Source organism: Lygodium microphyllum, chromosome 7, assembly GCF_053477565.2.
Source record: "Lygodium microphyllum isolate KBCC chromosome 7, Lygodium_microphyllum_v1.1.10, whole genome shotgun sequence".
In the NCBI taxonomy this organism is placed as follows: Eukaryota; Viridiplantae; Streptophyta; class Polypodiopsida; order Schizaeales; family Lygodiaceae; genus Lygodium; species Lygodium microphyllum.
The window spans coordinates 50,179,375-50,323,553 of record NC_141141.1 but is presented as its reverse complement, the minus strand read 5'-3'; the positions used below and the strand labels follow the sequence as shown (position 1 = coordinate 50,323,553).

Genomic DNA, 144,179 nt, shown 5'->3' with positions numbered 1-144,179 from the left:
TAGCCCCGTTTCAGGAGAGGCATCTTCTAAACGACCAGTCAGCTTCTCCTACAAGACAAGATCTGTAGCCTTCAAAAACAAATCAATTTTCTGACTCTCCAATGATTGCTGCTCATCGGCATCCAACTGTGCATACCGACTTTCAAATTCACGGAGTAAAGCTGTAGTAGCCAACCCTTTATTGAGCTTTTCAATCCAATTTGTAAATATCTTTTTAGTTACCAATCTTGTATCTTCCAAGAAAAACTCTTCTCTCAAAGCTTTCTTAAATGCTGCCCAATCAACATCTCTTCTATGTAACTCATCAATCCGATCATGCAATGCATGCATGGCCAAATGGGAGAAATACCAACTCCATGCATATTGTGGTACCCCATGAAACAACATCTTTTCTTCATACAATCTGATGAAGGCTGAAACATTTTGACCCTTAAACTTCTTCAATTCTTATCCCATTGCCTACAATGCATTCACAGCTAAGGAATCAATTCTTTGTGCTTCCTGCCGAATTTGTATCTGTTGAAATAACAACTGTTGCTGCAATAAAGCAATCATCTACTGTAAAGCATCACCACTATTTGAACTTGCAAAATCCCCCATCTTTACATGCCTATTGCCAACTTTCACGTTGGATTCACCACTGTTGGAGCGTTTGGGATCGAAAGTTTACCACGAGGGTAAGAGATAGTAGGGTGAAGGGAGATTCAAGGAGAGGAGTAAACAAAAGAAAAGGGGTTTAAATAAATAGAAGATGTAGAAGAATACCCATAGAGATGAAGCCTGCCAATTTATTTCTGCATCTTGAGAAGATAGTTCTCTTGTAGACCAAAAACATGCATAAAACAATAGCTTTCTCTCTGCTGCTTAGACCACCAATCTGATGCTTCCGCTGGCTTCGAAAGGGAGGTAGAATACACCTATCCAAAACTCTTTTAGATCACTTCTTCTCCTAGTTCGGAGTGTTGCTTACTACTTGAAAGCTGTGATTGCGTGATTTTGTCAATCCTTCTTTTTGCTTAAAATCCCCCAAAAATGGTTGAAAGCCACTTGCTTTTTTTTAAACATATTATCCTATTCTAGAAATTGTTTACAGCTTTTGGATATTTACAAGAGACAATATCTAAAATATAAAAAATTGTCTAAACTTGTCCAAAAATCTAGTATTTTTGAACCATCCACACTACGGACACTGACATTAATGACTAATGGCATTGGCTCTCTAGATCAATAAGAAAGCCGAATGACGATTCACTCTAGAGTTTTTCACACTGTGTCTATGTAGCGGCACGACAATGTGGCCTGCAATGGTATTAACGCCAGCCACCCTCCTTTAATGCACACGTTCATGACTCTCTCTCCGCAACAAATTCTTTTGAGAACTTTATTATTGCTCCTCCTCCCAAGTCAGGTTGCACGTTGTTCAATTGTTGTCACTTGAATCCCAATTTAAAAGTATGGTGAATCCCGAGAAACTTTTTCGAGAACTTTATTATTGCTCCTCCTCGGAAGTCGGGTTGCACATTGGTTCAGGTGTCACTTGAGACCCAATATAAAAATATGGTGACCTAAGTGACACCTAACATATGCATTCCAAATATTGAGCAATGAAGATGGTCTGAAATGGACCTAGCCTAATAAAAACATGGCAAACAGGTTTTCTTTTCTGCTGCAGCATCAAGCTGGTAAATGAGGCCCCAAGCGAAGGCAGAGATGCTTATTAACCGAGTTTATGCAAGGGCATGCGGCCTTGCACGGCCTGCTGTGGGCATCAGAAGGCTGTCCACTCTGCCTCAGCTTTCAATCGATGAAGCCTTTCTAGAGCCTGTCAATCCGGGCCTCGGCTTCCATCGCTTGCTCTCGGACAGAAAACCTTCTGCAGAACATCACCAAAATTCAATTGATGAAGCCTTTGCAGAGCCTGTTGATCGGGGCCTCGGCTTCCATGGCCTGCTCTCAGACAGAAATCCTTCTGCAGAAGATCACCATAGTGTCCAGCAACAGGAGGAAGATGTGGATTGGCAGTCTCTCGAGGAGAAGATCGCCTCCCAAAGCCCTCTCAGAGGCTTTAACTTCTCGAGCGAGTTGAAAAATCAGCAATATATGTCACTGAGCGCTAGCCCAGATGCCCCGGACCGGGTTATAGGCGTGATTTGTGAGCGGAAATGGGGTCGTGATGTCATCGATGATCTCAATAAGTTGCATGTGAAATTAACCTCTTACCAGGTTGCGGCTGTTCTGAAGCGCATTCGAGATGTGACGACTGCAATGGGATTCTTTCATTGGGTGAAAGAACAGGCAGGGTACCAGCACAATGTATTCACATATAGCAGGCTGTTTGAGGTCCTTGCAGAGGCCAAGGACTTTGATACTGTGGAGACGATGATGCAGGATATGTTGCATGCCCGCATTGAAGTCATCCCTCATGTCTTTACTACAGTTGCCAGAGCCTATGCTAGTGCAGGGAGACCAGATGCTGCAGTCTCAATGTTTTTCTGTATGGATAGATATGGCTGCACACCTGATGCACAGGGTTTTAACATCATGATTGATTCACTTACGAGGGCTGGACGTCAAGAGCTTGCCCATGACATGTACAAAAAGATGTGTGATAGGGGTTACTTTCCCAATTTGTACACATGCAACCTCCTCATTGATGGGTTTTGGAGAGCAGGAAAGTCAGAAGAGGCAGCTGCATTGTTTCAGAAAATGAAAGATAGTGGGGAGCAGCCAAGTATGAATACTTACAATGCTCTTGTTAAAGTTTTTGCTAAAAGCTGTGATGCACAGTCATTAAGCTTGGTTATCAAAGAGATGGAAGAAACAGGTTCTTTTCCCAATGCTACAACTTATAATACCCTAATTGGAGCCCTGGTATTGGCTGGCAATGTTGACGTCGCCTTGAATTTTTTTGATCATATGATTGGGTCGGGGAACTTCCCAAACAACTTCACATATTCTACTCTTATTGATGGTCTCGGCAAGGCTGGTAAGTTGGATGAGGCCCAAAACCTGTTCAACAAGTTAAAGAGCACTGGTGGATTCCCCGATGAGTATGTTTTTAATGCTCTTCTTATCCATTTGAGTAAAGCAGGTCAGTGGAATATTGCTTTAGGGACTATACAGGAGATGAAAACAGCAGGTCAAAAGCCTAGTAGGTCCTCATATTCCTTACTGGTTGATTGCTTGAAGCAGCAAAATAAGCCTGACCTTGTTAGACGCGTGCTTGATGCAATGCAGAAAGATGGTTTCACACCCCATATAGTAGCCTATCATGACTTGATTCAAAGTTACTGTGATAACCATGCTCTAGACAAAGCCTTTCAAGTTTTTCGAGGGATGAAGCATTGCTGTCCGCCAGACACTGGAACTTATAATCTCATGTTGAAACTATGCAGCAAAGCAAAAGATATGAAAAAAAGCATGATGATTTTTGAAGAAATGTCCAAAGCAGGCCTGGAACCATCGGTTGTTACGTACAGCACTTTGATGCAGAGCTTAGGTAAAACAGGAAATGTAGATGACGCACTTCGTTTGTTCAAGAAGATGAGAAAAAAAGGCTGTGAACCGGATCAAGTGGCATATGGAACTGTTTTGAAAGCCATGGTCAATGCAGGTCAAGCAGAGAAGGCAATGCCACTTTTCCAAGAAGGGATAAAGAGGTACCCAAATGATCTCATTATGTATAGTATCATGATTGATGGCTTGGGCAAAGCTAGGAAATTTAACAAAGCAATGGCTTTACTCAAAGAATTGATACAGAAGAATGTCCAACCTGATGTTGTTATTTTCAATTCTCTTATTGCCAGCCTCTTCAAGGGAGGTGATAGGGAAGAGGCCTATGATATTTACAGGGAAATGGAAACCAAATATGGCTGTAGGCCAACTGGTAAGACAAGAGATATTGTTAATTCATTTATGAAAAGATCAATGAAAAGGGGGCGGAAATAAACTTGAAACTTTTATGTTTAGCAAGCAAGAACTAGCAAAAGAAACTCTTGCATGTACTGAAAGGCAAACTACAGTTTCTCAATTGCTGACACCAGCAGTTTTACGGCTAAAGCTTGGGAGGTGCATATGATTTGTGGGCAGATAATTAAACTGTGGGGAACAACTGCTGGAGCTAAATGTCAAATTAAGACCTTTTACAGGTCATACACTTGCACAGTATTTGTACTTCTGCAGTAGTGACCAACAGTGAAGTATCCTCACCATGACTGTTAGCATCCTCTCTTCAAGATCGCTTCGGTGCTGCTTTGTTCCTCAACTTGAGAGGTTGGATGTGTTAAATTAGTTGTTGGGTTGAAGGTGCAGGTTCACCTCACTGAAATCCAATGGTGTCTGACTGTTTTGAGTTCACTGCTAAACAGATCCTCACATAATTGTCAGGGGCACTTTACTGAGGATGTTTGTACAGTTCACAAATGTTAAAAGTTGTATGGACAGTTGCTCACTCAAGAGACTGCCCATATTTCATGACCAAGCAAGACTTTGCCAATGATTCTTCCTCTTGTGGGAAGGGGATCTCACTAAAGCAATGCAGATGCCTATTGAATATCAATGTTATGAGAGGATTTTTGAAATCTGTTAAGGTGCTGCATTGGGAATACAAGAGGTCATTCAAGAGAGTAGGGTCAATCCTAGGGAGCACAGACATATTGTCTTCGATGTTGCATGGTTGACATAGTTTGAGAAATGGGTAGTCATGGTGGGTGACTCATTTTGGACTAGAAGGATGTATTTTATCTTTACTAGTATCATGATTATCAACTCTATCCTCACTTTGTGTGGACATGCGCAAATGAGAGAGTGTGTGAGTATGTGCGTCTCTCTCTCTCTCTCTCTCTCTCTCTCTCTCTCTCTCTCTCTCTCTCTCTCTCTCTCATAGAGTTGTATTAATGTCCTTGTAGATGCCTCAAATGCATGGACAAAGATAAGACACATCAAGGCCTTAGCTACAACCCACTTCGGGGTGCCATTAGCACAAAAAGATAACCCACGTTGGGATGCCATTGGCAAAGAAAGGAGATGAATTGCTAAAGCTATAAAAGTTCTTAAATACAATGTGACTCAAAAGTTAGTACTCAGGCTTTCTGAACTCCTATGTGATGGCATTGCCACCTCAATGAATTGCTTGCTTACCTTCTTTCTAGTTTCCTTCATCATGGTGATTTCACTTGGTCATTCTTTGAGTTTTGTTGGTGTAAGTCCATCTAAGATCCATACTTTTGTTCCCTTGAAACATTTTGATTGCTTTAATATTTGGACTTTACCTTGCATTCTTTTAAACTACAAAGTTGCTTGATTCTTTTTTTGCTTGATGTTTTTTCATGTTATCATGTACTTAAAACTCTTTTCTTTCATATTTGATATTTGGTCTTTAGTGTTTCTCTCTCCAAACATCCTTGATGATCTTCATCACTTAGTTTTTCTTGTGTTTCTCCATGCCATTTGTTAAGGCGTGTTGCACACATGCAATGTAATGTCAATAACAGTTGAAATAATATATATTGTACTTTACTTTTTGGCCTCCTTGTTTCAATTTCCTTATATATTTCCTCTTGTACTTTGGTTCTTTTTTTCTTGATTATATCTTCAATCTTCTTGTTAGCTATAGCCATCTGGATTGCTAGTTTTCCCTCTTGCTCTATAAAAGATGTAAACACTTTGACAAGCAAGTCTTTTAATACCATGTATTTGCTTCTAAGTTGATGTGAGAGAGAGAGAGTGTGTGTGATAAATGTTATGTTGATATCTATGAAAGGGACAAAAAGACCAATTGTATGATGAAATGTACTAATAAAGACACAACTAGGGTACAACAATAAGCAATGCCTAGATTGAGCCCTTACCAAACTTAGCCATGTTTCCCTTTGCATATTGCCATTGTATGTTTGTTGGTCACTTTACTCTCTATTGTAGGACATTCCATGGCTAAATACGTTTGTACATACTTTTCTTTTAGTAGTGCCATATATCATTGTTATTAATTCACAAAAAATAGACTTTATGAAGAAATCTGTTCTTTATTGACATGCTTTATAATGAAAGTGGCTAAATGCTAAGAGTATCACTAAAATAATTTCCAACCCATAAGCCTCTTGGTTTCATCTAGGAAAGAATCGTTGAATAGTTTGCATTAAAGATTTGATTTTCCTCCAAATGGGTCTATGATGCATACAAAGTCCATGTCTCATACAAGCTCATGGAAAGGAGAGTACATGTTATTCATTATTAACAACACTACCAATGAGCCATATCTCCAATTTCAACAAATGTATGATATCAATAATCTGTCATATTCATCAATCATAAGCTTTGATAGGTTCTTGGACAACCAAAGTTCATAAAAAATATACTCCAATGAATACTCTCCTTTCTTATGAAATTACCCTAAGGAAGTGTGCTTTGAGACCATTGAATACAAGAGGGTGCATGTTTCCAATCTGGAATCAATCTAGTAGAATCTAGGTAGGTTGGAATTCGTCCTTTAATTGTATTGAAAGCCACATCCCAATGATTTGTAATTTGTTAAGATAAAGGCCAAGTTCCTACCCATGTACAGTACGTGCCCATACATGAGACACACATGTACATATGTATCATTCGTTCATTATTTGGTCAAGGGACCATGGGACTGCAATAGCTTTGCATTCCACTAAGATTGTGGGTGCTCTTTCTTATTCTCTTCTTCTGATTCTCTGTTGTTTCCATTCTTTTTCACTTGTACCTTGGATATTGGAAATCTGCCTTCAATTTTACCCCAAAAACCATTTTCGAATGACTTGTAATATGGTGAGATAAAGGCCAAGTGCTTGTCCACATACAAGGGTCACGTATAAGTGGGATTATATGCACTTATGTACCATTTGTTCATTATTTGGTCAAGGGACCATAAGGAAAATTAGTAGATTGTGCATTCCACCAAGGCTACATGTGCTCTCTCACTCTTTTCTTCTGCTTCTCTATTATTTCCATTCATTTGACTTGTATCAAAGCCAATGATCTATCATAGATAAGAAGTGTGATTGTGCTGGTCATTTTATCAATGCAAAGCCAATAGGTGTTGTAACAATGGTGGATAAATAGAGAACTGAGTGTGCTGGCCATTTCCATTAATGTAAAGGCAATAGGTGTTCCAAAAATGGTAGACTTCATTTTGGTTTTATGTTGAAATTTTTAGAGATTCCATGTAAAAATGGATTGCTACAAATGGAAGAAGGATATGAAGGCAAACAATAATGACAAGAAAGATCGCTAGAAGGAAGGTAAAGAAAGGCCATAATTGAAGAAGTGGATGCAGTCACTCATACTAGTGATGATAGGCATATTCTTTATGCATCTATGCTCAAATATGATTTTCTCATTTGCTGCTAATCAACCTATTGCTTAAGACTAGATATTGATTTTAGTGCATCCTTTCATGTAACTCCTCATAGGAAGTGATTTGCATCATATAATGCTAGTAGGCGAGGATTTGTTTGTCTTGACAATGATCATGCATGCTAGATAGTAGGAACAAGTAGCATTAAATTGGCTTTTGTGAATGGTTCCACCTTTCTCTTACACAATGTACATCATGTGCCAAAGAGTTATATGATGTACATCATGTACATCATATAATGCTAGTAGGAGAGGATTTGTTTGTCTTGGACAATGATCATGCATGCTAGATAATGCTAGTAGGAGAGGATTTGTTTGTCTTGGGCAATGATCATGCATGATAGATAGTAGGAACAAGTAGCATTAAATTGGCTTTTGCAAATGGTTCCACTTTTCTCTTATACAATGTACATCATGTGCCAAATCTCATTGAGATTGTAACTTCTATTAGAGAGCTAGATGATTATGGTTATCATACCATCTTTGGAGATTAGACTCGGCAAACATGCAAAGGTTTTTTGGTAATAGCAAGAGGTTCTGATATGGGGACTCTTTATACTTTGCTTGTTTTTGGTGCATCCAATCACGTTGTAGCTTTTAGAGCAAAGCCATTTGTTTCTTTCTCATATTAGGAATTCTACTTGGGATTTGGTTCCATTTCCAAACGAGAAAAATACCCTTCCATGCAAATAGGTTTACAAGATGAAGCTCACTCTAGGAGATGCATTACAAAGGCAAGGTTAGTGGCAAAAGGATTCAAGCAATAAAAGGGGATTGAGTTAGATGAGATCTTTTCATCTTACACCTACACTAGTTTTGGTGCAACAACTCTCAAATTAATACCAAATTGAGCATCATGCCTCTTTGGCATTTTTATACATGTTATAGATTCACATGACATTTTTATGCGAATGGAAGATGAATTTGATAGGGATTTTATTGTAATTGATAGCTCATATGTATACATAGATATACTAGCTATAGCATAGGCAACATGTTTTTAATGCACACATTGAGCTACCTCTTAAATTGTACTGCTCTCTATTTTCTCATGTACATCAACAAAATTATACATGCTATAGATTTATTTTCCATTCATCACATGAAATTTTTGAAATGTTGATGAGCTTGTATGATGGATGAAACATCAATATTTGCAAATTTCAAATGAGTTAGTCACAAAATAATTGATCAGATCCATCATTATCCAAGGTTATGGCTAAGGTCTACATGATCATTGAAATTGATCAAGGGCATGTTAAGTTTCCCTAAATATGGTTTGTGATATGGGATATTATCATAATGCACTTGAACGCACTTGCATCCAGATGAAATATCAAAATGCTCATGAACCTTAACAAGCCTATGGTATTCTTTATATGCCTGGTAAGTCGAAATGCATAGCATCTAAGTATTGCATCACTAACTAGTATTAATGTATAATATGTTGTTAGTAAGCCTCTTTATGCTTATCATAAAGGAATACCTAGGTTATCGGATTGCATAGCACTGTGATGAAGTTTAATTCTTTTGGCTAGCATAATGAACTTAACCCTTAGACATTATATAATACTCAATAAATATTAACAAGGATGATGTGTGTCTTGTTACACATGATAAGGGTTCTAGAGTAGTAGCTCTTAGGAGTATTGAAGTCCTTGCTTTTATCTGTGTATAAGAACTTTTACGTGCACACTACACATGAGCATGGAAGGATTATGTTTTTACTTTTTTTTAAAAAAACTTCTAATTGAAAATAGCTACTAATTTGTGTGAAATATATCAACAATCACTCAATTTGGCTTTCTTCAAGCTTAAGGCAAACCCCCATCTCTATCTATATAAATAGCCCATGGATACTATTAGGGACACAATTCTCTTGAAGGAGACACTACTCTGTGAGCATGAATAAAGTTCTCCATCTTAGCTTTCTCCCTCTCTTTTATAATCAAGTGGAAGCTCTACCAAAACCCATTGAGATCTTTCTTGCTTCTCCTCACATGCACAGAAGCTCTATTGAAATCCATCGAGCTTCTCCACATGTGCATAGAAGCTCTACTGAAATCGATCCAACTTGTCCCCTCCTTTCCACACATATGTAGAAAATCTTTTGAAATTGCTCAAGCTCTTCTCCTCTTCTCCAAATGTACATAGAAGCTCTTTTGAAATTTCCTAAGCTCTTTCCCTCTTCTTGTCCATGTGTGTATAGAAGCTCTACCTCAATTCGTTGAGCTTCTCCTCTCTTCTCCACACTTGCATGGAAGCTTTGTCAAAATCTATCTACCCATGGCCCCGAAATGATGTCGAGATGACATGTAAGAAACCATTGTCAATGAATATCTAGTCGAGTCAAAGACTCCTTAAGGGTGAAGTGCAACCTACATAAATAGTGGTGGTCAGGTGCTAACTCAAAGTCGTAGTGGTTCCATGTAACGATGGATGGCTAAATGGTGAAAATTATATTTTTGTAAATTATGGTTAATTAATTTTATTTTAAAATTTTCTTTAAAATCGTCACTTTTTATTTCTACATTTATGTGGATGGGCATACACATATTAGTAGGATTTATAAACATAAATTGAAGATGATTCAAAAAGCTTGTAGAAGTGTTATTTTGGCTTTAAATTTTGTATTGCCTCAGAATGGATTTGATAAAAACCTAAGAAAACTCAAAGCCAACCATACTTGGATATTTTCTTCATAGGAATATAAGATGAGATAAAAGCAAGGGTAGTTTCATGCACACTTAGTTTAAAAGTATCAAAAGCATTGTTTAATGGTTACATGCTATATTGTATTTGATTGTGAATATGTGATGGTTATTGTACCTTGAGTCCGTAGTTATGACAACTGATTGAAAAACTAATATTGCAAGATGAGGCTACCATACCTTGTAGGGTGATGGGTGTTACAATAATATATTGGACCATTGGGATTCCCATCTCAACAAGTCTTAGCAACTTGCAAGTTGCCTTAAAAACTCACCTTATGAGGTGAGGGTCCTATGCTCTTGTTGAAGTTAGGTGTTTTTCTTTTTGATCACTTAAGCTCCTAAGGGGGGCATAGTATTGAGTGGTAAGTATCCCCATTATATAGAATGGCATTAGAGGCTCAAGAAAGCTCGGCAAGTCTTTAAGGCTCATAAATTCCATGTAATTACAAGAGTGTGATAACATAAATCCCAACGTTGTAGGGTCGAAAGGTCCCATTCTAGATGGAACAGATGTCTTCTCTTACAAAAGAGACATATTTTGATCCACTTTTGTGAGAATTATGACTTTGGATAAATTAATAAATTTATATGAGTTATTGTGTTTGGAAGTGTTTGTCATGTGCTAAAGGCTGTGCTAATGAATCATGTGTAATGAATTAATAAAAAGAAGTTTTTATATATCAAATAGTATAGTAGCATGCTTCCTTATTTAAATAATTAAAACAAACCCATTGAGGAAAGTGGGAGGTCTTCATCCTAACAATCGATCGCCTAACTGGTTGGACCTGATAAGCTGGATAACTTTACTAAACACTAGATAAGACTACTAAAATGAGACCCGTCAAATTCAATAGGATAGAACCGACTTAATATTCTTTCAAGGAAAGTTTAAGAGACAACTTCACTCTCTTTGAACCAAGTGTGGTGATAGCCCACTTTTATCTTTAATTGGTTGTTGTTTGCAAAGTGACCCTTCTTCGGCAAGCATTAGACTATTGTTGGGGGTGATTGTTTGATGCTTATTTGTGAAATAGGACTAGAATTCATGTGCCTTACTAACTCCATTGTCTCTGGAGATGAGACTGAACAACGATGCATATGGACTCAAGTTTTGGTCAAGTACTAGAGGATTCCTCTAGGTTTGTAGAGGAACGGCATACACGATATCAAACCAATGATTAAAGGATAGGACATTGATGACTAAAAGGAGTTAATTATGATAACAACATTTGTTTGAATTAAACCCTTGTTGATTGCATGGCAGTACGGTCATTGAAAACTAGAGATGAGGAGGCTATCAAGTTAAGAGAGATTTTCAATATTGCCACATTAAGTGGCCCTAGGCTTAAATAGCAATTCCGCCATGTTTGAGATTTTGGAAAATATATTTATTCCTCCAGCTTTTTGCAACCCTATCAGGGCGGATGGTATATGAGAGGCTTTTGGCTCATAATCTATCACACACTATAATATATGCAAGGCAAAAGTCCTTGCCCTAATATGAAATATGGAAAATATGCTAGGTGGAATGAATAAAGTTAGTTGATATTTATTCCTTGTATGTTCCATATGAGGAATGGTTACTTGATATTGGCAAAGAATGGGTATATGAAACGTTGTAGGTCTATCGGTAAATACTATAGATCATGCCATGTGAAAGGATGAATATAATGCCAAAGAGGCCCTTGTTTGAAACTAGATGCTAGGGTTACCTACAGGTGCTTGAGAAATATGTCAAGTCACATTATCTAAGAGAAACCACCAACTTATGAGGATGTAGGTGTGCCAATTGGTTTTATGAGGAGAAGATTCATGAACTGATGTTCTAAATGATTGCATCACAACCTTGAGGGGTCTAAGTCCTTGCAAGGACTAAGACAACTTTGTGAAAGTCAAGATCCTTGTGAGGATTGCAAGAATTCTTGCTATCTTTGTAAGAACTTCTGAGATGTGCCTGGACATGCATGTGTGACGAGTCCTTAGGAAAGCTAGGGAACCCACCTTAAATTATTTAGATCAATTGAAGAGCTTAAGTAATTAAACTTAATAACTACAATTTTCTTTATAACTACAAGGATAAGATAAAATATGTAAATGGGTAGCATCTAGAGAGTGTACTGGGAATATTGTCCATGGCCCAAAAAGAATATTTTGTAACTTGTTCACAATTAATCTTAATTGAGTTGGAAACCTTCGAGTAGAGCTCAAGAGAATCCCATGGATAGAACCACAAAATATACTTTTTTCCTTCTTGCTTGAAGGACAAAGGACAAATTATACTATGAGCATTAATAGGGAGATGATGCTCTTGCATCACTAGGTGTATGATCAAGTCACCTAAGTCATACCTCCAAATTGTATGTGCACAAGAGACATGTGTGGAATGAATATGCTATCAGAGGATACTCTCCTTTTCCTATAGCCTATAGAGCCTTGGAAATAATAGAGAAAACCTCTCTTTTTGTACGTGCCATTGCATGAAATCCATGATTCAAAATCAATCAAACCCATCTACCTCTCTTTTTTGACATGACAAAAATTGTATTATGGGTTTATTATCCAACTACTATTGTGTTATAAGAAAGGAAGGTTTAATACTCTTGAGAACATAATTTTAATACTTGGATTCAAAATTAACTAGGATTTCCAAGAATTGCAAGTGGATAACACCTATAAAGAGCTCCAAGAGAAGAAGCTCATTTTGAAGTAGACACTAACACCAAAGTTTAACATAGAAGGATACAAGCTAGAACAAGATGCAAAAGCCTAGATCAAAGCCATGAATGATTATTTTACAACTACTAAAACCAATGTTGCCAATCAATCTTAATAACTTTTTTCAAAGACCACTCTTCGAGAAAGGATTGTTATTTGGCGACAAGGTCTTCGAGAGGTACCTTATCACATGTTGCTATATACTTTTATATGTATGTTTATGGATATCCATATTTTTCTCTTAGAATTAGCCATTTTAGGTGATCAAAACTCAATTATTATGCCAAAATTTTCAATAGTAGGAGAGCATTATGATTTCGGGGGCTTAAAAATGACCTTATTTTTTGTCTAATTTGTCTAGGGACCCATATTTTTAGCCAAAAAAGAAAAAAATTTCCTAAAAGGAAAACATTGATCAATCTATGACTACATGCTTTCATATCACTGGCAAAGCTAAGGTCTAGTGAAAATAATGGTACAATGATAATGGAGTTACTAAAGCTTCAAAAACTTGGGAACAAATCAAGGAGTGGTGAAAGGATAATACACATCCCATCCTTTGAATCCATTAAGATGAATGAGTTCTACATCCTTCATCAATTAAATTTGACCTTGGAAGAGTACTACTCAAAGTTTATATGCCTTCACAAATATGCACCACTAACAATGGTGACTCAATAGATTGTGAGGCTCTACCAAGGGTTGAATCAACCCTTGGATACTCATTGAATCAACAAGGCAGACAACCCTTGAAGATGCCTCATGCAAGCAAATCCCATAACCAAGGAGATTCTTCAAAATGGCTAGAGGAACTGCCCTATGAATAAGAAACTATTAGAATCTTAGGGCTAATGCAAATGATGCTAGAGAAATAGACAAGCTAATGCTATTACTCACAGGAACCAAGCGAGCTAACTAACAAACAATGCTATTGATGTAGAAAGACTAGACACCTAAGGCCAGATTGCCCAACCTATCCTCACAGTCTTGATCCAACCAGCTAGCTAGAAGAGGCCATGGAAACAATAATAAGAACCGAGACCAAGGGCATGGAAGAACAACCATGACTACATTCTATGATAGACTAACTTGAAGAATGCACCTATTGTGAGGAAATTAAACAAGCATCTATATATGCATTTGTCAAGCACAAGGAAGAGGACCATCACTGCTTTGTTACATGAACTCTAACGACTTATATGGGTAAGTCCTCTAAAATTCTAATTGCTTTTAGAAGTACTCATTTCTTTTTTGCACCAAAGATAGTTAATTTAGATTCTAGGAAAACAAAGAAGATGATAGTAGACTTTTGCTAGTAGGAAATAAATTCTCTACTTAGACTATAGGGAAATTTCAATTCAAATTAGACAGCTAGAAAACTAAAGCCAATTTTCAAATTCTACCATTGGGTTTCCACAACTACATACTAGACATGGACTAGCTCAAGAAGAATAAAACCAAGATTTTGTGTACTTAAGAGGAAGTTATCTTCAAGGAGTTGGAAGGGAATACCACAAAGGCCCATAGAAAAGCTGGGAGAATTAGAGTCCATTAGGCTAAGGCAAGATGACTTGGGAAGGGGTTGAGGAAAGGATAACTAGTCTATATGATCCGGCTAAAGAAAGTTGAGAAGACCAAAGAAGGCACATTAACTTTATAAAACAATGACTATGTCTTCCCAAAAGAGTTGACACAAGTTCCCCCCAAAATGAGAGGTTGACCATGAAATATAACTAACTCCTAGAGCCATACTGGCATCCAAATGACCATACAAGATGTTTGTACTCAAAGCCATCACACTTAAGTAATAATAACTCAGCCAACTAATTGAACAAGGACATATCCACTCAAGTAAGATTCATCAAGCTTAAGTAATAATAACTGAGGCAACTAATTGAACAAGGATTCATCCACCCAAGTAATTTACCTTGGGGTGGGGGGTGCACCTATTTTTTCCAAAAGAAGAAAGATGGGTCCCTCAACTTCTGTATTGGATTGAAAGGACTGAACCAAGTCATTGACAACAAGGATAAGTCTCCCATATCTAGATTGGTAGAGTGACTACACGGAGCCAAGGTATTTTCAAAGATAGACTTAAAATCGGGATATTATCAAATCCTCATCAAGGATGACTAGAATATCCCACAAACCACATTCAATAACTAGCAACCATATCTAGATGACTTTGTACTAGTATTCTTAGGATGGCATACTTGTATACTCCAAAACCTTGGAGAATCATGAAATTTATGGAAGATTTGTACTACAAACCCTCCATAAAAACCAAAATTCTCCCAATATGAGCAAGTGCATATTCTTCTTAGACAATTGAATACCTAGGGTATATTATCTCCGCCAATAAAAAGGATATCTTAGATCGGCTAGAACCTAACATAGTAAAGGAAATCAATGGATTCTTGGGACTAACAGGATGGTATCAAATTTTTAATCAAAGATCGCTTCCTTATTACAGTACCTCTAACACCATATTGAAGAATTTGGAAATTTTCCAAGTCCCAATTTCAAGTAAGTGATAAATATTTGACCACTGGCTAAATCTTGATCCATATTTGAAAGTGGGATTTGGAAAGTTAGCTTATATAGCATTTAGGGTAGACTTCACTTTTAAGTAAGACAATAAGATTTGACCATGTGGTCAAATAATAAAGGTATTGGGGGTTCCCGAAGTGCATCTAAATTCTGAAATTCCCTAATATAGTGTTCTCTGACTAATCTCTTGAAGAAGAACACCTTCATCATATGGGTACTGGAGCACCAAGAGAGCTTTAAACTCAAGGAAGCCATAATCACTATCGCAATATTGAAACTTCCCAACATCATGTGAGGTAATCACAATTGCAAGTGGACTTGCAATTGGAGGAGGAATTGTACAAGAAGGAAGGCTGGTGGCATATGCCTCATTGAAGTTGAAACTCCATAAGTCCAATTATGCCATACATGATCTTGAGCTAAGGGCAATGATTCATGCCTTAAAGTTATGGAGACATTTTCTACTAGGGAGAAAGTTCACTCTAGTGATGGATCACAAGATCCTTAAGTGGATTTTCACCCAAGCTGGACAAAAACATTACAAAAATTTGATTAAGAGATTAAGTATTGACCAAAAAAAGACAATGTGGTTGCTAATGCCATAAGCAAAACAATATTCCTTAACAATATTGCTAAGGTGAAAATCCTAAGAACCGTGTCAATATTCAACAACCCTATCCTGGGGCTTGTACACCAAGTCATCCCCTAAGACATAGAGTACGAGATGCTTTTAGCCAAGGGGCTCTAAGGTCAAAGCTTTGATAAAGAATGAGCCAAGATAAATGATTGTCACACAAGAAATGTGTGTCTTTACTACCAAGATTTCATTTTTTTTCTAAAAGAATAAGAAGTTAAGGCCAAGACCTTATGGAAAGCACACAATAGCCCAATTGGTGGACTCTCAAGATATGTTAATACTCTTAAGATGGTTCACAAAAGTTATCACTAGCTAGGGCTGAAAAGAGATGTACTACAATATGTAACCTAACACATAACTTGCCAAAGAGTCAATGCAAAAAAAAATTAAGATGCTTGAGGAACTTCAATCCTTGGACATTCCACAAATGAAGTGGGAGTCTATAAGTATGGACTTCATAGTTAAATTTCCCACATAACTATCTGCTAGTGGATACAACTCTATCAAGGTAATGGTAGACAAAACTTATCGAAGTTTCTCAATTCATTTCAGCCAAGACCACTTACGAATCATCCAAATTTTCCAAGTCTTCAACAAGGAAACATTCAAAGTTCATGAACTACCAAAAAGTATAGTCACAGTGATAGAGACCCTAAGTTGACCTTGAGACTCTATACTTGGTTATTCCAAGACCTCAAGCCTCAGCTATGCTTCAGGTTCACTTATCATCCACATACTTATGGAAAAAGTGAGAGGATGATTCAAACCATTGAAAACATCTTGTGGTAGAGAACCGAGATGGTTAATCAAACATTTTTTCTGTTGTGGGATTTTCTTACAATGTTGCATACGAACTAGATGTTCCCATTTCAAGATTTATATGGGTAAGAATGCCAAACATCCTTGAACTTCTCAGACCCTACTCTTAAAATGGAAGCATCCAAAGATATGCTCAAAGTGATGGACTAATAGATTCAATCCATTTGGCATGACACAATTGCCCAAGATCAGCAAAAGTTCTATGTAAACGTCTAAAGGATAATACACAGCTTTAAAGAAGGAGACATAGTTTTCCTAAGGGTAACATAAAAAGAGCTCACTATTCCTGGGAAAATACAAGAAGCTTAGTCCAAGGTGTTGTCGACCTTATGAAGTAATCAAGATGATAGTAAAGAAAGCCTACAAACTCAAGTTGCCACCCTACCTCAAGGGACATGATGTATTCCATGTGAGCCTACTTAAGCCCTATGTATGTGATCTAGAACATATACTTAATTATGAGAAAATAGTGATGCTTGCTCAAGGGATTCTTAAAATGCAACCAAAAAAGATCCTTGAAATAAGAGGAAAGCCTTTGACAATTCAAATCCTAAGAGAACACCTTGCACAATGAAAATATTAACTTGAATAAGATATAGCTTTGATTGATGAGGCTACTCTTTTAAAGGAACACCTCTAGTTTCTCTGGAGATGAGGACATTTGGATTTCTCGAAGGGGAAGAGAATGTAATGTACCCACATTACAGCTTAGATGGTATGTAATACTCAATAATTAACTTAATAAAGGATAATGTTTTGTTGTTGCATATTAGTAAGGTTCTAGAGGAATAATATCTAGAAGTATTGAAGACCTTACTTTTATTGATTTTTTAAGACATTAGTAGAAACTTTGATGTGAAAATATGGAGATTAGATCTTGGATTTTTTTAAAATTTAAAATACATAATGGGATGTATAGAGTAATACCCTCATAGAGCTCGCCATCATGATTGCAAAAATTCAAATGGATCCAAATTCTAAGTCTTGAATCAAAATTTATAGTCATTTTACGTCTTGTCCTATATATAAGAACTTTTACTCATGCGCTATGCACAAACATAAAAGGATCCCATGTTTCCTTTTTCTTGAACTTCTAATTTAGAAAAACTGTGAATAGCCACTAATTTATGTTAAATGTCTCAAAAAGCACTCAATTTGGCTTTCTTCAAAGGCTATCTATATAAACAGCCCATGGGTAGCCTCAGAGACATACAACTCTCTTAGAGGAGATACCATTCTACGAGTCTAGGCAAAGCCTCTCTCTCATAGCTTTCTCCCTCTCTTCTACAATCATGTGAAAGCTCTAGTAAAATCCACCAAGCACTTCCCCTCTTCTCTATATGTACATAACACCTCTACCAAAATCTACTGACATTTTTCCCTCTTCTTCACATGTGCATGAAAGCTCTGCCAAAAATTTGTCAAGCTCTTTCCCTCTTCTGCACATGTGTAGGAGCTCTGTTGAAATCCACCGAGCTTCTCCCCTCTTCTCCACATGTTTGAAACCCTATCGAAATCTATCAAGCTCTTCCCCTCTTCTCCAGATGTGTGTAAAACTTTGTCAATATCCAATCAAGCTCTTACCCTCTTCTCCATACATGTGTGGAAGCTTTGCCAAAATCTATTAGCTTCTCCCCTCTTCTTTATACTTCGATACAAGGTCTACTAAAATATATCTACCCATGGCCTTGAAATGACATTGAGAGACAGTGTAAAAAACCATCATTAATGAACATATCACCAAAGTTGAAGCACATATACTAAGACTAAAATGCAACACCCCCCCCCCCCCCCCCCCCCAAGCAAGCCATGGAACATGCACAATTAGAAAGAGCAGCGGTCACATGCCAACTTGAAGTCACTGTGGTTCCACATAACAATAGATGGCCAAACCATGTTTGGATAAGTTATGATTGATTAATTTTACTTTATAATACTCTTCAAAATCTTGGCTTTTCATTTCTAAATTTATGCAAATGGTTATACGTATTTTAGCAAGATTTAGAATAATAAATGTAAGATGGTTTAAAAAGTCTCATGGAATTGTTGTTTTGGCTTTAAACTTTGTATTGGCTAAGAACTAGTTTGATAAAAACTTGACCCTCAAAAGGAACTTAGTTGAATATTTACTTTTTTCAAATATAACATGGGATAAACATAAGCATAGTTTTATGCGTGACATGGTTAAAAAGTGTTAAGAGTTAATATAATTGTAATAGTATTTTTTTTTGTTGTGAATATATGATGGCTATCTTACTTAAGTCCAAAGGTGTGATAGCCAAATGGAAAACTCATTTTATGGGATGAGGATCCCATATGTTGTGGGGTGATGGACCTTACAAGAATATATTGGACTATTGGGATTCCCACATCACCAAGCCTTTAGAATCTTGTGGGATGCCCCAAACACTTCTCTTGCAAGATGAGAGTCATGTGCTCTTGTGAAAGCTGAGTGTTTTGACTTTTGATCGCTCAAGCTCTTGATAAAGTAAAGGGCCCAATGGTAAGTACCCCTATTATGTAGGATGGCCCTTAAGGCTAAAGGAAGCTTAGTGAGGCTCTGAGCTCATAAATTCCTTGTGATGAAAGTAGTGTGGTCACATATTGGTCGACCTTGAGAGGTTGGAAGGTCCCATCCTAGGTGAGACAATTGTCTTCTCTTACGTAAGAGACATTTTTTTTTCATCTTTTGAAAGAGTGGTAGCTTTTTAAAACTTTATAAATTAATATAAATTGTTTCTTTTCAAAGTGTTTATCATGTGCTAAAGGTTGTATTAATGAATGATATGTAGAAAATTAATAAAAAGGGAGTTTCTTTCATATGTCAAATAGTGTGGTAGTAGGCATTGCATAATTAGATGACAAAAAATAAACCCCTCAAGAAAAGTAGTAAGCCTCGATAGTGGACCTTATAAGTAAGGTAGCATCCCTAAACACTAGATAGGTTTGCTAGAACATGATGGCCCAAACTCAATAGGACAAAACCCACCTAACACTATTTTAGGGGATCGAAATGTGGCGATTAAGTGAATTACCTAGTGACCATGCAAGTTTAAAAGACAACTCGACTCTATTTGAATGAAGTGTGGTGTTTGGCCATTTTCACCTTTGATTGGTTGTGGGGAGTGACCCTTCTTATATGGGTGCTAGACTACTCTTAAGGGTGACCCTCACATGCTTCCTTGTGAGGTAAAATCAGAATTCAACTAGGTCCTTTGTTTTCTAAAGGAGACTGGAAAATTGCGTGCATGGACTTGAGCTTCAATCAACTACTAGAGGACTCCTCAAGGTTTATACAAGAGGCATCTCATAGCTAGCTAGCTGCTATACCATGACAAAATGTGTTAAGTCTTATTTAAATAAAAGTGATTCAGTTCACTCATGTGAATCAATTAGACTAGCTAGCATTATCTATTTCTTTAGCACTACCACTCATAGTATTCGTTCTAGAAAGCATGTTTTTGAGATCTCTTTATGCAATTTTTATTTTGTTGATAACCAATATATAAAATTTCCCATTTTTCCTTTGCAAATTCTTGCAAATATGTAAATACAAGGATGTAGACTTTGAATCTCGACAAATATGGATAATTGTAATTATGTTTTTAGTCATATAGCCTTATGCTAAATGAAATATGTGGTGCCTCCTATTACTAAGCTATGTCAAGTAGTGTAGAGAATGCTCAATTGCTGGAGAATTAGAAAATTCTATATATATTTTTAACCTTGACAAAACCATTTTGCAATATATGAGTAAATTTTATATGCATTGTTTAAAGTCATAATCTTCTTCTATATCATAATAGGACCATTTTGTCTTGGATGTTAAACTATATAAGAATTTTCTTGAAACCACAAATAATATAATAAGTGACTCTAGGGTAACATTTGATTCACTTTGATGATATCTTTTTCAAGATTTTAGATGTGCATATGTCTTTTGGGTTATATTTTTCTAGTGTCTTAGTAGATACAATTACGATAACAATCATGTAAAGTATTGACACCTACAATGTGCATTGGGGGCAAAGTTATTGCATTCTTCTTTTATACAAATATAGGTAACAATTGGACCCTTCACTTGCTTAAGCCTAGAAAGACTTCTCCCATTGACTACTTCCAACAAAATTGATATCCCCCCTTCCTTTTCCCCATATTTTATACATTTCAAGAAATTTTGATTGAAATTTATTTTAAAATTATAAATTTTACTCTTGCTTTATTTTTAAAAATACATATATAATTCAATAAATTTGTACTGATTTTTATATTTTAAGATAATTTTTTAAATAAATTACGATTTATACTTCTTTATATTATTTATTAAATTTCTTGAAATTTTTTGGTTTATATGCAATTTATACTTTCATTATATCCAAATTTTTATTTTCCATTGGATTATAAGTCATAGTATTTAACCATTTATAGTTCTATTTTTATAGCATTCTAGATTTTTTTAACTTTATTTTATATCAATGGATTCTTTTTACTTTTTGTTACATTTTAAATTATTTATGATTTTTTCAATGATTTTATATGGTCCAATTTTTTGAAGGGAAATATATCCAACCCTCCATAAATAATAGCTTTGATTCAATGAAGTAACATCTGAGCAATAAGGATACACAGGAAAAGTATAAGTGTAATCAATCTATAGTCATTGAAAATTTTCACACAATTGCTTTTTCAATACAAGTTCAACCAAACCATACTTCCATTGCTCAATGTAGCTTTTGATGTTGCCAACCATAATTTATTATCTCAATAATGCAATATTCTTCAAAAAAAATCAAGCCATTGTATCCATGAGATTTCCATTTTTTTCAAAAAAAACTTTCAAAACATCAACTAATCATATATGTGAAAGAGGTTCTTCTAGATTGTGGTGTTAAGAAAATGAGCACATCAAATGAAGAAAATGGTAGAGCAACAAATATATTGCAAAATGAAAGTACATTCTTATGCAAATTGCAACTTAGACTCAGTCCAAAAACCTCACTAATTTAAACTATAAAGATGGATTGTTTTTGCCTATTTGCATGTAGAATGTAAAAATACCTTTTGAGGAACAAGCTTTGTCTAGAAAAGGCTTTTGCCTAGACCCAATTTGCCATTTTTAAGCTTCCATTGTTGACTTTGCTATATTTGTTGCGTGGCATAAAATGTCCTCCACAAAAACCAAAGAATCTAAATTCCAACTAACTTCTCCCAATATTTTGATTTTGAGATTTAGATCATGACAATTTTTATCTCTATTATCCCATAAACCAATTGCCATAACCTTATATGATTGTTTTCCCTCAAAAGAATGTCAAGTGAATCCCAAGTTCTCTTAAGCATGCACCAAGACTTTACAAATAACCATTTTGACCATGTCTACGAGATGCTCATGCAGTATTTAAGTATTATTAATAGGTAACCATGTCCCAAAAATTTAGTTATTTCATCTTCTCCCAAAATCAAGCTTTCTTGATATTAAAGGTACCCAACTAGACTATGTGTTGAAATTTTCATTTTTTCAACTCTAGTGCTCCCAAACCAAAGTTTTCTCATGTGATTTTACCAACAAGCTCTTCTTACACATATCTCCCATACAAACAACCCTTGATTAAATTTCCCGCTCGAAGCTAGTCTCCAAATGGAACCACTTGAAGATCTAATCAATTGCAAAGTCAACACATGTTCCTATGGTTGAGGAGTGTGCTTTGACTTGGATGATAAATTAGCTTCACAATATCAAGTAAATAGAAAGAAGAATATTTATTTATTTATTTATTTATAGATCCTATATTCAAATCCAATATTCTCAACCATCTTAACTCTTTTTGTATCCTCCTACAAACAAGTTTTTCTGATCTCTACAAACAATCTAACCAATTTCGAAGTTTTAAGATTAGATGAAATTAACCATTTTTCTTAACTTATCCATCATTGTAAGTCTTTCAACCTTGTTGATCTTTCAACCTTATTGATATTTTCTTTGAATATGTTTGTTAGTAACCCACTTTATGCTTTCTTATTGAACACTATCATACCTTTAACACCATCTAAATAGTATTGACATTTCTCTAAAGCATGTACTGTGTACAACTCCCATTCTTAAAGAAAAAGCTATGATATACACAATCATGTTTCTCAATGTCAAAATCTATTGATTGACAACCTTGCAACAAGGTTCCATCTATCAAAAAAGTACTTGCATCAATTTCAAGCACAAAGGATTTGTTGGGATAAGCCAATTTTTAAAAATATGTAATAGCAATAGCCACGTTAGGCTTTTTCAAAACTCTCGTTTTGATTTGTTGTCATAAGAAGTCTTTCCCTTTCCCTTTACGTTGAATGGTCATGGAACATCTATCTTAAATATTATCACTTGTGAATCATCAATAAGTTGATGTACTTCACTTGTAGGACCAATGGTGGTGGCCTCTTTGGGATAACTCATACTAATTCTAAGTCCACATTGATTCCATCTTCACAAATGATATGGCCGAGAGATGTGATCTCTTTTGCAGAGAATTCATACTTTGCTTTTTTTACTAAAAAAGATAATGGCCCCTCAATAATGGGATAATTTCCTCAAATACCTATAAGGTGATTAGACTTTTAAAAATTTTAAATCTATCTCAATTAAACCACTTCATCACTAAGCTCACAAGAATTTAAAAACTTTGATCTATATGCAAAGCAAAATGGAGATTTTTTAATGAGCAAGGACAAAACCACATATATCTCATATATTTTCCATTAATCAATCTTTTTAATTCAAGTGAACAAATCGAAGGAGACTTTGGTACATCATATTCAACTTGAATCGCAACAACCTTTTAGTCTTCTTCAAATTTGATTGTTTGATGATTATATGTTTTTCTAAGACAAGGTTAAAGACTCCCAATCCACTCTCTACTTAGAGTAATATTAGTTGTATATTTCTTTATAACTTGAAAACAATGCTTATATTTGTATTTTTGAAACTCACTTTCCCAATTGAGTACCACAATGTCCCTTATTTTAGTGTGTCATATTTTTCATTGTTTTAGTAGCATTTTGAGAACACCTACCATTAAGTCTCCACATTGTTTCCTCAAGACCTAAGCAATTCATGTCACAAGATCTTTCTAATTATCTTTTATCTCCTTTAATTCAAGTTATAAACTGGGCACAACATGATCTTCAATTTGTTTTAATGTTGTTGCAAACAAGTTTGCACATTCTAGGGCTTCTCTATGCACAATACAATCCAAAATGCTCACACAAACTTTAATTCCATGAAACTTTACTATAAATTGTCTCGATTGTGTTTTTTAAATAAGATTCCAAGTTGCAATCATGCAAACTAGTTGATGATGTACTCAATATTTGTTGATGTCCCAAGATTGTGGATTACTTTTTAAGGATTGGAACACACCCAAGTCAATTGACTTGCATAAGTTGAGATTGTATGTACTCAATTGTGTGTGGATTTGTGTTAGCTTACAAAACCATAACTTGGAGACACCTTTAATGAAAACCTGGAGAGTTTAGGTAATACCCTAAAAAATAGAGGTTCTATGAAAAGTCCAACTAGTCATTCCATGTGGCCTTCCAAGATGGAATAATGTCATTCCATGAGCCATTTAAATCTCTTCTCCTACCTTCATTGGCCACATCAAGCTTAACTTGTGTGTCCATGAATCTATAAGTCATCTCTCTCTCTCTCTCTCTCTCTCTCTCTCTCTCTCTCTCTCTCTCCGCGCATATGAATTAGCTGCCTCAAAACAAAGGGCACTTACAAAACAGTACTAATGAGGATTTGAACTAGCGTTGCTTATAGTTGCTGCTGCAAAGACCAAAGATTAATAAGGACACCCAAGGGCCACATGCACATCAATATATGTACCGAAATTGGAGCAAGAAGTTGGTCATGAGAGTGAGGAGCTAAACTAGAGCAAAAAGTTAGTATAGAGATCGGAGATGAGGACACCAAGGGCCACACCGATGCACTTGCCAAAACTCGACCAAAAAGTGAGGGTAAGGGGATTGAATTGGAGCAGAAAGGTGGCGAGGAAACATGCGCACCAATGTGTCTAGACAAATTGGATAAAGGTGATGCTTGGCCCATTCGAGACGTCGAACGACTTTTCAATGATTAGAGCTATGGTTGCCGCAAGCTACCAACTTACCAATATTGTAGGCCAGAAACGAAAAAGAGAAACACTAATTAGACGTAAGGCCTTATGAGATTACCCAAGCAACAAGCTTAAAGGCAAAATAATTCAGATCTGATATAAAATCATCATCGCACATGAATTAGCTGCTTCAAACAAAAGGCACATATAGCATTGCTAATTAGGATCTAAACAATGATTGCTTACTACTTGTAATACATTATTTCCAAGCTCAAACTACATAAACGCGAAAGGCATCTCTATTCATCCTAAAGGCACGAGGAATAGAGTGCATTATTCCTAAAAGCTAATTAAGCCTTAAAGCTACAGGCAAAAGAAAGATCACATGCTCAAAAACTGTACCAAATAACACAAACGTGATTCAAAAGGATTCGTAGTATGTCAAGCCCCGGTAATCTTAAAGGCATAAAAAGGATCATAGAGATACAACATTTCTAACAGCTTGCTGGGCTAATGCAAGTGACTCCGCAAACTCTCTCACACTACCCTTTCTGCAAGTTACTTTTAACAACCATAATTCTACATAGAAAGCTATTATTTTTCAAGAAAAGACTGGCATGTCAAAATTTTCACTCATGACGCTAGTGCAAAGATCGAAGATTGATTAAGGACACCAAAGGGCCGCATGCACATCGGTGCACTTGCCAATACTGGAGCAAGAAGCTAGTCATAAGAGTGAGGTAACTGGACTGGAGCAAGAAGTTGATGCAAAGGCTGGAGATTAATGAGGACACTCAAGGGCCACATTGATGCTTGTCGAAATTGAAGGAAGAAACTGATAAGGGTGAAGGGGCTGAACTCGAGTAGAAAGCTAGTGAGCCTGCATACGCACCACATTAATTAGACGTAAGGCCTTATTAGATGACCAAAGCATCGAGCTTAAAGGCGAAATAATTAGGATCTAACACAGAAATCATCATCACATATGAATTAGTTGCTTCAAAACAAGACACCTATAGCAAAGCTAATTAGGATTTGAACTAGCACTGTTTACCGCTTGCAATATATTACTTCCAGCCTCAAATTACACAAATACAAAAGACAACTCTATAGTCATCTTGAAGGCATGAAAAGAGCCATAGAGGCACATTATTCCTAAAAGCTACGTAAGCCTTAAACTTGTATGCAAAAGAAGGATCACAGGCTCAGAAGCTACGTCAAATTAACCAAACTCAAATTACACAAACGTCAATCTTAGAGGTGGAGCATTCCTAAAAGCTGATTGGGCTAACAGAAGTGGCTCCGCAAACTCCCTTACACACTGCCTTTCTGCAAGTTACTCTCTCAACAACCATGATTCTACATAGAAAGCCATTATCTTTCAAGAGGAGGCTAGCATACCAGAAATTACGAGTGTATTCCTTCTCTCTTTGACACAAAGCAGCTGATCAACTTTATCGATTCTTTCTTTGAGGCCACAGGACTTTTAACCTTAACATTTTAGCCTTGGTGAACAAGGCTTTATAGTCGCCAGAGCTTCAAGGTGTCCATTGACGAAGGCATGGGCATAGGACGCAGAATATTGAAGCAAGATTTGGCCCAAAGATCCAAATGCCTGTATTAGATGCCGCGACAAACTGGCATAGTTAAGTTATGCCCAGTACATATTGGTAGGAGCCATTGCAGTTTTTGTTAACGGCCAGCCATACACACACACACACACACACACAAGTAATTTGGGGTGGAAGTAATTTTCTAAGATGGAGGATTCTTCTAGGTTATACAGCTAGTTGGAATTCAATATACTACATCCAGTGTCAGCCTCGCCTTCTTGGCACTGCCAAGACAACGAGAAACTCATGACAGACATACACAAAAGATTTTCACACCCACGCTGAACCAATTAAGAGACTGTAGACACATTCTATGAATTCCCAGAAAAATATGGAATGAGCCCTTCGAAACACCTTAAAATGTAGCAGTAACTGCTCTGCTATGGCTACAAAAGTACAAATGCAAACTAAACACTATTGAAATGAATGGAGAGATTGGATAAGAATCAATTCAGCTCTGTACAGACTGTTTACAAAATTTTGAAGACAAAGGAAACTTGGAAACAACTACAACAAGCTTCCTTTGCATGAAGATTTTCTTTAATATCCTAAAGAGCAAGCCTGTAATATCCCAAACCTTGGTTGGTTCTCTGTGCTTTCGAACTCCTAGCAGTTATTTTCAGACAAGCACACACATTGACATGCCTTAGGCTTGCAATCGTCTTTGCTGAGTTCCAGATCCTGCTTGCCCTCTTCTTTTCAAAATACTCTCCACTCGACTCAGGCGTGGATCACCCTCAGGAATCTCTCGCCTCTGAAAGATGTTAAGTGAGAAAATATTGTTAAGCTTTGAAGATATAAATGAAAGGAACATACCTCCCAAAAGAAAATGAAAAAGAACCTAACCTTCAGGCCCCTCCAATATGAATCTATAACTTTAAGAGGTAATGTAATATTGCGCTTCTCCATCAGATCAAATAAAAGGTTAGCCATTGAGAAATCCCCTCTCTGCAGAGCCACATCCAACAAAGAGACACAATAACACTTAGACATATCTCCTTCAGTTCAAGATAACCACTAAAAGCTAGTGCTGATAGTTTAAACAAAGCAGCTACCATTTCTTGAGATGCGAAGTCCAGAAGGTCCCCGTGCATTTTGTTAGTAAGAGGAAAATTTTTGCTTAGCATGTCTTGCTGAATCAAACAAGCAGCTAGCTTAGAAGATTATAGGCTTAGAATATGGATATAACTTGTGACTGAAACACAAAATGAAAGACTGAATATACTACCGACCAAAATCTGTTTTGCTGTGTCCATTCCTTCTTGAGTATATCCCTTCATTGCTTCCACAATGCAGACCTTCAAAACAGAATCACAGATATCAAGCAGCATAACAACTGTAGCCACAATTTGAACTGGAGACATTTCCATTTCAGCTTCAAATACCTTAAGCAACCAACTTAAAAGCTGGTAGCTACAGATCCATGCAAAGGTGTAAGCACATGAGATCCCACACACATGCACACAAACACACATTCATCTCCTAGTCTCCTAGATCATTATTCCATTTACTCTTTCAATCGTGAATTCCAATATGCAGGTATCTGATCATGATAATGACAGAAAAGAAGGCATGTATAAAGAATATTAATAACTTTCCTGCTGCCTGAATTGAAGCCTTTCATGCAGGGGAAATCGACAAGAACCTTGCCTGAAGCTCTCAAACTCTTACCTTTTATCTGATGGTAGCAGGCCACATATCCATTGACTATTCCAAGCTTGGGACACTGCAATTGGGTCTTCTGTGACTATATGACATATCTGGAGAGTCTGGATCGTTGCTGAACAGGACTGGGACAGCTCAGACAGTAGGTAGCATGCTGGAAATGGTCAGTAGGATGTAGGTGACTGCTGTAAACAGCAAAACGCAGCAGTAATGATGACTTGGCAACCTGGCAACAGCTAGACTGAAAACAGAGGCCGCAGATGTATGGACAGCAGAAAATGCAACAGTCAGGTGACTTTCGGAGAATGGATGATGGCTGGAATCGTGAGACCCCCTGCTCCAGGCAGTGACTTTTTTACATGGATATTGGGAGCTACCTCAGAATACATACCTACAACTAGCATTAGCTTCATCTAGACAGTTAGCAGCAGAGGGTGGCAGACATTGCTGGTATGCTCAGATGGCTACGTGGATGAGTTTGCACGGTTCGCAAATTGACAGATTACCCCCCTACAATTACAGCTTATGTTGCCCTGCACTCGAGCTTAGCTGGTTAGAGCTGAACTATGTGACCAAAGCAGACATGCTGTGACGAGATACAAAGAGGACATGGATTAGACCCCTTTCCCCACACGGCACAAGGATGACACACTATCAGTGCTACTTCCTTCAGCTCTCCGAGGATAGTTTTGTCACCCGACTGAGCTACATGGATACTCAGCTGCTACATGAGGTACATACAGCTATTGGGTGGATCCGTACCTCAATGCATCATTTAAGAAATGAGATATGCAAATGGGAAGGCATAGAGACAAAGGACTGCATGTGCCAACTTTGTGACAAAGGAGCATTACATCTATCGATGTACAGCTTCCCTCCCAAAATGCAGCGGCAGTGATCACTAGCAATGATGATGATGAAGCAAGTAATAGATGGAGTGAGCTATATGGATCCTTCTTGCTCACCAAAAGTCTAAGCCATCACTTTTCATTACCACATGACAATCTTAGCAAGGCTCAGTTTAGCACACATCATTAGAGACATGCTGAAAACTATTACCACAATCTCATGCTTGAGTCGTGAGCGCTTTTCTTTTTGGCTTTATCCATAGCAGTACATACCATATATCAGTTGATAGATAGATAGATAGATGAATAGGCATGTGCTCAGCAAAAGGGCAATATACCCTTCTCAGCAGTTAGCCGTGTTTCCCTATTATTCTTAACTAGGCTCACACATGATTACCCATAACTAGTCATGTTCGAATGTCGCATTCAAAAATAAATCATGAATTTCACTGTACATGTGCAAATGATAAGCAAAGTAGTAGTGTTTGTATGTTATGCTAGTTAAGAAGAAGTTATTAATTTCACTGCTTGGCATGTCTGTATATGAACATAACAATATTTTCCCACCCCAAAAGAAAGAAAAAAGACGACTATAGGAGCATGTCTATTCATCAAAACACCATGTCCATAGAATCACTAGCTAAAGAGACATTATTTGAATTTGTGGGGAAAAAAAAAGTAAACTGACACTTATGAGAACCTTTCAAAGGGTCACAGTAAGAGAAATCCTCACAGAGAACAATTCCGCTCGAGCCGGTCTCCCTGAGTTTAAATAGCCATTCAAAGCTCTCAAAGCAATACCATACTCCCGACACGCTAAATGGCACCTGCTCCAACATGCCAGATGCAAGGCATTGATCTTCAGTACAATGTGCCTTTTCTTACCAACACATCCTACACAAACTGAAGGATAAAACATCGAACGGAACAGCTTTTAGAACATTTACCCTATGCAGTATATACATCTTACTAACTCAATACATATGCTGCAGATAAGGAACAAGCATCATTCTAACAACTCCAACACAAGCATCATGCTGACTCTTTAACAGCTACACTAAATTGTATTTGTGTTAAGAGAACAAAGGGATGGATTTTATACTGATGATCATAATAAAAACTAGTCATACGAATTCTCTTAATAGTGGTCACAGCAACTAAGGTATGAAGCATTTCGCAGAACAAAGAAACTTGCAGGCATGGTCACCTTCAACTTCAGCTTGGTAATTGGTAACATAGAGTGATCTGGCATTAAGCACTTGGAATAAAGCAATGCAGCAGATGAAAGGCTAACAGCACTCAACTGCAAACAGAGACACAACAAAGTTGTTGAACTATACTGCTTTTGAGACAAAACCAGACTGACAGTAACTCCTCGTTTCACTACCTTCTAACCTGTCAATGGCATCACAAGCCCACAAACTCCACAGTAAAAAGAAGTGGAAAATGAGTATCTATGCTGTAATCCTACATGTAGTGGCAAGCAAACACAGAACATCATGTAATGTGAATCATGAATGCAACAGTTGCACCATAAATCTAGCTCTATGAAATACAACTGCACTCCAGTTGGACTTCTGCCCGAACGCAAGACATACACATTGTAGGGGATGTTGACTGTGACAAACAGTTACCTAGATGTCCTTTGTTACCTAACCTAATGCGACCTACATGTCCATTTTTACCTAACCTGATGCGATGCAGATCCCAGCTGTCAGATGGTTGATATGCATGTAGAGAGGTAGTCTCAAAATGCTAGTAGGTATACACGGGATTTCCTTCCACTAGGTACAATGTTTGAACTATCCACTATCCTGAAATGCACTATCCGCTCAAAGGATCAGGACATAGATATCTCCACACTTTAATGAACTACTTCTGGAATTTGAGGGGATAGCACCATGCAGAAGCAAATACTGAGGAAAGAACACTCCTAAATATATCAACTGTAGATAGCAAATCAGCAAAATGTTGTGTCCTTATGCACAACAATGACACTCAGTGTGCACAGTTAATTACTCTCTAGTCATGTTGTGTCCTTATGCACAAGAATAAGACTCTGTGCACAGTTAACTACTATCGTGACTTTACTCCAGAAGGATTAGTGTGCGTAGGTAATTACTCTCTAGTCATTGCTCTATTCCTGAAACAATTTAACAGATACCTGGTTGGGTACAGTCTAACAGCAGTGGTAAGAAAGGACCACAACCTCTTCATCAAGGATGTAACAAACTGCATTTTTATGTGGAGACCTTAATAGCTCTCCGTCTGCAAATGGTAATAACCATGGTGTGCCACATGTAATAGCAGCTGAAAGAATATCATGGACACATGCAATAAACAATAGTGCTGCAAGACTGCAGATAGCCACTTGTCCAGACAAAATAGGTGTACTGTTTTTTTTAAACATACAAACCATAAAGGAAGGCCACATCACTAATACCTATCAATAGTCAAATCGAAGAAACTATCTGCATGCAAAATGGGGAAGATTATTCATTGACTCTGTCTCACATTTTAGAACTTTTGGATGCGAATGTTATGCACATGTGCCAAAGGATAAGAGAAACAAGTTAAATCCAAAAAGCACAAAATATATCTTCTTGGGTTATAGTGATGAACAAAAGGCTTACAAATTGTATGACCAAGAGGCAAAGAAGATCATAGCGAGCCGTGATGTGGTGTTCAAGGGGCAGCCACATACAGTGGAGGAGGAGAATATAAATTCTTCCACTTTATCATCCAACGAAGAAGTAGTCCACTATGAACCTATCCCAAGAGCTATCCCTACTCTCAAGGAGGAGGAAGCATCGTCTTCGAATTATGAGGACAAAGTTCACCAACCTGTAATAACGCCACCGGAAAAGCAATTGCCACGATGGGTGAAATAGCTCTATCAACGGACTTTGACATGGCTATATTTCACACTAACCTGTTGAAAGGTTCTTTCAAGTCAATGACAATCATCTCAGTCACCACAATATGGTGTGCAATGTAATTGATGTGCTACATGCAGAAATCTATTAGATATAGATTTTCTTGGTATCACATCGTGAATTATAAGCAAGGAATAGAACTGATCATGGACAATGTATCTCCAGAAGAGAGTAGTTTTCATAAATCATGAAGTTCACAAGATGCATGTTAACTTTGCGGGACACCTAAAAGGCACTAACCATAAGCATTTCGATTTTCCACACAATACAATTTAGATGAGGCTTAAGACCACACTTTGACTTAGAAGCATTAGCAAATACCACTTAACAGAGCCAGTGCCTTGTTTGATGTGTGGTTTCAATTCAATAGTCTCTTGAGAAAAGTGAGAAACCTAAAAACTTGATATTTTAGCAGTGTGCTACTTCGGAAGGAGTGTTGATCTAGTTATACTTGTAGGTGGAGCAAGAAGACAATAGACATTCCAGTAGGTGGGTGGGATCCTTGACCTGGATTATATTGTCACCCAAGAAACAAACTGGAAAACCTGGGCACTTGAACTTGAGTACACGGTTCAGCTCCGACAAATGTAAAATTAAGCAATTTGAGAAGGAAAACCATACTACAGACAGCAAATAAATCGTATTACTAGATCAGTAATTAAAAACACAGTATTACAACATACCTGATAATTTGAGCCACACAAAACATATCTGCTTGATAACCTTCTTGCTTTAACATCTCCAAGACCGTTCTTAAAGCCTGTGTATTTACAAAGTTTATCACTTCTTGTACCCTTCTTGCACAAATTGATTTTATAAAAAAGTAAATAAGTCATCCTTTTAAGAAATTGAAAATCATGGTGCCATTGATTAAAACTGTGAACAGATAAATGCCAATATTCACAAGGTTCATAGTTCTAAGGAACAAGTATGCTTGAGAATGCAAAAATGCAAATGAGTTGACTGTGCATATATTGTCCCTACCAAAAGACCATCTTTTATGAATCATAGTTGCATGAAAGGTGTCTCGAATGTAGGGGACAGAGAAAATATTTGATGTTATGAAACCTGTTTTTGTTCACGGTCTTGCAAACAACGTTTTTTTACATAACTAAGCTGATATTTTGAGTTGTGTGTTTGACAGTTTTCCAAAAACATGTCAGGATTTGCTATTTAATGTCCTTACTTTTTCATTTGGATGTAAGTAAAATAGTATGACGACAGGCAGCTTCATTAATCATGATTGATTGATTAGTCATGATTGATGAATATGGAACTCTTATGACATGAACCCTACTCATGTTTCTTTTGACTCAGATTTTAAGACATGTTTCTTAATTCGTGTTCAAATGTGTTTAGAGTTTTCTAAGTCCTCGTCTAAAAGTTAAAGGCTATCTATGTCTTATTTACATATTGCTAGTTAATGTGTTTCTTATGATTAATACATTTATTATGTTGCATACGAAACATGTTTCTTGTCGTTTGTATAGTTTTATAAAGCCATTATCGTACATATAAAAACTCCCATTTTTGAAACTCATGCCTACATGGTTATCTTGCAAATGACTTGAGATAGAAATGAACACAGCCCAACGATCCCATTGGTGTAGAGCATATTTTCACAGTATGTATTCTAGAAGAAGCTAGAGCAAAGAAGCAACACGTAAAAAGTTGTTGTCCAGGCTCTGAAATCTGCTTAAAATCCGGACAACTTTCTATCAATCTCTATTTGCAGCTCAAAATCAGAAAGGGCAAGTATTCTTGTATTTCAAACATCACGAGCCCTAGCTTCAGCTATCAAAACTTGCTAGTCATCTTGAAGAATAATCAACGCATGCGAGTTGATAAATCTCTCTCTTTATTCTCAATTCCAATATGCAAACTTGGCATTGAGGGCTCTCCATTCTATTTGCCTTCCTTCATATCTATCAAGAAAGCAATGAATTCTTGAAGGTTATTCAAATGCCCACCTCCCACCTATGCTCCAAAGGCCACCAAGCGGTCTGGCCTTGTACATCAAACCACTATGAGATGGCCTAAGTTAATATGGCTACATGTCCAAGTAGGAAATGTCCAAGTAGGAAACAGTTAATGAACGTTAGCAGAGTATACAATTGATACAAATTGCATCAAATGACAAGGAATCTACAGCCCCTAGAGTACCATATGTCGTATGCATGGGCAATGTCCGTCAGCCAGTCCCACTACATTGACCCCAAGTCGCATCAAACAACTGTGTCTATGGACAACTTCTAAAACTATGTAAAGACATACTACGGCAAACACAAAGAAATGTAGAACATGCGACAACACAATGAACAGGATCTCCTAGATGCTCAACAAAAATGATGTATGAGAATATAAATGGCACAATGGGGACCTCAACTCCATGTTTCAAGGACTAGGGCAGAGATGTAGCGATGTCAAAGATGCCCAGAACATGTTGAAGCTCGGCCGAATGGAGCAGTTCAAGTGAGAGTGACGGCTGGAGAGAGTTAGAGAGGGAGAGAGAAGTACGATTAGATTTGAGTGTACCAACAATGTGTTGGTACACAAAGAATAAAATGTATTTATAGTTAGAGCACGTAAGGATGCATTCACATGTACAGCTAAATAATGTGCGTGTACTTTAAACGGAGGTCAAACGGGCCTTTATCCCAACAACCTCCCACTTAAAGGTCCGAAGTGAACCTCTAACCAACTCCCACTAGCCGTATGCAATGCTCATGCTAAGCTTTGCTTAGACTTTTAGTGAGAACATCTGCAAGATTGTCCTGTGTTTTGATCTTGGTCAATGTGATTAGACCATCTTCCAAAATCTGTCCGATAAAGTGATATCGCACATCTATATGCTTTGTGTGTGAATGATACATGGCATTCTTAGCTAGATACACAGCACTTTGGCTATCACATCCCAAAACTACAGTACCCATAGACAAGCCGAGATCCTGCGCAAGTCTGCTCAACCATATAGCTTCCTTAGAAGCTTCAGTGTAGCTGATATGTATTCAGCTTCTGTAGTACTCAATGCGACAATGTTTTGCAACCTAGAACACCAAGAAACAGCCCAACGAGCAACTGTGAAGACATACCCGCTAGTGGACCTACGAGTGTCCAAGTCACCTACCATGTCTGCATCACAACCCCCCTGCAAACTAGGTACACCCTACCCATAGCAAATACACTTTCTTTGTGTACCCTTTAGATATTGAAGAATACACTTGACAGCCTCCCAATGTGTTTTGCTAGGATTTGACATAAACCTGCTAACAACTCCCACTGCATGAGCAATGTCTGAACAAGTAGCAACCATAGCATACATAAGAGACCCACAAGCTAATGCATAAGGGACTCCCTTCATAGCATTTGCTTCTACGTCATCTTTTGGGCTGTTAGCTTACTAAGCTTAAGATAAGGAGATAAGGATATCCAAAAAGGCTTAGCTTTAGTCATGTTAAATCTATCCAATACCTTTTTAATGTACTTTTTTTAAGGATAGAACAACAATTTCTGCATTCTATCTCTATGAATCCTCATGCCCAAAATATACTCTACATTCCCCAGATCTTTCATGGAGAAGGCTGATTTCAGCTGATTTTTTAGAGCATCCAAACTAGTCTTTCTTTCCCAACTAGCAACATATCATCCACATACAAAACAAGCATGATGGGTCTGCCATTTGTATTTTTTTTCATGTACAAGCAATGATCTCCATGGCTGCGTGTAAACCGATGAGATAGTATAAAAGTGTCAAACTTTTTGTACCACTTCCGTGGTGCTTGCTTCAGCCCATACAGGCTGCGTTTTAGTTTACACACCCTCTATTCTTTTCCAGGAACTACAAAGCCCTCGGGCTGTTTCATGTAAATTTCCTCATCAACGTCACCATGCAAGAAGCTGTTTTTACGTCCATTTGGTACAGCTCTAAGTCCAATACAATAGTGAGAGCAAAAAGCACATGTGGAGTGGTCATCTTCACAATAGGTGAGAAGACCTCTTGGAAATCAATCCCTTCCTTTTGTGCATATCCTTTGGCAACCAGTCTTGCCTTGTACTTAGGTTTTCCATCAACTGTCTTTACTTTGTACACCCATTTGTTTGGAAAAGGCTTCCTTCCTTTTGGCAATGACACAAGATCCCAAGTATCATTTGCATATAGAGATTTAATCTCTTCCTGCATGGCTAGCTCCCACTTATTGTTGAATTCGCATGACTTGGCCTCTTTGTATGTAAAAGCTCACTCTCATCTGTAAGCATTACATAATGCAACGAGGGGTCAAACCTATATGGTTGCCTTCTTACGCATGTAGGCCTACGTACCCAATGATCAACATTTTCAAGAATTGGGTCTACATCTAGAGATATGTTATTTTCAACATTTATTGGTTACTATAAGTCATTTTCAGCATGCTATTCATGTTGCACAGCACCTTCATTTTCATTTACAGCACCTGTATTTTCATAATCAGCAAGTCTATCTTGTTGTCCATGATCTCCTTGTGCTCCTATTTGCTATCCATCATCATCTGGCTCAAAAATAATCGGTCGATCATCAATTTCAACTTGTGGTACAGCACCATGAGGCTCATTTTCTAAAGTAATAGGTGGCTGCAAACTCTGAAATTTGACATTTTTCATATCTTCATTTGAGGCTAAAGTACCTTTCAGCAATTTTGCCTCATTAAACACAACATTATGGCTGCGAATAATTTTCTAGGACCGAGATAACCACACTCTGTAGCCAAATTCAATCTCATCACCATAGCCCACAAAGATGCCTTTGGTGGATTTTGGGACAAGTTTGTTCCTTAGCTCATCTCGAACATGCACAAAAGCATCACAGCCAAATATACGTAAATGGTCATATGAGGCCAATTTGCCAAACCAAACCTCCTCAGGGATGCCATTATTTAAGGATATGTTTGGAGAGCGATTGCAAATGTGAACCACGGTTTTGAGTGCCTCTCCCCAAAGTTCATGAGAGAAATTAGCAGTGGACAGCATGCACTACACTCTTTCACATAAAGTCCTATCATATCTTTCAACCATCCCATTTGAAGAAGGACTGTAAGGAGCTGTAAGCTCCCTCTTAATACCATACAAGTCACAAAATGACTTAAATTCAGTAGATGTGAGCTCACCCCCATTATCAATTCTCAAGCATTTCAGCTTTCTACATGTCCGAGTGGTCACAAATGCATGAAAAGTTTTAAAAACAGCAAACACTCACTTTTCTTTTTCAGCAAGTATACCCAAATCTTTTTAGAATAGTCATCAATAAAGGAGACAAAATATGTAGCACCGCCCAACGATTTCACGGGCATACTACATACATCAGAATGTACTAAGTCCAAGACATTAGACTTATGAGAGACACCAAAGTAAAAGGAATTTTTTATTTGCGTTCCAAACTGACACTCATTACAAAAGTAAAGTTTAGAGCCTTTTTCATCAACCCTTTTTAGAGAGGTAAGGACATCAAGTCCTTTCTAGCTCATATGGTCTAATCTCTTATGCCATAACTCCAAGTGACTGCCAATTTCAGCAATTGCAAGAAAACTTGCCATTCAAAGCTTTATAGTGCAAACAATACAAAGTGCCCTTCTTGGTTCCTTTTGCAATCAGCATGGAACCCTTTTTCACTTTCCACAATCCACCACCAAACAGTGTAGTGTAACCATGTAAGTCAAGCTGACCAACAAATAGTAAACTCTTTTTAATGCCAAGCACATATCTGACATCTTTCAACACAAGCTCTTACCCATTGTCTGAAGACAAGTGTACATTGCCAATTCCATCAATGCTGCAAGCATGGTTATTTCCAAGATACACCTTTCCATAACTGTTTGCATTGAACATAGCAAAACACTCCAAGCAAGGAGTTACATGAAAAGAGGCACCAAAGTCTACAATCCAAGTCTGAGTGACGCCATCATCAATTGACAAAAGTGCATCAATCACATTAGCCTTCGTAATCTACATATCCTGCATGTGACATACAAGGGGCATCATAATCAACTGCACATAATACATCAGCCTCTATATCTGAAAGCTCTTCTATGACCACACTAGAGGCCACATTGGCCTTTTCCTTGCCTTTGGCTGCCTCAGATGCATCTATCTTATCCTCCTCCTTTTTGTCTCCCGCATTCTTCTTTCTCTTGTTCCTTCTTGTAATACCTGCAATCAGGTTTCTTATGGCCCTTCCGACCATAGTGATAGCAAGTAATGTCACTCTTTTCCTTTCCTTTGCTTTTGCTCCTGTTTCTCTGTCTTGCATTTGCATTTTTCTTTTCAACCCTATCTTTTACATTATAAGCTGAGTTGTTGCCTTCTCCACTAGACATACGTCTAATTTCTTCATTCAAGATTGAATCCCTCACCCCATCATACGAGAGATTGGGGTTATTGTTGAGAGAAACCACCAAGGTTTACCAAGAATCAGGTAGTGTCATGATCAAAAAGATCACCCTCAACTTATCATCAAAGTCCAAATTTGCATCCTTGAGCTGATTTAAAATGCCTGTAAATGCACTCAAGTACTCAGCTGCAAGCTTTGACTCATCCAGATGCATATTCACCAACTTACGAATTAAATGCACTTGATTAATAGGTGTGGTGATCTCATAGGTAGTTTTCAGCTTCTCCCATATTGCATAACCTATATCTAAACCCTTGATGTCTGTCAAGATGTCATCAGTGACACCCATCTTAATGTAAGCCAAAGCTCTTTTGTTGACTCTCACCCCCAATTTGCATCAGACATTACAGCAGGTTTATCTTCCTGCAAAGCATCCTCACAATCCTTTAGCAACAATGTGCCCTACATACGGTCTTTCCAAAGGTCAAAGCCATGATCATCAAACCGTTTGATTTCCATCAAACTCTTGATGTTTGAGCTGGAAGAAGTTGCAACAATTTTATCACAAACACTAGAGTAAATGCTCCTAAAATGCAAAAGCACAAGCTGAACCAGCAAACACACTGTTGTTTTTCCTCAACCAGAAACAGATCTTTTGTTGGGGATAAAGGCATCTCCGCCTAGCCACCCATGTATTACTACACTGACAGTACCCGCCATTGCACATTGCAAGTGGCAGGCAGCCGTCATAGTCACTTATTCTTTATTCTTTTAGTGACAGTTTGAATAAAGGAAGGCCCGTCCACACATTGTGGTTGTTGGAGTTCTCGTTTCTTGTCTCTCTCTTTCTGGCTCTTACTCTCCCGCCATAGCTCTCACGTGCAAGCTTCGGTCCTTCTCATCTTTCAATTGGTATCAGAGCACGTCCTTCGCGAGCGCTTCCCGACCTTCCCCGGCATCTACACGAGGTATGAGAGCTTGCTTCTCACTCAGTTCTTAACAATTCTTTGACATGAATAACAAGGTTTCATGAAGAGGCAGCCATAGCTTCCATCATTGAAATTTGTTCTCTTCACCTCTTGCTTGGACTTGTCTTAGGCTTGTCTAGGCCTATTGTAGACCTTCATTGGGCTCTTGCTTATCCCCTACACACCCTGATTTGGCCCTTCAAGTACAGCAGCATGCTCACGTTTTATTTGCACATGTTTGCAAAAATGGCTCAAAAATCACTCTTTTTGTCATATCTCGAGCATTCAGAACCTGATTTAGGCAAGGTAAAAGTCTAAGTTGGGTTTTTGACACGCTACGGACGCAATAGTGATGTCGGATTTGCCAAACTCCAATGAGAAAAAATTCTGCAACAGATTTCAGGCCTGAGACAGCATGTATTTGTATGTCTATGCCTTATGTGATGCTTCTACTGATGTCTATTGATATCGGATCACTTGTGAATGTTATGTCTCTTATGTGAGATGCATTTGGAGCTGATTTAGCTCAGCCATTGACTGTTTTGAACAATCCAAAATCTGGCCAAAACAGGGCAATGCTTATCTCTTAAATTCTATGCTTCCCAAGATTGATCACTTGATGAATATTAATGCCGGATGATATCTACATATATGGAGATGCTATGTTAATGGATTGCCATCATTTTGGTACTGATTTGAGACCTGAAATACTCAGCCTAGAGCAGTGAATGTCCGTTGTAAACAGTTGGGCGGAAGCTATTCTACTCATGTATGCTTATGCCTATGCTATTCAGGTTATGTCTTGAAGATGTACATTGATGTATTGACCATCAAGGATTGGAAAAGAGTTCGACATTGCTTCTTAATCATTTGTTGAGCTTGAGCTCCACTTTCCATAGCATTTGGATATTTATCTCGGAAGTATCTTGGCGCTTATCGGTCTATGCTTGACCGCTTTGGACATGCACTTATGCTCATGTCACCTACCTATGTCAGTTACATTGTTTGAGCTTGGATGCTATTGAAGCTTTACTTCGGCTTGACATTCGATTGTCTGGAGCATATTTTGGAGATTTATTGGCTTGCCGGAGTTTATTTTGAAATATAATTCATGTCTTTGGATGCTACATATAGATGTCACACCGCTTCCATGTCCGGGATGTCTCATTGATGCTTGATCTTGGGCACTTGTCACTGTTCTTGTACATGCTTTGTTTGAGCTTTGTTGCTTGATATTTACGGCCTTTGTGCCAGTGGGAGCGTCTTTGGATGCTTGACAGACATTGAGCAGGCAGTCTATGCTATTTGAGCTTTTGAGACTATTTGGGATTTCTTACCCTTTGGGATGATGCATGGTTTATATGTCTTGGTTCCTTCCAATGCTTATAAGCTGACTCTTTGACTTGGGTCCCTTTCCTTGTGAGTTGACACCTACTTGTGTTGAGTCTTCGCAATGGCAAGAAAATTTTTCTCTGTTAACTGGGGAGTGTGCCTACTCACTGGCAGATATTTTATGACATATTTGGGTGTTGGATTCATGCTTATCGACTGTCATATGCCTATGTTATGCCCGCATGATGCTGGTTATAATCTTGGCAGTATATGATTGACTTGGGATCCGCTTCTTGCATAGTTACCTCCTATTTGCTGAAATTTGTCATTTATTACAGCAAGCTGAAATCTACAGATTTTGAGCACTTCTCTGAGGATAATGCTTACTATTTGATGTTACCTTGGTTATATTTGGTGGACATGTGCTTCTCTTGGTAAAATCCACTCTTTCAACCAGTTTTAGCAGTGGTTTTAGTGCATTTTCTGCTGATTACAAGAACCTGCAATTTTGCCTTTTTGCATTGTTTTGGGACAGTATGACTGGTCGTCTGAAAGACACAGCTCTCTTTAACATTGCCAAGTTGGATGGTACCAACTATGGATATTGGAAGTCCCAAATATGGAAAGTTTTGGTGAAGAAATTGCAGGTTAAACCCTTGCAATTCAAGGGTGTCAAACCTAAGGATATGGATGATGATGTTTGGATGGAAGTTGCTGAGCTATGCAAGTCTACCATTATTTTGTTAATCTCAAAAGAGTCCATCATAATGTTGTTGAAGATGAGAATCAGAGTGCATGGGATTTATGGAAGAAGATTCAGGAGCTCTATGCGCAGCAGAGTCCTGTGTCACAGATGTACTGGCTGAAGCAGTTAATGGACCTTCGCATGGAGGAGGGGACCTCTCTTTCATCTCATTTTAGTGAGTTTCATGCTATCATGAAGAGTCTGTTGTCACAAGGTATTGAGTTCAAAGACAACTTGCACCCGTTGTTTCTGCTTGGCACCTTCCCTGAATCATGGGATGTCTTCCGTACTGCCATATGCACGAACAAGCTTGATGGGCTGAAAATCAAAGACGCTGAGAGTGCTTTATTGACTAAGGAAATCAATAGGAGAAACAATGATGCTTCCTGCTCTTCACATGCATTGACCGTTAGAGGTGGCGGATATGGAAGGTATGATAATGATCATAAGGGCAGGGACTCTCAGAAGTCCAAGTCTAAGTCACGTGGTTGCAGTAAGTCCCGTGGACGGAAAATTAATCTTACCTATCATTATTGTGGGAAAGCATGACATATTAGACTGCAGTGCCATAAAATACGCGATGATAAGCACAAGAAAAATGGAAAAGAAAAAGTGTAGAAAAAGTCTTCTGAGCACAGTATTGTACCTACAAAGTCCAATGTGAAGATAGAAGAGGTTAATGTCATGCACGCCACTAATTCAGATGATGATTACATACTTGCAGCTTCTTCATACGATGCCTTACAGACTTCTGAGATACATTCTATATATGCGCAATGCTGGCTCTTGGATTCGGGCGCGTTCTTTCATGTGACACCCTATCGAGATTGGTTTCATACCTATCATACCATGTCTGGTTCTAAGCGTCTTGGTGATGATAGGTCTCTAGACATTGTGGGCATTGGAGATGTTAGGTTGTAATTTCCTTCTAGGAGCTCTTTTGTTTTACATCATGTACGCCATGTACCTACGTTGACACGCAGCCTTATGTCAGCTGGACAACTTGATGATGCAGGATATTTTGTCTTTTGGAAACTTTGTATCGAAGATTACTCGTAGCGGGCTTGTACTTGCAAGAGGTGCCAAGTCTGACAACCTCTATCCCTTACTTGTATCTGGAGCTACATTGGATCATGTTTTGTCTGTGGGTTCTATTTCCCATGTATCCCTTTGGCATGCTCGTTTGGGACATATATCTCTTAAAGGAATGAAAATGCTCCGTGCTTTGCAATATCTTATGCCTTTTAACTCTTCGCATTTTGATTCTTGTGATCATTGTTTGTATGGCAGGTAGACTAGAAATACGCATAAAAAGTCTCGTAAGAAACACATGGGTGAGCCCTTGGCTCTTATGTACTCAGATATATGTGGGTCCATGCCCTCTCAATCACTTGGTGGGGCAAAGTACTTTGTTATTTTTATAGATGATTACTCACGTAAGGTTTGGGCTTATCCCATAAAGAGAAAATCCGATGTCTTAGACACATTTCAACGTTGGCTTGCATTGGCAAAAAACCACTCTGGGAAAAGGCTAAAATGCCTAAGATCAGATAATGGAGGTAAGTATGTATCATGTACTTTTGAGCAGTTTTGTGATGAGTGGGGTAATAAGCGTCAGTTGACCACCACTTACACCCCACCCCAGAATGGTATGGCTGAACGCATGAATAGAACCATTCAGGAAAGGGTCCGTATCATGCATAGCCAAGCTAGCTTACCGCAGTACTTTTGGGCTAAGGCAGTTACTATTGCAGTGCATCTCATTAACAGGTCGCCTTGCAGTGGCATTGACTTTCAAGTTGCAGAGGAGTTATGGGCAAGCAAGTCCCCCCTCTTATGATCATTTACGTGTCTTTGGATGTAAGGCATTCTGCCATGTGCCCAAGGACAAATGCAATAAGCTGGATTCTAAAAGTGTCAAATGCATTTTCATTGGCTATGGAGATGCAGGAGAGATGGGTTACCGTCTATGGGATCCGCAGGCGCAAAAAGTGATCCGCAGCCATGATGTCATCTTGCAGTGCATCTAATTAACAGGTCGCCTAGCAGTGGCATTGACTTTCACGTTGCAGAGGAGTTATGGGCAAGCAAGTCCCCCCTCTTATGATCATTTGTGTGTCTTTGGATATGAGGCATTCTGCCATGTGCCCAAGGACAAATGCAATAAACTGGATCCTAAAAGTGTCAAATGCATTTTCATTGGCTATGGAGATGCAGGAGAGATGGGTTACCGTCTATGGAATCCACAGGTGCAAAAAGTGATCCGCAGCCATGATATCATCTTTCATGATGACAAAATGCATATGCAACCTGAGAAAGTGGTTGAGGTACGCAGAGTTATCTTTCAAGAGGAGCCACCTGCTCTCGTTCAGCCCGCTTCACGGCCAGCTAGACAACGTGCAGCATCACCTAATGCTCATGCCCTAGATGTTAGACATGCTGATGTTAGACAGGATGTCGGTCAAACAGCAGAGCCTAGGTTGAGGCGTTCTACTAGAGATAGACGACCTCCTAACCGTTTTGCGCCCTTTATGGATTATATACTAGTTACAGATACAGGAGAGCCTCTTAATTATGATGAGGCTATACGCAGGGGTGATTGTCACTCATACGAGAGGACTATGCAGTCTGAGCTTGACTCATTACATAAGAATAAAACTTGGAATTTGGTTTCCTTGTCTCAATGTAAGAAGGCTTTGCTATGCAAGTGGGTGTACAAGCTGAAAAGTACCCCTGGACACCCCAAGCCGGCATACAAGGCTAGATTGATTGCTAAGGGTTTTAAGCAGAAGCATGGTGTTGACTTTGATAAAGTCTTTTCTCCTGTGGTTAAGATGACCACCCTACGCTTAGTCTTGGCCTTGGTTGCACAGCTTGACCTGAACTTGTACCAGATGGATGTCAAGATAGCTTTTTTACATGGAGACTTGCATGATGAGATTTACATGGAGCAGCCTAAGGGCTTTGCAAACCCTAGCAGGGAACACCTAATGTGCAAGCTAAAGAAGAGTCTATATGGCTTAAAGCAAGCACCTAGGGAATGATACCATAAGTTTAATGCATTCATGCAGTGCAACGCTATGGATCTGTACTTGTACATGAAGAAAGCCCGTGACGGTTCTTTACTGATTTTGGTACTCTATGTGGATGACATGCTTTTAGCAGGGATAGCTTATAAGAAGCTCGATACTCTTAAGGCTCAGCTCAAGAAGAGCTTTGAGATGAAAGATCTGGGACAGGCCTCTCATATACTTGGTATGCGCATCATGCACAATAGATCTCAAGGACTCCTCTATCTATCATAGAGGGAGTACGTACATAAAATCCTTGAGCGCTACCGCATACAAGATATTAAGCCTATTGGTTGTCCATTACCTTCTCATGTGAAGGTTTCACAGGCCGATTGTCCGCAGACAGATGAGCAGAGGGCCGAGATGGCCAAGATTCCCTATGCATCAGCCGCGTGGGCAGTCTTATGTATGCCATGATAGCCATCCGTCTAGATATAGCTTTTACAGTTGGAGTTATGGCACATTATATGGCTACACCTGGCAAGAAACATTGGGATGCCATGAAGGGTATCATGAGGTACCTGAAGGGCACAGCAGATATGTGTCTTTGTTATGGCAACCAGGATACAGGAGTTGTGGGGTATACTAACTCTGATTATGCAAGACATGCAAATAGTAGAAAGTCCAGTTCTGGCTATGTGTTCACATGTGCTGAAAGGGCTATCTCTTGGATGTCCACAGCGCAGAAGCATACGGCCCTTTCTACTACAGAGGCCGAGTATATTGCAGCCACAAAGGCTTGCAAAGAGGCTATCCGGTTAGGCCGTTTGATTGCAGACCTTGGTATGACAGATGTTATGCCTACACTGCATTCGGATTCTATGAGTACCATTCAGTCGGCCAAGAATCCGGTCTTCCATGCGAAGACGAAACACATTGAGGTGAGGTATCACTTCATTCGCGAGGTCATTGATGACAAATCTGTTGGCCTTGTCAAGATTCCGAATGAGCTGAATCCTGCAGACTTACTCACGAAAAGTCTCACTACCAAGCACTTTGCCTTCCTCAGGAGATTGATGGGCATTGAATAAGATGACGTATTTTTCCTCATCCTGTTGTACATGTATACATGTTGTACTGTCTTTTCTTTTTTCTCTCTCACTGGGGTGGATTCGCCTTTAAGTGGGAGGTTGTTGGGGGTAAAGACGCCCCCGCCTAGCCGCCCATGTATTACTACACCGACAGTACCCACCACTGCACACTGCAAGTGGCGAGCGTCCATCACAGTCACTTATTCTTTATTCTTTTAGTGACAGTTTGAATAAAGGAAGATCCAGCCACACATTGTGGTTGTTGGAGTTCCCATTTTTTGTCTCTCTCTTTCTTGCTCTTGCTCTTTTGCTATAGCTCTCGCGTGCAAGCTTCGATCCTTCTCAACTTTCATCTCTGTTGTTTGTACATGAATCAGCTACCACACGGGTAAAAAATGCAAAAATTTACCAAATTCTATAACCAACCTTCAAAATTTCAAGTCCAAAAGTGCATAAATGTCAAGCAATCTGACCCAATTAAGCAAAATAATACCGATACATGAAAAGCCACAAATTTCTGGAATCCAATGTCATGAAATTTTACTCAAATAGTAAAATTCTAACAAATTTGGCAAAATCTCCTATTTAATTGAGATCACCACACACAATGTCTGCAATTTCTGACATGAATGTCACTGCCATGCTTGGATGAGATTAAATCTGAGAAAAGCGCCAAATTTCTAGGTTCAAATTTGTACAAATCTGAGATCTATGTCTCCAATGCACGAACCCCTATTAAGAGAAGGAATTTCCAAAGAGATTTGAAAAGAAAATAAAGATTTTTTTTATTAAAAAAACGGAATGACAAGTCTGTTGACCCATCAGATAGGTCGTGTGACAGGACTGGCACCGTTCTGTCACGTGGTGCCCGTCAACTATTACGCGCCCGTCAGCTGCCCACTTCGTTCACCTACGCTCGACTGGATGGTCACGTCACGCTGCCTTGTCGCCTGCACGTCTAGTCCCCTGTCGTCACGTACAGCGCCCGAACTGTCTTGGTCACGTCGCACATTTGAAGTCCGTCACGTTAGACCTGTGTCATGCTGGACCTGCCACCTGGACTATTTGCCTACTGACGTCCATTGTCTGGGGAAGCATTGGGAAGCGTGCATAGAACCTTATGCTCTAATACCAATTGTTGAAGCTCAACTGGATGCAACAATTTGAGGAGTGAGAGTGACGGCTGGAGAAAGTTAGAGAGGGAGAGAAGTACGATTAGATTTGAGTATACCAACGATGTGTTGGTACGCAAAGAATAAAATGTATTTATACTTAGGGCATGTAAGGCTGCATTCACATGTATAGCTAAATAATGTGCGTGTACTTTACATGGAGGTCAAACGGACCTTTATCCCAACCGAACAGCTCCAAGGTTGTGTCATGCTCGTGATGGAGCCTCAATGCACCAACAACAATCCATCAATGGATCCTAAGACGCAGTAACAGTCCTCCAATGATGATGTCATGGACAGCAAAGAAGGGAGCAAAATGCAGTCCTCCAAGCCGTGGGATGTCAAGTGATGACTCCATGAAGCAACACAAGATTGTTGCCTGATGGCAGCTCCACAAGCAGCAAAGGGTGAAGATGATGGAGGCCTTAGCAGGCTGTCCACCAAACAATGAATGAAAACACACACTCCACTTGATCAAAACGCAGCAGCAGATGATATCGATGATGAGGCAAGAGCTAGATGACATCTCATGGATGGTGATGAAGGCAGCAAGCTGGGCAGCAGCTTCACATGGCTGGTGACATTGGCAGCTGGCTGAACAGCAGCAAAAACAACTCAATGGACATCCTCCAAGCTTGGTGATGGCCTCCAAAGACTAGGTGATGCCACAAATGTCCTGATGAGGGAGGCGATCAACTCTGCAAGCTGGCAGCAGCCTTCTCCTATTGTTTTATGCGTACCATGGGTATGCACTTCAAGGACTTTAGTATCACCACATTTAGACCATTGGACAGCTATTTGCACTAGCCGATCTGATCCTTTCAAATCCCCACTCCACTACAGGCTATATACATTCACACCAAAATGTTGAAGGACGACTACAAGCAACAAAATGCAAGGTTCACTAGCTGATGGTGGGCTGTCTACTATGGCAATGAAAACAACACAGGTTGGTCTAATCAAAAAGCAATAGCAGATGATGTCAATGATCAGGCAGCAAGCGGCAATCCACCAAGGCTGCTGATGATATGGAACAGTCTGTGCTTGTATTGTGGGCTGGGCGGTGCATTTCTTTTTTGGCAGCTATTTATGAGCTTTTCAGCTGACCAACTAGTTATTATTATTATTATTATTATTATTATTATTATTTATGCTGGCCCGATTTTTTAGCCTAATGCCCTATTTATTGCCTAGCTCTCTCCTCCTCCATTCATTCATCACTTGTAGACTTCCAGAGCAAGTTTTGTTGGAGAGAGGAAGCCGGTGCCAATGCTCACACAACCAATGACTCACTGTTGTACACATATGTCTCATAACTTGGTATATGGATTCCATTCCCTAAGCATATCTCTGGGTTCTCCTCTACAATGTTCTTCTATTTCTCTTCTCTTGAAATCTCCCTTTCATTTCTCTTGCGTTGTGCAATCTATTACATGTCTTCTATGCTTCTATCGTTGCACCCACTTCTAACATGGTATCAAACGTCTATGTTAGGTCTTGGAGCATTATTCATTGTTGTTGCAGGTTTGCCAACTGCTGATTCTGATCTTCCTTGACTGCTGCTGTCCAAGTGACCTGATTCTGGTGCAAAATGGCCTGTTTCCAGCCTCAGCTGCCATCATTCTGATTTTGTACTTTATTTTATTGCTGTACAGCCTGCATCTAACGCTTCTAGTGACTATGTTTTGCTGTCCAGCATCTGCATTTTCAGTTTTGTTCCTAGCTTGGGGCTGGACAACTGATTTTTCAGGCTCTGTTGGCTGCATTTGATCAGCCTTTCCCCATTTCAGTAGTCATTTTCTGATCAGCTTCTCTTTGCACTTCGTGTAAACTCATGATTTGTGCAGTCTGCCCTATTTTTGGCTGCACTCTATCTGTCTTCTTTGCTTTATCTTCTCATCCTATCCTCTCCGAATAGCACCTCCCTACTGCTCAACTGATCACAAACTTCATGGCCTTGCCTACCTAATTAGGAGTGCTATTATGAAAGCATGGTTTGTGCAGAAACTATTATGGTACGTGATTTCAGAGGCTATTGCACACGATGAGGCATTTATAGCTTCAAAGAGGGGTGACAGGAAGAAGAAGGCGAAGGCCCAATGCTGTAACGGTAGCAAGAAGGGGCATTTGCACAAGGATTGTAAGAAGTTAGCAGCATCAAGGAAGAAGAAGAAGAAGAAGAAGGAGCGGGATATCAACTCTTTCAACAAGTCATCCTCATCCTCCTCCAACTTACACTAGTCGACTTTTTCATGCTAATGGCCTATGTATTGCTTGGCTCTCTCCTCCTCCATTTATTTATCACTTGCAAACTTCCAAAGCAAGATTTATTGGAGAGAGGGAGCTGGTGCTAGTGCTCACACCTTTCATCATTGCACCCACTTCTAACAATTTTTATGCATATCAAGGGTATTAGGCATTGCATTCATGTGCATTTCATGGCCTTTAGTAAGTGCCACATTTAGACCATTGAGCAGCTATTCACATTGGCTGATTTGATCCTCTCACATCTTCCACCATAGGCCATATATATTGCTCTTTACTCTTGCACCATCATGATAGCATCATCTACATCCTTGGAGAGAGGGAGACTAGAGGCATTGTGGCTGGTCATCATTGAGAGTTGGCTACCCTTGTGGTATTGTACTTTCTTCTTGTGCCTTTTATTACGAATTTCACTAACTCCTCATGAGTTCTCTTTGAGTTCACCGATGCCTTAATTTTGGTGGCTCAACACACTACACACAAATAGTGCTACCCTCCAAGGCATCACAACTATCGAGCACTCATAACTTTTGCACACTAATCCTCCATCTAGCATCAATCCCAATCACCATCAAAGCTCGTAGTAGCACACAAGTAAACACTCATTGACCATCAAGTTTTGCAAGTATGGGGAGAACGTGAGAATGACAATACTTTGAACTTAACCAACTCCATTAATTATCACCAAGAAAATCGAGAGAGAGAGAGAGAGAGAGAGAGGAGTCAACACCACGTTGAGAGGGAAATTGATCTCTCCCCCTTTACAAGAATTTATTGAAACAAAACCATGGGCACCAAGTGCTAAAACCATCTGCAATTCTGAAAATTAGAGTTTTGAAACTCTAATTTCTACAAACTCGGGCAACAAGCTGATTTTCTTCTTTAGTACTTGGATAAGATCAAACTAAGTAAAAAGTGTTTCTTGAAAGAGAGATACATAAGAGAATACAAAGCATGTGGCTGAAATTTCAGCATGAGAGCTTATTTCAAATGAAGAGAGAGATCTCCAATATATAGGTGAGGGCTTGGATGCTCAAAAGTAAAAAGTAGGGGTTGCAAATGGCAAATGTTTGCTGAAAATGACAAGTGTAGAGACACTTGTCTCTTCAAAATGACACGTCCTCTTTTAGATGCCACATGTCGCTTTTCTAGAGAGAGAAGCTTCCAAACCATCTACTCAAAAAATCTCTCAAATGGTTAAGAATTTGAGATGGTTGCTGAGGACAAATTTATTCCTTGAGAAATTTTGAAGCCTCTGACACGAATAAAATTTCCACTTGAGCAACGTCCAAAAATAGTAACCTTCTAAATTTTAGGAGTCACCAAATTTAGCTTTTGGAGAGCTTCATTATATAGGTTCACCAATTCATGGTTTGTTTTTTCCATCATGAGCATCTAGTTTTACTTTCTAAAACCACTCATTATATGGGCTTCTAGTCAATGTGATTATTTGAGTGTAAAAGTCTTAGTCATCTCAAATTTTTGTCAATTTAATCACTCTACTAAACTCTTAATTTCTCTTGGGCATCTCGTCAATGACGACCCAAGTATAATTATAGGGTGTTCTGGCCATTGGCCACCCTTACATAGAAAGATGAATATTTAATCATATTTTGAAACACCTAAATAATACAAATCGTCTTTCAAAGTACATGAGCATCAAATTAATTTCGAATCATTGAACCAATATATCTTGATAGCAATTGATGTACAAAAAGTTTGTTGTATCCCTTCCTTTTGAAATTTTTATTGTCCTCAAGGCGTTGCTTGAAGTGTTTCTAATCCTACAGCTTCTTTATAAGCTGCAAGTACTTTTGGATAGTCTTTAAAATACTCTTTTAACATCTATTTAAAATCTAAATGAAAACAGTTTTTGAATTTCAAAAGAAATTTTATATTTTTTTCGTTTCCTAATCATATGAAATACTATTTGGTCTGGATAAAGTATCTCTTCTTGTTCATCTAATTCAAATGGATCCTCTATTACACATTTCAATGATTAAGACTTCAAGACATAGATATGAAAAGCATTGTGAATTCTTCAAAGCTCTCGAAGTTGTAACATGTAACAAACATCATTAATCTTTTTAGAGACTTGAAATGGCCCATAATTTCTTGTTGTGAACTTAGTGACTTGGAATGAAGACTTGTTAAAGCTACTTAGATGAGCTTTGTCAAATTTTAGTCACACCCAATCTCTTTCTTGTAAAATCATTTATCTTCAATGCTTAACTGCTTCTTTTTTTTTTCTTAAAGATCTTTGGATAGCTCATCTAACTTAGGTGAAAGCTATTTCCATATCACACAAGAACTCATCGGCATGAAATATCTCCTCCTTTGTTTTGAGAATAGATAACAATAGTCGTTTTCCATATATAATCTCAAATTGTGCTTTAGCTATAGAAGTATAAATTGTGTTGTTATAGATATATTCTACCAAAGGTAAATATGTTTCCTATTGTTGATTGGCTTCATGGCAATAGCATTTCGGCATATCCAATATTGTGAGATTAGCTATCTCATTTTGTGCATCTATTTGAGGATTATAAGAAAAAGAAAATGATAAGCTTTGTACCCAAATTTTCAAAAAGAGCACACTAAAAGAGACTAGTGATTCGTGGATCTCTATCACCTATAATAGATTATGGTACAACGATACTTCAAGATTTATTTAATAAGTATTCTAGCTATATGTTGAGACTTGATAGTCTTCTTGACTAGACTCAAATGAGCTTATTTACTAAACCTATCAATAATAGTCCATATACCATCATTGCAATTTGCTGATTTTGACAAGCCAAAAATAAAATCCATAGCAATGCTTTTCCAAGATTGGCTCAAAATTCGTTATGGTTGTAAAATCCCTACAAGCTTTTGGCAATCAAACTTAATCTTTCGGCACACAAGACACTCTTTGATAAATTGTTCAATGTCTAGTCGAAGACTTAGCCAAAAAAAATACATTTCAAGTGCCTTGGTTGTGGCCAAAATACCACAATGAGCACGTAAGGAGTCACATGGCATTCTTCGATTACTTTAGGTCTAAAATCTATTCTCCATCCAAAGAAATCCATCTTTGATAACATAAAAAATTTTCATTGTACAAAGTTATTAACTCTCCCAAATGGTTTTAAAATCTTTATCAGAAGCATACATGTACCTCATACTAGTGAAATCTGTATGATGAATCATGGACACTGCATGAATCCGAGATCTTCTTGACAGGGCATCAACTACCTAATAAGTATCAATAGTGACATTAGAGACTAGCATTAATTGATTAATTAATGCCAGTCTAAGGGTCAACAGAGATTGGAAAACCCTCCACGTTGCAAATTGCCTAGCCAATTTAATTTTGGGCAAGGTCAAAAGGGATTAAATTAATTTTTAATATTATTTAATTCTAAAAATTAATTAAATGGCTGGATAATGCTGAAAAATGAATTTAGAATATTACTACTTTGCAAAAATGCCCATGCAAACTAAGAAAACATTTTTGGGAGCTAGGTCTCAGTCATTCAATCAATTTACAACTCGCGAGAGTGAAGGAGAAAGTTGTTGGTCCATTTTCTCATCAGAGAGCAGCAATTTGCTGCAAAAGACAGCCATCTAGGTGCCTCAACAGGTAGGGGACAACAAGGAGTCACCTCCCAAGGGCTGGCAACAGTATTGCTTACCATGTGACAACATTTTGGAGATTACTGGTAGTACATGACTACATTAATTGCAAACTGGAGCAGATAGCAGGTAGATTTTTGGGTTTCCTCGCAAAGAAAATCAAATTTTTCTCTCATCTTGGCTTTCTCTCACCTTATCCAAACCATTCTTAAGAGATCTCAGCAATTCTTATCCATTTTGAGCACATCTCAACCAAATTTGGTGGATAGCAAAGAGATCTCAATTGTAAATCCTAAATTTCTGTAGAAATTAGGGTTTGGCAAATACCTTGGGAATCGTGCCAATAGGAGAAGGCATCATACTAAAAACAAAACCCGAAATTCGTGAAATTGACAAGGATTTCAAATGCCAAGCCATCCATTGTGAATTGGCCCACATTTGGCCAACTGACGGTTCCATTTGTGTAATTCTTGGGTGAAAATCAAGGGGCAATTGGCCCAAATTGCTTGCTAATTGTATGTACATCGAGGGGATTTTGGATCAACAAACGAGATTGTGGAATCTCCTCCATTAGCAATTAAAATTAATGAAATACCCAAAGGGGCACCAATTTTAGGGCACATTTCAATTTATGTTTATTTATTGATTGTTGTAATTAAGTGCTTAATCAAGGAATTACCACCATTTCCAAGAAGAAAGGTTGGTCTCATGGTTCAGTTGCCGGGACACAACTCAATCTCTTGATTTAATGGGCCCAAGGCACCTAATTACAAGCCAAAGCTTTGTGCTAATGCTGATTTTTGCTCTTAATAGCAAGAAATTACACCAATATGTCTTCATACAGTGAGATGCAATCAAGCAGCGATGATACCTCTCAGTATGAACATTCATATGGGAATGAAAAAAATGCAATGTCTGATCTTGGATAAGGCTCACACCATAGACAGCAAGCTGAAAATGTTATTGTTGGGCAAGTTATAAGGCCTTCAAGGCATAATGAGGCTGATGACCAGCAAAGTGAAGAGAAATTTGATGACCAATTCAAGAATCGAATGAGAACAGCACTAAATCTCTTTGTTGAATTGGCAAAGGATCCTCAATTTACCTGATTTTTGAATGCTCCAAAGAAGGATGGTAAGGGCAAGAAGAAGAAGTCATCTTCTACACCTTCGCGAGAGTAAGGTGCACGGAAGATAATGCCAAACCCTTCATTTGAAACTCCCAAAGATGCTAACGAAGCGAAACAGTTGGTATCTACAGGGCAAGAAATGCAAATGCAAGGCCATGATGAAAGTGCCAATCCAATGGATTTTAGACAACCGGGCATACATACTATGATGGGGCAGCCAAGTTATTTTGGTGGAAGCATGATTTTTCATGCTATGGTTGGACAAGAACCACATACGAGAATGTAACACAAATCCCCATGGTAAGTAACAGCCAATGCATGGTGTACAAGGCCCAATGTATTGGAGTATGGCTGGAAATATGCAAAACCCTATCTATGACAGCATCGGCTTGATGCCTAGAGACAAAGTAGCATGTTTGGTAATGCATCTACATCCATGAATGCTTATGGGACCCAAGGAATGAATGTTGCTCATGCAAATGCTCCATTTGATGTTGGTTTTAATGTAAATTTAGTGAATGCACCCTTTTTGCAACAGCCAACATATGACAACTTGACACCCAAAGGGGTAGCAAAAGACTATGATGAGGGTGGAAAAGCAATGAAGTCTGAGCCCTCCAGCCATGCATAAGATAGGCTAAAAGATTTAACTTTTCTTCAGCAATTTGATGCAGCCTATCCAAGGGGAAAACGAGTCCTCGAAGATTCGAAAGGCAACCACTTTCTTGAAAGGGAATGCATTTCAGTAGTGGTTTACTCTTTTAATACAAGGTAGAGCACCGTCAATGTGGATACAATTCAAGCAAATGTTTGCATCGATTTGGTTGACAAGTACCTTTGAGGTGGACATCATGACAGCCTGAAATAAGTTGGATGCTAAGGAACGTAAGAATTTGAAGTAATATAATAATAAGTTTTGGGATGCGTTACTGCCTATTACTTCTTATTGCCCCGTACCCCTTCATGAGCAAGTAAAAAACTTGGATGCAACCTATGCAAAAATAAAGTATGCACTTCACAAATCACTGGAAAAGCAAAAGAGAGCAACTGATCGTCATAGACGTGCTTTATAGTTTGCAAAGGGCAATTATGTATTGCTGCGTTTTGAAAAGGCAAGGCTGAAAAATATGAAAGAAAAAGAAAAATTGTATCCGAAGTTGAGTATGAGGTACTATGGGCCCTTCCAAGTGTTGGAGAATATCAACAATGAGGCATATTGGCTGAAATTACCTCCACATTAGCGGATACACAATGCCTTTCATGTCAATTTGTTAAGGCCTTTTCTTGGTGATGTGCCACAATATATATTTGGTGAAATTCAGCCTGAGGTTAAGGAGCTAGATGAGATTTTGGTATCCGAGCAGATTTTGGTACATAAGGAAAAAAATGTCAAAGGTAAACTTTCCAAGAGATACTTGGTGAAATTTTAGAACTATTCACCATTCGATGCCAAATGGATAGAAGAGGATGACTTGGTAGACCATTCTCCGTTGTTGCAACTTTACCTTTCAATTAGAGCCAACTTTAGTTCAGGCTCAATCAGGTTCAACAAAGCAGGGGTCCGAAGTATTGTCTCATACTCAAGGGGAAGGTAACACTTCCACTCCACTAGTTTTGGACAGCTCTCATATGTAGTGGATATTAGATGTATTCAATCGGATGTATTCAGTATGCATCCAAGGTATTGTACTGACAGTATGTATGCCATGAGGTCACTACTCAATCAGTGTACTAGTCACTATGAGATGTGTGCAAAAGAGTATGAGTTTCACCCAGGCATTGGAACTATACTTTTGCATTAGCTTATAATCAATTTGGCATTAATTTTACTTCAATTTTGAGATAAAAATTCTGATCAGTTTCAGCTTATTTTTTGATCCATTTAAGAACCATTTATGGTCACTTTTGGGATCAGTTTTTACATTGATTGCTGGTCAATTTTTGCAATTAGTTTGTAACCAGTTTGGGGTCACATTTGCAGCAATTTGTGATCACTTCTCAGATCAACAAGTGATCAGTTTATGATCAGATTATGCTCAAAATTCAATGGTTTATAGCTGGTTCCATGGACAACAACATGTATGCCATTGATAGTTTCAACCATGGTTTATGCTGAAAATATGCTTTACTATGGTTCTGAAGTCAAAACTATTGAGAAACATGAGTTCTGGATGTATACAATGGCTTTCTAGCAGTAGTTCTAGATTGTTTATGCGAGCTGGAAATTTTCAACAAGGTTTGACACATGTAGTATGGTTGAAAAACATTGTGCAATGTTGTGACTATGATGTCTTATGGAAATTCCAATGCAATATGCTTTACCTTTGGCACAAAGCATTGCAATCGAGGGCAATTGCACAGATTTCAAGGGGGAGGTCTCTCACCTAAATGTGAAATTTTGAGGTGCTTTAATCCTGTTGATAACATTTGATTGAGTTATTAATCAAATGTGCAAGGTTGTTTAGCACATGTGATGCACATGGCAATTATTTCATGGTAATAGATCAAGGACCTGGAGGATATAGTGGGTGTCAAAGGCAAAAGTTATAATAAGTTATGCCAGTTGGGCTTTGGGAGTCAGTTGTTGGTGTCTGTTTTTACCCTAGGACAGTTTTTTGGCCAATAAGTGTCGATGGTGATACTAGGGACTAGCATTAATTAATTAATTAATTAATACCAAACTAAGGGTCAACAAAGGTTGAGGACCACTCCAGGTTGCAAATGCCCTATCCAATTTAATTATGGATGCGTAGATTTAATTTTGGGCAAGGGCAAAAAGGTTGAAATTAATTTTCAAGATTATTTAATCCTGAAAATTAATTAAATGGTTGGATAATGCTGAAAAATGGGTTTAGAAGGCTGCCACTTCGCAAAAATACACAAACAAACAAGGAAAACGTTTTTGGGGGTTAGGTCTCTGCCATTCAATCAGTTTACAACATGGGACAGGAAGGGAGAGAGATGTTGGTTCATTTTCTATTCAGAGAACAACAATTCGCTGCAAAAGACAGCCACCTGGGCACCTCAACAGATAGGGGACAATAGGGAGTCACCTTCCAGGGACTGGCAATAGCATTGCTTATTAGGTGACAATATTTTGTAGGTGCCTAGCAGTAGGTGACTGTAATGCAAGTTGGAGCAGATAGCAGGCAGACTTTCTGGTCTTCTTGCAAAGAAAATTAGATTTCTCTCTCATCTTCGCTTTCTCTCACCTTTCCAAACCATTCTTAGGAGATCTCAACATTTCTCAACCAATTTGAGCAAATCTCAGCCAAATTTGGTTGACAATAGAGACATCTCTATTATAAACCCTAAATTTCTGTAGAAATTAGGGTTTGCAAACACCTTGAGACCTGTGTCAACAAGAGAAGGCATCGTACACACTGAAATCAGCAACCACTACAAACCATTTAATGCATCTCCTCTAATAAGAGCATGATCCTAAGAAACTTCAACCTTCATGAACACTATTTAATCCTGGTCATTCTACAATAGCCTTGATTTTTCCTACATCCATCCGAATCCCATCTTTGGATACAATATGGCCCAAGTAGTGAATCTCTTCTAGGAAAAATGCACTCTTTTTGCCATTCACATAAAGTTTGTGTTTGCAGAGTTCTTGAAACATTATTTTCAAGCGTTGCTTATGCTCTTTTTCATCTTTCAAATGAACCAAAATATCATCAAAGAAAGTACCTATAAATTTCCAATGTGCTCTAAAGATTATTTCCATCATTCAATTAAAGGTTGCAAGAGCACCGGTGAGACCAAATGGTAGCACAAGAAACTCATACAAACCAAAAGTTGTTTTGAATGCTATTTTATGAATATCTTGAGAAGCAATTCTTATCTGATGATAGACACTCTTCAAGTCAATCCAATTGAATACTTTGGATCCATCCAATCTATCTAAGATATCATCAATTCTTGGAATGGAAAACATATTCTAAACTGTAATTTTGTTGAGGACTCTATAATCCACACACATGTGCTAAGTTCCATATTTCTTCTGCACTAAGAGGACTAGAGAGCGAAACGGTGAGAAACTAGGTTTTATTAGACCCTTCTCCAAGGGATCAATGTGATGATCTTCTAACCTTACTAGTGGTAACTCGTCAGATAAAGTGTTTGCAAAACAATCTTTAGACTCCTTTAAGAAACTCATTCGATCCTCGTTCATATTTGAGATGGACTCTTCAATTCTACACTCTTTGTTAGAATCTTTAACAAAAATCAAGTACGAGGAAATAGACTTTCTCATTGCTTTACAAACTTATACATGGGATAAGATGAAAATAGAGTTCCCTTTCATTCCCACACCAAAAGATACATTTTTACCCTTAAAATGAAATCTAAACTTATTTTGATTCCAATCAATGGTTGGATCTACTCTTCTATGCGAAGATATTTCTAATAAAGCATTACAATGACCAAGATCTCCCATGACAAAACTCTCATAATCTTCCATCTCAATTCGTAGTTTCCCAAGAATGGAAGTAACTTCAGACTCCATTCCTTGAAAAGTAGCACCTAACATTTCTAGTATTTCAATCTCTCCTTTGATAGATATAGAGCTTCAAAAACCCGAGTATGGATACAGTGAGAAATAGCCCCTGTATCAAAATGAACGACAATAGGTTAATTAGCAATCTTACCCCAAGCCATAAAAAGCTTCCTTTTCTCTGACAGAGTTTCATCATGTTTCAAGGATTCCTTAGGTATAGCATTTGCTTAAGGTGTCTTTTGAGGTTGGTTTTTCTTTATCTTATTAAAACATTGACCAGCCATGTGTCAATTTTTTCCACGAGAAGCATCATCCTTCTCATGTATATTTTACTAACTACTGATATATTAGCTACTTTTTGGATAGCAAAGATGGTCTATCTTTATGGTTCTTGTTTATCTGACTTCTTTTGGTTAAACATCTTAGTCTTCTTTCTTTGTGGTTCTTCTTTTGAGGCTTTACCAAGCATCCATGGCATATGCAATCCTTCAACTTCTAAGGCCGCATCTTGGGCTGCTTCCAAATTATCAAACTTTGTCATATTTACAGCTTGTCGTACCTTTGAATATAAGCCATGGATAAACTTTCTCATCTCCATATTGGAAGAAACTTCATTAAGAGATATAAATTTAAAAGAAACAACTGCAAACATCTTGATATATGTTTCAACATTGTCTCCATGGCTTTCCTTTAGCTCATCCCATTCTTATTGCATATTAGCTTCAAAGAATGAAGGCGGAAACTTATTGTTGAGCATCTCAAACTCTTTCCAAGACTTGGGTTTCTTTCCCTCTTAAACAACTTTGAGCCACCAATTTAAAGCAACATCCTTGAGATGCATTTTATCCATTCTTTTTTTTTTTTTTTCTATAATCTTCACCACCAAAAGTAGCATCAAATTGTCTGGTAAAAGACACAACTTTTTGAGATTTTCTCTTATCATAGAAAACATCAAACTATACGCTTTTCTCTCCAAGTTGAAGCCTCTTTTAGCATCATTTTCCTTTGCTAAAAGCATCTTTAGAAATTCAACTACCATGGAAATAGTCGGTTCTTTGTCTTTTCTCCTTGCTCTTTCTCCATGGAGGGATTCTTGGGACAAGAGAAGACAGCTTGTGTATGAAGAGACTTTGAAGTTACCGCTTGGGTAGATTCTTGAATGATAGGTGATATGTTACCTCTCATAGACTTAGTTACATCAATAACATTGATACCTTTCGTGTAGAAATAGGCCTTCGTAGCCGTAATACCATCTGTCTCAAGAGCCTTTCAATAAGAAAATCTTCAAAGACCTTAGCTTCAGCCCGTGCTTTAGCCTCTCTCTCCATCAAAGCTTGAATTTCTAGATCAAGAAATAAGATTCCAAACCTTCTAATCTAAAAATCTCTCAAATGGTTAAGAATTTCAGATAGCTGTTGAAGACAAAATTATTTCTTTCGAAATTCCGCAACCTTTGATCCAAACAAAATTTCCATTTGAATAACTTTCAAAATAGTAACCTTCCAAATTTTAGAAGTCGCCATATTTAACTTTTGGAGAGCTTCATTATATAGGTTCACCAATTCATGGTTTGTTTCTTCAATCATGAGCATCTAGTTTCACTTTCTAGAACTACTCATTATATGGGCTTCTAGTCAACGTGACGAGTGTAAAATTCTTAGTCATCTCAGTTTTTTGGTCAATCTGACAACTCGACTAAGCTTTCTAGCCATTGGTAACGTTTAAATAGAAAAATGAATACATAATCATATTTTGAAGCACTTAAATAATGCAAATCATCTTTAAGAACATGAGCATCAAATTAATTTGGAATCACCGAGTCAATATGTCTTGGTAACAATTGATATACAAAAAGTTTGTTACAAGTTATATCAATTATAGTACAGAAAGAAAGTCTCTCTCTCTCCTATACTTGCATTCCTTATTATCCTCAGTTATGTTGTGTTTTCTTTCATCAACTCATAAGCTCAAAGTTGAGCACAATTACATGCACATCGCTTAAAGGCTTATCAAAACTGAGCATGCCTTAAAGGCAAATAACATGGTTTAGGAGGCTCAAACCTAGGCCTTCGTCTGTGCCTAAATGCAAGGGCCATGATAAAACCAAATCATTGACATTTCCCCTTGAAGTCACTCCTTGGCAAATAGCCCATTACTAGAAAGAATAGACGCATGGATTCCAAAAGATATGGAAGGTCTTCCAAAGACTAGAAGGCCCAGCCATCATCAACAAATCTTGCAGATGCTATTGCTTCTACTCTAGCTGCTGTAACTCTCATCATCAAAAGAAGAGCTTGCCCGTCTTGGCTTTATTCCCATCCTTGTCACAATCTTTGAAGGTGCAAATTTTCTCATTGCAACACTAACAGCCACTTTTTTCCCTTTCCCTTTTCGCCCTTTGTAGCTAAATGATTCTCTTCATTTAACTGCGACAAACTTCTTGTTTCTCCCTTTGACAGAAACACACTGACCTTAAAATTGTCAGCAAAGCTGTGCACTCTCAGCCTTGGTATACTACAGCAGCAACTCATCCCTCTTTAAAATGCGTGAAGAATGTAGAAGATGACAAAATATCCTTCCATTAAAACAACCATAAAGCTGGCTTTCCAAACTAATCAAGATCAGCTCACAGCCACTTACAACTTCCATGCCTAGTGTTTGAAGAAGTGGAAATATGGAGGCCACCAAAAACAAAACAATATGTGCAAAGGATTGAGCATAGCCATATATCAATACAGTCCTGCCTTTGACTCTTCACTGCATAATTTAAAACTTGGTAATTTTCCATATTCCCGCACCAGGTACGCAGGCCAAGGACAGCACTAATTCCATAATGACAATTTTACCGATCATATCAAGCTTGCATGAAAGATGGTTCTTAGCAAACGTGAGCCTCATCAGTCACCCGTGGCATCAGCTTAAAGAAAGGGCTGCAGGAAGCATCAGCTAGCTTTAACAAAACCTTTATTGACAGGCCCAGAAAAAACAACCATAAATTTGCACATTGCCTCTATATCATACTAGAAATGAGCAGACAAAAGTGCAAGAATTGGGTCCAATATTACCTCTACATTATACTAGAGATGAGCAGACAGCAGTACAATAAATATTTCAGACCCAGTATAGAATAAAGGTAAGACACTGTGTGTTTCCACAGAGACCACAATGTTGGCATCACCATGTTTCAGCTTTCACTTGGCAGAGTGAGACATAAAGAATTAACAGCGTGCATCCTACTGGCATCAAACAAGGCAACACTTGAGGTTTCCCCTGATACAAGAAAGAAATCATATCTCCTCAACAAGCATTAGCCAAACTTACTGATGTGCTTTTTAAGTCCGCACAGGCACAGAGTGCAGCATGGTATACTGTCAACCTTCGATCAACCATATTTCGTCTTCCTCGCACAAAGTCAACAGTGGGAAGACAATAGAGGTATTCATCAATTTCATCAACGATGTCCCTGGCATCCCTTCCACCAAATGCCTCCTGTGCTGACCAGCTGCTAGATTGTCTCACAAGCTCTATTATCTGCAAACAGGCAAAATCATAAATGGCATTGTCATCCAGAACAGCTAAAAATAATCACAAACAGGTCATTATTGATACCCCAGGGTGATCACCTTGTCAAGAGTGTCGCTCTTCTTGGCCAGTTGATTTTTCTCTGCAGCAATAAGTGCAGCATAGCAGTATTTGTTCAAACTAAATCCTGATTCTGTTATTCTCTGCACAACACCAGCACTGAAGCACAAGCACAGAGATCAAGCACTAAATTTTCAATCATAAATTCGCAGGAAAAAACAGGGATCATGAGCTTACGCTTCCTTGGGTAAACCAGCAGCACCACATGCTCCTAGAAGTGCTGTTAGAGTTTTTTGATTAGGACGCATGTTAAACTGCATCATCTCCTCTACAACCTTTCTTAGAGATTTGTTTCAACCCCAAAAAGAAACATAACAATAACAGCAGCTGGTCAGACTATTGTTCCAACTTGTGATGAAGCTTGATTTCACATCTTTCTTGAACAACAGCGACAAGCACCTTACAAAATTTGCCTGAGGACGAGCAATTGTACTCTTTTTATTTAGCTTAAATGTATACTTCAAACTATCTGAAGTGTGCTATCACTACCTCAAAAAATAAATGTCATGTTCCCAGGCCACCTCCTCAGAGATAGAAGCAAAGTCCTCCTATGCATATCATTACCAGTGTACACAAAGCAAAACAAGGCAATCAAGAAGGCAGGAAAAATGGACAACTCTATTCATGGTGGCAAATGTTTTGCATTTACCAGTAATTCTGAAACATAGGACAGAACATGCTAATGCATTGAGAACCTGTGAGAGTGGATAGCTAGAGAAAGTTATGCATGTGATAACTTACTAGAGATAGTGGTATACAGGGGGATGATAACCAAAGATTGTGAAGAAACACACCATATGGATACATGGACTGCTGTTTGGAGCCTATCTCTGTTACCTAGGCCAATATAACAGAGTAGGAAAGTGGCATCAAAAGCAAGCCAGAATTTAGATCAAGCAAACATTTTAAGGACCACTAGGTGCCATTGTATTTCTTTCTTGTTTTAAGATTTTCATTTTCTTAAATTTTGTTCTTAGTGAATACTTTTTTCATAACTCTACAACAATGACTCTCAATATCTGAAGCAACACAATGACCAAAATGCAGACCAGATGGTGGACCTTGGATGGGCTAATCGGAGAAAAACAAGCATGTAGAAATGCAAGAAGAGTCTACATGATATAGTTTACGATACCATATTTAAGTAGTTCTGCAGGACACAAATTCATAAGGGTTGAAGTCATAAACTGTTTAGTATAAAGCAGATACCCAGATGTTTATATGTCCACTTCATTCTCACAGGAGCAAAGGTGATAAGAAGGGAGAACAAAAAAGTGGGCTGGCTTCAATAAAGTGGTACTCTCTTATCGAAGGTGCAGTTAGAATGAGGCATGGCAAAACAACATCCACCACTATTAACCAACTGGCCTGCAAACAACTTAAATAAGGCACATGACTCGTTTGTGTTCACAAATTACCAAACTAAGACTTCCACAATGGACATTGAAGCACAATCCATATTGTGGCCTGCAAAAATAAACACATGATAGACATTTTTTCAAAGATGCACTCCCAAAATCAGAAAGTGATTTTCATAACACCTGAGAATTAAACATTTCCTTAGGAATAAGGACACAAGATGACAATACAATTTCAAACCTGGAATGCCCGACGCTGCTGTCGACATCTTCCACAAGTAGCAATCAGACAATTGAACGACGAATCCTACAACAATTTAAATTATCAACAATCTCAATGCACAAATCAACTGTACAAACTATACGCAAACAACAAAACGTGCATGACGTATGCTGACAAGAAAAGCTAACATTTGCAAGCTGATGTGCAACACAAGCAAGCAAGCCTAGCCGTTGATGGTACATATTAAATAAAATCTGCATCTGGAAGCATGAGCAACTAATCTGTCACCTTTCGAAGTACAGAATTTACATTTTAGACAGGAGAAAGAAAACAAACCTACTCTTGTTCATCATCTATCTATACAATCAGTGCTCATCTGTACTTTCCCAAAATCAGATATATACCTGGCACAGGTAGTTTCTATGGCTGTTGTAGATATTTCTGAAACTTGCCACTCTAGTGTTTTAAGCCAGCGTCAGTGCTTAAAATGTGTAGCAGCACCCTAGAAAGAAGACGGTATGACAGACAAGTGGTAGTTGGATAGGAAGAGACCAGGTAAACAGAAAAGAACATGAATCTGCTGTCTATATTAGAAAAACCACCAAGAGCTTAACAGCAAAAGGAACCAGAAACTAGTGAAACAATCACTATTTGATTGGAACAGGAACTTGAAGTCCAATTTGTAGGTTTAAATCCCCTTTGGAATGTTTGGAAATCCTCTATCACTGAAAGAACCACAAAAAACATGGCATGTGCATTGACATCCAGCTTGTAGCTTCAAATTCTTTTAAATACAATTGAATAACAAGTCTTGGAGGGCATCATAGTGAAGATGGGTTTTCCAGGGCAGTGACTCGGAGGAGGGAGCACTTGATTCTTCAGCTCATAGCCATGTCATTGTGAGTGATGCCAAGGGTGAGAGATTCAACGTACAGAAATAATACAGCAAGGATGTCAACTAGATCCCTTCCTCTTATCTTTTGTGGCAGAGGTTATGAGCTCTTTCTTACTTGCCAGACAGACTGGTATTAGACAGGATCACAATGAGCTCCTAGATGTCAAGTTTACAGATCACATGGCTGTATACCTGGATGTTTCAGGGCCTTTAAGTCATGATTCATCCTTGGACTTCTGTCCTAATTTCAGCCACACTCATTAATTGAAACTAAGTGGATTTTGGGCATGCAACATGCAGCAGCCAAACTGGAGACCTCAGTAGTCCTAGCAGAATCTCAGTGAGGTGTTTGGGATGTCATGTGGAATGTATAACAAAACTTTCTCTGGCAAAAAGAGTAGTGGTGCCGAACCAAGATCTCTTAGTGAGCATGTGGTACATTACCAGCTCGTGTGCTGTGTCCAAATCATATGTTGGCCAAGTGAAGCATCTGAACTTCATTTGATCTGGAGGAGATACCAACCCAACTAGGGTAAAGGGGAACTAGAATGTTATTATACTCAGGTGAGGTTCAGAAGCAAACTTGGGTCATTGACCTAGATCAAGTACTTTGGAGATTGGAGAAGATTAGTCCACACTCCGGTGGTCCTTGGCAAAAGAGAATCACATGGGTTTTCTACCAAATCAGAGCCAAAACTTGGGAGGGGCTATGAGGTCAGATTTGCAGCTGCTATCATTAGAGCTTGGAGATCCATTTCCCCATGTTAAGTTACCAAGGTTCCTAGCCCCAAACCACTTGAGACAATTAAAATCTTATAGAAAAACTGGCTCATACAAGTTCTATAAAGGGATCGTGGACCAGACAGGCCACTCTTTATCATGCATTACCCCTATCCTTAATTTTCCTTCCCAATGCCATCACCCCCCCCCCCCCCCAAAAATTAAAAATAAAAAACTTTTACCTATCATCATCGTTGCTCACACCTCAAATCACACAAGCCTAAGCCTACTCTGCCTCGACCCACCAACCTTTACTGCTAACCAAACACAGATCTGTCTAGCCATGTTGGTCCAATCACACAGGCTACCTGACTATGTTTGCCTTGCCCTTATCTGCAGTACAGTGCACAGGTCTGGTCATGGTGGTTACTGACAATATATGATGTGTCTCTGTCAACAGGAAGCATGCAGGTCTGTCCACCTACTTCTCAGCCACACAGACTGCAAACGACAGTCTGCAGCATTCATGGCCTACTCCTGGCCCCAGGTTGTGACCTGCTTCTCCTCCCAGGTCTGTGCTTACCTTCAAAAGGCCTGTTCAGGGCTATGTCTGCCTGCTGTTCACCAGTTTATGGTTCACAGTCTGCACCTATTTGCAGGAGACACGAGACAGCCTGCACTTGTTTACAGGACTCTGTGTACTCAGCCTTGAGCTATGACGCAGGCCACAGCAGAGGAGGCCAGCAACAGTCCAACAAACAAACTGCAGCTAAAGCAAGAGATCTGGCCATGACAGCCTCTGTCACTTTTATTTGTATAATGGGCAATTATATTAATCACGTGAGAAGTACAGGAGTCACGCATGATGGCAGAGTAGCAGAAGAAACAACCATATGCCAAGAAACTAAATCTTCCCAACAGACAAGGCCAGCATGCTGAAAAAAATCCAGCTGCCAAATGGAGAAGACCCTTCAGCCTAGCAACATGACTCTGAACCCCAGAGGCAAAATCAAAAATGAAGGCATTCCAAGTGACCTAGTTGTGCCAACAGTCCCAAAATCTTCGTAATCTCTCTCTCTCTCTCTCTCTCTCTCTCTCTCTCTCTCTCTCTCTCGCCATCCCTAAGCATGTTAGCAAGCTTTGGTGATTGTTGGAGCTGTTCCTATCTTAGTCCCCATTTCTCATTTTGTCATTGGGCATTGAATCTTTCTTGAACAAATGGGGCCATGGCTCGTGAGTGATTTGAGTGATTTGTCACTACTTCTATTGGCCGCTCATGAAGTCTGTGGATAAGTCTTACATACGTGAGTGGCCCCAATGTCAACTTAATAAAGTCAAATGGCACAAACAAGCACGGATGTTACATCCTTTACAAATTCCATTAAGAAGTGGAGTGGCATTTCTAAGGATTTTGTAGTAGGATTACCTCATACAAATCAAGGTCATGATGCAATCGTGGTCATAGTACACCAATTGACAAAAATGGCTTGATTTATCACAACAAAGACAACCATTAAAAGCCAAAATTGGCTAGTCTCTTTGTTGATCATTTGTATAGACTTTAAGGTTTGCCCAAAGAAATAGCCAATGACCGTGATCGTAAGTTCATTGGCCATTTCTAGCAAACAGCCTTCCAAAAATTGGAGACCCAAGTATTTGTATCATCCTACGAGCATCCTGAGATCGATGGACAAACCGACAAGACAAATTAGATCATAGGGCATATGCTATGAGCATCTCTCTCTTGTAGACAATCTCATTGGGAGTGTTATCCTCCTCAGATTCAGTTTTACTTGTAACAATCCTATGCATTCAACTACACATAGTCTGTCTATGCTAATGTACAGTTATGAGCTGAAACCCACCGATTGTCGTCGAGCTCCAAGGGGTAAAAGTGTAGTTCATGGTCGACATTTTGTATAATATGCAAGAGATATTGACAATTGCGAGGGAAAGCATTAAAATGGCCCAAGATCATGCTATATTTTGTGCTAATCAAAATCATACTCCTCGAAAGCTCTAAGAGAGAATGTCGACTTACCTTAAAGTTTCAAAGAAATCTGATTCAATAACTACCGACAAGTGCTATAAATTATCTTTGAGGTAGTGCGGTCCTTTCCAAATTACCAAGAAGATAAGCAACGTGTCCTATGAGCTTGATTTACCTCCAAATGTTTGAATTCATCCAATGGTCCATGTGAGTCATTTGAAAGACTGATTGTAGCAAGGTGAACTAAATACTTTTGATTGAGGGAGTTTCACTGCTCCAAGATACAACTCATTGTCACAAGGATGTGAAATTTTAAAGCTTTGCTTAGCATATGATTAGAAGCTACTCAAATGTGCAAATGACTTGCACATGTGAAGTGTGGATCAATCATTTCACAATGTGGTGCTTGGGACCCCAAGAAATCAACGGCTATATAAGATAAAAGTTGTAACAGGTTATATTAGACAAGTACTAAGTAGTACCAAGTGTTAAAATTTGGCCTAGACTATTTAATTAGCCCTAAGTGTCAATGGTGACAATAGAGAATTGACATTAATTAATTAATCAATGCTAATCCATGGTTAGCAAGTGCTCAAGATCACTTCAATGATAAATTGACCTAGCTAATTTGATTGTTGACTTGTCATACTATTTTCTTGAGCCATAAATAATTATTGAATTAATTTTAAAATTTGATACTCTGAAAATTAATTTTATAAAGTCGGATAATGCTAGAAATTGTTTTTGGAAGGCCATCACTTGGCAAAACTTACCCACACAAGTGGGGAAAACGTTTTTGGAGCCTAGGAGAGGGAGAGGGCGAGGGAGGGTCACTCCACAGCATCAACTGCAAAGAGGCTGTGTGATCAGGTCACTTGCTGTTAGAGACCATTTGCAGCCATCAAGGGGAGCTTCTGGACCACACGACTACAGCCCCAAGGCCTTATGGATGCAAGCAACAGCATCTGGCTCTAGGTGACAGCAGTTTTGGGAGATCTTGGCGATCTATGACAACTTCCATGGCTGTCTAAACAATGCAACCGATTTTCTCTAGTTTCTCACATCAAAAATCAAAATTTTCTCTCTCCTCAGCATTCTCTCTCATCTTCTAGCCTATTCCCATTCTTCCACAGCAATTTCCAGCAAAGTCAACCGTTGGAGGTGGAGATTTTGACTAATATCTAATGTAAACCCTAATTTATAGCAAAAATTAGCAATTGACAGCCACCTCGAGAAGCATGCTTAGAATTAAGGCCTAGAGACTTGAATTTCAATCAGTCAAATCGGGGCAATCTTAGGAGATTCAAGTGACCATTCAGCCAACAAACATTCAGGCCTAAATTTGTCACCCAATGAGCACAGTTGAAAGCCAATCCCCGAGCAAACCAAGGGACAAATTGGTTTGGAGGCTTGCTAGTCATCTCTAATAGTAAGAGGCGATTGGAGAGCAAATGAGATTCAATGAATCTCAATGTATTCCATCCAAATTGCAATACAAGTTCAAGAAATATCGGAAGGGGTGCCAATTTTGGAGTCAACATGCTGTCCATTGTCCAAGATCAAGCGGCAAAATGTTCATTTTAATTTCATGTCATTAATTACTTACTATAACTGTTGATTAATTAGGTCATTACTACCCTCTCAAGTCTCAAATAAGGAAGGCTGATTTCACATTACATTCCACCCCGAATTAGTTCTTTAATATAGGAATATATGATCTCATTGAACCATGTACCCCGAGTATTTGGTAAAGTGGAAAAGCCGCTCGAAGGTGGAGGCTACTTAGGAGTTGGTACATTCATTGAAGAGTCATTTTCTCCATTTCATTCCTAAGAATATTACTATGGACAACAATCATTCATAAGGGAGCAAGTGTTGCATCCTTGGACATCTGGATGGGTACTAGTAGTATCGGTCACTATGATCATGAAGTGACTTAGTGCAAATGCACTAAGGATACTTTAGGGTTAGGAAAGTTAATTCCTATTTATTAGACCCAAGGCCCTATTGTGCGCACCATCGTGTGATCACCACTCTTGGACTCTTTCACCCGTAGGTTGATGCCTCCATATACTCGGATGGTGTGGGCTAGTGGCATTGGACACCAACTCTTGAGACATGGTTGTGACCTAGTTTGCTACTAGCTCCTAAGCTTGGGGGTTAGCCTTTTTGGCTCTAGGGCTGAGATGTGAGTCTGATGTCCATTTCTTCTATATTCATGGATATAGCTTGTGTCACATCACATGTGCAAGTCAGATCCTAGGTAGACATTTCAACAAGGGCTGAACAATCGAGTACCTTGGGCTTTAGGTGTGACTTGACATCACAACAACCCAACAATTCATTCATGCGCTTAACTCTAATCAACACAAGTTCACCTACTAAAGCACAATCCCCCTCATCCTAGCGAGCATTGGTTTGAAGGCTTGCTGGTTATTCTTGACAACAGGAGGCAATTCAAGAGCGAAGGAGATTCAAGGAATTTCAATGTATTCCACCCAAATTGCAATACAAGTATAGCAGCTAAGAAACATATTCTTTGAATTTGAAACTTATGAAAGGCTTCTTAAAGCACAAAACGTTTCTAAGAGTAAAAAACGTGGGTTTTTTTTTTTGTTTTTACAAAAACTATGGAGCAATGTTAAACATAATGATGATGATGTGTAATGACTCCTGAGGACTTAAGATTTTGGACAAGAGACTGATTTTTTTGTGATTTTGTTTAGTTATTGAACTTTGTCAATCTTGTATCTATTCTTGTCTTGAGAGTTGAATATTATATGATGTTAGTTTCATTTATGAGTTATTTATGATATATTATGATTCATTCTCGATTTTGACATTTTGTCAGTTTATTTTAAAATGATAATCATGATGTTGCAACTTGACTAAGTCCATATTGTAGATAGACTATTTACATGTTAATTTCAATTTTCTTTGTATGATATGTATGAATCATAATGTTTGAGTTCTAAACCATAGTATAGCTTGTCCAAAGACTTAACTTTGACATAAGTGACAAGTCAATAATGAATCATGGATATGCAATGTATAATATATTATTCTCAATTGACTCTATTATCACTCAAGCTTAATTGGCCATTCTTTCTTTAAGAGAGAGTTCCATAGAGGTTTAGAACCTCTTTCCCTTGTCAAAACTATTAAAAATCCCTATATTAAAAAACCCACATTTCTTAATTTACTCCCTCTTGAAAGAAACTTACGAAACACGTTTCTAACGTTTCATTTCTAACATTTTGGCTACTATGAACACAAGTAAAGAAATGTTGCACAGGGTACCAGTTTTGGGATCAACACGCTCTCCATTGTCCAAGATTAAGTGGTAAATTGTGCATTTTAGTTTATGTAATTAAATACTTGCTGTAATTGTTGATTAATAAGTCATTACCACCCTCTCCGAGAAGAGAAACTAGTACCAAAAATCTTTAGGATCAAGGACTTGGAGATTCTACATCAGCAGCAAGATACCCGAGAAGGACAAAGGCTATGAGAAGGGGGATTGATGTGACAATCCCCTAGGATTGATTAGCTCCTCTCCATAGAAAGCCAATGCAACCAAGAGAGGTGTGGGCAGCTCATTTTTCACCGGTGGGACATTCCTCTACAGGAGACGGGCAAACTCCATAGTGCCCCCTTAAGCACTTTCTTCTCAGTACAAGAGGGTGGCTGGTTAGCCCTCAACAAAGGACTAAAACGGCTAGATTCCCCTAACATTCCTTTGAGGAGGATCCATATCATCAACCTCCAAGAAAAGACACGGCAATTAAATCCACTCATATGCCGGTTTAACGTCCAAGATGGCACCTCTAGATATCCATGAATCAACCTCTAGATAAGTTGGAATGGGACTTTAGGAGAGTGGTGTCAAGATTGTGGGAGAGAAGGAAGGAGTCTCGCTTGAAGCTTTCTTGCTTGCACAATGGGGGAAGACACACAAGGGTGGAGGCTGAAAACAGTTTTCCTCTTCTTAGTTGTGTAAGCCAAAAGAACTCAAGTACAAAGAAATAGAAGAACCCTATATATGGGTCTCAAACCAAACTCAACTAACTAAGGTGGCATACTAACTGAGCCACGAACTAGAGTAGATAAGGATAGCTATCATGTAGCTATTATTCATGGGCGGTGTACCAACCGCGTCTGCAACTGACAAGTCGGTGACATAAATATACAACGGTCACCCTGGCGTATCACGAGTGGAGCTCGATATCTCAACACTCCCCCTCGAGCTCAATCCCAATTCCTGCACACCAAGCAGGTCTCTGAACTTGCGCAGCTTCTCTGCGCCCAATGCCTTCGTGAATATGTCAGCTACCTGATCCTCTGTGCTGACATAAACTAGATCAATAAGACCTAGTAAAACCCTCTCTCGCACATAGTGATAATGCACCTCAATGTGCTTTGTTCTAGCATGATAGACTGGGTTATTTGCCAAGTGTATACTACTCATGTTGTCACAATAAATGACAACTGGCCCATCTGTAGACTGATGCATATCATAAAGTAGCTTATGCAACCAAGCTACCTCACATGCAGCCATTGCTGCACCCCTGTACTCAGCCTCTGTGCTCGACAAGGCAACTGTAGGCTGTTTCTTGCTGCTCCAAGTGACTGCAGCACTCCCAAAAGAGAATACATATCCACTGGTAGATCGTCTATCAGAAATACTACCAGCCCAATCAGCATCAGTGTATCCATGCAACTGTATCTGAACCCCAGTCTCATAAAATAGTCCATACTGCAATGTGGACTTCACATACCTAAGTATGCGTCTAGCCGCATCCAAATGTGGTTTCCTTGGAGCCTGCATAAACTGACTTACCAATCCAACAGCATAGCTCAAATCTGGCCTGGTAATAGTCATATAAATCAAACTTCCTACTATGCGTCTGTACATAGTAGGGTCTTCTAGAAGCTCACCTGCATCTGTGCTCAGCTTCACATTTTGCTCCAAAGGAACTGAAATAGGCTTACAGCCTGTCATCCCATATTTGGACAGCATGTCCAATCCATACTGCCTCTGCAAGAGCTGTATCCCACTTGGTGATCTAATCACCTCAATGCCCAAGAAATAACGCAGCTCTCCCAAATCCTTCATCTCAAACTTCTGCTTCAATAGCATTTTCACATGAAGGATATCTTCATCACTGTCACCTGTCATAATCAAATCATCAACATAAATGACAAGCAGCATAATACCTTTCTCTGTTTTTCTCACATAAAGTGAGAAATCTGCCTTGGAAATCTGAAAGCCAATAGTGACAAGATACTGTCCTATCTTGTCAGACCATGCTCTAGGTGCTTGCTTCAAGCCATACAAGGCTTTCTTCAACCTGCAAACAAACTCAGGATGAACAGCATGCACATAACCTGGTGGCTGCTCCATATAGACCTCTTCTTGCAAATCACCATGCAAGAAGGCATTCTTTACATCCATCTGATGTAAAGACCATCCCTTTGATGCAGCCATAGCAATGATTGCTCTTACGGTTGCCATCCTTGCAACTGGACTAAATGTTTCTTCATAGTCAATGCCATATGTTTGTGCATACCCCTTGACTACTAATCTTGCCTTGTATCTGTTCACAGAACCATCAGCATTGTGCTTCACCTTATAAACCCACTTACAGCCAATTGCATTCTTACCTTTAGGCAAAGGTACTAACTCCCATGTAGCATTTGCTTCCAAGGCATCCATTTCTTCATCCATGGCTTTCTCCCATTTTTCTTTTCCCATGGCTTGCTCAAAAGATGTGGGTTCTGGTTCCTGTATCACTTTGACCATATATGCATAGTGAATGGCTGTAAATCCATCATATTTCAGCCTATCCACAGGATACCTAGCTCTTGTAGACCTGCGCAAAGTAGGTTCACTCCCAGGTGCTCTCAAAACATCCCTGGTCTTCCTTACTCCAGGTGTAACAATAGAAGGAATACCCAACTCATCATCAATGCTCTGTTCTGAGCCACTGGATTCACCATCCACATAAGAGTGACCTGCATTCACATCAAACATGGGCTGATCAACCTTCTCTTTTCCTTTTCGTGATACCTGCATACCACTATCTGCATTGCTTTGAGAAGATTCTCCTGATCTCAATCTGCCTGTCCATGGCGAAGAATGTGAACCACTACTAGAGGACGCTCCAGGTCCACTAATATTTTGTGACTGCTGCTGTGAATTCTGTGTAGCATTACCATTTTGTGCATCTTCATCATCAATCACATTTACTGGTTTATACCAGCTACTCATCTCATCAAAAACAACATCTCTGCTCACTGTAAACTTACGAGTAGAAGGGTTATAGCATCTATACCCTTTTTGCTGCAGAGAGTAACCAATAAAGATGCACTTCTCAGCTTTTGGATCCAACTTGGATCTCAGCTCATCTGGCACATGTACATAGGCAATGCAACCAAAAATTTTCAAATGAGAAATATCTGGTTTCCTACCAGTATACCTCTCCTCTGGAGTCATTCCATGTATTGCTGCAGTGGGAGTCCTGTTCATTATGTAGACTGCTGTAGCAACTGCTTCAGCCCAATAGAAATCTGGCAGGTCTTTTTCATTGAGCATGGCACGAGACACCTCTCCAATATGTCTGTTTTTTCTTTCTGCAATTCCATTTTGTTGTGGGGTATGACTGCATGAATATTGCTGCTTTATGCCATGCTCCTGCAGGAACCTTGCAAACTCATTTGAGAGGTACTCTCCCCCTCCATCTGACCTTAGGCATTTTACTTGCAGACCTGTTTCTTTTTCAACCATAGCTTTAAGAGTTTTGAAATGCCCAAAAACTTCACTTTTCTTTTTCATAAAATACACCCAAACTTTTCTGCTATAGTCATCAATAAAACTGACAAAATAATGACAGCCTCCAAGAGATGCAGCTTTAGTAGTCCACACATCAGAGTGGATTAATTCCAATGGCTTCTCACTCTCTTGAACATGTCTAGGAAATGGTTTCCTTGCCTGTTTTCCAAACTGACAGGCTTCACATACCTTATGCATTTCTGCAACCTTGAACTTAGGCAATCCTGCAACAATATTTTGGGCCTGCATTGATTTAAGTCGCTGTACATTAACATGACCAATGCGTTTATGCCAGATATCAATATCTGCAACTACACCGGTCCCATGTGCAAACATTGCTGCACTCAATTCAGACATGTCTGCATCCAATGTAAACATTCTGCCCTTCTTCTTTCCTTTTGCTATCAAGCGACCTTTATTTTTCATATCCTCAACAAAGCATCCATGAGGATTAAATCTGACCTGCAAGCCCTGTTCAACCATTTGACCAACTGAAACCAGATTCTTGGTGATATTCGGGACATGAAATACATCGGACAGGTATTTCTTTTTCCCACCCTGCATAGACAAGGGAATTTTTCCAATCTGCACAATAGGATGTGCAGTATCATCACCAGTCTCCACAAATCCTGGTTTTTCCATTTTCCTTGCATCCTCCATCCATTCTGCATGACCTGTCATGTGGTTTGATGCACCTGAGTCAACATACCATACATCATTGCTTTCTTCTGCACTTGTCATAGAATTGTTCATGTGCTGCACCATGAACAAATGCTCATTTCTGTCATCACCCTGTCTACTAGAAGATGCATAATTCCCTTGTTGCAGTTTTCCATTCATGATGTCATTCTGCTTTTTATAGCAGTCTTTAGCCATATGACCCATTTTACCACAGTAGTAGCATTCAACATTACTGTTTGCATTTTGGCCTCTTTGCCATCCACCACGACCTCTTTGGCTCCCCCTGCCTCTAGAGTTACCACGTCCTCCTCCATAGGACTGGTTTTCTTGAGTTTGCTGCATATTCTGATTTCTGCCACGGCCTCCAAATCGGCCTCCTCTACCTCTGCCTCTACCTCTTCCAGCATTTGAGTAGAAGACAGCTTCTTTTGAAGTTCCTCCTGAAGAAGATGCACCACCATTTCTCTGTTCCTCAGAAATTAGAAGAGCAATCAACTCCTCAAAATCAGGAAATCTTTCACGAACTGAAATGGATGTCCGAAACTGTGCATAATCCTTTCCTAGACCATTCAAGGTCACGGAAACTAAATCATCATCTTCCACTGGCGACCCAATGGAAGCAAGTGCATCTGCAATCTTCTTCACCTTCATGTGGTAGTCGTTGATGCTCATACTTTCTCTTTGCACATTGTGCAACTCTTGCTTGAGCTGCATTTTCCTGGCTTGCGTATTTGTGCTATACATTTTTGACAAAGTATCCCATGCCTCCTTTGGCGTACTTGCATCCTGAATATGCACAATCATAGAGTCTGAAATACTGATAGACAGCCAATACATAACTTTCCTGGCTCTCTCATGCCATGTTTTAAATGCCTGCATTTGTTGTTGATTGGGAACATCAGGAAGAACTGGTTCTTCTTCATTTCCTGCAACAAATTCCCAATATCCTTTTCCCATAAGGAAATTCGTCATTCTAAACTTCCATGCCTGGAAGTTGTTCTTGTCAAGCTTTTCAGTGACAATCTGTGAAAGAGAATCAGATGCCATTACAGAATACTGCAAGAAATTCTGTCACTGCAAAAAACACAGCTTCACCCTCACAAGGGCAAATCTGCAAAACTGGCGAAAGTGGTATTTGACCACACAGTCACTTCCTAGTGACGATTTTGCATAAACAGGAACCAAGGATGATTCTGAAACTCCCAATGTCTCTGCGCACAAGCATACGATGCAATTTCTACAGTAACTTTTCACCGACCTGTAGAACAGTGGTCGCACAGCATAAAACTGAGCCTTTTCTTGAGTGCGTGCAGAAAACTTCCGTCTGCAAAACAGGCCTCGAAGTGGCCTCAAATCAAAAAAACAAGGTCGCCGAGGGCTAAAGCCCTCTCCCGCAGCATATACTGCCCTCTTGCTTCACCGCGAAGGGCGTCTCAACCTGAGACAATGCACTCCTGCAATTTCCGGCTGTGCTACCTGCAGAGATCTGCTCCCAAAACAGGAAATGAAAGCAACACTGCTCCTCTTACCAGACCACCGCGAGCTTGGCTTGCTTTCTTGAGCTCCTTACCACGAACAAGGCTCTGATACCATGTCAAGATTGTGGGAGAGAAGGAAGGAGTCTCGCTTGAAGCTTTCTTGCTTGCACAATGGGGGAAGACACACAAGGGTGGAGGCTGAAAACAGTTTTCCTCTTCTTAGTTGTGTAAGCCAAAAGAACTCAAGTACAAAGAAATAGAAGAACCCTATATATGGGTCTCAAACCAAACTCAACTAACTAAGGTGGCATACTAACTGAGCCACGAACTAGAGTAGATAAGGATAGCTATCATGTAGCTATTATTCATGGGCGGTGTACCAACCGCGTCTGCAACTGACAAGTCGGTGACATAAATATACAACGGTCACCCTGGCGTATCACGAGTGGAGCTCGATATCTCAACAAGTGGCACCCTCCCTCAATAAACACTGGGCAAAGCAGAGCCCTGGTTGTCATGTCCGATGGCATCTAATTAGTATCATCCAATACTAGTACGATATTAATCGGACTTATAAATCTTACATCTATGCTTGATCCTACGTCCAATGAAAAAGAATTGTACATATAATTTTAATGTCTATACTTAATGTTGACTTACAATAATACTCTTCAAATATAGATAATAGGGAAGGAGAGCTTGAGGAAGTGGAGATAGAGAGCTTGAGGAGAGAGGGTTTTAGAATAGAGAGCTTGAAATTTGAATTTGAAATTAGAAAGGAGGGAGGGGAGGGAGAGAGAGAGAGAGAGAGAGAGAGATTGCACATATGCACACGTGTGTTGTGGGAGAGGAAGCCTAAACAACACCTACAACTACACAAAACATAACCCCAAATGGTCACAAATAAGCACTTTGTAACAATTGGACAATTTCCATTGGACGCCATCGGACATGTCGTACTAGACAAGACAGATCGGACCACTCGATCTGTCCGACCTAGTGCAATAGGATGGAATCTATAAGCATTGCCCATAACTACGGTCAACTCTGAAGTATTGTCTTTGGTTATGCATAGCAACCCAACTTACTTGGAGAGGAATCCACCTCTAGATGAGTTGGAGCAGGACTCAGAGTGTGGCACCCTCACATAGCAAACATTGGGCAAAGCAAAGCATCATGGATGCTTTTCACCAAATCTTCTAGCAATGCCTTTCAAATAGCTAGGACCAGGGAGAGTGTCCTACTTAATGTGTCTTCTAACACATGGGGACCTAGTAGTCAAGAGTTGGCACCATCTGTATCCGAATGGAAGGATGATGAAAATTTCAGCGTGGTACCCATATTCTCAAACAACCCTTCTAAAATAAACTAGTCATCTGAGGGTCTCAAATAAGCACTTTGTAACAATTGGACAGTTTCCATTGGACGCCATCGGACATGTCGTACTAGACAAGACAGATCGGACCACTCGATCCGTCCGACCTAGTGCAATAGGATGGAATCTATAAGCATTGCCCATAACTACAGTCAACTCTGAAGTATTGTCTTTGGTTATGCATAGCAACCCAACTTACTTGGGGAGGAATCCACCTCTAGATGAGTTGGAGCAGGACTCAGAGTGTGGCACCCTCACATAGCAAACATTGGGCAAAGCAAAGCATCATGGATGCTTTTCACCAAATCTTCTAGCAATGCCTTTCAAATAGCTAGGACTGGGGAGAGTGTCCTACTTAATGTGGCTTCTAACACATGGGGACCTAGTAGTCAAGAGTTGGCACCATCTATCTCCGGATGGAAGGATGATGAGAATTTCAGCATGGTACCCATATTCTCAAACGACCCCTTCTAAAATAAACTGGTCATCCGAGGGTCTCAATCACTAATGATCGACTCTGGCATACCATGATACTTAAATATGTGTTGCAAAAACAATCATGCCATATGATCACACTTTATTTTCTTCCTCACCGGAATGAAATGGGCTTGTTTGCTAAACCTACAAATGATAGTCTATATCCCATCATTCCCTGTAGGTGTCCTAGGAAGCTCAAAAATAAAGTCCATTGCAATGCTTTGCCAAGGCCTATCTAGAATAGGCAAGGGCTGCAACAATGGGATCAACTGCAAGGCAACTAGGCACCAACAGGAGTTCCAGCATCAGTTCATTCTCACCTAGGGTGGCCATGGCTTGTTTTTCACAATGCAAGCAAGTGGCCCTAGGTTCCCCCATGGCTTCTATCACCCAATGCCCAAAGTGCCTTAAGAGGCTATATATGATTGTTTTCTGGTTTTCAGACAGCTCTAGCTAGACTATTGAGCACATGTACTTCTTGGTAAAATTCCTCTAAGTAATATAATCAGTCACACCTTTTTTCGCACTCATCCCAGAAGAAACCCCAAAAAAAAAAAAAGAATACAAGGGCTAACATGAAGCAACTAACAGCCAGAGGTAGATAAAAAGTGTGACCTGGACTCCTGTAAACAGAAAAAAGAGCATAAAAGTTAAAGCCTGGTTCATTCAATATCAAGAATGAAAAGCTGATGATCAACACCTACAACAAACATAAGATGTCGGATCAACAGCTGAATGAGGTAAATAAAATACCGAACTATGATAAGCAATTAAAAAGTTGCACAGAATACTTACATCAGGTATAAGACCCATGCTTTTCATCTCCTCATAGAAGAAAAATGCATCCTGCAGACGGGCACCCTTCATGCAGCCAACCAGAAGTGGGTAAAAAGTGTCTGAAAGTGGTTGAATTCCGTCCAAAAGCATATCTTCATACACATCTCGAAGTAAAAATGACCTTCAAGTAGAGCATTCAAAAAATTTGTTTGGTACATAATGGTAGCAATGCTCTGAGAGCAACTGATAAAAACCTTTGGCTGTTTCCACTTTCAGAAAAAAAATTGGCAGACATCTAACAATATACAAATGACCTCTATCTTAACAATGTGGTGTGTAAAGAGCAAGAAACTTGTAGAGGATGTACCTGTTGACCTGGCTGAGGTTGTAAAGCATATCTGTGTATTGTTGTGCATTTTCAGCATAATTGCGTTTCTTATACTCAGCTGATACAACATCAGTAGAGAACTGCATTCTTGACACCAAGTCCTGGGCCATGGGTAGGTAACAAGAAAAGGTTTGCACACTGATTTGCTCAAATGAATCTGATCCTGCAGTCCAGATAAGGTGCATGGCATTATTAAAGTCAAAATCCACATAGACTAGATAGACTGGAGAATAGGATGCAATAAGATGGTACTTCATTGGGAACATCAACTACAAGAAATGAGTTCTTCCACATGTTTGATTACAAACATGACAAGCTTAGCTTCTCTTTTTCCAATTAGGGGAAAACATCCTTTAAGATCAAACTGTCTCCAAAGAGTATGACCCCTTACTATAGTTTCAGCTTCACATAACCAAATCTCAAACTTAGTAGGATAAGTAAAGTAAAGCAGCCACTCACTAGTGCTAAAACAGAAAAGGAGTCATTCAGAAAACACCATTTACAAGATTTGTAGCCATTCAAAGAAGAATCATGACCAGCCATTCAAAGAAGCTATTCACTACAAATTTTGTAGCCATTCAAAGAAGATAGTTGTAACCTAAGGAGAAACAAAAGCCAATCGTAGATTTTCCTACTATCAACATCACCAGCCAAACCTGCATCAGGGAAGCCTTCTAGCCTATGCCTAATACTACATGTAATGCCATAACCAGAGATGCCTCCAAGCTACTTCAAAACTCATCAGCAAGCATTCCAACGAAACATATGAGAATCATTGGAAACAGCTTTAACATGCCCAGTAAAGCAAACACCAGACCTTGCATATATATGGATAGCTACCAGGAACAGGGAATGGAGAATGGGATACACTCTCTACACTACTACTGTCCCTTTTATATATGCTTAATTGAGCTGCAATTGAATTTTTGAACCTTTACATTTGATTGTTTGGGCTGGTTGACCAGGTTCAGTCATTAATCCTGCAAGAAGACCAACCAAAAAGCAAAGATCAAGACTAATATTAAGTTACTAAATCAAAGGTCCCACGAGCCTTCCAAAACTAGAAGCATCAAAAACCTTTGAATCTCCATAAGCTGAAATCTTACAGGTCAGATCCATTCAAGTAGAGATGGAACAACAAGCTCTCGTCTCAAAGGAGGTCAAGAGCTCTTAAACATATGTTATTGCGGGAGAAAGGCCCCCTCTCCCACTGCCATATCTTATGGCCAAGAATAAAATGAAGTAGCCCCATGTTGGTCATCTTAAACCCCTGCTTGAGGGCATCCTTGGTCTTCTGCCCCATCTGTATGTGGTCACTTCAGTGACTTGTGAGAATGAGGTCCATGCAAAGCATGAACACAGCTGTTCGGCCACATGAGATGTGGATATACAAATAGGAATCAGAGTCTGATCTCCGATACCCCAACCTTTCCCGAAGAAAGGTAAACACTCCCATTCAAAGCCTGAGGTGTATATATAAGGCCATAGACAGCCTTCTTTAGCTTTACACCTGTCCTTTGGCATCCAACCATATGAATCCAGGAGGCTGCTCAACATAGATTGCCTTCTTCAAGTCTTTGTTCAAAATTGTGGAATTCACATCTAGCTAATAAACCAACCATGTCCTATGACTAGCAAGGGCAAGAATTGTCTCGATTCTCAATAGTCGCCATCTATGGATAGGAGTGAAGGTGCAAACAAAATCTATGCCGAGTTTTTGAGCACACCCCTTAACCACCAATCTTGCCTTGTGTTTGTCCAAATAGCCATCACTATGATATTTACTCTTAAAGAAACATTTCACTCCAATAACTTCCCATTTATCTGGTCAAGCCACTAGCTCCTACATACCATTCAGCTCAATGGCTTCTTGCTCCATGGCTCTCTATGAATGGTCATGCTAAAAGGCTTCTGCAACCAATGTGAGATCCCTATCGGCCATAGCACAGGTCATCAACCCATACTTGGTGTAATAAAACTCCCCTAAATGAGCTTGGTGTCAACAAGATCATTATGGCCCATCTTGCCACTCCACTTCCCTAAGACACCCTCCATACCTAGATCCTTGAGGGTCTAATGAGCCCATAGGGAGGAGATCAATCGAAACCAACCTTCCTTTTTACAAATGAGCGGTGGAACCCTAAAATACATTGTTTAGAGCATGCAATAAAATCATGAAATACATGATAAAATAAACTTTAACAACTTACCAATTTAAGATAATTTGCCGCATGAAATTGAAACTGCCCCATGAATTTGAGTTGATCCAACACCCAATTGGCCCCTAAATGTTGGCATCCTTGTGGTATTTCTTTTTAAATTCATTTCAAATCTTGTTGTACAAATAAGATTTGACTCAAGTCCCCGAGAAGATGGCAAGTCTCTCAAATTCAACAAAGCCGAGCCAATTCTATTACAACATTTGGAATATCTTATTGTTCTCTATAACCAACAATCATAAAATCTAATTTGCTCCTTGATTTCACCATCAAGGGCACCAAATTGAATCCCTTTCCATTATATGCAAATGAAGCCTCCTATAAACCTCCACAGTCTCATACGTTTGGTTGTCCGTTAGCCAAATTTACATCAACAACCTTCCTCAATCATTGAGACATGCATAGCATGCATCCCAATGCAGCCATGCAAACCCTAACCTTGTTGGTTTCAAACCGAAATCAACAAATCTAAAATGTTCATCTAGGATCCAATCACAAGAGACGACACAAGCTATATCTACGAACAAAAAGGGACTATATATCAGACTCATATCCCAACCATAGAGCCAAACGGGCTCACACTCAAGCCTCGGAGCTAACAACACTTCGGGCCACAATCACATCTTGAGAGCTGGCATCCCATACTACCAACCTACACCATCCTGGTGCATGGACGTGTCAGCCTACGGGCCAAGAATCCAAGCATGGTGATCACACAATTATGTGCAAAATAGGGCCCTTAGCCGTATAAATAGGACTCAATTGCTCTAACCCTAAAGTGTCCTTGGTGCATTTGCACCAAGTCACTTCATGACCATTGTGACCAATGCTACTAGCACCCATGTGAATATCCAAGGATGTAACACTTTCCCCTTATAAATGATTGTTGTCCTCAGCAATAACCTCAAGAACAAAGTGGAGAGAACGACTCTTCAATGAACATGCAGACTCCCAAGGTAGCCTTTGTCTCTAGACAGTTCTCGTAGTTAACCAAATACTCCAGATAAACCACAGCCAAAGCATGCAAACTGGAATGTTTGGTCAATTGGGAGGCACTACTGGGCATATGTAAAATGTAAATGTAGCAATGGCATCACCTCATGACCAACATTTTTGTGGCCACCCTTGTATGATAACTTGACATCTTTGGGGTAAAGTTAAAGACCGCAAAGAAGGTAGGGCAACAGTCAAATTTGAAACCTTTAATGGTGTGCAAGATAGACTGAAGACTTTGACCTTCATTCAACAATTTGATATGGTGATATGGAAGAGTGCACAAACAAATTCTGGGCAGCTTTGTTATTAGTTAGCTCTTTTTGCAAGGTCACGACGGCTGAGCAAATAGAGGCCGACTATTGTAGTCTACCCAAAGAAATCCATGACTATTGTACCAAGACAAAAGTGACCAACATGGCACAATTAACTGAAAATGCAAATTCAGCTTATGCATTGATGAAAGGACATGTCACAGGATTTAAGGGCAGCAAAGATGCTTCAAAGGACAATGCTGAAAATAAGGGCAACAAGACTAAATTTTTGGTCAACAAGTTTTAATCCTCAAAAAAGGGTCAACATGCTGAAAATCAATCAAAGTCATTCTTTCAAAAAGGCAAACAAGACAAAAGGTCATTTGTTAGTGCTAAGAAAGCTGCTGAAAAGAAAGGCACTGTATGATGTGAATGTTTGTGAACAAGAAGGGCATATAGCACATGAATGCATAGAACATAAGTCTAAAAAACATGCAGATGACAACAAGGATCAAAAAGGCAAGAAGCATAAAACTTCTACTGCATTGGTATGCGATCTTATTGGTGAGCAACCAAACACGGATGCTTCATAGCTATGTTGTGCATGGGGCAAAGTGAGGGATCAGCATGCTTCAGTTTTCTTTTATGCAAGAGCTCATGCCAACTTCGTTTCCCTAGAATTGGCAGCCAAGTTAGGCATTACAGATTATGAGATGGGTCCCATGGGTAAGGCTAGTTCAGCTTGTCCTAGGCCTGCAGAGCCAACCACCCCTATCATTGGAAAACTCCAAATTCATTTGCAATTGTACATGGATAGTGAGGATTTTCACATTATGCCATTGGAGGGTTGGGATGTCTTACTGGGTATTCCACGGTGTCATAGAGTGCATGCAATGATTGATGTATATAATAGGAAAATCGCTCACTCATAAAGGAACGCGACATGTTCTTGATGTAAAGTTGAAGTGAGAGTCCATTCCTTTTGTGTCTGCTTTAGCAATTTCTTCAGTAATGAAAAATCATATTTCAGCGTAATTAGTTTTTGCAAAAGATGTTAGTAAAGATAATGCTAAGTCTAATGTTTTAATGTTAAATAATGAGCAGACAGAATTCTTAAAAGAATTCCAAGATCATGTTTCCGACTCCCTACTTGGAGAATTACCACCTAAAAGGCCAGAGGATCATTCCATTGACCTTGTGCTTGGTACTAAGCCTCCAAATAGGCCACCCTATAGAGTGAGTGCTACCCAACAACAGAAAATAATGAATCAAGTTAATGACTTGTTTGGAAAAAGGGTTGATTCAGCCCAATTCATCACCCTTTTGCTCACTTGTACTCCTTGTGCAAAAAAGGAATGGTTCATAGTGAATGTGTATTGATTACTACACCTTGAGCAAAAACACCATTAAAAATAGATTCCATGTACCAAGGATTGATGATATCCTTGATCGGTTAGAGGAAAGTGCAATCTTTAGCAAAATAGACCTTAAAAGTAGGTATCATTAGATACGTATAAGTCCAAAAGATGTGCACAAGACAACTTATAGGACCACCTTTGAATTATGTGAGTTCTTCGTCTTGTCATTTGGGCTTGCAAATGCACTTGCGGCATTTAATCGCATCATGGACCAAATTTTTTGACCCTACAGGTATTTCTTTGGCACATTCTTTGATGACATCATAGCCTTTTCAAAGAATGAGGCAGAATATCGGATGCATTTGACTATTTTGTTTAAGAAACTCAAAAAACACAAGCTGGTTATTAATGCAAAAAAGAGTGGATTCTTCATGTCAAAGATTCACTTCTTAGGGCATATTGTCTCAAAAGATGGTGTTAGAATGGATCTTGCAAAAGTGGAAGCAATGCGCAATTGGCCTCATTTGAGAACCTTGCATGATGTATGCACCTTTTTTGGGTTTGTGTTCTTACTATAGAAAGTTCATACGCCACTTTGCTAAAATTGCTTCACCCTTTCATGCATTACAGAAGAAGGGAATTCCATTTACATGATCCATTGTTGATCTTGCCATATCTCTACAAAGCTTTCGTTGTTCAGTGTGATGCATGTGGGAACAGCATTTGTACAGATCTAATGCGAGAAGGCCGTGTTGTGGCATATGAGAGTAGAATTTTACAAGGTGTTGAAAATTCTGTAGGTTTACAAGAAAGAGTTGCTCGCTCTTTCCACTTGAAACACTATCTACTAAGGGTTGTTTTTGTTGTACGTACATATCATCAAACTTTGCAATATTTTCTCACTCCGACTAAGTTGTTTGAGAAGCATATGCAATGGGCCAACTTTTTGTCCATGTTTCACTTTCATATAGTGCATGTGGAGGGTAAAAATAATGTTGTGGCCGATGCATAGGAAAACACAAGTTTCAACAGCGTCTATAGCATATCATTGTCAGTTAGACGAGATGAAGACACAATATCCAAAGGATGAGGACTTTACAAGAGTCTGTGATCTGTTATCAAATGGTCAGCACCATGAGCACTATACTCTTAGAGAGGGCTTTCTTATGATGCATGGCTGATTATGTGTTAACAAGTGGTTAAGGGCCAAGGTTATGGTTGAAAGTCATGCATCTCTATATGCAAGGCATCCTGGCATTGATGCTACAATGAAAGCATTTGAGACTTTCTTTTATTGGCCAGCCTTGAGACATGATGTAGACCACTTTGTGTGCACATGCATTGTATGTCAAAAGATCAAGTTTCATGAACAAAAGGCGCCGGGTTTTTTGTAGCCCTTGCCTATTAGTGATAAACCATGGAATAGCATAGCCATGGATTTTATCTTTGATCTTCCTAGGACACCTACAAGGAATGATGGCATATGGACCACTATTTGCAAGTTTAGCAAACGGGCTCATTTCATTCCGATGAGGAAAAAGATAACTATGGATCACATGACAAAATTGTTCATGCAGAACATCTTTAAATATCATGGCATGCCACAATCTATTGTGAGCGACATGGATCCTCACATGACAAGTCTCTTTTGGAGAGGCTTTTTTGAGAATATGGGTACCACCCTAAAGTTCTCATCTTCTTTTCGTTCACAGACAAATGGGCAGTCTCAAAAAGAAAATGCTATTGTTTTAGATCTTTTGAAATGCTATGTGTCTGAGCATAAATCGAAATGGGAACAACTTTTGCCTCTTGTGGAATATGCTTATAGCAACACAGTGTGCATTTCCACTAAGAAGGCACCATTTGCGATTGTCGAAAGAGGGAACAAAGTCCCACCCATTTTGCATACAAAAGATAAGATCTTTGAGACCGACAAATATGTTGAGAGTTTAAATGAAGCTTATGCTAAAGTAAAAATAGCTCTGTAAAAGACTTGAGCAAAACAAAAAGAAAGCAGTTGATCGTCACCACAAAGCTTTGGCATTTTGCAGAGGGCGATTGGGTCTTGTTACGCTTTGAAAAGGTCAAGATAAAGAAAATTAAGAGTAAAGAGCATCTTTTCCCTAAAATCAACGAGGTATTATGGGCCTTTCCAAGTGTTGCAAAGGAACAATGAGGTGACTTATAAGTTGAAGCTACTTGATCATTGAAAGATTCACAATGTTTTTCATGTGAGTCTTCTAGACTTTCCATGGTGATATGCCTGATAATATCAATGATGAGATGCAGCCATAGGTTGAGGAACTTGATGAAATCTTGGTTCTTGAGCAAATATTAGCACATAAGGAAAGGAGGTCAAAGATAAAGTCTCCCATTACTATTTAGTGAAGTTTCAAAACTATGCACCTCTTGATGTAAAATGAATGGAGAATGATAATTTCATAGAATCACCTCATTTGTTACAATCTTACCTTGATGCTTTTTAGTTGAAGCCAACTTCGGTCTGTAGGCTTAGCAAAGCATAGATTTGGAGTATTGCATGATGCTCAAGAGAGGAGGTGGGGAGGCTTCTACTCTCTTAGTACAGATATACTCACGTATCTAGAGTCAGTTTCGAGATCTTTCAAATTCTATACATGTACTTCTATGATCAGTCTACTAGGTACGTGTTTCTACAGTTTTGTTTGGATATTTACTAGTGCAATGAGTACCATTTTCATAGTTGTGAATTTGTACAATTGTGATCGGTTATATACTAGTGTAACAACTTTCATCTTTTTCCTTTTTAATGTGCATTGCCAGAACATGGTGTAATAGCAACGTCCTTGGCTACATTGAAACATGTATGGATAATTATACATTGGTATTACATGGACTAACAGCAACATGCTTGGTTACTTGGAAACATCTATAAACAATTGTATATTCACAATACATGCAATAGGGCATTTAGTATGTCCTATTGGATCTTAAGCAATCGAGGTCACTTGCTATGTTTCAAAAGGGGAACATGTCACCAGAATGAGAAATAAACTTAATGATAGAATTAAACTTTATGAAGATTTTTAATTCAAATGAACTTTAATTTAAGTATCCCTAGCTCTTGCCATGGTGACCATTGCACTTGCAGTGAACCATTTGACACTCGCACATAAGATGGACAAGTGTGCGGGACATATGGTACATAGCTAGGGCTAAAGGAACAAGGTGCAACGTGAAACTTTCATTAAATTAAAAGTTTGTACCTTAGAATTGAGTTGCAATTAAAGTTTTGCCCAATAAGCAACTCACTTAGGGCACTTAAGTTATTAAGCAAACCCTAAGCTAAAGTTTTCCCCAGTAAACAGCTCACTTATGATTAATGACTAAGTCATTAATTAGCCCTTAATCAAAGAAGTGATATGATTAAGGAGCACTTGACTACTCATTTGAAAAGCTTATCTTGGCTATTTAGGGCTTTTTCTCTCTCATTTTTGAAGTAGCCCAAGTTTGAAGATGGCTACTCTTCTCTTTCTTATTATAGAAAATTGTAGATTTCAACCATGCAATGAACTTACAATATAGATGGAGTGTGGACAACCACTAATTTTTCTCCCCTTGGTATGGAGTTTCCATTGGGCAACCTTGTACTCCATATACAACAAGATATGCTACTATTTTTTAGCTAAATATTAAAAAAATTGGTTATGATGACACTATGGATTGAGATTATTTCTTCTTCTTCCAGATCTCAAGCCTAGTGCACTTTTCAAGCAATTTTGTTGCCAAGAAAGCGACATACTCATAGTTTCATTGTGAGAAAGCCCCCCTATTTATGAGAGGACTAGTGTGGAACTCCATGGAGACTATACAAGAGAGTTACCTCAGCAAATACTCCATGAAATTCGGTTCAAATACTTCCTATCATTTTTAGGGTTTTGCAAACTTAAGTGTGCATTCGCAGTTTTGAACACTCTACGACTAGTTAAAGAGTAGCAGTGGAGGTGTCAAGGCCATTGTGCATCTGTGGATCGATTAAATTATATCACAAGGAATTACCGAAATACAACCATTTGTAACCAATTTCGAGCATATTTCAGTAATCTAATAAAATGCCGAAAGGGGCGCCAAGCTTTGGGGCCAACAAGTGTTAATGTGCGGTGCAAAAGCACTCTAGCTCCAGTTGTATGTACAGTTTTCTTGTTGAATTTACTCTTAAGCAGAATTGAGTGTTTGACAAAATATGGTTTACAACCATTTGGAATTCCAAAGGCCAATTTCATGGGGAAAGGTAAAGCGCACACCAAGCCAAGGGTGGGCAACAATTGTTGTCTCTCAATGGAGCAAACTACGGAGCCAAAGGAGAGGAAGAAGTCAAACAGCCTCTGTCTCTCGAAGGAACTAACTAACGAGATGGTATCCAACAACCACTATTGTGAAGAAAACTGCTTGGGTTTGTATTGAGGACACACAAATTGTACGACCATGATAGAAACACAAAGAGACAGACACAGACACAGAGAGCAAAACTCAAACCCTAAACGCAAAGCTCAAAACTCAAACCCTAAACGCAAAACTTAGAAACTCAAACACAAACAGAAGAAGGGAGAGAGAGAACACAACTCTGAAGTGAATGAAAGCTATAAATGAATGTAAGAGTGTACAGTGTACTCAAGGGCAGAGCAATGTTGGAGTGTGACGTCCACCGGAGATGGATCCCAAGTCTGTGACCACTAGTCGGAGTATAGGAGTACCGAATAGTGAATGGCAGCAGGCTGGTCACCAAAACTCAGCAGTCTGGAGGCTGAAAATTGGTAAACATAGCAGTGTACCACTAATCAAAAGTTGGAAACTGTACACAGTCTGCTGTAAACAAGCTGAAACAATGTCTGATGTGACTGGCAATGACTGGATGATCGAATCGCAACAGATGATGATGTCACCAGTAGCTGACGTCAACGTGGATGAAGGCGCCAGCAACAGGAGTAAACACGGATGGAGTGGCAACAGTCTTGAGGGCTAGAGAGCCACGTGGAAGGAGACTGATGGCTAAAATCTACACGTGGAGTTAGAAACTTGCACAGACGGAATGAATCTAAATGGAGACAGCCTGTCTATTTATAGATGTGGAGGGTACCCCAAAAATTAGGGTTTCCACTGAACTCTCTTGAACCGCTCTCTGTTTTAGGGTTTCCACTGAACTCTCTCGAACTGCTCTCCTTTTAGGGTTTTTACTCTAAAAGAGCATTTTTTAGTGTGTTTTGGGGCTGTTTAAGAGGCTAATCAGCAAGTAATGCATGTTTTAGCTCAACACCCTCACTCAGGTCCAAAACTGAACCGAAATGATAGGCCAACCACTGTGATGTTTATTTACCCTAAGACCTCCCACCCCAAAGAAACCAAGGCATCGGACAAAGGGTTCACGTCGACTACCCAGTGGCCTACAAAGACTACAGAGGCAATGGATATCTTATCAAGAGAATCCAAGTAGTCACCCCAGAGAGAACAAGGCATCGAACAAAGGGAGCACGTCGACTGCCCAATTGTCTACTATGCCCTATAAAGGCGGATGAAACCACATGGAACCTTTTTCTTTTTTTGAATAGGTGAGGCAAATTTTATGGGATGCGACCGATTGAGTAATAGTAAACCAGAAGACGGGAGTAGGAAGGGTATACCCAATACATCACAAAACAGAACAAGCTAACCCATCCACTCAAGGTGTCGATGACGAGGAAAAATAGGTGATGAGGTATCCATGTCATGGAGGATGGTGGTGTGGTAACAACAGCCGCCGGTGAAAACAGCTTAGGATTCGCTCAAGTGGTGCTCTGCACAATGAGATACAAAATATGCTACATACTGAAGAATGCTCATACAACAAGTGCCACTTGGACAGTGTCTCTCATGGAAAAATTGTTCACTTGCCCAAGTGCCCTAGTACAAAGATGATGAAATCATGCAATGCAAAGGGTAAGATACAACAGGGAAAAAAAACCGATATCGAAGACAAAGTATTGAAGTATGTAGAATACCAAGAAGAGTAGAAATCCCCTCTCAACCTGGATGTAGATGCCGAAGAAGCAAGAGGAACCTGATGTCGGTCTTCATATGGTGCTGAGTACCATAAGGAATGAAAGAAGATGAAGTGGATGAAACACCCTGCTAGAAGAGCAAGGTAGAAATCACCGCCATGATAGCATCGAGAGAGATGCTGCACGATCTGCCTTGGAAGGAGAAACCGCCATGCTGAAAGAAGAGCAAGCACTCCTAGGATGATGAAACCATGAAAGGAACGGTACGCATCCCCATGTCTCTAGCCCAAGTAAGACCAAAGCAATCTGCAAGTTAGCCCTACATTGAAAGACAAAACCCTGTAAAAGAGATGAGAATCTGCAAACACAAAGATTAGTGGCGAGATGCTCTAAAGCAAAACATAACAGAAAGAAAATCTGACTCAAAATAAATGCAATGAATGTGTATGTGTAAGTAAATGCAGCACAAGACAAAAGAAGGAAAAAGCCAAGGACAATAAATCCTATGGGCACGAAGCTAAGAGTGCGAAAAATGAATGCTAGACTGACCGAGGATATCCAAAAGGACCTAGAGACAAGCTAGTCTAAGAAGGTGGCCACCATCACGTATGTCCAATGGTAGGGCTATACCAAGGGAACGTCTGACGAGGTGGGGAGGAAGGTGAGATAGATGCATGAAGTGCAGCGGAATCGGAACCTACAGACCAATCAGCCAGCCCCTCAGGGGTAGTGAAAGAGATGGGCTTCTGAGGTTGTACTCGAGCCACATGTCTAGCAGCAACAAAGGGTACTGAAGGAGTAGATGAAGCAGGAGCGAAAGGCGTAGCCCCATTGGACTGTGCAGTCGCAACGGTCTACTGAGGCTTTTTAGGTGGAAAAGCTTGGGCCTTGGAGCAACACTCCTCTACTCTGAATAAGGCTGTGATGAAGATTTCTTGTGGACTTGATCATGCAACCTTGCGTAACGCAAGAACTGGCACTCAAACTCGTAGAAGGTTGACAATCGAGAATGGGAGATGATGTGTTGAATGAAATTGAAGTATTTTTTGGGCAACTTATTAAAGAAGAATGTAATTTGATCGTCATCTGACTTTGGAGAGCCAGTAGTGGCAAACTCGACAAGCAACCGCCTATATTCAGCAAGCTTGACATTCAGATCATTCCCTTCCTTAGTAGAGAACTCTTGAAGCTCAAAGTTGAGATTGATGCCACAAGTACGCGATCACGAGCCGCATAGCGGTCAAGAAGGTGACTCCAACGCTCTGATGCAAGCGGAAAGTGTTGCAACTGAGAGTGAAACTCAGGAAGCAATCCCTACCTCAGCTCAACATTGGCTGTGGCATTGCAAGCTCTCCATTGACGGATGTAATCAGGATGAGCTAATCGAGGATCCAATATAGGCTCTAGACCAATGACGAGGTCCCAAAGACCCTGAGACTCGAGCACTTGTTGCATGAAATTAGACCAAGTGGTGAAATTTGACCCATTAAAACGTGTCTTATCCATGAAGACATTCTTAGCCGTTGCAACAGGAGTGATAGTGCTCGGAGATGGATCGTGTGAAAAAGTGTAGTGAGGGTAGGATGGGGGAGTGGAGTACACTTGGGAATGGGCCCCAAAGTGCCCACCAAACATGCGGGTAGTATGCAAAGTGGATCCATAGGTAGGGATGGGCTGACTAGGCATGGGCATGGTAGGCACATGAGGAACCCAAGGAGGTGGGATGGAAACACAGGGAGCAAAAGATGGTAATCCCTGTGTAGGTGTAATCCAAGGAGAGTGTGAAGACGCACCATAAGCCGAGGATGGAAACCCCTACATATGAATGGTCATGTGAGATGTGAAGCTGGGGATAGTGAGAGGAATGCCCATCACAGTCGACCCAAGAGTTATGGGTATACTCATTGGCTAAAAGGTGAGAGGCACTGTATTAAAGGCTGGCATTCTCCCTAGCAAAGTACACCATGGTGCAAAGAGGTAGAAAATGGGGTGGAGAAGGAAAAGGTGCTAGGAGCGGGGATGGAAGATAGAACCCCTAGGGTGTGTGATGCAGATGTGGAGTGTAATCCAAGGTTTTGGAAAGATAATGAGAGATAATCAAGGTGTGATATTATAACGTGTCCACTAGAATCATCCAGGACACGTCTTAGCAATCCATCGGAAAGGATGTCTAGAAAGCTCCGCCCGCCATTCCCATGGAATGTTACGGGACTTGCAATCTAGGTCTTCCCGCATCTGCCACGTAGCGGAAGTATCCTGGCCGTTCCCACTTAGGATCGACCTGAATTAGGGTTTTCATGATTTGGTCATTAGCTAACACCAACTAGCGTCAGACCTGAGCGAACTACTTTACGCAGAAACGTCGGGTCCGAAGCAGATTCACGCTGCACTTGGTTCAAGGAGAATGGGAAACGAGAGGGATGCAAGGCTCAACCTCTCTGCCATAAGGCATAGTCCCATTCCGTTCCCCTAAAACAGCGTAAATAGAGTAAGACATAACTCTAGGTCATCGCTCTCGCTATTCGTTTTGATGATGATGATCATCCCGCTGTTCTTCGAGATTTTTGAGAAAAGTTCCCGGCTAACTGGGACCACCCAACCGTAGGACGGACCCATGGTCCATCCTCCGCACTTTCCTCCGTTTGTTTTAGTTATGTAATTATCTAACACATTAATTTGGCATATAACAATCAGCTTCTTTAATTAATCTTGTTAAGCACTGGTTCCTTCACGTAATCTTATCACGTGACATAGAAAAACAATATCAAGCAAGTTCTTTTTTTACGTTTCATCATTTTATCTTTGAAATACAAGGAGTTCCGCCTGTAGGCCGCCCGAAGGCTATCCAGTAATCCGCCAGGGATCACTATTCCAAGCTTCCGCCCGTAGACTGATATGCGGGCCTCGAGATCCAATCCCGAGTTACGTTAGCCTCTTGTGCAGGACGCGGAAGGCGAGGGATTTACGGCCAGAGCCCCCCCCAGCACCCAAGCGTCCTCCTGCTCCAAGTAGAGCTCAACGGAAAGACCTCTCGCGGCGGGTTCGGTCCACGTTCCCGGCGCGGTCAACAACCCCCTTGGTTAGGGTCAGGCAAGCAATCGAGGGTAACTGAAGCTGCCTCTCCCTTCAGGCCTTCAACCTGAAGCTTTAGATATCTTTTCATCCTTTAGTTCCTTGAGCAAACAATGCAAACAGCACTTTCTAAACTGTTACAAGCACAATCAATTCCAGTGGTCGTTTATTTGGCCAATTTCTAAGGAGTGAATCCTTCTCTCCGAATGCATCCAGCACTTGATCCAGGATCAATTGCGACTTGGCAAGATCCCCAAGGGTTTGTTTTGTTAACCCTATATCCTTGGGTTAGGGCCGTACCCTACTAACCCAACTTAACCAATACCTTAAGTTTAATTAGCAGTAGATATATTATTCCAATTTACTAATTGGTCTTTTGCTTCCAAGCAAATATCTAATCCTCGTATCTTGGTTACTTTACCCAAGAAAGGTACTATATTATGACAATTATTTCTCCTCTTGCAAGATAAACTTGCGTAAGAATCTGCCAATCTCATTCCGATGAATTTACCATTCTCTTGTGATCAAACCACAAGATCATGTGACGTTGTAACTTGTTGCACAAGTTTTGCATCTAATTTATGGGACTATTTCACCCATCGCATGACGTCTTCTAATCACGGAATCTTGATTAGATAGGAAACAGGGTTTAGAGTGTCTTTATATCCAATCCATTCCCGATTGCACTAGGCCGACATCGTCGGTCCTAGGGTTCCAACTCAATCCGAGTTTCATCTTTTTAACGAGCGATCCTTAGGATAGAAACCCTAGATCGTTTCTTGCAGGTATGTCTTATTATCCCTACATTCCGTGAATGTGGGCAGGACTTTTAGGGTATGAAAGTTTCGACTTGCCAATAAGTGCGACTAGGTCAAGTCCTTAACGTGCTAAACCCTAGTTAGCACTTGGAGTATATTGTATCGATTTAATCATTTCTAAGTGAATCCTTTGTGGTTTAGGTGTCTTGGGTAATCCAATTTACTTGTCTTATGATAATGATGAACTATTCCTAAAGATATTGTCTTGATCGAAGAGGGGAAAAACTAGTAGTAATACATCATAATTCATGTAAACATGCGATTCATATCCTCTAAATTCGTAATCCCTAACTTTTCTTATTAAGACCAAGCACATGTTAAAATTCGCATAACTTCCATTGATCCTACTAGGATATGCATTCACAACTTAGGCTTCTAAGCTTTTAAGGTTTTATGTTAAACAAACCATGCAACCTTTTCCTAACTTCATTTCTGAATGAAATATTTGTACGTTGATTGAGAATTACGTAATCTTTCCTAACCACTACGTAGTTGAATGAGATTTATGCCAATTGACTAGAGTTAATCCTACTTTATGCAACCTAGAATCATTTCCATGCCTTGCAATTTCCTACAATTGTTAACAACTTTCTTAATGAATCATTACGAAGAAGAAATTGTCTAATAATGTGACATGCAATGTTTTAATCTTTCCATGCCCAATCGAAGGTGTACAACAATAATCTCAACTTTGTAATGATAGTCATTAGTTATTCTAAATTCGTTACTTTGTAATATACAAAAGCAACTTGCTAAAAATGCATGGACATATTTCGTTCATTTCGTTGGAAAATTACAAATGACCAATCTTTAATCATAAGTTATTTCTTTTTGAAATAGCCAATGTAATTCTTTCTCATCAAACTAGGTGGATTTGACAAGCATAAGTGTATCCTAATTCCATGAATTAACCATGCGTGATTGTAATACTTCAACGTAAATCAAAAAATAGGAAGAAAACCTAGACTTGTGAGCTCGGTGAGATATCCATACGCGGAGATCCCCTTGGAAGTACGGATCCTTGACAGAAGTACCGACTTGCGAAATTTGGCTTATGGAAGGCCTTAGGGTTTTAGGCTTGGGTCTTCTTTATTTCGAAAAAGAGGGGGTTCGGAAAAGGGTTCTTGTGAACGGCCCTTGCGGAAATGGAGGCTTGAGAGTTCTTCTCCTTTCCAAAAATCCTAGGGCCGGCCTTGTGGGTGATTGGTGGGAAGGGCTTGCAGGCTTCCCCTTCTTCTCTTCAAAGCCCGGGCTAGGGGAGCTTGTGGGTGATTGGTGGGAAGGGCTTGTAGGCTTCCCCTTCTTCATGTCCTCTCTTCCTTCTCCTTCTCCTCTCTTCCTTCTCTTCTCCTCTTCTTCTCTCTCTTCTCTTCCCCTTAATTCTCTTATTTCTCCTCCTTCACACGGATCACGTGGGGGGGGAGCCACTGCCTTCACGCGGATCACGGGGGAGAACCATTACCTTCACGTGGATCATGGAGGGAACCATTACCTTCATGCGGATCACCGGGGGGAAGGGACCACTGTTATTGCCAGCAGCAAGGGGGGTCATTGTGGTTTGACGATAAAGAGGAGGGGGAGCTCTCTACTACGTCCATTGGAGGGGGGTCTGTTCTGCCGTAAACGCAGGGGGGGGAGGGGTGCGACTGCACACCAGCACGGAGGGGGGAGAGATTCCTCTTGCAGCGATAGGGGGGAAAGGACACTATTATGCCAGTCGGAGGAGGCCGAGGGCTTCTTCCTTCACCATGCCTGATCACTCCCTCACGACCCTCAGCCTCACGAATCTCAGATCCTTCCCTCACGCAATTTCGACAGCCTGTGGCGGCTGTTATTCGCGACTTTTCTCACGTCTCGGCGGCGATATGGCCATCTCCACGGAAGGGCCCTCCTCCACGGGAGCATTGTGGCTCTCTCTCCCCCCTATCACTCCCCCCCCCCCCCCCCCCACAAGATTTATATAGGTGAGGGGAGGGAATCCTCCCTCCCCCACACGGCATCCTGCATGGGTTCACCCCCCTCTCAGGCATCCAACAAGGATGCTTAGTCATCCTTGCTATTCCCCTCCCCTCCAGCACGACAGTCGCTGGGGGAAAAAGGGAAAAATAATTTAAAAATTACCTTATTTTCAATTTATTATTCTCATGACCTCCTATTAAGAGGAGGTTCATGTGAGGAATGCGTGCCTAGAAATCGGGAATGTCACAGATATTGAAGAGGGTGGGATGGGAGAGAAGTGAGAAGTGTGTGTGACATGCTCAAATGAAACAGAAGCTGTAGACATACCTGAATTTTGTCTGCTTCGTGAGCCCCCTCTATTGAAGTTCACATACACAAAGCCATCCGGACCCTGTAGCTCAAAAGAAGAAACAGGCGAGGATTTCGATTCATGCAACACAAAAGAATTGTATAAACTTGACATCAGACCTGACTGAGATGATGAAAATGGATCACCAGACGTTCCGAATGCCGTATGTCCTCCATGATCGGCGGAGAGGTAGCCAACCTCACCAACCGGTCCGAATGTGTTAGCAAAACTGGTAGGAGGGGTGTAAACATCATTGTACTTGTTACAATAGTACTCAAAGTCCTCTTCCATCATGTTGGTAAAATCTGGTGAAGGTGGAGTGTCGTTCTCCTCATCGAGTCCATAATGCCATCTCAAGGCCTCCAATGATGGAGAAGCCTGATAAGACATCATAGGAACTAGAGAATAAGGTGTCTAAGACATTGTGATTCGGTTACAAGTTGTATTGTGTGCCTCGCACAAAGACTAGCTCTCCACAATATCCACAGGATACTCTTTATAAGAGCATCAGCTCTGATACCATGTGAAAAAAACTGCTAGGGTTTGCACCGAGGACACACAAAGTGTACGACCATGACAGAAACACAAAGAGACAGACACAAACACAGAGGGCAAAACTCAAACCCTAAACGCAAAACTCAAAAACTCAAACACAAACAAAAGAAGGGAGAGAGAGAACACAACTCTAAAGTGAATGAAAGCTATAAATGAATGGCTCAAGGGCAAAGCAATGTCGAAGTGTGATGTCCGCCGGAGACGGATCCCAAGTTTGTAACCACTAGTCGAATGTAGGAGTACTGAATGGTGAATGGCAGAAGGCTGGTTACCAAAACTCAGCAGTCTAGAGGCTGGAAACTGGTAAACACAGCAGTGTACCACCGATCAGTGTGGCTGGAAACTTTGCACAGACTACTATAAACAATAGGCTGAAACAATGTCTGATGTGGCTAGCGATGACTGGATGATCAGATCGCAGCAGATGATGATGTCGCCAGTAGCTAACGTCAGCATGGATGAAGGCGCCAGCACTAGGAGCAAACCCAGATGGAGTGGCAACAGTCTCGAGGGTTGGACAGCCACGTGGGAGGAGACTGATGGCTGAAATTTACACGTGGAGTGAGAAACCTACACAGATGGAATGAATCTGAATGGGGGCAGCCTGTCTATTTATAGATATGGAAGGGTGCCCCAAAAAGTAGGATTTCCACTGAACTCTCTCAAACGGCTCCCCATTTTAGGGTTTTTACTCTAAAAGAGCATTTTTTTAGTGTGTTTTGGGGTTGTTTAAGAGGCCAATCAATAAGTAATGCATGTTTTAGCTCAACAACTATCTCTCGGTGGGGCAGACTGTAAAACCAGTAGCCAAGAAAGCCAATGCACCCAAAAATGGCTGGTGAAAACCTCCGTAGTGCATTGTAGCGGTCTCCAAGAGGTCGTAGCACTAGATGAGATCTTAGAGCCTCCTTTTGCTCATAAGGACTTATACTGCATCAGATGTGTCTTATTTCTTGCAACGTAATACCTAATAGCCGATGCAAAACGATCTTTGTGGCCTAAAAGGGAGATGTGGCACAAGGAGTGCCTAGTGATAGACGCATATACTTCAATGGTGTGGGAAGCAAAGGTCGAAGTCAACAATCTTCAATGATGTGACAGTTCTTGCCGCAGTGGAGCACCCAATGGACTGTCTGTCAAGAGAAGCCGTAGCACTAGAGTCCCAACATGTAAAAGGGAGGGAAAGAAGCAGATAAGAATGGATCTTATTTGCTCTCTGAGTACCTATGGCTTTGATACCATATCAAAATATGACTGCTATGAAAACAAACCACAGAGACAATAGGGTTTACTGGGGGAAACACAGTGTGTGTACGGCAAACACTAAGAGAGAAGAGAAACTAAAAAAGCACAGAAAAAGATGATGATGAATGATGAATCACTAAATCATGCTAAGTGAATCAAGTTGATACAACGAATCAAAATCTCTGAAGATAATTGCATTGTCTTATCTAAATCAAGAGGTAGCACCCTCTAGGGAATCTACATAGTACACAGTGAAGGAACAAAATCCAATCCTCCAACAATAGGATAACAAAGGTAATACTAAATGGTTAAGGAAAGGACAGCCAGCTGTAGAGGGAGTAAAATGCAGTCCGAATGAGCTATCACAGAGATGAAGGATATGCTGAAATCTCGAGATGATGACTACTATCAAGGCCACTACTAGGCAGCCACTTGGAGAAGAAAACGCAAGAATATCAGATGAGGATCTCTCCATGTAAGTGGCTGCAAATAGGCGACTACTAGGCAGCCTTTCAAGAGTGAAGAAAACACAAAAACGCAGGTATCTGATGTAGGTCTAATAAAGAAGGTGTAACCTGTTGTAAATGGCTTGAATCTACTGCAAGCGAAGCTTGATGATGATGCCACCTGAGGAGGTCTAGCATCACATGATGTGGGCTACGAAACGCCAAGTGGAGATAGATGCAAAAGCCACAAACCATAATGTCCTCCTCGTGGGGTGTGAACGGCAATGGAGAGGATGTAGAAAGAATATAAGAATATGAAACAAAGTAACAGAGTGTCAAAAGGAATAAATGTGTGGGATGAATAGGCACAAACTGTCTAGAGTGATACCCCAACTCTCTCAGGTGGCGCTCACTAAAGTCTCTCTAAGTGGCGCCCCAACTCTCTCAAGAGGCACCCCGAAAGCCTTTTTGGGGCTATAGATGGAAACCAAAAATAGAAATGGAGGAGGTAAAATGTATTGAATGACTTGATTTCTCAACAATATCATCGCCTAAGTGAGGACACAAAGGTTTCCTTCAAAGAACACCACCCTACTATTGACAATGCAAATTTTCAGCCTGCTGTTTGCTACAGAAAACATAGATTTATTGTGTTTCACAATTGCTTTTGACAAAGATGAGACATCTACAATTGTTTCCTTGTTAGTGTAGCTCATTATTCCCTCCGTTCAAACTCTTGTTCAGCTGAACGCAGCAGATTTGGTGTGTTTGCACATTTAGAGACATGGAATATCACCGGTTCCAAGGATTTGATGACTTAAATGAGAAGTCTATTCCTACTCCCTCTGAGAGATGGAGTGATCATTGCCAAGATCAAAGGTCCAAGCTCCATTCTGAACAAAAAGCCTCTCTTGACCAATCGCATAGGTCGGAGCAACCCTCTTCTCCTCCCTCTCTTTATGTCTCCCATACGGCCCGTCCTTTTGGCCCTCAGGTGCCTGTGATGGCACCATAGTTGCCACGAAACATGTTTCCTACAGGTAGAAATCGTTAGAAGCGTCTAGGCGCTTTTGAAACATAGGAAACTTCTGAATTGAAAATTGGTCCTAGGATTACAATCAGCCCAATTTTGCATGTTCGAGCATTCTATTCAAGTGCATGTTTTTCCTTCTCTCCCTAAAGAAGACCGTTTGGATGGATCAAACTACTCCCTTCGGTTTTGCAAAATGGAGTGTATTCTTGGTACCTTCGATCTTTGGGCTTTTGTCACCACCCCTCTTCCTCAACCCGTGGAGGATCCCATTATTGGCTCATCTATGGATCGTACAGCCCTTTGGGATATGCTAAATTCTCGAGCCCAGTCTTTTCTCTTTATGAGCCTTCAAGACTTTGTCCTTATTCATGTATGCAAGTTAAAAACAGCGACAAAACTATAGACAAAACTTGCTTCTTTGTATCATGATTCATCAAAAGACCTTTGCCCACAAGATCACCTTAGAGGAGAAACTTTGAATGCTCCATATTGATGGTCCTTCCATGAAGAGGATCACATCAATAAGCTAAATGAAATCAGCCTTCCTTCTCGGAGAGGGTGGTAATAACATGATTTAATAGTAATTACAGCAAGTAATTAATTCACACAAATTAAAATGCACACTTTACCACTTTAATCTTGGACAATGGACAATCTATTGGCCCCAAAATTGATGCCCCTTTCGGTATTTCATTATCTTTTATTGCAAATGGATGGAGTATCACAGAGATCCTCTAATCTCCTCCACTAATCCAAGTGCCTCTTGCTGTCATAACTAACCATCAAGCCTTCAAACCAATTTGCTCCTTGGTTTGCTTAGGGATTGGCCTTCACCCAACTCCTTGAAAGGCAAATTCAATCCCAAATCAGATATTGGCTAGTTGGCCTCTTGAATCTCCCTAAAATTCCTTAATTTCAACTACTAGAATTCAAGTCCTAGGCCTTCAATTCTAAACGCATCCTGAGATGGTTGTCAAACCCTAATTTTTGCTATAAATTAAGATTTACAACAAAGATTTTTCAATATCTCCATCTCTGACAACTTAAATGGTTGGATTTTGCTAAGATAGCTTGAGAGATGGTTGGAGTATGAGAAAGAATGTTGTAGAGAGAGAAATTTCAAATTTTTATTGTGAGAATGGCTAAAAAACTGCTACTACCCTACTCAAACAGCCATGGAAATTGTCATCTACAACTTAGAACTACCAAAAAGGTTGTTGCCCCCTCCTATACGCTATCACCTGCACCAGAAGAACCTTAAGCTGCTGTCTCCTGTACCTCAAGGGCTCAAAACTGCTGTCACCTGCAATAGGATTGGTCCTTGATGGCTGCAAATTACATCAGTAATATCTCCTTGCTCTCTAACAATATCATTCTCTCTCATAATGGCTGGAATAGACTTCCACCAGCCCCCAAAAACGTTTTTCCCACTTGCATGGGCAAGCTTTGCCAAGTGGCAGCCTTCTAATCCATTTTTCAGCATCAATTCTAAAAATAATTTAATAATTATGCTAGTGTCCAAAAATTTAATTCCACTAACTAATAATTAAATTGGCTCAGCCAATTTGTCTCCCAAGTATGCCTAAGCAGTTATTGACCCTTAGACCGGTATTAATAAAATATTTAATACCCAGTCTCTAATATCACCAAAAACATTAATGGCTAATAAATTGATCTAGGTCCAAATTTGACACCAGGTATCCCCTAGTACCTATCAAACATAACTTGTTACAACTTTTACCTTTAGCACAATTAACTTTTAATCAAATGCTAAGCAAAGCAATAAAACTTCACGTCCTCATGATACTAGAGGATATGAGGAATGAGTTTGCATCCCTCAAGAAGACAATATCTTCGAAAAATATGGCGACTATTTTATTAACTCAACTGTTATTAGGTTTTACTCATGCCTACGCTCACATAGGAGTATCAATGATCCATCCAAAGTAGGATGTTGAGGCACTTTTCACTCTCCGTATGCGAGGGTTTTCCCTCCCAATCATATTGTTCTTTATTTGTGTATTTATATAACCCTAAAAATCTAAGGGTTGTACTTCGCACTTTGAGATACACACTTTTGAACTAATTTACACTTGAGCATACATTTGCTAGAAAAAATGATACTCGCATTTCTTTTCTAAAGAAGAAGCTTGAAAATGTGAAGATGGAAGAAGGTGATGCAATGCAAGATCAACTTAATAAAATTCAAGACTTGCGCGAACCGTTGATGAATATAGATGAGATCATTCTGATGCTTAGATGATATCTACTACTATGAATTCTCTGCCACCTTCTTATTTGGCCTTTCACATGGTATTGAATCTAAGAACGCGAATTTCTACGCAACCACTTACCTTTCTTTAGTTGGTTAGTTTGTTACTAGAAGAAGAGCAAACAATGAAGAATAGTGAGATAGATGTTATAGATTCTGAACATACTTTTATGGCAAGACAAAAGAACAAGGGCAATCAGTCCAAAAATGCTCCGCAAAGTCATGGAAGTTCAAGAACTTCACAAAACAAGCAGCAGGGGGGCACCCAAGCCAAGAAAGGCAAGTGCCATTATTGTAAAAAACCACATCATTACATCACAAAATGCAAGAAACGCATTGCCAAGGAGAAAAAGAAGGAGTCTCGGATATCTATTTCAGATACACCTTCTACTGCTACTGCTACAAAGTCCGTGTTGTTCATCATTGACCATGACTATTGTTTTTACACTTGCGGTTATGATTCTTCTTGGGCAAATAGAGCATTTAGCTCTACAAAGAATGCTAGTCCTTGGTTCTTTGATAGTGGTGCTTCTAAGCACATTACATCTCGTTGGCATTTGTTTGCCTCTGTTATTGCAACTCATGTTTGCAAATCGGTGCAATGTGCCAACAATGCATCTTATCCTGTTAGAGGTATTGGAGAGATCATCTTGAAAGCCATTGATGGCTCTAATCTCCATTTGTAGGATGCTTTATGTGTGATAAAGAAGAATTTGTTGTTTATTTCTTCTTTAGCGAAGTATGAAATGCAAGTTGCATTTAACAATGATAAATGTGTGCTCAAGAATAAAAAATTATTGACTTTGGGTACTCACTAGCACATTATGTATTGGACTTATGAGTTAGATGCTCATTCGATTGATTAGTCAGTTTACTTGGCATTTACTATTACTCCTACTATGTCACAGACAAAGTTATGGCATGCTCGCATGGGGCAAATGAACTATAGCAGTTTGATGCTTATGCAACGTACTTAGATGTTAGAAGGCTTACCTCTCTTAAAGAGACCTCCTAAGCACATTTGTGAGGGATGCATTTTGAGAAAAATGCATCCTTTTCTTTTCCTCGTGATGTTACTTTTAAAGCTACAACTAGGTTGTAGATTGTGTATTCAAATGTATGTGAACCCATGCAAACAAAGTCATTGGATGGATGTTATTATTTCATCACCTTCATTGATGACTTTACTCATTTTTGTTGAGTTTAGTTATTGGTGAAAAAGTCAGAAGTGTATGATACATTTGTGGCTTTTCCTACACTTGTGAAAAATCAATCTGGCTATCAGATTAAGACTCTCCGTTCAGACCAAAGGGAGGAATACATATCTTCCTTGCTAAATAATTTTTGAAGCAAAAAAGCATTGCACATCAATATACTATTGCATATACTCCACAACAGAATGGGGTTGCACAAAGGCAGAATCGGTCACTCATGAAGATGGCCAAATGTATGTTGAAAGCTAAAAAATTACCACAAGGATTTTGGATGGAAGCAGTTAGATGTGCTTACATGTTTTGAATAGTTGCGCTACTAAGCATTGAAAAATATAACACCTTTTGAGACTTGGAACAGCCGAAAACCTTCAATTGGTCACTTTCGTACTTTTGGGTGTCTATGCTCATATTCTCAAAGTATTGAGAAAAAAGTTGGACAAGAAGGCTGTCAAGTGTATATTTGTGGAGTACAGTAGTGAAAGCAAAGGGTACAAATTATACAATCCTGTTTCCAAGAAAGCTTTCGTCAATAGAGATGTGATTTTTTATGAAAAATCAGACTTATCTCTTGCTGGTTATGACACATATCAAGCTGTAAATGATGTGTTTAAAGGGCTGTTGTCTGTTTCTTTTGGTGACACAGCTAGAGCTTCATTAAATGAACAAAATATTCAATCAGCTGCTCCATTGAATAATACAGAAATTCAGCCTATAGCTAATATAAATATTCAACAAGATGCTGAACTTGAGGTTCATCAAGAGCATGCACATAATCAGGAGACTAGACAAATACCTAGATGGTACTTTTAGACTCTACAAGACAATCATTTGGATGCTCCTCTTGCTGGTCATACTCAAAGACAAACACGTCTGCATGATGCTAATGCTATGGAGTTTGTTATGGCAGCAAAGACACTTGATGATGATAAGCCTAATTCTTTTGAGGATGCACAACAATTTGTACATTGGATGGCAGCAATGCAAGCTGAATTTGATTCTATGATCTATCATGAAGAATCAAGCATGGGATTTAGTTACTATGCATGTTGGAAAGAAAGCCATTGGTACTAAATGGATCTATAAGCTGAAACGAAAAGCAAATGGATCCGTTGATAAGTACAAGGCTAGACTTGTGGCAAAAGGCTATGTGCAAAAGAAAGGCGTTGATGAGGAGACATTTGCTCTTACATCCCGTATTAGGTGTATGGTTGCATTGGCTGCCCATTATGGTTGGATTGTGCACAAGCTTGACATTAAAACAGCATTTTTACATGGGGAACTTCAAGGAAAAGTGTATATTCAACAGCCCATGGGTTTTGCAATTGAAAGATCTGAACACTTGGTATGCAAGCTGAAAAAGGCTTTGTATGGTTTGAAGCAAGCTCCATGAGCTTGGTATGCCAAAATTGATGCCTTCTTACTCAGCCAAGGGTTCATTAACAGCCCATCAGAGTCTACTCTTTAAATTGCAAAGAGGGGGAATCCTTGCTGGTCATTTGTCTTTATGTGGATGACCTTCTACTCACACGCACACATGCCGGTCAGATTTCAACATTTAAGAAAAATTTGCAGCAAAATTTTAAAATGTCAAATTTGGGGCCTTTGCATTACTATTTGGGCATACACTTTATTTGTGATACTAGAGACATTGAATTGTCACAGTCCAGATATATTGGTAAACTCCTTGAGAGATTTGGCTTCGAGGATTTCAAGCTAGTAAGTACACCGATGGAGATTGGACTTAAGCTGTATTTGCATGATGACAATGACGTTTGACATTCATATATATGCTCCAATATTTGGATGTCTCATTTATTTATGCAACACAAGGCCAGATATTCAATTTGCAGTTTCAAACCTGAGCCGATATATGCACAGCCCACGCATGTCACATTGGCAAGCTATGAAGCATGTTTTTCTATTACTTGCAAGGCACTAGGGCTCTTGGATTGCTTTATGCCAAGGGGGGTTTGCTGCAATTACAAGCTTATAATGATTCTGATTGGGCTGGAGATTTTGATTCTTGTCACTCTACAAGTTAAAATTGTTTCTTTCTTGGCTCAACTTGCATTTCTTGGCTTAGCAAGAAACAATCCACTATTGCCACATCATCTTGTGAAGCTGAATACAAGGCAACTTTCACTACTACAATTGAATGTATATGGCTGAGACGTTTGTTGGCCGATCTTGATGTATCTATCATGGAGCCTACTCCTTTGCTTACTCACCATCAGAGTGCCATTGCAATGGCATAGAACCCAATGTTCGTGCATACATGAAGCACATTGAGATAACAAATGAGTGTCGATGATCCAAATTAGGACACTAGGGCACTTTTTACTCTCCATAAGAGAGGTTTTTTTCCCCAATTATATTATTCTTTATTTGTGTATTTATGTTACACAGCTTGGTCACTTATCACACATTACACACTTTCATGTGTGAACGCACCTTAAGGCACTTACACAACCCAAAAGTCTAAGGGTTGTACTTTGTACTTTGAGTTACACACTTTTGAACTACCGAGCAGTGACCACATTCTCACTTCCTCTACTGTCTACACACTTTGTGCTGGGCTGATAGTTGGCATCTCCAAACCAACAACTCTCATCTCCAAAGTACGAGGTGTTCTACACCAGCCTTCTTACATCAATGACCCAAGAGAGACTCCTTTGGGAGGAATTAGCCCCACTTGTCTTGGAGCATGACGAGTATCTTAAAGAGATAGGAGCTAATGGATCCGGCTATACTGAAGCTTTTACTGCAAGTACAAGAAGCGAAAACAAGAAGGGGAATAAGAGGGCAAATAACAGCAAGAAACAAGATGATGAGAAGTCTAAGCCCAAGTGTCCACACTATAAGAAGAAAGGGCACTCATCCTGAGAATAAGTGTTGGCAAGAGTACCCCCACTTGAAGCCAAAGGATGGTTCGAAGGACTTGACGGATGCCCCCACTACTATAGAGTTTGCTTTTGTCATAGTCACATGGAATGGGAAATGGGAACGAGAAACGAGAACGGGGATGGTCATGAATTGCCATTCCATATGGCTATATAGTCATATACAATAGGCATGAAACAAGAAATGGAAACAAGGAACCGGAACGTGGGACTCAAAAATGGCCGTTCCATGTAACCATGGTTTTTTTGTATCTATTTGAGATGAAGGATACAGCTCTTGCTTCCTCCACTAAGGAGAAGCCATGGCTCATTGACAGTGGGGCAACTTCCTTTATGACTTATCATCAGGATTGGCTTCAAAATCTTCATTTCAAAGGGGGTTCAATAAACATTGGTGGCAACTCTTCTATGCCAATGTGTGAGGGGGGACCATTCCCCTTTTGCCTGCTTAGCGGGCCTCAACGGTCAAAGCCCTTTATGTTCCACATTTAGACTTTAACCTTCTTTCTGTTCATGGTTTGATGCTGCTAGGTATCCTTGTGGTCTTTGTCCAAGATGTTGTGACTATCAAGGACTCTTCTATAGGTCCTATCCTTTGGACAGGTACATAGGAGGGTGGGCTTTGCAAGCTCACAACCTTTGCTATACGGAGTTCTCATGAGCTTGGGCTCCTTTGAAATGCCCATTCTGGACACCTCAACCTCGACACAATATCAAGGCTTCTTTGAAGAACGAAGTAGAGGATCCCCTAGATTGACCTCTTATTCACACTCTGTTCCCTAGTTGCTTACAGGGCAAGTAGCATAAGCACCCTCACCCACCAGCTCCTTCATGCAGGGCTACTATACCGCTAGAATTGGTTCAAAATGACCATAGTACCCCAAAACAGCATTTCAAGGGCCCTAAAACGGAATGTCTGTTTCCGACCGAAATGAAAACAAGAAAACGCCGTTTGAAGTTTTGACACCCTGCAGGGGACAGGCACTAGTTTTCAGCTTCACCCATGTCTTCAACGCAATTGTCTCCTCCTCTTACTCAAGCATATTACCTCCTGCAACTCTCCACTCCACCACCACCACCACCATCTCCTCCTCCTCCTCCCTCCCTCCCTCATCTTCTTCTTCCCTCCTCCTCCTAGGTTCTTCTCATTACTTCTCTTTTTCTAAGTTCTTCTTCTTCTTCCAACCTCCTCCTTTATTTTTTTCCCCCTCCTCCTCCTTTTTTTTTTTCAATCTTCTTTTATTTCTTAACTTAATTGCAGATTCCTATTTGGCATTACCTTATCATCGCACTAGATCTGTTTTGGAGGCACATCAATCCAATCAAGGGATAGAAGGGTCCTTAGAGTCGAATGAGGAGATAATGCATGGATCCTCAGAATCCAAACAAGTTATGACTCATGGACTCTAGAGTCTTGACTCATGATACCTCAACAGTCAGTTTAGCATTGTAGTTCCTAGTTACCAGTCACCAATGGCATTACACATGTCACATGCATATGATGAGATCACGATTGTTCGTTGATGTTGATAGTTATTACTCAGTAGCTACTCCTACTCAATGTCAACTAAACTTTGAACAAATTATTCACATCACATAGTTACATGTATCTTGATTTTACTTACTATGCATCTTAGTTCCACCGTTCTTGCAACCATTGAGTCATCGCTCATGACACGTGTAATTTCAATCATATAACATGAAAACTCTAAAAGTTCTGTATAAAAATTTGGATATATGTTGTAGAATTGATATATTTACATATCCACATAATAACATATTTATTTTATTGTACAATTCGAAATGTCGTTTCTCCATTTTCAAAATTTGGCCGAAACTCTGGTTTTTCTTATTCTCCTTTCCCTCATTTCCGAAACTCCCCTTTACTATGATATTGACTTGTGCGGACCTATAGGCACAATCTCCCTTGGAAAGGCCAAGTATTTGGTATTAATTATTTCAACAAATATGTGTAGTCGTACCTCTTAGCATATAAAAGTGAGGCTTGTTCCAACTTCTACAAGTGGAGAGTGTTTGCTGAAACGCAAATGTCTTTCAAGGTTCGAGGTCTACGGGCTGATCACAATTGCAAGTTTTGCTTTAACTTTTTTCTAAGTTTTGTAGGGATCACAGCATTTGGATGGAGTATTCCCATCTAGACTCACCATTAGAGAATGGTGTGGTGGAGCGCGCCAATCGAACCATACTTGAGATGACCCGATTGATGTTGGAGCATAGAAGACTACCTCGCTCCCTTTGGGATAAGGTGGTTGCTATTGCGGTGCATATCTGCAATAGATCTCCGACTTCCACGTTACAAGACATTACTCCATATCAAGCTTTCCTTGGAAAGCCTTCTCTTTCCCACCTTCACATCTTTGGGTGCAATACTTATACCTGTGTCAACAAGAAGAAACCCAACAACAAACTTTACTTGAAGTCAAAGAATCTTATCTTCGTGGATTACAACACAACCAAGAATGGCTACACGCTCTATGTGTCACCAGGTGGTGATACTTTTTACAGTTGCTTTTCTTATTTACTTATATAATTTCTTTTCTTTTCTTTTGTTGCTGTTGCTTTTTATCCCCAAAGTTCTCTTGGAATAAGCGGGATCTTTGCATGGCCAGAAGAGGCAGCCATTGGAACAAATTGGACTAATGGTTTGTCTGAGCCTTAGGACCAGTTCCATATTGAGTGGGCACTGAAGAATAGACTGCCACTGGTTTGGGACTGTGTGCTTAGCCATTGGAGATGGTGCACGACAATGAGCCTGGCCAAGATAGAAGATGCACATGTGAGAATGCTCACGGAATAAAAGTCATTGTAACTGAGCCACATTACACTTTTGATGTGGTTGCACAGAACAGCTTGAGGAACGCAAGGGTCACCATGTTAGAGATCATAGCCAGGGCTGCACAGTCGGACTGTGCAGTCGGACTGCCACGTGGCAGTCCGACTGCCTGCAGCCCAGTCGGCTGCATTTAATGCAGCCGACCTGTCCTATTTTTTGGGCAGATTTCGGCTATTTATACCTGACGTCTCCAGCAGTCTCGGATACCTCTCGCACTCTTCTCTGTCGCAGATTACAGACCGGTGCCGTGCAGATTTCTGTCTCTGTTCACAAATTTCAGACAGCAGACAGTGCAGACTGCAGCAGACTTCGAGGTGGACAGCAAGTCGCATCGTCGAGGTGGAGACACGCAGTCCAGCGCACTGCGCCCGTGTATATCTTTGTATTCAGCATTCTTTATACAGCAGATCTTCATTGTCCACTGTCTCTTTCTCTCCCTTCTCTCTCTGCGTTCTCTCTCTCTCAGTCCTACGCTTCCGCACCGCTGCACTCTGACATGGTATCAGAGCAGCGTTTGAGGGCTGACTGAGCGCAGAATCAACCTGAAGTGGAGTTTCCATCGCGACACAAATTTGCGTTTTTTTTGCGTTTAAGGGCAGACAGGAGGGCTGCGCCTTGGAACAAGGCTGAAACGAGTGTGGGCGCACAGGAAAGGAGTACAAGTGGTGGATTTGCTGCTGTTTACTGCTGTTTGACGCGGAGGAAGTTTGAGTTTTCAACCTAAAAGTGCAGGTTTTACTTTTTCATCGCCTCCGGCGGGTGAAGAAGCTTCGGGACGCGGAAGAGCCTTACCAGGCTGAGTGTACCCAGTCAGAGGGGGCTGCTTTTGCGTTTGAGAAGGCATTGCAGGTGAAGATGTCTACAGAGATGGACTTGGAGTTCCAGGCGATTATGGACCGGAAGGTGCCTGTCTTACCGGCTCTTCCTACAGATCAGAAGCTCGACGGCGACAACTACCGCATTTGGCGCGTTATGATGTTGGCCATCCTTGAGTCCTATGATTTGGCGGAGTTGGTACAGGAGGATATTGACCGGCCTTCGATAAGAGATGAGTCCAAACTCTCTTCCGATGCTCGTGCGGAGTTGGCCAGGGCCCAATCTCATTGGGACAAACTGAATGCCAGGATTCGATCCTTTCTCTTTCTATCATGCACTACAGCCGTGATCGCTCACATCGAGCACTTGACGGTGGCTCGTGAGATATGGCTAGAGCTTGATCAAATGTACAATCGGATGACCCTGATGAAGAGGGTTTCTTTGGAGGTACAAATGCGGACCTTGTCCGTCAATAAGTCTTCTTCGCTAAGGGAACACATTAACAAGCTAAGGCAGCTACAGATGCAGGTTCAGAATGCGGGGAAGCCGATTTCCTCCGAAGACATGGCGATCACACTATTGTCCCAGTTGCCGCCACGATTCGGTACATTTTACTCTGCCCTTATTGCTTCGGGGCGAGAGTCTACTCTTCGCTGGGAAGAGTTGGTTCCTATGGTCTTGGACCAAGAGGAATAGTTAAAGGGACAGAATGCTTCCAAGACGGAGGCGTTGACAGGTCAAGCCTCTCAGAAGAAGGGGAAGGACCAAAAGAAGAAGAAGGGGGATAACAAGTCCAAGAAGGACAAGGAGAAGGACAAGGACAAAGACTCCACATGTCATATTTGTGGAAAGACTGGCCATTGGAAGAAGGATTGCCCTGACAAAGACACGAAGGACACCAAGAAGAAGGATAACAAGGATTCTGGAGCGGTGGCTGCACCCTCATCAGCTGCATTTCTACATCTAGTTGTCATTGAGGACGCTTCACCGAATGCTTCTGATGCTGCGATGACGGCTCCCCAAGCTCGAGAGTGGATTGTTGATAGTGGTGCCTCACGGCACATGACTCCTTCATCAGATGGTGTTGCCCAGCTGCGACCTTCGCGTGGGCAGGTTCTCATTGGCGACAGCTCTTCAGTTTCTGTTGCAGGTCGGGGTAAGATGCAGCTTATTCCGGATGGACGAGGTGGCACCCATACCTCAGAGGTTTTGCATGTACCAGGATTAGGGTACCATCTCCTTTCAGTTCATAAGATTTGCTCCCTTGGTCTTTTGGTGGAGTTTGACAGTTCTACTCTGCGAGTCCTTGATCGTGGATCGAGGAAGGTTCTCTCATCCGGATATGAGGAGAACGGCATTTACAAACTGAAGTCTTCCACTGCCCTCTCTACTCTTCTTCTTACCTCACAGTCACAGTCTGAGTTATGGCATGCTCGGTTTGGTCACCTGAACTATGACTATCTTCGGAGGGCGTCACGTGGACAGCTTGTTCGAGGGTTGCCGGATATAGTGGTGAGCCAGCAGCCATGTGTCTCCTGCATACGGGGGAAGCAGCATAGAGATGCCATTCCCCACACCGCTTTGCGGCGGTCTACTTCACCGATGGAGCTAGTATCTACGGATCTATGTGGCCCTATGAGGAATGAGTCCCTGCGTAGGAGCTCGTACTTCATGTTGATCGTGGATGACTACAGCAGGATGACATGGGCCTATTTTTTGGCACTAAAGTCAGAAGCTTTCTCGCACTTCAAGGATTGGCTTCTCTTTGAGGAGAACCGATCAGGCCGGAAGTTGAAGACCTTGCGATCCGACAAGGGTGGTGAATTTGTGTCTAATGAATTTGCTCGGTTTTGTGCAGATAGAGGAATTCACCAGGAGTTTGCCAATACCAATACTCCTCAAGAAAATGGTATTCTAGAACGGAAGAACCGCAGTGTGATCGAGATGGCGTGCACCATGATGGAGCACCGACAGACCCCTCAGGTTCTGTGGGCCGAGGCTGTGGCTACTGCAGTCCACATCCTTAATCGATCCCCTACTTCGGCCGTGGAAGGGATGACTCCATTTGAGGCTTATTTTGGGACGAAGCCAGATGTTTCTTACTTTCGAGTCTTTGGGTGTGATGCCTATATTCACATTCCCAAGGCTCACCGTGATAAATTTGAAGCGGCTTCCCGCAAACAGGTATTTGTTGGCTACAGCTCCCAGTCCCAAGGCTACCGACTGTATGATCCCGTCAAGCGGGATGTGTACACTAGCCATGATGTGCGGTTTGTGGAGGTTCCGGCTTCTTCAACGGGCGAGGAGCATCCCGTTCTTGGAGATCCAGGGGAGAGTTGGGCTCCTTCTACAGTTCCACTAGAGCCCGTGCCTTCTGATTATGATTCTGTTTCTGACACATAGTCTACTGTTCCACCGGACCCTTCGGAGGAGTTACCCCCGGTGGACATTCCAGAGTCTTCTGCTGATGGAGAACGCCGAGGGGAGGTTCGGCCTCCTCCTCGCTGGGCCCGTGACACACTCCGTGATTCAGGGATCGAGGGGGTTCCTGAGGAGTGGGGACCGCAGGATGGTCCGCGGCGGTCACGGAGGCACCAGGCGCATTCTTCGGAGCTTGTTTGCTCCAATTATTGTTTGATGTCCCGTGTTATGCAGGACCGAGAGCCCACCTCCGTAAAGGAGGCTTTACAGTCCGCCCCATGGAAGAAAGCTATGGAAGCTGAGTTGGAGGCTATTGAGAGGAATGGCACTTGGTCACTTGTGCCACGCCCCCCGAAGAAGAAGGTGATTGGAGTCAAGTGGGTCTTCAAGACCAAATATCTCAGTGATGGTACTTTGGATAAGCACAAGGCTCGCCTTGTTGCTAAGGGTTTTGCCCAGTGCCCAGGGATTGACTGTCATGACACCTTTGCCCCCACAGCTCGTATGGCAACCATTAGAGCTGTTCTTGCTTTGGCTGGCCATAGGAGATGGCATGTTTATCAGTTGGATGTGAAGTCGGCCTTCTTGAATGGTGGTTTGAAGGAGGAAATCTACGTTGAGCAGCCTCCTGGCTTTGGTTCTTCAGATGGGAAAGTCTACAGGTTGAAGAAGGCCCTGTATGGCCTCAAGCAGGCCCCGCGAGCTTGGAACGAGAAGATTGATTCGTTCCTCCAGTCTCAGTTGGGATATCAGCGGTCCAAGGCCGATCCGCAGCTGTATGTTCACACTTCCGAGGATGGTTGTGTGCTGTTTGTCTTATATGTTGATGATTTGATTGTCACAGGTGATGACGCACAGCAGGTCCAGGAGACAAAGTCAGCTTTACATCGGACGTTCGAGATGACGGATTTGGGGCTACTCCATTTCTTTTTAGGCCATGAGATTTATCAGTCTCAGAGGGGGATCTTTCTCTCCCAACAGAGATATGTACAGGAGCTCTTGGTGTCTTTTGAGATGGAAGATTGTCGGGCCCTCTCTACTCCTATGGATCCGAACTGGAAGGCCACTTCCCATTCAGCTTCTCCTTTGGCAGATGCGTCCCGCTATCGACAGTTGATAGGGTCCTTGATTTGGCTTCTCAACACCAGGGTTGATCTATGTTTTGTTGTTGGGCTCTTGGCAGGGTTCATGAGTGAACCTAAGACGGTGCATTGGCAGACTGCTCAGAGGATATTTCAGTATCTGAGGGGGACGTCTGATTTGGGGATTCATTACCCCGCAGGGACAGATGGGTCAGATCTTGTACTTGCAGGCTGGAGCGACTCGGATTGGGCTGGTGACGTGGACCACAGGCGGTCTACAACAGGTTACTGCTTTACTTTGGGTGCAGGTGTTATTTCATGGAGTAGCAAGAAGCAGCCCACGGTAGCCCTTTCGTCTACTGAGGCGGAGTATCGGGCCGCGTCTTCCACCACATGCGAGGTTGTGTGGCTTCGGAGATTGTTGGAGGAGCTTGGGTGCCTCCAGACTCGTCCTACATTGCTGTGATGTGACAATGAGAGTTGCATTGCCTTGGCGAGGAACCCTGTTTTTCATGCCCGGACGAAGCACATTAAGATCCAGTACCACTTCATCCGAGAAAAGCTTCTGGATGAGACCATCACTGTGGAGTATTGCAAGACGGAGGACAATCTTGCGGATTTGTTTACGAAGGCACTTCCTCAGGCTCTACTTCGGAGACATTCCAAATCCCTCAGACTTCTGCCCTGCCCAGGCTCTGAGAGGGGGTGTTAGAGATCATAGCCAGGGCTGCACAGTCGGACTGTGCAGTCGGACTGCCACGTGGCAGTCCGACTGCCTGCAACCCAGTCGGCTGCATTTAATGCAACCGACCTGTCCTATTTTTTGGGCAGATTTCGGCTATTTATACCTGACGTCTCCAGCAGTCTCGGATACCTCTCGCACTCTTCTCTGTCGCAGATTACAGACCGGTGCCGTGCAGATTTCTATCTCTGTTCACAGATTTCAGACAGCAGACAGTGCAAACTGCAACAGACTTCGAGGTGGACAGCAGGTCGCATCGTCGAGGTGGAGACACGCAGTCCAGCGCACTGCGCCCGTGTATATCTTTGTATTCAGCATTCTTTATACAGCAGATCTTCATTGTCCACTGTCTCTTTCTCTCCCTTCTCTCTCTGCGTTCTCTCTCTCTCAGTCCTACGCTTCCGCACCGCTGCACTCTGACACACCATTCTTAAAATTTAGGAAGTTACTATTTTTGGACCCCAGAATCTATTCGCGTCATTGTCTTCGTTTTTACATGAAGATTAATTCTCTGGTCTGTGCCGAGGTCAAATTTTGCACCAATCATGGAGAATTTTAGGCCAAAAAGTTTAAACAGGAAAATTGTTACATGTATGCCATGTGGCACAAATTCCCAAAAGAGAGAGAGAGAGAGAGAGAGAGAGCATTAAAAAAACGTAATAGGCATAAGGGGCAGATGGGAGAATGAAGTTTGGAGGAGCTGAGGGCAGATTGCTGCAAGAAAACAAGCCATCGAGAGTACTTCTACGTCTCTAACTCAAGCACGGAGGTAGAGCTTGCTCCCTCTGATCACCTCTCTCTCAATTCTCAGAAGAAATGCTTTGCATGATGGATTGATTCCATCGAAGGTACAATTCTGTGTTTTCTATGCACATGTTGAATCGTAAGAACAGTGAACTCTGCTCATGCTGAATAAGAACAGTGAACTCTGCACATGCTGAATCGTAAGAACAGTGAACTCTGCTCATGCTGAATAAGAACAGTGAACTTTGCACATGCTGAACAGTAAGAACAGTGTGCTGGATAGTAAGAACAGTGAATTCTGCACATGCTGGACAGTCAGGGATGTTGGTCTGGACGTGTTGTACTGTTACTATGCAGCTGGGAGATGAAAACCAACTGTTCACATGTTATGTATTTTGGAACATTACCATTTTTGTAATTTTCTATCTTTTAATTGATAAAGAAATATCGAGAGGGGCGCCGGTCTTCGAGGCAAATCTGGTGTTGAGCGAGGGAGAGAGGTCTCTGTTTATGTATGTGTATGTAAAGTCCAGGTGTTAATTGAAGGAACTACCGCTTTATGTGAGTCATAGACCGGTTGCATGGTTCCATTGCCGAGATTTGACCCCGGGTCGCCTGGCTTTCAATGAGAGTGAGGGGGATGGGTAGTCTTTTTTATGGGGCGAGAGGTGAGTGGGGTGTTGTGCTATCGTGAAGGGTTTCAGGGGTGTGTCCTTGCATAAGCACCAAGAAATATCAAGTGATATGATGGATTCCCTACCCGATGGGGGGAGATAACATGGTGGACTACTGAACTGCGTCGGAGTCGAGCCGTGTCGCGTTACCGTGCCGTGTCGACTTCCGTGTCGCGTTGGGCTATGCCATGCTATGGTGCCGTGTCGCGTTGGGCTATGCCGTGCTATGGTGCCGTGTCGAGTTGGGAAAACCGTAATATGTTGTGCCATGCCGTGTTATGGTGTCATGTTGAGTTGAGTGAGGCGTGATATGTTGTGTCGTGCCGTGTTATGGTGCCTTCAGCCAGGCGACCCGGGGTTCAAATCCCGGCAATGGAACCATGCAACCGGTCTATGACTCACATAGAGCGATAGTTCGTTCAATTAACACTTGGACTTTACATACACACACAAAAACAGAGACCTCTCTCCCTAGCTCAACACCAGATTGGCCCCGAAGACTAGCGCCTCTCTCAATATTTCTTTATCAATTAAAAGATAGAAAATTACAAAAATGGTAATGTTCCAAAATACATAACCTGTGAACAGTTGGTTTTCATCTCTTCTAAGTAAATCCCAGCTGCATAGTAACAGTACAGCATGTCCAAATCAACATCCCTTACTATCCAGCATGTGCAGAAACTGTCTAATACACTGTTCTTACTGTTCAGCGTGAGCATAGTTCACTGTTCTTATTCAGCATGAGCAGAGTTCATTGTTCTTATTCAGCATGAACAGAGTTCACTGTTCTTACGATTCAGCATGTACAGAGTTCACTGTTCTTATTTAGCATGAGCAGAGTTCACTGTTCTTACGATTTAGCATGTGCATAGAAAACACAGAATTGTACCTCCGATGGAATCAATCCATCATGGAAAGCATTTCTTCTGAGAATTGAGAGAGAGGTGATTAGAGGGAGCAAGCTCTACCTCCGTGCTTGAGTTAGAGACGTAAAAATACTCTCCATGGCTGGTTTTCTTGCAGCATCTGCCCTCAGCTCCTCCAAACTTCATTCTCCCATTTGCCCCTTATGCCTATTACGTTTTTTTAAATGCTCTCTCACTCTCTTTTGGGAATTTGTGCCACATGGCATACATGTAACAATTTTCCCATTTAAACCTTCTGGTCCAAAATTCTCCATGATCGATGCAAAATTTGACCTCAGCACAAACCAGAGAATTAATCCTCGTGTAAAAACGAAGACAATGACGCGAACAGATTCTGGGGTCCAAAAATAGTAACTCCCTAAATTTTAGGAATGGTGACCCCTGCATTCCTGAAGCTGTTCTGTGCAACTTTTATCATTGCGACCACATCAAAAGTGTAATGTGGCTCAGTTACAGTGACTTTTATTCCGTGAGCATTCTCACACATGCATCTTTTGTCTTGGCCAGGCTCATTGTCCTGCACCATCTCCAGTGGCTAAGCACACAGTCCCAAACCACTGGCATTCTATTCTTCAGTGCTCATTCAATATGAAACTGGTCCTAAGGCTCAGACAAACCATTAGTCCAATTTATCCCAATGGTTGTCTCTTCTGGCCATGCAAAGATCCCGCTTGTTCCAAGAGAACTCTGGGGGTAAAAAGCAACAACAACAAAAGAAAATAAAAATAAAATATTTATAGAAGTAAATAAGAAAAGCAACTGTAAAAAGTATCACCACCTGGTGACACTATGACCCATCAATACAAAAGATTGATGTGAACCAAGATGTTATCTTTGATGAGGCTTGAACCTTCGATGACCCCATTGATGGTGATTCATGTGCAAGTGGATCTTCGTCATTGACTGAAAATCCCCTCCTTCCTTCTTAGCTACCTATTGGCACTCCTTCATCCTAGACTCCTTGCTCTCCATCCCCTCAAACCCCTTCTACTCCTCTTCCACCCTTGACAACTCTTATTCCTCCTTCATTAAAAACTGTTTCTACTCCTTCCCCATTCCTTCAGATGTCTTTTGGGAGACTTGAGCCATCCAAGGAGGAGCCCTCTTTTTCTAACGAGGCGGATGTACATTTATCTAGTGAGAGGGAGTCCCTTTCCCAAAAAAGTGCATTACAGGTACCAAAGGCCTCTCAATCTCCCTTGCAGCAAGATGAGCCTATCACCATTCCTTAATGGTAACCACAACTCATGAAGGATGCAAGTATTCTTCAACTTCCTGTAACCCCTTTAGGTCTACGTAGATCAACCAAGATACTGGCCTAGCATGATAGTCCACCTGTGTAAACTATGACCTTACATCTTAAATTCTTGAAGATCATGAGCCTACTATAATTAATGAGACTCTTGCAAAGGATATATGGCATCATACTATGCGAGAGGAGCTCGACTCTATCGAGCAAAATCAGACTTAAGAGTTGGTTTTGCGTCCACAAAACCGAAAGATGATGAGTGTGAAGCGCGCCTTTAAGACCAAGTACCTAGCTAATGAATCCTTGGACAAACACAAAACCAGACTTGTTATTAAGGGATTTGCACAGAGGATAGGGTTGAATTAGTTTGAGACTTTCACACCTACAACTCGAATGTTTATAATTCGAGCTATCCTAGCTCTTGCAACTAGTCACCATTGATTTGTCTTTCAAATGAACGTCAAGTCTACCTTTCTAAACGGTGACCTAAATGAGGAGATTTATCTTTCATACCCTCCTAGTTTTCTTACACAAGGGAAGGAGAATCATGTCTATAAACTGCAAAAGGCTCTTTAAGGCTTAAAGCAAGGTTCAAGGGCTTTGTATCAGAGAATTGATCAATTTTTCTTACAAAGTGGCTTCCATCAATCCAATCATGACCCCAACCTTTCAATTACAAGGTTGTGGGTGACAGGAGTATTTTAGTCATCTTGTATGTGGATGACTTGATTATCTTTGGGAGCGACTCACAGTAGGTTGATCAGACTCATGAGGTCTTGCAACCAGAGTTTGACATGACAAACCTAAGGATCCTTCGCTTCTTCCTTGGTCTGGAGATCTTGGTACCCGAGCAAATTTTGGCACAAAAGGAAAGAAAGTCAAAGGTAAAGCTTCCAGGAGATACTTCATGAAATTTCAAAATTATTCACCAATGGATGCCAAATGGATGGAAGAGGATGACTTGGCAGACCATCCTCAATTGTTATAGCTTTACCTAGATACCTTTCAATTAGAGTTGACTTTAGTTCAAGCTCAATCAAGTTCAGCAGAGCAAGGGTGACAGCTCTCATATGTACTAGATCTCAGATGTATATACCATGCATCCAACATACTGTGCTAACACTATGTTTGCCATGAGGTCACTATTTAGTGTAATAGTCACTATGAGATATATGCAGAGCAGGGGTCTGGAGCATTGCTTGATGCTCAATGGAAAGGTAGCACTTCCACTCTACCAGTTGTGGACAGCTCTTGTATGTAGTGGATCTTAGATGTATTTAGCATGCATCCAACGTACTGTGCTCACAGTATGTTTGCCATGAGGTCACTACTTAATGCACTAGTCACTGTGAGATGTATGCAGATGAGTATGAGTTTCACTCGAGCAATGGAACCATACTTTTTGCATCAACTTACGATCAATTTGGCATGAATTTTATCTCAATTTTGGGATAAAATTTTTGATCAATTTCTGCTCAATTTTTTATCAGCTTGAGAACCATTTATGGTTATTTTTAGGATCAATTTTTGCATTGATTGTTGGTTAGTTTTTGCAATGAGTTTGTGATTAATTGGGGTCACATTTACAACAATTTGTGATCAGATCTCAAATCAGTAAGTGATCAAATTATGCTCAATTTGCAATGATTTACATCTGGTTCCATGAACAACAACATGTTAGTAAATGCCATTGATAGTTTCAACCATGGTTTATGCTGAATTGATACTTTTTCTATGGTTGATAGTCAGAACGATTGAAAAACATGAGTGACACATGCATCCAATGAGTTTCTAGCAATAGTTCTGGACAAATTTTCAATTTTATGTTATGTGTATGCTCGGTGAAAATTTTCAACGGTTTTGGGGCACGTAGCATGGTTGGACAACAAATGCGCAACGTTGTGATTGTGATGCCTTATGGAAATTCCAGTGCAGTATCCTTTTCCTTTGGCACAATGCAATGCAATCGATGACAATTTGTAGGGATTTCAAGGGGGGAATCTGTCAAAGGAGCATAAAATTTTAAGATACTTTAATCTTGCTGGATATATTTGACTAACTTATCGATCAAATGTGCAAGGTTATTTGGCGCATGTGATGCACATGGCAGTTATTACATGGTAACAAGCCAAGGACCCCGAGAATGCAGTGGGTGTCAAAGGCAAAAGTTGTGATAAGTTATGCCAGCTAGGCTTTGGGGGTCAATTGGTGTCAGTTTTAACCCTAGGAGAGTTATTTGGCCAATAAGTGTTGATGATGACACTAGGGACTAGCATTAATTAATTAATTAATGCTAGTCTAAGGGTCAACAAAGATTGGGAACCACTTCAAGTTGCAAATGGCCGAGCCAATTTAATTATGGATGGGCACATTTAATTTTGGGCAAGGTCACAAGGGTTGAAATTAATGTTCAAGATTATTTAATTCTGAAAATTAATTGAATGGTTGGATAATGCTGAAAAATGGGTTTAGAAGGCTGCCACTTGGCAAAAATGCCCGTGCAAACTAAGAAAACGTTTTTGGGGGCTGGGTCTCAACCATTCAATTGCTTTACAGCTTTTTGAGAAGGGGAGAGAGAGAGATGCTGGTCTATTTTCTGATCAAAGAACAACAATTTGCTGCAGAAGACAACCATCTAGGGGCCTCAGCAAGCAGGGCACAACAAGGAATCACCTTCCAAGGGCTGGCAACAACATTGCTGATCAGATGATAGCATTTTGGAGGTGTTTGGCAGTAGGTGACTCCATTAAATGCAGGCTGGAGCAGGTAGCAAGCAGAATTTAGGGTTCTTTCACAAAGAAAATCAAATTTCTCTCTCATCTTGGCTTTCTCTCACCTTCGCCAACCCATTCTCAAGAGATCTCAGCTTTTCTCAACCATTTTGAGAAAATCTCAACTAAATTTGGTGGACAGCAAAGAGATATCTGCTGCAAACCCTAAATTTCTGCAGAAATTAGAGTTTGATAGCCACCTTGGGACCCGTGCCAATTGGTGAAGACATTGTATATTGAATTCAACACCTAAAACTTGAGTAATTGCAAGGAATTCATATGCCAGCCCATTCATAGTAATTTGGGGTAGCATTTGACCAGTTGGAGGTTCCATTTGTGCAAGTCTTGGGTGAAAAATCGAGGGGCAATTAGCCCGAATTGATTGCTGATTGTTGCTACAGCAAAGGGGCTTTTGGAACAACAAAGGAGATTGTAAATCTCAGCTTGTACTCATTCCAATAGCAATCAAGTTAAAGAAATACCAAAAGGGGTGCCAATTTTGGGGCCAACAAGGTGTCCAATGTCCGAGATTATTAAGGTAATTTGTGCATTTTAAGTTATCTTCATTTGATTGCTGTAATTAAGTGTGCTTAATCAAGGAATTACCACCCTTTCCAGGAAGGAATGATGACTTTGAATACATATTCACCATATCATCATGATGCCCTGAGCCTAGCACATTGAGACGGAGTGGGCTTCACAACTTGCTCCTCCAACTTCCAACATGGTCAAAGAGTCTTCAGACTACCACGGAGTCCATAGACCATGCGAGATCTCATGAGCCGAATACAATCTCATCCTCATGTATTGAGCTTAATGCACCACTCTAATGATTTTGCAAGAAGAACAAAAGCTCCACAAAGGACTCGCCATCTTGACGTGGAAACTGATACCATTTTCCTCTTCACCACCTTCATCTCCATCTCTACCTCTTTCATCTCTTCCATACGCATCTCTTCCTTCATTTACTCCAATGTCAAGTACGCAAATCAATACTTCTCAATCTCTCGATTTACTTCCTCTTTTCTACAAGATATCGATGATGCTCAAAATGAAAAAACTCTTCATACCAAATTTTGGGTCATAAGCCTAGAAGAGAATAGATTTTTTAATTTGAACTCAAGAAAAGGTAAGCAAAAGTTGTAAGATTCATTGGTGAGTACTCCATCTTTTCCTTCAACTTTTATATATCATGGTCAACTTGGTTTTGGTGAATCATCTTTTTCATCATTTGCATTTAATGGACAAAAGGAGACTAATTCATTTCCCACATCTACACCAATCACAAATCCATTTAATCTCCCACCCACTAGTTCCGTTGCATCTTCATTCTAACCTCCATTAAGTACACCTTTCATGACATCACACATCACACCAAGGGTCCTTCACCCTTAGGCACAACCTTTAGGACCTCGTCTTTTCCTTAGCCAAGTGGTGTCTCCATGATGGAGGTTCATCCTCCAGTCCACACACATTCAAGATTTTCATGGCCTAGGAATGCCACCTAGCCATTACCGAGTGTGGATCAATTGGTACCACAGTTTGCCTCCATACATTACCTGGTGGGCATTCTAGACATTTTGTTGTGCCCGGCTAGTTGTTGGATAGAGCTTATGTGTCCCGATGCCTCCATCTTTGCCACACTTTATAGAAACATTCATGTATAGTACCTCCACATCATTACTAAAACCCAAGTGATTAAATGTACTGAAGAAAAATCAATATTGTCAACATTGTCAAAAGGCTAGCTACTTTGATGACGAGTGTCAATCAAAAGCAAGAGGCACAACACCAAAAGCGAAGACTCAAACACCCACCTCTTAGTCAGGTAGCCCACAGTCGTGTTAATTTTGCCACTCACCAGGACCCAGATCACGCTACATTGGATTATGTTTCCAATGTCCCCCAGCTTGGGGTGAGCTTATTATCCGTTCAACAACTTTGTTGATTGGGTTAAGCAATTTTCTCCATAGAAACCACAGTCAAGGTCCTTGACTCACAAACCGGTTTAGCGATTGCTCGCAATGAGTACCACATGACAGTTTCTTTCCAAGTCCAACAGAGAGCTCTAAGTTCCATTGTTTCCATGCCTTAGCCATTCCATGGGAGACTACAAGCACGGAGTATCTTTGGCATTTTCACCTAAAACATCCCGGATACCACTCTCTTTATGAGTTGTCACGTCAACAAATGGTTAATGGCCTTCTACACTTGAACCTATCATGGGATATCTATAAAGCTTGTCAACTCGAAAAGCAATACCACACCCTATTTCCTCAATAGTCTTCACGTAGAGCTAAGATCCCTCTTAAATAGATTCACGTTGATCTTTATAGGCTGACATCCACCACTGCCTTGAGCAGCGCACTGTACTTCTTTTTCATTGTGGATAATCATTCTAGATACATATGGGTATCTTTTTCAAGCATAAGTTCGACGTCTTTTTATATTTTTTTACTTGGGAGCTACTGGTGCATAATCAAACCGGTCATCATGTAGAATACATGAGGAGTGATAGTAGGGGTGAGTTGACCTCTATCAACTCCCCTTTACGGAATGGAATCGAAGAGCATAGGGTCAAGACCATCATGAACACAGAGAGCTCCCTGAGTGCCTTTGAGTCGAGGCCATTAACACTTTAGTGTACATCCTCAACCAGTGCCCAACTTGTTGAGCTAAAATATGCATTACTTGCTGATTAGCCTCTTAAACAGCCCCAAAACACACTAAAAAAGCTTCTTTTAGAGTAAAACCCTAAAAGGGGGAGCGGTTCGAGAGAATTCAATGGAAACCCTAAAATGGGGAGCAATTCGAGAAAGTTTAGTGGAAACCCTAATTTTTTGGGCGCCCTTCCACATCTATAAATAGATAGGCTGCCCCCATTCAGCAATTATCCTTGTTTTGCAGGTTACACCAGCCCACACACCCTCTACTGCTGTTGGCGCATCCATTGCTGTAGGCGACAGCTCTCAGCTGCTGGTGACTGCTCCAAACTGTCCCGGACTGCTGTTCAGCCTGCTGTCCATCATCTCAAGGGTCGGTCAGCCAGCCTATGATTTCAGCATTGCAAGCCCTGACACTCTCAAACACTGTTTCAGCCTGCTGTTTACAGCAAACTGTGCACAATTTCCAACCCCCGATCAATGGTACATTGCTGCGTTTACCAGTTTCCAACCTCTAGACTGCTGTGTTTTGGTGACCAGCCTGCCGCCATTCACTATTCAGCACTCCTACACTTTGACTAGTGGTCACAAACTTGGGATCCGTCTTCGGTGGACGTCACACTCCGACATTGCTCTGCCCTTGAGCACACTGTACACTCTTACATTCATTTACAACATTCATTCACTTCAGAGTTGTGTTCTCTCTCTCCCTTCTTCTGTTTGTGTTCGAGTTTTTGTGTTTGAGTTTTGAGTTTTGCATTTAGGGTTTGAGTTTTGAGTTTTGCGTTTAGGGTTTGAGTTTTGCCCTCTCTCTCTGTGTCTGTGTCTTTGTGTTTCTATCGTGGTCGTGCACTCTGTGTCCTCAGTGCAAACCCTAACAGTCTTCTTAACACAACTGAGATTATCCCTTAAGCAGACTCCATACAATACATTTTTTGACTCTCGACCAATAGCTTTCCACTTTAGAGTCTTTGGGAGTCATGCCTACACGTACACCCCTAATGATAAGATAAGCAAGCTTACTCTTCGAGCTAATCTCTTGATTTTTATCAGATACTCCTCCAAAACGAAAGCCTATCATCTATTCTATCCTTGGACAAACAAGGTGATCATTAGGTGAGATGTAGTGTTTGAAAAGTGGGATACCATGCAATTTTCTGCACCCAATTCTAAGCCGTTTCCTCACATTATTCCCTCAACAATGATGCCTTCTAAGCCATGTCTACTGCCCGCTCCTGACCTACCCACAAATTCTTCAACTCCCAAGCCTCCTCTACAAGACCCATTACCTTACTTATACCAGCAAAACATGCGGAATTCAAGGATCCTTCCATCAAATTTCACTGTGGAGGGCCCTAGAAGATCTGCCCAGCTTGCACCTCAAGCATCATATGCGTCACTCTTTCCAACTGATTAAATAGTGCATTCTAAGACAAATAGTTGGCAAGAGGCTCTTCAACACCCCCAATAGTGAAAGGCCATGAAGAAGGAGCTAGAGAGTATTGACCAAAATGAGACTTGAATCTTGGTGGATCGTCCAAGCTACAAGAAAGTCATTGGGACAAAGTGGATTTTTAAGACTAAGCTAAAGGCTGATGGGACTTTAGACAAGTATAAGGCACACCTTGTGGCCCAAGGATTTCACAAAAATAAGGCATTGACTATGATCTTTGCTCCTACTGTGCGGCTAACATCATTTCATCTATTGGTTGCACTGGCCACTCACAATGGTTGGTCGATCTATTAGATAGGCATCAAAAGTGGCTTTCTGAACAAGTATCTGAAAGAGAAAGTCCACTTAAAACTACCACCTGGATTTTCTTATGCTGACCGGAAGGACAAGATCTTTCACATTCAAAAGGCTCTTTATGGAATGAAGCAAGCTCAACGATCTTGGTTCTAGAGGATGGATGACTTCCTTGGAACTCAAGGATACCATTCTACCCCTTATGATCCGAACTTATATGTACTTATCACGTTAGAGGGAATTAGCTATATCTTGCTATACATAAATGATTTACTTATTACTGACTCAGATTGTACTGCCATAATAAAAATCAAGGGCTTAGCTTTGTGCTACTTTTGAGATAATTGACCTTGGTTTGTTGTCTTACTTTTTGGAGATAGAGGTAGTTCGATCTAGGAAAATTATTTTTGTGTCACAACAAAAGTACGCTCTTCAATTAGTAGACCAATATTGCTACATGGATCAGACACAACCTGTGGCCACACCTCTTGATTCCACTATCCATCTTTCTAAGGATACCCTAGGTCACCCTTTGACGAGCACACCTATAGATCTATGGTAGGGAAATTCTTTTGGTTGATTCACACTAGGCCAGATTCAACTTACTCAGTTAGTTTACTTCGTCAGTATTTCACTACACCTAGATATCACATTGAATTGCATGTCTTCATGTTTTGAGATATTTGTGGTATACCTATTCTTATGGCCTGACTAATGGTTCCGGTTTATGTTTGCAAGGGTACACGACTCTAACTGGATAGGAGATCCTAACACCCGACGTTCCCATAGCAGCTACCTCTTTACTTTGGACACGACACCCATTTCTTGGGCCAACTGTAAGTAGAAGATGGTGGCGACCGCAACCTATATTTTTTACACAAACAGTCAACACCGAAAAAAAAACATTGCGGTTCCATCCACCTTTGCACGACTTGGTAGGCCACTAGGCAACTAACCTGCACCCTTTGTCCAATGCCTTGGCCTCTCAGGTGACCACTTGGACTCCCTTAGTAAGATAACCATCACCTCTGTAGTCCTGGGAGGCCACTAGGCAACCGACATGCACCTTTTATCCAATGCCCCGTCTGCTTTAGGGTGGAACACCTTGGGGTAAAAACAAAAACAAAAACACACACCAAACATTGGATTGGTCTTCCTTTCTAGCTTAGTTTTTGGGTCTAAGAGAAGGTGTTAAACTAAAATATGCATTACATGTTAAATTAGCCTCTTGAACAACCCCAAAAATGCTCAATTAATGAAAACCCTAAAACGAGAAGCAGTTCAAGATGGTTTACAATGGGGAGAGATTCAAGGTCACAAAACTTTTTATAAATAGGTAGGCTGCCCTCAATTCAGCCCAATCTCATTGGTGAAGGTTTCATTGTTTCAAACCCTCTAGCTTTGCTACCCACACCCCGTTCACATAGGACATCTCAACCAAGGCTACCTGACCTTGTCTACACCCATCCGAGGCCTATTTCCAACCTTCATTGTGCAGTCCACACCTTCTACAACTGTTGTCCTGCCCTAACTGTTGTTATTGTTCACTCCTTTACTATTGCCAAGTGCCACATGGCATTCTACTACTACGTTTGTACCTATCAGGTGTCACCCTACCCCAAACAACTATAAAAATTTTGCATTTGCCTCAACAAGTTGCCACTTCACCATCTCTATATGCATTTACCTTGTAGGCTATCGTACATACTGCCCATCACCATCTCCATATGCATTGTATTCAACATTCATTTCAAACTCAATGCAATTTTCTCTTCTCTTCCTACCTGTCTTTTTTCTTCTCCTTTTCTCTCCATGTTTGTGTTCCTCTTCCATTGAGCACTCTCACATATTTAACTTAGAAAATGAAATCCAAGTAGGAAAGCACAAGAGTGTGTACAACCAAACAGGTTGGGCAACCAACAGAGTGCTCCTGGACTCCTTCTCTCTAATGAGATGTAGTGAGCACTGTGCATGTATCAAATGATAATGACAAGGAGGAGAGGTGGCCTGTAAAAAGGCATAAATAACACAAAATAATGGCCTAGAGCTGGGCAACTAACAAAGTGCTCCTACACACACACACACACACACACACACACACACACACACACACACACTCTCTCTCTCTCTCTCTCTCTCTCTCTCTCTCTCATAGGATGTAGTCTGCATGTAACGGACGATAATGATGAGGAAGAAAGGTGGCCTATAAATAGACATAAATAAAGGAAAATAATGATCAGGTCGACCAACCATAAATGCTAGTCGGCCAAGTTCAAAATGTGCGCCATCCATTCAAAATAACGAGTCCAGAAAAGGGGACAATGAGATGTACTCCACTGATATTAATATGTAGATGCCGAAGGGGAGAGGAAAACCAAGACCAATGTCCTCACACAAGCACTTGACCATTAGTAATTTGCCACCTTCGTGAGTACGTCAACATCATTATCCACCATAAGTCCATCATGCCAACTAAATGGAACCCAACTCAAACTCTAGCCTAGAAAAGTGGAACTAACCCCATCATGTCGTGTCCTAGGAGAGATTGTATGATTGTCGACAATTGCAACAACACTTGGGCTATCAATGTGAATCATTGAAAAAATAGAGCCAAGAGAAAACATATAACCACAATGGGACCTTCAACTACTATTGAGGTCTCCTAACCAATAGAGTCTATTGGCTCTTGCAATGTTAGTCCTTGACAGAAATTCAACCCATATATTTAAGTACTAAATGGATAACTTAAAATGTGCATATTGTTACTCCAACAAGATGCTCTATGTGCATAAGAATATTGTGAGAGTATAGTTTATGCTTTTGTGAAGACTTGAAAGATATGGCACAAAAAGCCTATAGAGCCTCCAAGACAATGAAACTCAAAAGCTAGCAATTTTTCTAATAATGAGCTAATTTCCTTATCTTCCACATTATCCAAGTGAAGAATCTGCAACATAGATTATATCAGCCTTGAACTCCTTGCCATTGATCATTGATATTCCCCAATGACAATTATGAGAAGCTTAGATTTTGCATTTTGCTTTGGAGATTTATACAGAATATATGATTCTAAGACCTCACCTTGAATTTGAAGAGTCCCATTGTATATTTGTCATGGAAAGAGGGAGGTGATCTAACACTCAAAAGAGTGTGCAAGTACAAACAAGAGGAGAGTCCTCAAAGGTGCGTTCTATTGTATAAAAAGTCACAAATCAATGGGAATGTCCCTAGCATTTTGCCAGACAATGTAGTCATGCTACCTACTATCAACCCAGGAGTTGATGGCAACTAGCTAGAAATTCCTCCAAATCTTCTACCTTCAAATCAAGATAAGTCTACTACACTCAATCAAAACACATGATGCCTGAGCCTTATCATTGATCACAATCACCCCAAAGATTATACAAATCTCACAAATATATTCACTTTTTTCCGAGGCTTGAAAGCCTCACACTTAAAGTATTTGGAGTCTTCGTAACAATCAATTTAGAGAGTTAAAGATATGGCTTGCCTTTTAATGAGATCATCCCTCAATATAGTAAATCATATTAGACTTTAACTACCCATGATGCTATTGTTGGTGTTATCAAATGGCAATTACATTTGGCAATTATGTCAAGATTGCATTTTGAGTTCCCTTGGAATGATAGATGTGACGAGAAAGGATGTCCTCTCAAAAACTCCTTAAAGCATCGTATCAGCTAGCACATTGCCTTTCTCTGCTCATCAATTTAGAAAAACTATTCTCTATTGCCTAAGTTTTTTCAGCATTAGTAAAAGCAAGGGGTATCCTTCTCAGCATACTTGCTCTACTGCTTAGCCGAGACTCCATGTCAGTGCCAGCTTTTGCAAGATATATGCTCGGTTGTCGTAAGGTCGTCCTGTAGTCAAGTAAACAGGTGTGGTCTTGCCAGCCGTCAAACTAAAGTGCTGATTGAATCAAGGACCACAATGTTCCTATGTATAGCTGATTGGAAGCTGTAAACACCGTGCGTGCGTGCGTGCGTCCGTGCGTGGGTGTAACAGGCATTCCACAAAAACTGCGTGTGCGTGTTTCGAGAAGTAAAATAGACTAGCTAAAATACATACCCGACGGAGAGGATCCGAAAATGGGAGACAAAGTCCGACAGCCCTGGCGCATCACGCGACGCATGGACAGCTGGAGAGCCATGGCCGAGACAAAGGAAACGAGAGCTCTTGAAGAGGCCTTTGCTCCTCCTTCCTCCTTTCTGCTGCCTCTTCTTCTTCTTCTCCTCCGCCTGCTTCCTTCCTAGGCCTACTTCTCCTCTCCTCCTCTTCCTCTGTTCGAAATTAAAGCTACCATGTCAACCTACCGGGGTGTGAATTGTCCCTTAAGGTGGCACTACACACATTTTTCACTTGAGTGGTAAGGGTGGGTGGGCTCACACTTGCCCGGTGGACAAAAGGGTGAAAAATCCACTTTTCCACCCATCTACGAGGATTTCCCAAGAGTTGTCCGCCATCTCATTCACATTAGTGGTGGACAAGGAAAGGAGCCAAAGAGAAGACATGGCATGAAGGAGAAGTATCCGTGCTGGGTAGGCCGGAAGAGAGGAGCAAAAACTTGGCCATGACGTGTCAAAAAAGGCCCCTAATTTTTTTGGCCTTCCACCATGTGTGTGAACATACAGTTTTCCATGCTGAAATTTGATTGGCCATTTGTATTTGGGATGCCTGTTTGTCTGCCGAGTCTGAACCCACCCTAAGGTCCCCTTGTATAACAGCAAATTGGGGGATGTTTTCCTTTTTTACCAATAAGCTTAACATTTTAGGTCTTTCCGTATCAACAAGACATAGGTACACCCCCTCACACGAGAGAAAATAGACCCCAGTTCTACAGAATACATACCCCAATTTAGGGAAGAATTTGCACTTTTTTTACCCTCCTTATTCATTGATATGTGGAATGCATCATCCTAAGGCTCTGCCAAAAAGTGCATGAACAACCTATGGGAAAGCTTCCCTTCCCAAACAAACAATGGCCAAGAAGGGTGATAAATGTAATCAAGGAAGTCAACATGGGTTTAGCCATGTGCATAAAGGGGGTTACCCTTGCCACATAGAAGTAGGTTCTCATTGGTCCTTTAACATATAGGCAAGCAACCCCCCACCCTACCAGAACCTGCATTGGTTGCCAAGTAAATGCTATCATTTTGAGACCTCTTTGTGTGGGCTTTTGCTCGATTCAATTGGTAATTTTACTAGATATCAATATAACTAGTGGTATCAAGTGCAAAGTTGCATTTCACTCGTTGTCCATGTTGTTGCAAGCAATTACTCATAAAAAATTATAACATAAAATTTATATGAAGTAATTTATGAAAACCAAGTTTAGGAGCAAAAGGGAGGAATCTACATGAGGAGGGGCTTTCTTACATAACTTTCTTTTGCTCACAAAACATAATGGATTATGAGCAAAACCATATGTTTAAACAAATTATGAAAATGGCAAACACACAAAACACATTATTCAAAAATGTTGAGATAGAATAGTTCAAATTTTATGTCACCAAATTTCAAGGAAATGTAGATAAGAAAATAGGTTGAAAGCCTGTAATTAAATGACCCAGTACAAAACAATATGGAGTTGAAGCAAAACAATGAAAGAAATAGCTTGAAAAAAAAATGTCTACATTGAAAAGCTTCCCATTTTAGAATGAGCTTGATCATCTAGTTAGAGCCATTGAGGATAACATGCAACATTAAAGATGTTGTTTCAAATTTGTCAAATGAACTAGAAGCATAGATATATGTTGAATTGTTAGTTAGTGTTCTTGGACTTTCTTTTCCTAAAAATATAAACAAACACACAATATTTGTAAGTGAGAAGTAGTTATAGACATAAGTGGGAGCCTAAATCTCTAAGAACAAGACCAAAGGGAGATGCTCAACAACGAGTGTAAGGCTCCTACAAATTATGTTGATCATCACCACAAAACTAACATTGCCTTTGCAATGGCACCTGGGTCATAGAAGCACAAGTGCAACTATGTAAATATCTCAATAATATAAATATACATACCCCCCCCCCCCCCCCCCCCCCAAGATCAAAGAAATAGAAGATTGATAGTTACAACATCGTATTTTGGGAAAGGAGATAAAACATTTTGTAACCCAATAGATGCTTCTTGACTTCTTTTTTATAGCACATCATTGAATGCAATGTTGCTAGCGATATTTGGTATCGTTTTTGTTTCATATAGAAGTACATTTACTCCATACAAGGATTCACCTTCTTAAAAGTTCAACACATGACTACTCATTAGTAGACACCAATATTCTTAGATAAAGTCCCGAGTAGGCAAACAAACTTTGGTCCTTAAGACTTGTTGAATATCATTAGAAATACCAATTAGATAGGAAATAATATTTACTTCACAAATATTTGATATTAGAATAAATTAAGTAGAAAAATTTTGATACTAGAATATATTTAAAAATTAGTCTTTGAGATTTAGAGTTTAGATTTTAGGGTTTAGGGGATTGTTGTTATTAGAGATGCCATTTAATACGATGTTATTATATATGTATCCATGGCCTCTCTTATTAAGGACATGAAAATCAATATCATGCCATGGTAAATACCTATTGCTATGTTCAACGTTTTCATTAGAAGGATTGGCGTGTTTTTCTCAAGCAATAACAAAGAGGAAGAACCCCCCCCCCCCCCCCCCCCCCCCAAGGTCTAACAAATTCAAGTGCTCCATAGAGTACAAAGCAAAGTTATCATCCATCTCCATTATAGGATTTGCACTGTAGCAATATTTAATGTCTCTTTGCATCAAGTGCAAACCAGAGTTGTTGATATCTAAAACTTCAAAATTTGCCAAAATGATATGCTTTCCAACAAAATATTAAACTCCAATTTACATTGATCACATTACCATAAACATGATCTACCAATATTTGCATGGAATGTCCTCCTATTGTAGTGATTTTCCAACAAGTGTTTTAAAATTGTTTAGATGGTGACACATTACCCACAACAACATTCTACCAAAATTTACATGGAATGTCTTGCCAATACCATCATAGACAAGATTTATATGTGGTCACTATCTCTTGAAAAACATTCAATCACACCATAACCTTCAACAGTCACTCACGTGCTTTGAGATAATCCCAACACCCTAATATAATGTCACAAACTTGAAGAACAAAGGACCACATAACAATGTCATTAGGGGAACCATTGGAAACAATTGGGAAAAACTCTAAGACTGCTTTCTTGAGTATGTTTATAGAAAGCACAAGACAGCCATAGATGTCATGAAGAAGCTGAAGCAGATTTGGCAAAAGTCAATCTTGGTGCAAGATTATGCCCAAAATTTCAAAAATGTATTGAATAGGCTAAATGCAAATGATAGACCTTCTATAGACCTCCAATGTTCATACTTTCTAAAGGGATTGGACAAAACCACTGTTGAAGCAATTGCTGATGTCAAAGTGCACGGAAATAATACTATAGATGTGCTAGAGCTGAAGTGGCACAAAGCATGAAGAAAAGGCTTGGCCAAAATATGTCCAGGAAGAAGAGCATTAAGGATTCTAAAGATTCGAACTTTAATGAAAGCAACGATGAGGATGATTTCTTATCAGGGTCTGAGTCAGTTACCAAATCAAGTGACATAAAGAATAAGTCTAAGAAGAAAAAAGGTTATTCTAAAGATAAGAAAAGGGGAAAAGGAAAAGAATGTAAGATGGCTTTGGAAAAATGGTTAGAGGAGAAAATAACGAAAGAGTTGCTAGACATGGGAGTTATCAATACTCTAAGGAATGTGAAGTCGTGCAGTTATGTTAGAAGATGGGCCACTAAAGAATGCTAGTATAACCCAATGGTGTAGAATATGAGAGCACAACTAGCACCACTAGCGGGGCATTGGTAAATCGAATTGGACCTCAGATAACACAACAATGGGGATTTAGAGGTTTTGCTTGGAATGGTCAACCACTAAAGCAATGTGGCAATGACCAACCAAGATAGTGGAATAATGCCTAGTAGAGGTAGCGAGGGCCTTACTACTACTATGGTAGGTAGGGACATACATTAAGACATAATTGTGAGTTATGGATACACCATAGGGCTAAGAGGGGGATGCAGACTAATGACAATCAGGAAGAGATGCAACCAACAAGAGCACCATGTGGACAACAACCATTGGCACCCGCATTAGTGGGCTTAGTCGAAATCCCTGTAGAGATCACACACGGCTAGACAACTAGTAGTGAGAGTAGAAAATTAAAGAAGCTTTGCAAAAATATGTGCCAAGTAAGGGTGTGTCAAGTATAAGCCAACATAGGTTAGAGTAGCATGAGGGTTGCAATTGTTCAATTTACATAATTATATAGGATTGTCCAGATGATATGGCTGTCTTGGCCATAACCATGACCAAGGCGAAGCCCAATATAAATTGGAATGAGCAAGAGAAGGCTAGGGAAGTACCCTTCAAAGAAGTTCCAAAGTTATAAAAGAAAAAGGAGTTAAAGCAACTCAATTTCGCAAACCCATTGTAGGTAGTGCAGGGGAGTCAACAGCAATATGCAAAAAATCTATGAGAGTTGCTCCTAATAGGGGTACAATTTAGTGGCTAACAACAAAGTTTGGATCTCCATGAACATCCTCAAGGTTCACATGAGTTATTTGTAGCATTACCTAGATGTCCCTTATTGTTAAATTTGGAATAGATCCTTGATTTCATTCCAAGATTCAAGGAAAACCTTAGCAAAGATTATGTTGAATCAAGGAAAAGTCTGGAGACAATATGTTGAAGACTAAATAGATGTTTTAGATTATCAAGTCATGATTCCCACACAATCTGAAGTGGGGGATTACAATGTGCCAACCATCCAAGTGGAATAATTGGGCTTTAAATTTGATTATGTTTTTAGATGGAGGATTTGGAGTAAACATTATTCCTAAAGAGTTGTATCTTATGCACAAATTACAAGGACTTGTACCAGCACCTTTCCAAGGAAAGATGACTAAACAACACATGCTTTAGGTTTTGGGGATCCTAAGAAGGATCCACTCATTCGAGTTGTAGGGTTGAAGTTTAAGGTAAGCTTTGTGGTTCTCCACATAGAAGGTCTAGGAGATTCATATCACATGCTTTTGGAAAGGCCTTGGTTTAGACTATCCAAATTATGGTGCCGGGGCATGTTATGGTGCCGAGGCATGTTGGCAGGATTGGGGTGCAGATATTGTAATCATTCCTCATGGTAGTAAGAAGGTAAAGTTATCCACAGCCAATCAAGTAGTATTGAAACCCAAATACCATCCATTGGTTGCTCAGACAACAAGTGTTCCACCTGAAATAGAAGATGATGAAGAGGAATGTTCTTATAAGTAGATCCTACCATTGTACCTATTTTTTAGGTGGATGTTGAAAAGATGTTAAAATATAACGTATTTGCAATAGCACCACTACAAGCAAAAGGTTCACTACTGCAGGTAGAAGGTTCATTGCATGCAAAAGGTTCCCTGTTGTAGGTAGAAGGTTCATTGCTATAGGCAAAAGGTTCACTACTGCAGGCAAAAGGTTCATTACTGCAGACAAAAGGTTCACCATTGTAGGTAACAAAGTCATTGCTTCAGGAAAATAGTGACATGATACAACAAAACAACAATTTGAATGAAGTAAGCATTGATTTCCCTGTGAGTGGTAAAGAAATTAATGAGTTGACTAAAAAAGAGCAGGATAATGCTTTATTAGAAATAGAGGAGGCATTGGATAAGGTTAGTCAACAAGCTATCATTGATGCAGAGTTAAAATCTGAACATACTTTGAGTAAGTGAGCCAAAGTGCTTGAAGATGAGGTTCAAGAAGTAAATTTGGATGCTAAGTCAAGTTCTAAACTAATTAAGATGAGCATTTTTATTGAGAAAGATTTCAGGTAGCAGGTGATTTAGTTATGCAAATAATTCCAATATATTTTTGCATGGGAGCATACCAACATGAATGCAACAACTACCACTAACCCATTTCCTCTTCTATTCACATACTCTTTGTTGGATGATGTAGTAGGTCATGAGATCTACAATTTCCTGGATGGTTTTTGAAGATATAATCAAATTTGAATGCATCTAAATGACATAGACAATACTGCTTTTATAACAAGATGGGGAGCATTTGTGAGTATTGTTATGAATTTTCGATTAAAGAATGGACCACCTAAGTTTAAAGGAGTAGTGCACAAAGTTTTTGATCCTTATCCCACAACCTTTATGAGAGCCTTTATAGATTATTTTTGTGTATTTGGTAAGAAAGTAGATTACCTTCAGCATCTTAGGCTTTGTTTTGAAATATCTCGTCAATTTGGAATGTCTATTAACCCATCTAAATTAGTTTTTATTGCCAAGAGAGGCATCCTTTTAGGACATATTATTTCATAGGAAGGTATGGCTATAGATGGGAAAATTTAAGCAGCTTAGAAGGCTAATATACTTACAACAGTTTAGGAAGTGATGCGCTTTGTGGGGCAAGTGAAGTGGCATAGTAGGTAACTTTGATACTTGGATCATATCTATTCTTCTTTCACTTTGCTCACTAAGAAGTTCAATTTGTATGGAGGCATTGCTAGGAAAATGCTTTTAGTATATTAAAGAAGATATTGGTAGTAGCATCAATCTTGCAACAACCGCAATGGGATATTCAGTAATTGTCGAGCTTTTTATGTTGCGGTGGGTGCAATCATGATGCACGAAAAGGTTATAGGCTAGTTTAGTCACGTCTACTATGCTAGTAGAAGGCTAAGAGTAGTAGAGAAGAACTACATGATGATTGAGAGAGAAGCTCTTAGAATTATGTTTGTATTACATAGAAGTTTAGGCATTACTTATTGGTTGGGGAACCAAGTAATCTTTCAGGTTGATAATCAAGCTTTATTGTATCTTATCAACAAGCCACAACTAATAGGAAGACTAGCAAGATAGATGCTTCTTTTGCAAGACTTTGATTACAAAATAGTGCATACACTAGGAAAATACCATGTTGTAGCTGATTTCTTAAGTAGGATCGAGTTAACAAATCCTATACAGGGGATCAATGATTAGTTACCTGATGGAGAGTTATTCAATGTCTAGGTACATCACTTCAATGCTTTCTATGATCAAATGCTAAATTTTCTACTTGGGGTAATGCTCGTAGATTTGTCTAGAGATCAGTGAAGAAGGGTGGCATTACAAAGCAGACACTTTTAGGTCATATTAGGAGTGCTATACAAGGAAACTATAAACAATGTATTAAGAATACATGTGATTATTGAAGAGTGGCTCTATTGTACTACATGAAGCACATGTGAGATTATCAAGAGGACACTTCTTTGGTGAGATCACATATAAAAAAGATTCTCCAAGGCTGGTTTATGATGGCCGCTGATACTCAAGGATGCTCATCAGTATGTGAAGGAGTGCATTATGTGTATGTAGGAAGGTCAATCTTAGCCTAGAGATGGGATGCAAGATCATCTAGATCTGACTTTAGAGCCCTTCTAGAAATGGGCATTGACTTCATTGGTCATACTAAACTAGCAGCTTGTCAAAGGAAAAATCAATACATTCTAGTGCGCATGGACTACTACATTAAGTGTGTTGAAGCTAAAGCTTTGTGGGATAATAAAGCAGTAAGTGTAGCTCAATTTCTTTACTCCAATATAATGACCATATTTGATTGCTCTATTGAGTTAGTAAGTGACCACAATAAATATTTTCTAGATGAAGTAATCAGGGAGATGACTTCTAAACATATGAGTTTGCACAAAAAGTCAACAACTTACCATCCTCAAGCAAGCGGGCACACCGAGTGCTCAAACAAGATTTTGCAGTGGATTATGAAAAAGATAGTGTTGATTGATAATTGTAAGGATTGGAACACTAAACTTAATTCACTACTATGGTCATACAACTTATAAAGTGGCTACAGGTTTGACTCTATTTAAGCTCGTATATGGACTTAAACATTTTTAACGAAGGAGATATTGTAATGGTATATAATTCCAAGCTTGGCAAACACCCAGGGAAGCTGAAGTTGCGATACACAAGTCTATATGAAATTATCAAGGATGTTGGCCAAGGAACCTTTATTTGGCCTCATTGCATGGTGAGGTTATTAATCCAGCAATGAATGGATTTAGATTACAGAGACTAGTATACCCAGAATACGATGACCCAAATCAAGCAGCACAAGGAAAGGAGATAGTAGCAATTAACTTCATTCAGCCTTCCACAGTGCTACTTGATACAGTAAGTTATGATTTACTGCCTAAAGTGATAGTCTATAATTATTTGACTATCATGGTTGTTTGCAAGTTTTCAGGGGTTGAGTCTCTACATGAAGTGCCACTATGGCATTGTGACATTATTGCAAATATATTTATATTTCAAGTGATTCTTGATCATCATTCACACGTCAAACAAGTCTTGGTATTTCCATAGACTTGCCGCAAGTGATGCAGGACTTTGTGAAGTTGCAATATTTTGTCCAACCAAAGCTTGCTCATGGGAACGTAATGCAAGGTGAACATGTTTTAAAGGTTTTGTCACACACCATCATAGCATGGGTGAAGTGCTCTTTGGAAATTTTTTTAACTTTTAACCATAAAGTCATCATTGATGGAACATTGGGTGAACTAACTTCAAGTAAAGGGATTTTAGCACCAAAACTATATGAATTCTTGAACTTCAATTGTGTGAAGCACAATTGATAGGTCAAAAGTCAAGTGTCTTGAAGCATGCACTTAGGGAATGGTACTATAAGTTTGATGCTTTTATGCAGTCATAGGGCTATATCCATAGTGCTATGGATCTGTGCTTGTAAAGCCAGTGATGGATCTTTGCTTATTTTGGTACTCTATGTGGATGACATGCTATTAGCAGGGAAATCTCATGATGAGCTAGATGCTCTTAAGGCTCAGATCAAGAAGAGCTTTGAGAAGAAGGATCTGGGGCAAGCCTCTCACATACTTGGTATGCACATCCATCATGGACTCCTCTACTTGTCACAGAGGGAGTACATTCATAAAGTCCTTGAGTGCTTCCACATGCACGGCGTGAAGCCTATTGGATGTCCATTGCCTTCTTATGTGAAGGGACCACAGGTCGATTTTCGCAGACATATGAGTAGAGGACCGAGATGGCCAATATTCCCTATGCATCTACAGTGGGCAGTCTTATGTATGCCATGATAGCCACTCATCCAAATATTGCCTTTGCAGTTGGTGTTGTGGCATGCTATATGGCTACACCTAGCAAGAAGCATTGGGATGCTATGAAGGGTATCATGAGGTACCTGAAGGGCACTGTAGATATGTGTATATGCTATGGCAGCTAGGATACAAGGGTTGTGGGGTACACTGACTCTGATTATGCAAGACATGCAGATACTAAGAAGTCCACTTCTGGCTATGTGTTCACCTATGCTAGAGGTGTTGTCTCCTAGATTTCCATGGTGCAGAAGTGTGCGGCTTCCACACCACTGAGGCCAAGTATGTTGTAGCCACTAAGGCTTGCAAGAAGACCATATGGTTAGGCCAATTGGCTCATGACCGTGGTATTGATGCTATCCCTACAATGCATTTGGATTCTATGAGTGCTATTCAATTAGCCAACAATCTGGTCTTCCATGCGAAGACAAAATATATTGAGGTGAGGTATCACTTCATACATGGGGTCATTGAGGACAAGTCTGTTGACCTTGTCAAGATCTCGATTGACCAAAATTGTGTAGATCTACTCACCAATTCCTCAAGATATTGATGGGCATGGGATGAGATGACGTCTTTCCTCATCCTATTGTGCATGTGTACATGTTGTCTTTTCTTTTCCTTTTTCACTCCTCACTAGGGCAAATTCGCCTTTAAGTGGGAGGTTGTTGCAAGTAAAGGTGCCTCCATCTAGCTACGTGTATATTACTACATTGATAGTACTTGCATCTGCATACTGCAGGTGGTGGACACCCGTCACTGTCACTTTATTCTTTATTCTTTTAGTGGCAGATGAATAAAGGGAAGGCCGATCACACATTGTGACTATTGGACTTACCACATTCTCTCTCTCTCTCTCTCTCTCTCTCTCTCTCTCTCTCTCTCTCTCTCTCTCTCTCTCTCTCTCTCTCTCTCTCTCTCTCTCTCTCTCACTCTTGCTCTCTTGCCATAGCTCTCTCTTGCAAGCTTCGATCCTTCTCACCTTTCAAGGGTTTCCCCCTACCCTCCAGTTCATTCACATCGAACTACCCTTATCCACCCTTGTATACAGAGGGTTCACATGCCTATCTCTCAAAGACCCCCCTCAATGGCAGAGTGGAATTGGACTATAAGACATGTTAATGCCTTCCCCCTTTCAAAGTGGATGCCTTTATAAATAAGGCTACAAGAGTTCTTATAGGTAGAGGATTTACAGATTTAGAAAAATCGATCATCAGGTGGGTTGGAGTTGCACTTCATTTTGTCAGGATATTTTTTCCAACAGTTGCTGACAAGATGTCCCTTTTTGTGGCAGAAGGAGCATTTAGTGGATACAGTAGAATTAAGACTTGGTCACAGGCTGTTGAAGTGGATGCCTAACTAGTGCTACCTTCTTTTTGATTTCTTTTCTCCTAATCTAAACAAGACTGGATGGTGCTTTCCAATGTTGGATTAGGGATGTTGGTAAGAGTAGTTACAAGGGTTGGAAATACCTTCTTTATAGCCTTCAAGAGAATTACAATGGCAACTTCATCATGAATTGGAGCTTGAACTGAGGTCAATTGTGCCATGAGCCCCTTCATGTGAGAAATGAACTTACCTAGGTCTTCTCCTTATTTATACTCCAAGCTAAAAAATTCGATCTCAAAGAAAATTTTAGAATTCTTTCGTGTAGCACCATAAAGCTTTTCAAGCTCATCCCATTTCTCCTTGGCTGTGGAGAGTTGGTCAATATGAAGAATTAGGGATTCATCGAGATGAAGTATGATGATGGCTTGGGCTCATCGAGATGAAATATGATGATGGCTTGGGCTCTTTCATCATGTTCTACATCAAGTGGGTTTGATATATCAATAAAGCTTTTCAAGCTCATCCCATTTCTCCTTGGCTATGGAGAGTTGGTCAATATAAAGAATTAGGGACTCATCGAGATGAAGTATGATGATGGCTTGGGCTCTTTCATAATCTTCTACATCAAGTGGGTTTGATAGATCAATAACCTTGGTCCCTTTGATGAAGGGCTAGTAGCCCCATTCCATCATTTTATACTTCACTAGTACGTACCATGGATGAAAGTCTTTTCCATCAAACTTACGGATTTGAAATCTAACATCGGCATAATCCATGGCCATGATAGGAAGGTCTTACGGATTGCTATAGGCAATGGTAGTGTCTAGTCCTTTACACAATGGCCAATAAGTGCAAACCAACTGAAGGAAATGATCTATGTGTTCATAGATGCCACATAGCCTTACAACTATGTAGACTAAATATTGCAAGGATGAGAAAGGTTGAAATTCATACTTGTGGAGTACTTCAAAATAAGACTTTGGTGGTCCTTTCCTTTGGAAAGCCCTTTGTTTAGGTTTGACTATCTTCTTGGGCTTTAATGAAGTGCACTTGGATTGAACTTCTGGCTCCTTCCAATCTTGTGGTCTAGTGGATGAGTGTTTGGTTGAATGAGGTGTTGACCATGAACTTCAATACTTGTAGAGGAGTCCAAGGAGATTTCGATTACATCGATATTTCCATTTTATCATAAAATAACAAAAAATGATAACTAAATGCATTTTAATGCTAAGAAGCACTTATCTCAAAGTTAAGACCACTTGAGATGTTAAGTATTTATCTTGGCAAGCTTAGTGATGCCCACCAAATGAAGAATCATCATTGAAATGAAGACCATAGGGCACTAATTGACTCTAGAGGCAGTGACTTAGTGATTAAAATAACTATTAATGACAATAAAAGATGAAAAAAGCAAGAAAGTCAAGCTTTTAAGCTTGTGGCTATGGGTGCCACTGTGACCCATAGTTAGGGTTTCACTTGCAGCCAATAGGAAGGGAAGTAAACCAAACCCTTTTAGGGGGAGATGGCTCACTTATAGAGCTACAAAAGCCTCATGAAGCCCTAGGACATTGCTCCTTTCATAGTGCGTGGTAGACTATGAATCGTCACATTGTTAGAAATGGTGCCTTTTTTGTGTCTACTGCAATGTCGGCCTCGTCATTGACCAATGTCAGTGTTTGATGTGCTGAGTTGAAGCGCTTAAGCTGGGGATGAAGTCTCTAAAAGAAATCATAGCTAATATGGCCTCCTTTGCACACACTAGCTCCTCTAAGGTCAGGGGGTCAAGTTGGCTATGGTGGAGAAGAAGGTAAGGTGAGAAAAATGAGACCTTTTTGTGCACTTGTAGGTCAGGATATGTACCTGGAGGAAGCTTGCTGGATCAGAGATGGCTCTAATACCATGTTGAAATATTAGTGAAAACATGAGAGTGTGCATAAGAGAGAGAGAGAGAGAGCTCAAGTATAAGATGAAGATCTTGCTTATTGAGTTGTTCACAAGTACAACTAGTACACTCTCCTCCACATTGAGAGTGACTTTTATGCTATGTAGCCTCTGGATGGCTAGGGTTTGGATTTTCCCCTGCCATCTAGTTCATTCACACCTAGCTACCCTTATCCACCCTTTGCATACATAGGGTTCACATGCTTATCTCTCAACAACATTGACTTGATGTTGTTTACTTTGGAATCGTTTGATGCCGTTCTCTATGCAAGCTCTGGATGCTTATTTTATTTGTGCATATTCACTTTGTTGTATCCCTAGTTGGACCATTTTATGCGTAGTCTTGGCAAGCATCCAAATGCATGCTTGGATATCTTTAAAAAATTTCAAACAATGGGACTCTTCTATGCTCAAGGGTCCCCTCTACACTTTGTGGTTTTATAGACAATACTGATAGGAGAGTAAGTCTCCAAGTAAGATGTAATCATGAAGGAATAATGAGCATCCCATATGTCTAGCCCAATAAGGATTGGTAAAAACTTGCATGTTAGTTCTAATTTCAAATACAAAACCCTACAAAAGTGATTAGAATCTAGAAAAGATAAGAGTGCCATAGTGAGATACTTTAGTGCCGAGAACAAAACAAAAGTAAAGCTAAATTGAATGAAGAATAGAAGTAAAGAAATGTGTGAAGGGGACAATGCAATAGAAGACAAATGAATTAGGAATGGCTTCTTCATGAAGCCACATTCCTTTTATACATAACTAATCTCATTCCTTATGCATAAATAATTGCAAAAAACTTCAAAAATCACTACGCACAAGTAGAAATACAAATAGGAAGTATACAAGTACTTCAAGTTACTTGACTGGATCAACTACATGTTGCTCTTATGGTATTATCAAGCGATTGTAGATCAAGAGCATGTAAAATATTGTATAAAACCAAACTTAAAGAGACGATTGACAACAAAGAGGAGGCAATACTTTAGTGCGGGGATGAGCTAGGAGGGGGCATCCACTATCACCTTCAAGCAAACAAACCTTGACTTATACCTCACTAACAACAACATTCTACAAGATGAATTGCAACCACATCAACAAAAGCTCAAGTTTTTTACTAATACACCCACAATGGAGTGCAATTCTTCTTTGATAACGACCTCATCAACATCAAGGCATCTTTAATAATTTTAGCTCTCAAATTTTGTTGTATGCACTCATGTGCATTCAATCAATCTAAAGAGCCTAGTCTATTAGTTTCAGTTAGCCATTGTATTCCAATCCTTTTGTATCCAAGGCTAAAGGGTTGATGTATGATGATTGTATAGCACCACAAAGAAATGAGAGAGAAAAAGAGAACATAATGCTTAGGGATTCTCAAGTTAGAGATCTTGAAGTCTCCGTGGGGGGCCAACTCCATCTCTATCTCCATATCTCCTTTTTCTAACTCTTACATAACAATTTGTAGCTTGCATTTACTTTAAAAACTCCATATAATGACCTTTGATATTTGCATTTTATTAGTTCAAGTCAATTTTTTTTCGATTTGTACTCAAATCATTAACATAGCTTGCATATCAAACTTCAGCATAAAGTGTCTCAATACTCATTGAGAGTACAATCACTTTATTTTCTATTCTTCAACCTTTGTGATATTGAAGGGCCCAATAGAGTCAAGTTGTTGAAAATAAGCTTTGGCATCATTATGCTATCTTTCTAAACTTCCAACTAGGCCCATGGTTCTTTCATCCTAATTATGAATTTCTATCTCATGTCCATCAACCCTAGTTGCAACCTTAGTAAGTTTTGATAAAGCCATATGATGGTTTCTTTCAACCAACTCTAGGACATTGTCCAAGTGAGCAAATGAGTGTGAACCAAAGTGCATCCTTGTTAGTGGGTTCAAAATAGACCCATTGCTTGCATAAAAGTCTTCAATCTCCATGACCATTGTCATGCATCTAGAACTTTGAGGTGCAACACTAGAGTGAAAGGATGCCATATCTTTAATTTTTTGCTAGTGGCTTCCTTGCCTCCCTATGTACAAACTACATGGTGTAACAAACATAATCTAAGCAAGAAGCAGAGAATACATAGTAAACATGAGAAGAATAACAACTTATTTAATTCCAAAGAAATTGATACAAAGATGGCTCTATTCACATATGTGCTTCCACTATGAAGCTTAGATGGCAATCTAGATGGATGATAGGTGAAGAGCTTAAGGGTAGCTAGAAGAACTTTGAGAGTAAAATATAGATTAATTATGGCTTTTGAGGGGTCTTCTTTTTGTAGCATGGGAGGGTAGTTTGGTCAACCTATCTAACCATATTATGAACCTTCCCTAGTCAGCAAACAATATATTAAAAAACATTTCCTTTACCATCGGGTTGAGGGTGTTGCATCTGAATCTCCATTAGGGGGCCTATCGGTCCCCCCTTGAGACCCTCCAACTAGGGGTCGCTTCTACAACCCTTAGACCCCAAAATAGGGGTCCTTGATAACTATATATCCTACAAACTTGATGCATTGTGCCTTGAGTTGCTATTGGCATAACTACTCTAGTAGCTAACCAAAAGGCTAGATCCACAAAGGTTACTTTTTTGCCATTCGATCTCATAGACCTCATCTAACATACAAGCCAAGACCCTGTCCGGGCTCACACATGACTTCTCCTCATAATGGGACCCTTAAAACTTAGAGCACCATGGATCATTGGTCGCACCTTACAAGGGTGGGGCATTGAGTATATCTAACACCACGTTCACCACAATACTCTTGGAAAATGTAGCTTAATTAACCGACATCATAAGTTGTTTATAAAGGAAGCCTTTGACAAATGATTTGATTGCCTCCATAATATAATTTCCAAGAGGTTTCTATTGGGGGTAAAGGCACTCATGCCTTACCCACCCTACATTATTGTACACTGTACGTGCACACTTGTACACTGTAGGTGGTGGATTCCCATCACTATCACTTTATTCTTTATTCTTTTAGTGGTAATAGAATGAGGGAAGGTAGGTCACACATTGTGATTGTTGGAGTTCCCACATATCGGTCTCTCTCTTGTTGCTTAAATCTCCATAGCTCTTACTTCCTTCTTGCTTTTGCTCATGCTTCCATGCCTACTTCACCTTTCAACTGGTATTAGAGTGGGCACTCAAGGAGATTCATTGTCACTTGCTTCAGCCTGAGAAGGCAAGGTTCACTTCAAGCTTTCATGGCAGTTCACTCTTTATCCTTCCAAGGTAAGCATTGAGTCTCAACTTGTTCTT

The 144,179-nt window shown here is 40.0% G+C and overlaps 2 protein-coding genes across 6 annotated transcripts; one reads left to right on the top strand and one right to left on the bottom strand.

The window, feature by feature from the left end:
- The first annotated feature begins 1,602 nt into the window (after nt 1–1,602).
- Nucleotides 1,603–5,116, top strand: LOC148033430 (uncharacterized). Its single transcript, XM_087681353.1, has one exon. The coding sequence runs from the start codon at nt 1,687–1,689 to the stop codon at nt 3,946–3,948; it is 2,262 nt and encodes a 753-aa protein (XP_087537479.1). The 5' UTR covers nt 1,603–1,686; the 3' UTR covers nt 3,949–5,116.
- A 20,205-nt stretch (nt 5,117–25,321) lies between these two features.
- LOC148033429 (pentatricopeptide repeat-containing protein At4g35850, mitochondrial-like) lies at nt 25,322–128,752 on the bottom strand. 5 transcript variants are annotated; one of them, XR_015691308.1, is made up of 14 exons: nt 128,497–128,751; nt 78,997–79,180; nt 78,648–78,810; nt 63,423–63,488; nt 62,001–62,098; nt 61,805–61,922; nt 61,503–61,712; nt 32,669–32,745; nt 29,783–29,876; nt 27,769–27,834; nt 27,592–27,669; nt 27,383–27,484; nt 27,114–27,290; nt 25,322–25,803 (listed from the first exon to the last, which is right to left on the bottom strand). XR_015691308.1 is itself a non-coding variant. In XM_087681352.1 (14 exons), the coding sequence occupies exons 1-13, from the start codon at nt 128,576–128,578 to the stop codon at nt 27,183–27,185; spliced, it is 1,446 nt and encodes a 481-aa protein (XP_087537478.1). In that variant the 5' UTR covers nt 128,579–128,752; the 3' UTR covers nt 25,322–25,803; nt 27,182. The 5 variants fall into 5 exon arrangements, 2 of the variants coding, with proteins under 2 accessions (XP_087537478.1, XP_087537477.1); XM_087681352.1 differs by having other exon boundaries at nt 27,182–27,290; nt 128,497–128,752; XR_015691310.1 differs by lacking the exon at nt 25,322–25,803 and adding an exon at nt 26,443–26,760 and having other exon boundaries at nt 128,497–128,752.
- Between the last annotated feature and the right edge of the window lie 15,427 nt (nt 128,753–144,179).

Excerpts from the sequence above, each read along its gene's own strand:
- LOC148033430 (XM_087681353.1), top strand. The coding sequence starts at position 1,687 with ATGAGGCCCCAAGCGAAGGCAGAGATGCTTATTAACCGAGTTTATGCA.
- LOC148033429 (XM_087681352.1), bottom strand. The coding sequence starts at position 128,578 with ATGGCTCTCCAGCTGTCCATGCGTCGCGTGATGCGCCAGGGCTGTCGG. Across the intron at positions 62,099-63,422 it reads AGCAGCGTCGGGCATTCCAG|GTTGTAGAGGAGATGATGCA; the intron begins GTTTGAAATTGT and ends TCTCTAAGAAAG. Across the intron at positions 27,670-27,768 it reads ACACAGCAAAACAGATTTTG|CAAGACATGCTAAGCAAAAA; the intron begins GTCGGTAGTATA and ends TGTTTGATTCAG.